Source organism: Nilaparvata lugens, chromosome 1 (assembly GCF_014356525.2).
Source record: "Nilaparvata lugens isolate BPH chromosome 1, ASM1435652v1, whole genome shotgun sequence".
Lineage (NCBI taxonomy): Eukaryota > Metazoa > Arthropoda > Insecta > Hemiptera > Delphacidae > Nilaparvata > Nilaparvata lugens.
The window spans coordinates 35,931,690-36,060,178 of NC_052504.1; the positions used below are offsets into that span (position 1 = coordinate 35,931,690).

The following is a 128,489-nucleotide window of genomic DNA, read 5'->3' on the forward strand; positions in this document are numbered from 1 at the left end:
AGAAATGTTGTGATTTACTTGCATCTTCTTGCATTTTGTTTGTAGATGTTGCTGTAGGCCGTTCGGTTATCTGCTGTCCGGTTGTTATTTATAGATGAGGCTGTCCTAATTGATAATTTATCCATCATAAATTTAAAACCCATGTATCTGGTGTATCTTTTTAAACAATTCCTCGCTTCATTTATGGTAATTCTTTTTAATCCATTCTTTTTCCAATCATCCTGCAGTCTTAACTCAGCCTTCCTTTCATTATTTCCATTTAATATTCTCGATTTCAGTTCATTATAAATCATTATGCCCACAACAATAAACATTCTTATAATATTAAATTTCCAATCATCAATAGTAGATTCATTTAACAACAACAATACAATATTTTTCATCCTATCCACAACACAGTCTTTTATCCATATCACAGCCATAGGAAATAGTACACAATACATCAGAACATTTATCATCTCTTTAATAGTATAATCTCTCATCATATAATATCTAGGTATTTTCACTTTATTTATATTATTTTTTAATTCTTCCAATCTTATTAGCCACCATTTATCCTTTATCAAACTCAATACATAGTCCACTTTATTATTATCATCCACACATGAATCAATCATAGTTTTCCTATCAGTTCCGTTTTTATCCCTGCATGAATCCATATTAGTCCTTCCAGTAGCTCCAGTTTCATTCTATTTATTAGGTCCATTTTGCCGGTCACATCGCTGATCTTCTTCCTTAAAGCGTATGTGCCGCGGATGCATGCTGTCGATCCTCTGTCCTCCATCCTGGTGTCGGTCGGTTGTCCTCCTCGGGCGTTTGAAACGTGCATGCGGCCTCCATCGGCGCGCGCGGTTCCTCCTTCGTCGCTTCTGCCTGACTTTCTGCCTCCGGGCCTTGCGGTGCATGCTTCTTGTGTCCCGAATGCTGTCCTCTCGTTCTTCCATCTTGGGGTCCTGTAGTCCGTCCTCCTCGTCCTGATGCCGGTCGGGTGTCCTCCTCGGGCGTTTGCGTCTCCGGGCCTTGCGGTGGTCGCTCCTCTTGTCCTGGATGCCGTCCTCCTTGGTGTCGTCCTCTTGGTCCTCCATCCTGGGTTCCTTTGTCTGCTTCGGTGGTGTCCATTGGTGCGGGTGCATGGATTCTGTGCGCGGATGCTTGGTGGTGTTCAAAACAGGTAGTATGGTGGCGGTCCCCTCCTGGCGTCTGTTTGTGTTCTCCGGCGGTGATGGGTCTTCGGCGGGGAACAGGATGTTTAATATGGGTTGATGTTTGAGGCTGGTTTTTGGTGGTGGTTTATCTGGTGTTGGTTTCTGTGTTCTTTGTTGGTTTAATCCTGTTGCATGCGCTAATGTATAATTTGTACTTATTTGTTGAGGTGGCGGTTTGTAATTTCTGTTGTAATTATTCTGAGTGTAACCATTATTTGTGTTTAATCGATCAAGGCCATAATAATAATTTATTTGATAGGTTTGCTGTGGATAATGGTTTGTTTGATGATTTTGAAAACTTCTATTATTCCAGCTGTTATTTTGATTATGATTATAGCGGCGTTCAAATTGAGGAGTAGATCGTGAGCAATCATATGGTATTGATTCATAGGCTTGGCTGGTGTACTGATTGATCTTTGAATTAGGTTGATTCTGTGTGTACCTTTGGTCTGATCGGTGATTTGATATTGCCATCATAGATTGTATATTGTATAAATAATCTATCAGCTGTTTGCAACTAGTTATTGGCTGTGTAGTTAATGCTGTTCTGACTTGGAAAGGTAGCTTTTTTACGATTATATTTGCTAAAACAGAATCAATTATTGGCTCATCTAATTGAGCATTTTTCAGTTTAATTGTATTAACAAAATTGATGTATGTGTCGTCTGTCCTAGAATTATATTCGCTAGCAATGATATTGGCTAGTGTATCCATTTGTCTATTTTTACTCCAATATTGTTCCAGGAAAGCTGCACTGAACTCGTCCAACGTCCTGAATTTGTGATTATGGATCTGGAAGAACATCAGAGGTTCACCACTTAACAAACTTGATAATCGAAGATGCCATAAATTCCAAGAGGTGGGTGTTAAGGATTTAACTAGTTTTATCTGGTCTATAAATTCTTTAGGTTGAAGATAGCGGTCTGTATTATCAAAACGTCCTAATTCATTGAAACTGTGTAGTAAATCAAACATTGCTACGGGGATAGGCTCTACATTCTCGTGCGGAAATTGATGTATTTGACTTTCAAGTTGTACTAACTGCTCTTGGGCCTGTTTCCAGTGACTAGTAGCTTCTGTTTCATTTTCTACTACTTCAGCATTTAATTCAGATAAAAATAATTGCTGTTCTCCAACGGCTGTCTCTAATGAATTAAGTGGTACTTGGTTTTGATTGGTATCAGAATTTATGTGAGCTATTTGTGTAGATTTACTATTCTGTTGTTTATTTATGGAAATAAGTTGACTATTGTTCCTGTTTGTAGCTATTTCATGAATTTGCGAAGTGTTTTGTGCTGGTAGGTTATCTATTCTTTCGTTTAACTCACAAGTAACAGTATCTATTTTTGCTGCTAAGTCGGTTGTGATTATTTCCTGATTTTCAGCGGTAGAAGCTAGTATTGTGTCCACAGTTTCTTTACCCATTCTTACCAATGTATCCTTCAATGATTCCCGCATTTCCTTCATTCCCGCCTTTAAGTCCTTCATTACTGTGGTCATTGTTTTTTCTAAACTATTAGAAAATGATTTGATCATCCCCTCTATTATAACCCTCCTTATTGTTTCTTGGCAAGCATTTAATGATTTGTTACTGTTCCCAGGATTCTTGGCGGTGATTGGAGATATCTGGGCATCTGGGCATTGGACTCCATCGCGCCCCCCTCAGCGTCGATCACCGCTACTACCGCCGTCTGCAGTGTGTCTGCTACCTTACTTTGCATGGACGAAAAGAGACTCATATTTTAAAAATGGATAAAGTGTCAAGTGTTTGTAAAAAAGTGAAAGTTTTGGTTAACAAAATATTTAGTAAGGACACAAATGAGGATAGGCTTATGGACATTACAAGCCAGGTAACCTATATATTACTTAAGCTCTTATAATATAATAATACTATTCATTGATTCCTGACTAGCTTACAGACTGTAGTTTATTATTCACCAACCGGCTTATATACAAAATAATTATGACTAAATTTCGGCAGTTTAGGCCCATAAAATATAATAGCTCTCTCTATGAAATATATTTTCTACAACAATAATAATATAAAAATTTCTTTAAAACATGTGATTTCTCCTTATTTAAAGCTATTGAGTCCCCAAAAAGTAATATTCTATTGCCTGCTTCCCTCAATACAGTTATTGTTTTATTATCTATCCATGACAGATTTCAATATGCCTAGACTTGTCTTAAGTTATTATCATCAATATAGGTCTTGACTTAATTTCAATAATTATTTAATGAGTTCAGCTCTCATCATCAGCCCCACGTTGGGCGCCATGTTCTTATGTCACATTATTTTTTATAATTAAATAACGATTAGCCTCCTGCTTGGCATCAATCGGTAGAGCATGAAATATTTTAATAATTATAAGAATAAGGTCGTGGTTTGCATAGATGGGGCCAAGCTCCTGAAATTTTTACAGATATGAGACTTGTGGCAGTTGATAGAGCTTATCAATGACTATTTCAGGTATAAATTTGATCAAAATTGTTGGAGCCGTTATTAGAAAATACACACGCACACACACACACACACACACACACACACACACACACAACACACACACACACACACACACACACACACCAACACACACACACACACACACACACACAACACACACACACACACACACACACACACACACACACACCACACACACACACAACACACACACACACACACACACACACCACACACACACACACACACACACACACACACACATATATATATATATATATATATATATATATATATTATATATATATATATATACAGACCAATACCCAAAGACCACTTTTTTGCACTCAGGGGACCTTAAAACGTATAGAAATTTACAAATTGGGGTACCTTAATTTTTTTTGGAAAGCAATACTTTCCTTACCTATGGTAATAGGGCAAGGAAAGTAAAAAGTTAAATTTCAGCATTCTGCGTAACTACCAAAACAGGAGATCACATTTTTCTAATTGCAATTGATATTAAGTACGATATGAATACAAATTAAAAGGTGTGTACATTGCTAGATAGATACATAGAATAAAAAATTGCGCTTTTGAATCAAAAAGGTAGAATTTTATTCAGTACCAGAAGACAGAGTCCTCCTCATTCGTGTTTAACCCCAAAATGTCCTCATTTCCGATCCATGATGTTTGTGTGCTAGGAACGATTTCCTGTTTTCCAACACCTTCATTTCCATTCACAGACCACAATCTACCGTGATTTGCTATGGTTTCTTTGAATTGCATGAGAGATGGGATTTTGCTGATGATTGGAGAGATGAGCGAATTGATTGGGAGATAGGTGAGCAGCGAGCGAGCTGGCCTGCCTGCCTGCCTGAAAAGAAGCGTCAACTTTTGAAGAGGAACGAACACAGGTGGAAAATAAACACGCGGTGGAAAAGGGGCAGATATGGCAATTTATATGAATCTATTCGAAGGGAAATATGATGGTGGAGGGGTGAAGGAGACCGAGGCCCTAATTTGACGGTACAAATGTTTGTTCGGCGTGACAGAGGTGTGGTGGGCGGCAGTGGCAGGGGGGGCGCTAGGAAGTCGTTCGCTCTTCCTTAAGTACATTTAAATGTATAGAAATTCGGTTTGAAGGTGAGAGGGTGTGAGATGAGGGCGGGGGAGGTGGATATCGAGACGCGAGGGTGCAGTGTAAATCCTGCGAATGAAATCACAGGCTGACATGCGATGAAAGCATTGCACACGCAAGCTAACCGTCTTGGCGTCGTCGTTCCGGGGAGAAAAATTGAGTTTGCCGCTGATCCAATTTGACGGCGAGGTCGGGAAGGTCGACCCATTCATCCTGAGTACTGCTCCTCTGCTTTGCTCGGCTCCTCTTCAGGCTCACTCCTCAAAACTAAACATTTATTTCAACAGCAGCAGCAGCGACGAATGTCCGCATGACGCGCCAGCATCGACACGCACAACACACTCACACACATACCTAGACGTCGCGCGCGAGAAAAACATTTGCAGCCCGCGTGTCTCCCTTCCTGGAAAGCAAAGCGACGAAAAGAGAGAGAACTACATCTTTAAAGTACGGCCGTTGATAGCAACCAACTTCAGAGCCTCTTATATAACAGCGTTCTAATCCGTTCAGCTTGCTCGTTCAACGTTCAATTCCCGATACTTTCGGCACACAAATGTCTCTCACTTCAATTTGCTGATCACATCAACACATCGATTCGTGGCGGCTGATTCCACAGGAATACTCACTCCTCACTCTGCTCCTCCTCTCATCATCATCATAAAACTCAATTTGAGGGTTGAGGCTCTCATCCATTTTTTCATTCATCCAGTAATGAATATGATAAGATTGCATCAATTCTCGAGGCAGAAATTTGCAGCATTTCTACAGTTTTCCTTCGCTATCAAGTAACGTGCATGACTGGTGGAATAATTCTAATCTTGATACATTATTGGAACTGCTTCATGAGAAGTCACATGAATGAATGAATGATTTATTTACCAAAAAAAATACAGAAAAACTTTTAAAAAATAATATATGCTACTGCACTTGACTAAAATACATACATGAAAATTAGGGCACTATTAATCATAAAATTTTGGCTCAACTGGCAAAAGTAACACTTGAGAGCCAGTAGTGAGTTCAATTGAAAAGTAATTACATAATATTATGTACATGTACAAGAAAAAAGAGTACAAGTTGAAAAAGTTAAGTTGCTATTATACAAAATTAACTGAAATCGAATAAAAACAATATAAGAATGGAAAGAACATTGAGAACAAAAAAGTAATCAAGTAATATTGAAATAGATGTTTGCTCTCACCCATTTATCAATTTCATTTTTCAGTTTCTTTGAGAAAGGACTGGTAATAGAATGAATTGGGATTTTATTTGCAAAGAATTCAATGAAATACTGAATCTGATGTTTATTGACTGTGTGATGTATTGCTCCGTGGAGGGGCATAAACATGAACTAAATAAATATAAATTTTGAACAATTAAACAAAAAATCTGGTGTGGCGCACTCTCACAACTTTCCTTGCCGTTATGAAAATCGATCACCTGACGCTAGTGTTCTTGCGCATCCCAAGTCTACTATTCAAATATATGAGACAGCTGGTGATAAGACAATAACGTAGTGAATGATTCAATAGAACCAACAGTTGCCAACAGTTTGCAATAATTTAATGATCACATTTTCTCGAATTTCAAGCTTATTTTCAATTTTAGGTGAAAATGTTACTGAACATTAACTGCAGAGATTTTCATGCTCAATCTTTACCACTTGAATTTTTTTGTTCAAATTGTATATGAAGGCTGATAATTGAGAATCTAAAATCAAACTTAGCATAGATGGGGCGAGCTCCTGAAATTTTTACAGATATAGAACTTGTTGCAGTTGATAGAGCTTATCAATGACTATTCCAGGTATGAATTTGATCAAAATCGTTGGAGCCGTTATTAGAAAATCGCAAAAATCCCTGTTTTTGACAACATTTTCGCCATTTTAGCCGCCATCTTGGATTGCATTTGATCGAAATTGTTCGTGTCGGATCCTTATAGTGTAAGGACCTTACGTTCCAAATTTCAAGTCATTCCGTTAACTGGGAGATGAGATATCGTGTACACAGACGCACATACACTCATACACACACACACACATATAGACCAATACCCAAAAATCACTTTTTCGGACTCAGGGGACCTTAAAACGTATAGAAATTTACAAATTGGGGAACCTTAATTTTTTTTGGATAGCAATACTTTCCTTACCTATGGTAATAGTGCAAGGAAAGTAAAAATCAAATAAACAGTTGGAAGCTTTGGGGTTAGGAAACTTTAACTCGTAATTATAGGTTATATTGATCTTCGCCCGACTTGCAAAGGCATAGATGGCAACAAATTTATATAATCTAAGCAGAATGAACGATGTATAGAAGAGTTTGATTTGAAAAGTGGTTTGAATCTGCCTATTATAATCAATGCTGTCGCTATGACCAAGCAGAGATTTAAACTTCTGAGTGAATTCACTCTCCAAACAATAAACAGAATACTTAGATTCTAATAGGTACCTGTTTTACAGTTGGGAGAGATGTTAGACCGCACAAGACAACAAACAAAATGGCAAATCCATGCGAACCGGGTCTCTGACAAATACTATAGGTTATAATATTGCAAAGTGCTAAACCAATATAATAGATGCTTCAAGTACCGAGTTTAATTTTGATGCTGTCTATGCGATCATTTACCCCTCGTGGCATTAACTGGTTGTTAATGCTAGATCCAATACACCTCGATGTGGTAGGTTGACAGCAGTCGATCTTACTTGATTCGGGAGGATAACTCCAATAAAACATTTTATTAGATATATCCTCCTGAATCAAGTAAGATCGACTGCCGTCAACCTACCGCATCGAGGTGTATTGGATCTAGCATTAACAACCAGTTAATGCCACAAGGGGCATTTTTGGTTTAATTGTTCAAAGTTTCTATTTATTTAGTGCATATTCATGCCCCTCCACGGAGCAGAACGTCACACATGCCGACACCAACATGTGGCATTAAATGTTGAGAAGCATTACACATGTTTTATGATTATAATTTCGGTTTTCAGTTTTATTATTCCAAGTTTATAATTATTTATTTAGTGTATGTTCATGCCCCTCCACGGAGCAGTACTCATCACAACTGTCAATCTGAAAAATGATCTATTATATAAGTTGTTCACTGTTGGGCGTAAATTGTGTGGGTTCGCATTAAACGTGAGGCTTTCTCTATTTTTATTGATATGAAAAGTTATGCTCTTGACAAACACTTGCCGTATTGTTGGTACCCCAAACTCAATAAAAAAATTCTTGCTGGGATACAATCTAGGTCTCCCAAGGGTTGCCCTGATTATATGCTTTTGCAAAACAAATATTCTATTGAAGTGCCTCCCCAAATTTCTATACCATACTGGGATAGAGAATGTGCATAAGCATGATAGATTGTTCTTATGATATTTATGTCATTTATTGAATTTATCTTATAAAATACAAATGACAGGTTTTTCAATTTTGTAATCTAGGTAGTTTACATGAAAATTCCATTTCAAGTTGCTATCAACTGATATCCCCAAGTATTTTATAGATTCTAATTTCTCTATTGCTTGGCATATATCAGTGCATGTAATGGAGTCTACTGTATGGATATGCATCTTTATGTACAGATCAGATGGTGGCTCACCCGTCCTTGTTAGAGAAAAAGCAATGTTTTTTGTTTTATTCAGATTTAAAGTGAGCGTATGCTCAGCAAGCCATTCCTTAGCTAATGCCAATCCTCTATTTGCATTATTATAAACTTCCCTCCATGACAAACCTGTGAAAATCAATCTCTAGGATATTAGTGTAAAGAAGCTATGTGGTCGAGCTGATAAGCTATTGCTCAGATAAGTTGAGTTGTATGCGAATATTTCGCAAGTTGAATAAGTTCTTTGAACTTCATGAAGTGTGGATGGCGAATAATATTATATTGTTCAATTACAAGTTGCCAAAGACTCCACTCACAGTGGGGTTTCTATTTTAATGAGGCAAGATAAATAATTTATTTCCATCAATACAGCAATACATTTACGTATTTAAAAGCAATTGTCCCAATTACCGGAAATCAATAATTTCTAAATTTGACTGATTTCTGAATGAATATCGTAAAGACTGGAATTTCAGTTCATCTACTAAACCGTTTTCTGAAATTAACGTGACTGATAATATTGGTATTTCTCAATACTCAGTAACATAATGGGTTAATGGGTAATGTTTGTGTGATTCTGAACGATTCGAAAAGCTCATATCCACAGCTTTTACTATTCACCTTCCTTGGAGAATCCACTTCACTCACACCTCACTCCACGTGTCATACTCACACCATGAATTCGAGTAAACTTTAAAAGGTTCTTATCAGTAAGATGAAAATTATGCACTTTAAAAGTTATCAAAATAAGTGCAGGTACTCTATATAAATGAGTATTGAACTATGCTTTTCGAAATCAATTACTGAATACTTTGATTGGATGATAAATAAAAAGTCATATTATTAAACTGGCACTTCAAATAAAATTGAGATTACGCATTTCATTCATAACAATTGCCCAATGTACCGTTTCCATTTTGATTAATACACCTAGAGTAATATTATTTTACATGGAGATATTGAATCAAATTGATATCACTATGTATAGTGAGTTGCGTCATTGAAGGTGCTCAACTGGAGAGCTCAGACTTGGAGAATATGAGCTGCTTCAGACCTTATGTTACCAAGTAAGAACTCTACTAAGCAGCTTGCAAGCTATGATGACAAAACGTTAGGCAAGAAAATCCACTTATAATGCACACAATTTTAGCTTGAATAGAGGTCAGCAAAGCTGCTGGATGTTGGTAGCTGCTGCTCCAGGATTTTCGTAGCACTAAGCCTTCGGCTTTCCCACCGTCCACTGAATAAACTACCTCCTCATTTAAATTCTATCTACTCTATAAAGGATTAAGATGCGCTTCCTCATCCTCTCAACATGCTCCTCTCGTTTAGTCCGAAAGAGCCATTTGTTTATCACCTTTATCTATTACTTCCACTTTCCCTAAATTTTGATCTCAACTAGTAATTTAACAGAAAAACTTGGAAAAAAGTACTGAGTAGGTAACATACAATATTTGTATTCATATCTGTAAAGAATAGTTAGAATAAAACAATATGATATCTGTATATAATAGGACAATATATAATTATTGTCCTATAAAATGTTAGAGCCAGACCATATTAAGCGGTTTTTCAAATTCAAAATCAAATTATTCATTTGCAATATATAATAGGACAATATATAATTATTATCCTATAAAATGCTAGAGCCAGACCATATTAAGCGGTTTTTCAAATTCAAAATCAAATTATTTATTTGCAATTTCATTCGTTTACAATATTATCACAACATGTAAAGAATGTCTGCGTTGTCAGCATTCACAATTCAACATATTATATTCAATTATATAAATCACAAATACATAATAAGACACTGATGCCCGGTTTCACCAACCTTGGTCAAGTCTATCCGATGGTCAAATCAGCAATAATTCGTTCCACCAGCACCAGTTACGTTCAACCACAGTAAAAAAAATGGTTAAGTTTGACTGCCGCCGAATGGGCGATCAAATTATTTGAACACGGTTAAAAGACTGGTTCAATCAATTTCCTTGCTTGTTTGTAGATTACCGCAAGGTACCTAGAATACAATGTATATGTTTTTGACGCAATGAAATTTTTTCCAGTAAGTTACCGTAAGTTGTTGTAATTTATTTATCAGATTCGTTCTCGGACTCTTGTAATTAGTAAATTATTATAGTATAGAAAAGAAAGGAAGATTTTGAATTAAAGATTTGCTTTACTCTTTTATTACACAGTAGGCCTATGTTACGTATTCAATCCTTCGATCAACCTTGCTGCTTCAATTTATCTCATTAGAATTGGAATGTTCTTTTGTTCAGTACAGTAATTACAGAAAAAAAGAACAGTAATCTGAATTTTTGACGTCCTGACGGTAAAGTTAAAAAGGATATTCAGCGAAAATCACCCTCTGAATATGAGCAGCAGAACTGATAGGCTATTAAGTATCATGGGGTTTATCATATTTACTATATTACAGCATTTAATTTGGATTCTCGTTTAATAATAATTATCAATTCATTAGCATTTGAATAATTGCAATATCTCAGTGATTTCAATACTTTCATCTTGTTTAACTTACTATCTTATTTTTATTTTATATTTTATTTTTATTTTGTTTTTATTTTAACTGTAAATCGAATATCTGAGATGTGTAACTAGTGTTAAGGAGGCAATATTTAGGTTCTACCTGTTTGCCTCCACAATTGTTTTGTATTGTAAATAAATAAATATTTCCATCTATAAAATCGAATGTAGCCAATAGCAAGCCAGCTAACATGTTAGCGAACTTCAGAAAAGTACAGCTACGAGAATTGACCATATATGTTCAGATTTGACCGACGGAGTTTTGGACCGACGGTTGGTGGAACAGTTGTATGTCTGAACGAACAGTCAAATTTTGACTATGGTCTAACTGATCATGGCTAGGCTATATTTGATCAAGGTTGGTGAAACCGGGCTTAAGAAAGTTGAGTAACTATTATAAGGCTACACGTTTTTGAATCCAATCAATTTGGTTCTAACTTAGTACTGTACCTTGTGTCTAGATAGGTTGGATCCGAGATAGGAAAAGCGGTAAAAAATCATCAAAAGTCTTTCATCTGAAAACTCGTGAACTGAATAATATGCTTTATTTGTCAAATGCTTAAATACAAAGATATTCTTCTTGAATTGAATTTTAGCCAATGCATAGAGCAAACAAATTTGAAAAAGGAACATTTTCTTTTAACTTTTTCAAATTTTTTTGCTCTATACATTGGCTAATATAATAAGTTATGTGCTCTTGTTTCTCTTGCTGTTTCATTCCTTTTGTTCAGTTTATTGAGGTTTGTGAAATGCTAACATGAGTATTGAGTAAATGTAAATTGAGGGAACAATGAGAATTTTGTTTCAAGCGTTTTTTTCAGGCGAGAACCCAATCAGCCAATCGGAGAGTTTCCTGCCCTTGCGTCTCTTAAAACGCCGTCTGAATACGCCTGAAAAAAACGCTCAATGTGGTCGGGCCCTTAGTAATATACTTAGTGATATCACTATTACTGATTTGTTTCATGATTTAATCTACTTAGATTACTCCTGTAATTATTAGTCGAAAATAGATTTTCCTATCAAGTTCGATAATAAATTTGATCAGCTTAATATCGGAATTGGTACAGATATTTATCTCCCATACTACCACACCACACTATCCAGCAATAATGTTTCTGGAATCTAGATCGAAATTGATGTGATGGATAGGTACTTAACTGCTAGTACTTAGCTGCTAACTAATAAAGCCATTACATCTCTAGGATGTCTCACGCAGGATTAATACTAACCTGCTAGCAGAACAGTGAAAACTATTGAAAAATATTACCACACCGTTTGTCACATGGCTATCATTTCACTATAAACAAAACCTATGTCAACTCTGTATTTTGAGGAAGAGTAACTTCAGTTTCCGCCACATCGCTATCACCCGGTTGCTCTCTTTATGTGAACAATTCAAGTGTCAAACATATCTAGTGTTTGAGTTTATCTGTGGAGGCTTCCAGTAAACTGCAATGAAATCCCAGCCAAATTATTCTGCATAAAGTGATTAGCTGGTGTGTGAGTGGGGATCACTCAACTATCCCACAGTAGACTAGAGATGAAGTCAGGCTTGGAAAAATTAAGTTATATGAAAGTCACTTAACATTCAGCGCGGATAGCATTGGCACTTGAAATTTAAGTGATGACTACTGGCTAACGAGCTCCCTTGCAGTAATGAAGATGTTTACATGCGGCCTGCGTCACGCTATCACAGTGCCAGTGCCGGTGCCAGCGCCTCAGATAATACTGCAACGAATTCTTGGCAGGCGAAAGTCGAAAGAAAGAGTGCGCCGCTTTCAAGACCTACTTAACTGCACGGAACGTTAACGGCATTTAATTATCCAGAAATGGGAGCTCGAATATATGTTTCATAATATTATCTTCCACTGGGGCGCAGCACCTTGCCGTAGACCAATTTTTACTAACCCCTAATTTCTCATAGTTACTGGTGAAGGTGAATCCGGTACCTTCAACCTCTATGTGTCTGCCACTAGGTAACATTATTCAAAAATTATCATTTATGGGAAGGTGGTAGATCTTATACGATAAAGTGGGAAGAATCTTTCAATACTCCTATATAGGAGAATGTTCGTGCCATTGAATGTTCCTGAAGCGATATTGTTGAGAATCAACAAATTTTCTTGAAGCTCGTGGAAGTGATGCTGTTTTGTCGTACTTGCTTTGTTGTAGAGCCTGACGACTTGAGACGAATGATATTGTCATTATAGTGAATTTTGAAATAGTTGAACACAAAAAGCTTCCTACTTCAGTCAAAAACTGGCTAATAAACGCATTAACGAGCCATCATTGGCAATCATAATAAGGAGATGTAACATCATCATTATATTAATATAAGATTATGAAGAACATTCAAAAGGATAATGAGATGTTGAATTATGAGAACAAATGACGACGTTGATTACGACATTCTCTTATATCTATATCTTTTGATATGATAGGTTATATCATTCTCTTCGAAGATCAGAGATGTTATTGTTGAGAAGGCAAAAACTTTATAAGAAATATTCATAGCAAATTCTTTGGAGATGCACAAGAGTGCACACCATCTATTGCACGTAGCCTACTACTTCTTAGCTATTCATGATATAGAGTGAAGAATATTTGTGTAAGAACAAATTCATAGCACAAAAATTGAAATGAAGAGAGATATTCCCCATTGAATACAAATTTCTCCCATCATACAGTTTTAAAAGTTTTCCCTCTGCAATTTTCCCAGACAACCTGATTATGTCACAAGTTTTCAACTATTGAACTTGAAGGAAGAGAGACCTCAGTAAATAGGAAAACTTCGATCAACTTCGAATATCTTCATTCAAGGTTCCATTGGAGCAGAAAGAGATTGAAGCATTTCTAGTATTACTTACAAGCTAATTAGAAAATCAAAGTAATTCAATTTTTCTGAAGCTGAAAGAACTAAGTAATTGGTAATAATGCTACTGACAAGCTCAGGAATAATAAGGTAAAATCATCAGATCAGATCGGATTTAATTCAACATCATATTGAAGTATGCGTCTATCTATCGAGATTCGTTGAATAACTTGATTAATTATTTGTTAAAACTTTATCATTTATATAATTCCAGTTGATGTTGTAAAAGTAGTAGAACACAGGATATTCAATTTATTTCGAGTGGCTTTTGTAGATTCAATTGGGAACTTTTTGTAGTTTCTGGCCACAGTGATAATTATATTTTTATGGATTCAATAAGCTAGTATTCTCTAGCAGTTTTGAACACGACATGTTCCGGATTGTGCAATTAGGCCTATGCCATTTTCCATATAATTTGGAAATGCCATTATTTCCGGAACATTCTGTGTCTTTGAATAACAGAAGGTTACTAGCTCAATGAATGTGAATGTATATTTATATTAGCTCTACATAGAAAGTAAGCAAATAAAATTGGAGTGATAGTTTTACCGAATTGGAACTCGTTTCCATCAGCTCGATAAATGTATGAAATAAGTTTGATTTTCAAACTCAAAGTGGCCATGTTAATGATAAAATTCAAACTGACAACAATCAAATAGATTGTTTTTATGCTTCAAGCTTGAAACTCATTTTGTGGAATTGTCACATCTCTTTGGACAATGAGAAAATTCAATTTGTTTGAACTGAATTCGCTCACTTACTGGCTCTAATTAAGAGTGCGGCCTGTTGTCAGAGGCGTTTGAATTATGGAATTTAATTAAGAATAAACAACATTTACAACGTGAAACCTTTTTGTTCAAGTACCGGCCATCGACATTAATTATAAATAAATGATTCTCATCATTGTTCAGCTCAATCGATTCACTTCCAGATGCGTTGTCTCCTCCAAACAATAACTTGTTGAATTAAAACTGCACCACACGGATGGCAATGTCCAGAAACCTAAAAGGGCTCTTTATGCTTGTAAATTGATTAAAATTGGGATGGAGATGAGCAGTTTATAATACGATTCTATAGAATTTAATTCAAGTAAATCGTTCATTATTATAGTCCTTTACATTATGCTCACATTGTAACTCGTTCAGTATTCCTTGGAGTACTGTATTTGAAATAAGTATGAATTACACTTTCCTACAAGGAAACGTTTTCAATTTGGATTCTAAAATATTATATATTACTATAATCTCGAGCAAATACTGATTCATACTGATTTTCATATGCGAATCGCGGAGGTATCTCATATAGATTTCCAGGTACACCTGACAACAATGCTCCTTGTATTTTGATAAACACCTAATTTCTAGCTTCAATCATCATTACCAACTCCATTTGATAGGAGTATGAGATAACTGCCACTATCTCAATTTCTGTCAAATTAAAAAAATTAAATTTAATAAATTATTGACCATAACACTCTCAATTCAAACTTCGTTTGACAGAAGTTTGTCTATCAATTAATTTATTCAGATTGATAAAGTTCACTGAAAAAATAAATGGAGCTAGGATGACTGTAACATTATTGATGTTTATGATCAATGTAAGAATTTCAGGTCACTTGAATCATAAAGTATCTTCACGTATATATCCGAACAAAACCACAGCAAAATAGCCAAAGGGGAGCGGTTTTTTTGTTTTCTGCTGCTCCAAAAGTTCATAGACGGTTTGCAGTTTCTCCTGAGCTCGTCAATGCGGCAAAGATGTTATCAACATAATTGAGCAGCGCCCTGAATGCGACAGCGTTTGTGTAGGTTCGGACCTAAATTTGAAGACAGAAAAATGCGAAGGGATAATGGAAAAGGCTCGGTCAAGAGAGTGCTTTCACGCTGCAGAATTGAACGCTTTTTGCGATCGCTGTGAATCGAGAGATTGCACGGTGAGATGTTCAAGTGGACGACGGCGGCGTGAGAAGGAGCTGATAAGGAACGGCTGCTGCTTTCTCAGCGTGGGCCAGAGAGCACACAACTCTTCTTCTAATCCCCGCACTCTCAGGCAGACAGATTGACTTTTTCAAACTGAATAGACCATGAAAAATTAACCGATCTTCCTTTACGACTGTGCATTTGGTGGAGTTGTAAAAAACAGTTTAAAACCGACTGTGCTCGTGGCTGTAAGAAATGCGCACCGGTTTGGTTTACTGCAGATGCGGAGTAATGCGAGCCTTATGCAAAGTGTTGATAGCCCTTCGCCCTTCCTCCACTTGCGCTCTATTCTCCTCACCCACTTTACGATCCCTTCTGATGTCGTATCTATCATTCATTCATTCAGTTCGCGCTGAAAGAAGCCACGATTTAATGCCGTAATGTAAGAGTGGGTTGCAGTAACACCGTGCTCAAGTTTCCAGAGGTGAGCTGATTTTCATTGTCCATAATTAGAAAACGTTCAGAAGCTTCAGAGACCAACATTAGAGACAATCATTCAAGGAAAGTATGATAATCATCTTCCTTTGAATTTTAATAGACGAAGGCGTCGTATGCATCTTATCACTTCAATCTGATTTAGAGGAATATAAATTTAAAAATGAATATAGTTTTATACGTTTGGAATAAATCTGAGAGATTTTATCGGTTGTACAATTGATAGCAATTCATCAGGGATTCAATAAAAACTTTGGTCGGAAAAGCATCAAAGCAGTCGAATCTGTCGAACTACAACTCTTTCAGCACCTGTCTGATAATTCAATGTGAAATATTATTTCACCAAAAAGTCTTCTTGTTGAATAGAAATTCCACTCTACCTCTCTACCATTCATATCCATAAAGATGAATATTTTGGATCAATTTTGTGGTGAGTTCACTGCTCACTGAGAAATCACTGACATTTTTCTTTTCAGATATCCTCCAGTCTGGAACTAGCAGAGCTTCAATAAGAAATCATTTACAACACCATTTTGGTTATTTCTTGAAGAAAAGATTTTTAACACAAAGCTAAAGTTTCTATGGAAATCATCGGAAATTGCATAAAAATTTGAAGCTCAGCAAATTTCAAATTAAATCGCTGTGTTGGATCAAAAATCGATACATTACAATACCGTAATTGTCTTTCAGCTATTGATTTCATGCCTATAAAAATAGTTAGACAGACTGTCTACCAACTTTGGGTGCGATGCAGCTAGAATACAGGTACATTGTATTCTAGGTACATTGGTTTGGGGTACCTATATGATAATTATGTATGTTAAAAAGTGGACTTTTCTGACTACCTGTAACAACTATCAACTTTCTCACACTCGGTTATTCTTTTATGATGCATATTATGGTGAAAATAATCATCAGAAATAGCTTGAAGAAGCTTATAACAGATTATGGTGAAATAATAAATAGTATTACAATATTGTCAACCACAAGAAAATAGTCCGATGGAAATTAGAACAGATGAGTGCCATGTTGTCAAATAAGAGTTGATCAAGTTGTCCACAGCTGATTTATAAATGAGAATCAATTAATATTTTTACAATAAACCTGACGAATTAACAACGTCTATTGCGGGGGGTGTGGAGGTACTCAGCCGTTCCAATTTCCACCGGACTATTTTCGTGCGGTTGACTATAGTCGCTATATAGTTCCAATTACTAAACTTTTACTCACTGAGAGAACATTCACTCTTGTCATCTCATCCTACAAAGGAAACTTAATTCACTTGACAAGAATTTGAGTCAATTTGTTAAAAAATGTGTAACAAAATTATTAAGGTATCGCGTTAAAGTATTATTACTCGTCTGTAAATGTTAAGGTGCGTACAGATATACGCGCCGCGAACATGAGCAATTCACTTTTAATCAGCTGACTATATCTGAATTTTTACAGAAACGGTTAAAGAAAACTGGTGTGGCGCACTCACAAAACTTTCCTTGCCGTTATGAAAATTGATCACCTGACGCTAGTGTTCCCGCGCATCTCAAGCAAAGACCTCAAAGAGATGCATCTTCAAGGTCTTTGATCTCAAGTGTACTTATAAACAAAGATCTGAGCCAGCTGGTGACAGGACAATAACGCTGGAGACATACGAGGTATGCTATCTCTTCATAGTGAATCATTTAATAGAATCAACAGTTGCCAACAGTTTTCATTTGGATAATCACATTTTCTCGAATTTCAAACTTATTTTCAATTTTAGGTGAAAATGTTATTGAACATTAATTGTAGAGATTTTCATGCTCAATCTTCTCTACTCGAATTTTGTTGTTTAAATTGTATCTGAAGCCTGATAATTGGAATTCTAAAATAAAACTTTGCATAGATGGGGCACAGCTCCTGAAATTTTTACAGATATAGGACTTGCGGCAGTTGATGGAGCTTATCAATGTCTATTTCAGGTATGAATTTAATCAAAATCGTTGGAGCCGTTTTCCAGAAAATCGCGAAAAGCCCTGTTTTTGACAACATTTTCACCTGAAATGATGGCTAAAATCCGCCATCTTGAATTGCATTTGGTCGAAATTGTTCGTGTCGGATCCATATAGTGTAAGGACCTCTAGTTCCAAATTTCAAGTCATTTCGTTAATTGGGAGATGAGATATCGTGTACACACACACACACCACACACACACACCACACACACACACACCACACACACCACACACACACACACCACACACACACACAACACACACACACACACACACACCACACACACACACACACACCACACACACACAACACACACACACACACACCACACACACACACCACACACACACACACACACACACCACACACACACACACATACAGACCAATACCCAAAAACCACTTTTTTGCACTTAGGGGACCTTGAAACGTATAGAAATGTAGAAATTGAGGTACCTTAATTTTTCGGAAAGCAATACTTTCCTTACCTATGGTAATAGGGCAAGGAAAGTAAAAAGCTTGGCATCATCTGGTTAAAAGTGAATTGCTCATGTTCGCGGCGCGTAAATCTGTACGCACTTTTATAATTAATTCATGAACGTCGAAAGAAAGAGTGCTATATTTTTAAAAATATTGACATTGTTCATGACTTCTATTAGATTGAAAATGTTTATTAATTTCAGAATTACTTTCCACAAGGAAAAAATAACATAAAATAGAATGTGGCTTAGTTGATAATCAATTCTATCTTGAATATAAATTGAATAAGAAAGTAAAAGTATAAGAAATAATAATGGTAATGCATCTGGGAGAATTAATTAATCATGCAAATAGATACTCATTTTTGTCATTTTGTCATCAATATTATACAATTGATCGAATACGAAAGGAAGTACGGTGGGTATACTTGTATACGTATACGGTAGGTAGAAATAATTATATTGTACCAGTGATGTAGGGTGAGATTATATTATATTGAAGAATAAAGAAAAGTTATTCACAAACATATTGTGTTCTTAGTTGTGAGTACCTTATCTTTTCTATGAGCCAAAGGATTCTCTGAAGCCATTTCTTTTTCTGCAATGGATATTTCATTTTCAGATGCATCTTTCAACGATTTTCCAAAGCCTTTGAAGATGTTCTCATTGTAAATTCTATCAGATCTGCGAGAAGTGCCATGCAGCTGAAAGGAAACAATATACCATATTACTCTGATGTATACTTCATATTCATTTTCCTGATGTTTCCCATTTATAAAACCAACTTCGTATGATAAATTCCTCTAATTTCAAAATTCTCAATGATTCTTGTAAGGGAAAAACATTCACCGATAATTGTGAAGGTAGCCCTACTACTTACAAAAGTTATGATTAGAAATATAATTTGTGATAATTTTAAAGGGAGATAGCCATTATAAAGAGCATCATAGGCATATTCAATACAACTCTCTCCAACCTATGAGGATTCAAATTCACAGGGTTTGATTAAATATCAAGTACCCTATAGGTAATATCGTTATAGTAAGAGTATAACGCAATATGTATTGAAAAATGTTAGATATTAAAATTCCCCAGTATAAATTTTAATTATAAATAATAGTGAATGCTTTCATCGTAGCCTAGTCTCTGAAAATGTACGGTATCGTCAACCATTAATTTTGGATGTGAGTTTCGTTGACTAAGTTCTGTGGAAGGATAAATGAAGTTTTCCTGCCAAACAACGAGAAGGCTTAACAAGGATTGATGGATCAATAACGTGTTTTTAATAGCCTACTAATATTAAATTCATACTCTACTATCAAATCAATGTAAACTAATTCAGTAGTTTAGTAGTTTTGTGACTTTCATCTCCATGTGAATTTGATGAGATACATCATAGAGTGTATTTATTTATTTTACTTTCAAGAAGTTAGAACTAAGTCTTCTAAATATAATTCTGTTCTAGTATTGGCATGTCACCAGTCAAATGAGTGTTACTCAAAAATTGATGTAATGTGACGATAAATAAATGAAATGAAATGAAGTAGCTAAGGAAAAATGTATAATCAAAAATGAATTCTTCTATAGAAAATATCTTCTTCTATAAATGTGACTCACCATATCCCAGTAATAGCAGTTGAAGCCGAAATTGACATGGAAGTATTGGTGGTGGTTGTCATGGTGGATGGTGTCCGCTCTCCAAGGCTGCCACCAGGGCGCCTTCATGTCAACTCCCGAATGATCCACAATCGAACAGTAATATGCGTACAGCACAATCGACAAATAAGTAACTGCAAATTAATCAATAATCATTTGTAGCATTTTAAAAAATACACAATTCCGTATTTATAGTATTTTTTTGAATTGCTCCAATTGGGAAGGAGGTTTTTTATAGTGTAATGGTGCGGAGAGAAAACCCTTTCACCAAATAAATATGTGACGATGGGAAAGAAAACTTTATGTAATGGTTTTGTTGGTTGTAATGGAAAAATCAAAAGAAAGCAATTTACTATATAATTTATGAAACTTTATCATATATTTACATTTAAAACAATCAAGAGTACTGGATTAAAGGAAATACATTTTTGAAATTATATGAATTTTATTATATAACAAACAAGATTTCTGATTAGAATAAACAATAATAAGGGCTACTTGCTTGCTGATCAGTGTTCGTTCAGGTTTTTGAATAAGAACGAATTATTATTTAAAATTATGGTTCTGAAAAATGTACAATAAAACTAATATCTAAACTTTACCTTTGATTGTCCCTTGGCCTGTTCCTCAAAGGTCTGGATAAAACCACTCCCGACGTTAAATAAAAAATTTATAAAAAACTTCTACAAGCTGGTTGAATCAAAGCACTACCTTTCCCCTACAAAATCCAAATCTTGAAAATGCAATCATGCAGGTTTAAACTGCCCGAACTGAGGCAGTCTATAATTGAATTCTCAAGACAGAATCCTTCAGGTAAGCAATGCCTTAACTAAACAACTATAGCTCACAAAAACGGTTTAAAGCATGTGGGAATGAAACAAGATAAAATTCTATGTATCTGGAATGGATTAAGAAATAATACAGAAAAATATGTATAGGTAGAAAGTAGCGAACAGTGAAGTTGAAATAGGGTGAATGAAGCAGTAACTGACGATTTCGAAAATAAACTGTAATCTTCAAAGATTTGAATATGAATGTGTATTTTTAGATTTTTCCCATGGATTACTTTGAAGCTTTCAAGACAATTTGAGCTCACCCACGAAAGTCTTCTGCAAGTTTTGTGGACACATGTTTTGTGATTTAAGATTTGCTCTTCTGGAATAATGGCAACTGAGAAGTCGTTGTCACTATGAAAAAGTAAATTCGTATGGCTTTTGTTGGTGGGGAGTCCCTTGCGGGAAGGTCCCATCGCCTGAATATATAATTTGAGCCGTCAATGGGCCTTACGACTGTCATACTTCAGCCGGGACCGACAGTTTAACGTGCCCATCCGATAACACGGATGTCACTATGAGTGTGGGAGGTACGCAGCTCATACATTTTACTAGCAAATTATAAAATTGTAAGGGGCATTCATACTTCTTAGATTTGACAATAAGATTGATTTGAAGTTTGAAGCACACCTGGTATGCTATGTTTGTAGGATGTGCAAGGAAAAACTGTAGTGAAGAGAATAATGGGATTACTTTGAATTGAAGAGCTCATAAACAGTAGGTACGATTTAAGAATTATTGATGGAATTAATAATTCATTCAAGTTGAGAAATGTCACTTTAAATACACCGTATATTACCTTAAACTGTTGTTATTTGTTGACGAAAAATTGTTATTGATGAATTTTACATTGTCTATAGTATTGTAGCCTGTTATACTTTCAGTAACGTCTCACCCCAGTACTCTCGGTCTCAGTAATGTTTCAGTACTCACCCCAATGAATAGGAAACATGAATATGGGCAGAATCATGACAATTTGGAAAAGCAATACTTCAACAGGGTGCAGAGCAGTGACCGTCCACGGGCAAGGTGCCTTATATCTGTGATGCAGTTTGTGGTATCTCTTGTACATGTAAGGTGTGTGGAGCAATCTATGCGAAAGATATACCATATAATCCTGCAAAAGGTTGGAACACACCGTAAGTACTAAGGTTGAGCCAAATCCATAGCCAATCCATATTGATAGTAAATTAAACACTATAGCCATACACAAACTATAATTCAAAAAAAAATTCAAACATTTTTCTCAAAAATAAGTGTGATGCGAGTTCAATCGTTCTATTTATTATAAAATACAAAATTATTAAGCTCCTACCTGAGTCATCTATGATGAATGGATAATAAGGTATTTTTAATGATTTGTTCTTTGTATATCAATGAATGGATAAATTTTTCAAACTTTATTTCAACTTTTTCCGTTTACTAAGATAAGTCTATTTATTGGTTCAAATTATTCTTGACAAGGATTCATTAAAATACAAATTGAAACTGGAGTTTCAGAGAAATGCTCTATTTGAGTTTGTATAGAAGATAATATAATCAACCATTCAGTCAATTTTAATTTTCAACTAATCATATTATTCTATAAATGATATCCTGAAACTTTATCCAAAAGTAGTCTCTCCATGATTTTTCAAGTTTTTTTTTCTATAAGTTCTAGTTTAATGCAACCAAGAACATAAAATTCAAAATTCATTTAAAAATAAATAAATAAATTGATTTAATGTATTCATTTAAATGAATAAATTCATCTATTGAAGTATGGGGGCGAATTGTCTGAGAGATATGAACATAACTGAATTTTCGTTTGAGAGTGAACTGCTCACCTGGACGAAGAATGTGACTGGCCACTGCATGAACCACCACATAACTGGGTAGTCGTTGAAATTGAAGTACATCAGACTCCAGCCGTCATTCAACAAGTAGAAAACTAATATTGCTGAAAATGTGTTTCCAATGAACAGACCAATGAGTCCATTGTAGAGAGCATCCATTACAAGATCGGAGGTTAGCCACCGATTTGGTTGACATTTCCAGTTATTCGATTGTTCCTTTCTATTGATATAGTAGTAGTACTTGGAAGAAAAAACAGAAATACATTTTTTCAATCAATAAATCGTCTAATGTTTAAGCAGTAACAGAGACGCACTTCCGAGATGGCCTAAAAAAAAAAAATAACTAGACCAATGTAACTTGGACTGATTGTGTCTGTTATTGATAGAGTATTAATGGATTTTTATACAGATTTTTTCTAGGTCCATTAATAAAAGTATATATTCTATTGTGCATGTACATTATATTTTATTAATCTTATCTTGCAATCTATTTCAGTGTGTAGATTCATAATCATCTTTAATCGCTTTAGCGTCACCTTTAATAATGGTTATATCAATTGTCATGCAATATTTTTAGTTATAGAAACTAAAAGTACCCTTTGATTTTTTAAGACTATCTTATTTATAAACGATTTACCATATCATACCAAAAACTATCCTTGATAACAAACAAAACTTCAGTTACTAGTATATGGTGCTGAACGTAAACCCCTCCTTTGGAAAATTCATTAGATTACAATATTTGAAATAGCAGAGGAAGTTTTGGGCTAGTGCCTGTCGTTTTATATTCCACTATTCTAATAGTTAAAATTCAATGAAAAAAAATAAAATCTATTATAAAATTATAATGTTTTCATCTCTTTGTAGAATTTTCCTTTCTTCGTATGACTAAAAGTAGCATGTAAGAATAATTGAAATAGTTTTAAATTTGTTTATTGCAAATAGTTTTCCAGTTGAGATAATTTTTTATTCTAGAAATCATAACTCAAGTTCAAGATTTCAAGTTTAATAATCAGTGGATCCTACTTCAAAAAATTATTGATCAAGTGGCTTTCAACACTTCTGTACCTTATCTCACGTTTGTTCTATTAAAAGGTTCACCCATTAAACTAAATTTTAAACTTAGACCTGGTATTCGAAATCTAACTACTCAATAACTGTAAATTATTAAAAGAGGGAGAGAGAATTAATTGTCGATAAATGCTATTAGCAAGAAGAGACGTGACTTTAAAAGTATTCAGTTGATCCTTACGACCATTTATAGATTCATTACATTAAACTGTAACACAGAATTGATAACTATCCCACTACTGAGCTTGATCAGAATACGTAGGCTACATATTACTGAGCATAATCATACAATAAGAATAGGAATAGATAAATCATTTCTCTATGGTACAGCAAAGCTTCAATCAAATATTTGTACTTTTTTATTTTGAATTGATTCGAATTACAAATTGAATGAAAGATTTGGAATAAGTACGCAATTTATTTTGGAATAATAATCAATGAATTTTTCTTAAAATTATTTTTTAAACAGACTACAAAAATAATGTTTTGGTTCAATTTTTCTGAGGAATAAATTTTCAAGTAATCTATAGCAATCTGAATTGAATGAAATATAATAAACTCACATGCAAAAATCCTCCAAAGAAAAAATAAATAGTACAGCCAACGCTAGTACAAATTAACCACAGCCAGAAGAGTTCCGCAAGTGCATCAGCAACATGCAATGATTCTGAATCAATCATCAATTTTCTGTTGAGGAGTAGGCCTACACCCAGAACATGTCTCGCTGCCAAAAGCCATTCGCCTGAATTCAATGGATAAGGAATCTATAAAATTTACAATTTTTTAATGGAAACTATAAGAGTTTATATTAGAACTACTCTATTCACAGCAATCGCTTCCAGAGATCAGTTCACCAATCACTGGTAGAAGTATCAAATAATGGTGAATACCAGTAGAAATAAAATAATATTGAAATTCATTACTCAATCATGTTGAAGCATGTATAGAATAGTCATGTCCCAGCATTGACAGTGATTTGTGACAGTGGAACATTTCTGAAATATCTTAGAATGTTTTACTTTTCAAATTTTTTGATAAAAATTTGAATATTGTAAGAGATTAATGAAAGGATTTCACTCAATAATTACATTCAACAATTATAGTATTTTCATTTTTCAATAGAGAAAAGCAAATTGCAAACTCGAAACGTTTATCATAACTTGTGCGTGGCAAATGAGGTACCGTTAAGGAATGTGAAACAATTAATGCCAAACTGAATGGAATGAAAATAATTTAAAACTGACATAGCATTTCTAAGACATAAAACTAAGAATAACATGAAACTAAGATAAAATAGCTAAACAATGATTTATTCTTATTTGAATTGAAAATAATTATAAATAATATATAATATAAATAAATATAAATTATAAAAAATAATTATAGGCCTACTTTGTATAATATAATAATGCTACTAGAATAAATTAATATAATAATGAGTTGAGTAATGAAAATCCATTCATACCTCTCAATGAAGCTCCAAGAACAAACACAGCCAAAGAAATAAGAAACTGTTCCAGTGATTTGAATATTTTCTTACGTATTTTATTCCATGAAACCAAACATTTTTCATTATTCGACATTTCAGAAATAAAACTTTGTAATATTAGCTACAAGTTTAGTATAGTACCTTTGAATCAATTGTAGAGCATATCTTTTATTAATACGATAGCGTATATTTTGACCAATTTCATACTTGAATCGTTTTAGGGAAGAATTTCAAATTACAGATAGATAGAAAAAAGAAATAAAAAATATATATTCTAAATTACAATTATAAGATGAATCGAAGGCCATTCACTGTTAACAAAATTAATTGGTTAATTCAAAATGGTTTAAATAAAGCTGAGATTTTCAACTGTAGAAGAGTTTCAACAATGTAACGTTAGAAGAGTGAATCATAAACTGACTGAATTTCTTATCCACTTTTCTCAAGTCAAGTGCCTTCAGTTCTTCAAGTGTCATGGGAAAAATTATTCAAAACAATTTAGAGAAAGGTATGAAGACACAGATCTGACGTTTTTATTGTTAACAGGCTGCCATTCTAATCATTCAAACAAATTTTGATCTAAACATTGTATAAATAGCCTACTTTTATATTATTGAGGAACACTCCATATAAAAACCAAAGTACAGTATCAAAAGCAATTGTTGTACAAAGAATGATACAATAATAATGGTCAATATTAATGCACCACCTCTCATAAAGCTTAGGTTACCGGTACATGAAACCTCATGGGTAGTGACTTTTGGGGCGCTCTGTATATAAGAAAAACCCCGTGAAATGTCCAATTATTTATAAATCATTATTGCTAAAAAGAGAAGGTGTTCTACTTCAGAAATGAATAGATAAATTATAATCTATGACAATTTTTATTCAATCAAGAAATATGCTACAATTATTGATCTTTACAGAACATTTTATGAAAAAGACAATTTTCAAACAACCATATCAAAATATAAATAACAAGAAAAATACTGATACCAAAAGGAAAGTGTTTTGACAATAATTAGAGCATACTGGATCTGTAAAATTATTACTGACTTGACAAAAAATGTAATAATAGGTAGGCTAGTATTGCTGAATCAAATGATAAATTATAGGAAATCTCAGACATGAAGACACTAACAATGTTACAAAAATAATACAAGTTTCATTATTGTATATTTATAATGTATGTACAATTATTTTAGTAAAAATACATGGTGTTTTCTTAGGAATATTTCAAAGGCTATAATAATTCGAAGATCTTAAGTTGTCTCTAATATGATTGGTATTATTTATGAATTACGCTATATATTTAAAAATGAATTCAAAATTACCTCAAGTTGGAAAGTCAAGTAATTATTAATTTGAAAAAAGGAAGTTTACTGTCCTTCTAATTCGGTGAGCGTTTGCAATGAAGATAATTTCAATAAGAACCATAAATATTCATGGTGAATGTTTTCAACCAATTACATTATTATGATTCAGATAAGATATGAAAATACAGGAAAACTACAAAAGATGTATCAGATTTTAAAAACTCATAATTACTAAAGTACTCATTCGAAATGTATAATATTTATTTATAACAATGAAAAGAGAAACTTTCAAAGTTGGTTTTAGAATAAATACGTTGGGCCCCGTTTAGACTAGGCAGCCAAGACGCACAGCCAGCCAGGCAACCAGGTCACAGTCATTCGGTCTCGGCATCCAAACAGCAGCCAAAATGTGCCTGGATGGCTGTCCAAGTTTAAAACCACTGATCGGTGATGGAGTGAGCGACTGCCTGCCCTGCCCGGCTGACTATGTAGCCTGGTTGCCTGCCTGGCTGTACGTCTTGGCTGCCTAGTCTAAACGGGGCCCAAGGTATTTATTCTAAAAGCAACTTTGAAAGTTTCTCTTTTCATTGTTATAGATGAATATTATACATTTCTAATAATTACTTTGGTAATTATGAATTTTTATTACCCGATGAATCTTTTTGTAGTATCCCAATTGAAACCTTTTAGAAGGAAAATTTCAAAATTCCTGGATTAAAATGTAATCTTAATAATCAAATAGAAATCAATGCCTAGCACTATATTCTTCTCAGAGTAAAGCTAATATATATTTCCAGAAGAATGTGAGTTTTTCAATTGAAATTTATACATGTAAAAGTCCGATATATTTTAAGAAACTCAAGCTCAAGTAAACCAAGAAACATGAGTTGAAGTTTTTATTAAAAAACTGAGTTTTCACTAATGAGTAAAAAGTAATTTAACAAGGGATAAAAATTTTTTCAACACCGCAGGTAAATTGTAAAAGGAGAATAATAATTCCCAGGGAACAGTGATAAAAGCAGCATTCCAAATATCACGATAGTTCTATTGCTAATCATGGAAGAGTTTAACTAAGAGATATTGTGTTCAAGAAAATAACGTCTTAATGATTATAGAATTCTTCATAAGGAAGGATAATGTATAAAATTGTGCTGGAATTGTAAATTGTATAAAATTAGCATACAATGAACCAAAGTGCGAGTCAACTATTATTACTGTATATAACTCAGTGACCGCAGCCTACCTCATCTCATGTCTGACTTTGATTAGTCTTCTTTGACACAAATCTGACATAAATTTGTTCCAAAGTTGGAATCGACTTTATCAACTCAACAAATATGATACTCATATGGCTATTACAGTTACAATTTTATTAGTAATTGAAATTTGTGTTTTTTACATTCAATAAATTGTTCTCAATGTTTTATATGTTCTATAACAGAAAGAATATTCCTATTTCAATAGCACATTTCGGAATTTTCTTTGCATGAACGCTATTTGAACTACTGCTATTTTGAATGTGTGATGTAAATTTTATTCATAAAAATAACACACTATTCAGTTGGACAAAGATAATACACAAGAAACACATAAAACGTATCTATCCTTAGCACAATAAGTAAAATAAAAACACCTGAGAACAGTCTCTTAAAGCATGAGTTCACACACGAAATGATGTGGTTGGAAACAGTAATACAAATAATATCATCAAAATTATTATTTACAATGATTCAAAAAAGCTACTTCTCACAAAGTTTCAATAAATTTAGACGAATATAATAGGAAAGAACTTGATAAAAATATAGACAAAAACAAAACAATGTTAAAACAAATTACACAAACCACATCATTGATACTATTACAATAAATTGAAAGAAAAAACACTATTCAGTCAATGAAAGTAAAGCATATAGTATAATTTACTTTCAACTATCCTTTCAATAAGAAAAGTTTACTAGTTACAACAGAATTCAAGACAATTCGTAATGAAAAAAACAAATAAATGATTGTCAAACATTGAAAATGAGAAAAAAAATTGTCGATATGGAAAAGACTTGATGAAGATATGCCTTTATGAGCCGTTTTCTGATCAATTATTAATAAACTGAATGATTGATCCATATAGAATCATAGTCATGAAGTCGGTAAAACACCATTTTATAAAATATAAGTATTGAAATATCTACAGTTGTTTCAAGATGCATTCAATGCATCTAAGTTACAGATCTATTATAATGATATACAGTAATTTATTACAATATGTTCAATGGATAGCATACATCATTCAAATCAAATATTAAACTGCATTTACAATATATTTACATGGTCTCATAAAATTTATATCAAAAAATCTTGAGATATATTGCAGTTTCAAATAGTATGGTACAGAAGAAATGGCATATTATAGCTGTGCAGTGACCTGAAAAAAAATTTTAGAGTTAAAAAACAATTACTCCACACAAATAAAATCACATCAAACAAGCGATTTGCAATTGCAAATTCTCAATACATTTTATTTTGAATTATATTCCAAACTATTAGGCATATAAAATATAGTGGTTTAGATAGATGGTGATTTTTATTTTGGTTATTGCTTGACAGCAACGTCTTTCTAACAGCGGCGAGTTTCTGTAGTTAATTTATTCAGTCTGTGAATTACTTCTCAGCCTATCCTTGTACAAAACTGCATATTAATGGTATATCAGTACATAAATGCATAGTAGGTTATTGTACCTCAATCTATACTGAATTCAATGTTTTAGTTTTTTTATGAAATGACAAAATTTCTGCATGACATAAATTGCATCATGAAAATTATCTGAACAGCAGCATTTTTAATCATTTATATCTCATTAAGGACGGACTTCCTATGTGTGTGCTCAGCTATGGTCTGTGTAAAATGATGATCAGTTTAGAGGTTATTACTATCAAAACAGTGCTTTAAACTCATAACGCTTCAGGCACAGAGAAACGACTATAACTATCAGTCCTTTTACTCTTTTCTTTGTGCTTTGATAAGAAAGATCTTCTATATATTATATATAAAAAACAAAAAATGGTTGTTTGTCTGCTTGTGACTACAAGCAAAAAAAGTTTGGTTGGAGTTAACGAGTTTTGAAACTGAATAACTTATAATATATAGAAGATTTTTTATTGAAGCACAGAGAAAAGAGTAAAAGTACTGATAGTGATAGTCCTATCTCTGTGCTTGAAGCGTTATGAATTTAAACCACTGTTTTGATAGTAATAACCTCTAAACTGATCATCATTCCTGAATCTGAACTTTTTAGATGTAAATGTACATTCTTAAATGTACAATACCTCAAATAAATTATTATAAACAATAAAACATGTATGATACGAACGATAACTCATTCTCAATTGATGATTCTAGCGTAGAAAATAATTAAAGTAGAAAAGATGGAACAAAAAAAAAGTTTATCGGAACGGGATTTGAACCTGCTACCAGGCCTTAGCACCAGGAGCAGAAGGCCTATGAACTCGGCTACTCAGGCTTGGATTAAGGGGGCTAATTTTTGTGATCTTGAATCATGATCATCTTTCCGTACTTCGGTAGCCGCTCGACCGGCAATTCAAAAACATAGGTCTGTGAAATGAATTGATAAATAATAATTATTAGCCCCTCTATTAAAATAATATCTGGTCAGAAACCATCCCCAATATTCACACAACATATTCGCAAAGTTTCATGCTATTCTGTCGAGTAGTTTTCAAGTCTATAGGGAACAAACAAACACACATAGATACATTCATTTTTATATATATAGAAGATGGAAATATTGAATTCAGATAATCATGATATTGATTAGGAGGACTTACGTTGATTGATGATTCAGCAGCTTGCAGGATTGATAGAATGATAAGAGTTTGTAGTCAATGTGGTTTCTGAACATAAATTTCAGCGTTTGTCAATTTGAGTCAGTTGCTTTATGACCATTTCTGCTGCCTTGATGCCTCTGTTGATTCCAGAACCAGCCTGTGACAACGAAAAAACATAGTAAGAGAAATTTAAAATATACAGTGTATATGTAGGCATTTGAGACTCATTATCATTATAATATTGTGTTGTGTATAATTATGCCATACGCTAAATAATAAATAACATAATATTAGTAAGATGGTATAATTAATGTTTATACTATTCTGATGGTAATTCAACCTTATTTGGAAATGATTTCAACTAGTTTGATAATATGAATTTTATTTAAATCTAATGTGTGTAAAAAGTGATATCTACAAACATTGGATATGACTTTAATGTCACATCTAATGTGTGACCACTATTCATATCTAGCGGTACCCAACAATACATAGAAAAAATGTAACTAACTATGCAATTTGCAGTAATAGCATAGAATATCAATTACAAATATAAATATTGAGTTTACATTGTGTGATTGGAATGAATTTTACAAATTGAATGAAAAAGACTAAGAAATTGTCAAAACACCACTGATTTATTGATAATTAGAAAGACCGGTTTCGGTTATTACACCATTGTCAATCTCTGATAAACTCTGATCAGTTTATCAGAGATTGACAATGGTTTAATAACCGAAACCGGTCTTTCGAATTATCAATAAATCAGTGGTTTTTTGACAATTTCTTAGTCTTTTTCATTCAATATGGATAATTACCACAATATCAACTTCTCAACTACACAACAAATTTTACAAATATTGAATAATTTTTAGCACCAATTGAATGCTATGCAATTAATTCAATTGAATTTTTTTATCAATACAGTGACATGGTGCATTTGATTAAAAGAAGAGAATTTTGAAATATTACCTATCGAGAAAATATCCCAAATTTTATGAGATTACAGTAAGTTACTTCCTTCAATAAATTGAATGAATATTGATTGATCATTTGAATACAGCGATTTTCACAATAAGTAAATCAACATCATCAAAATATGGAAGCGTCATTATGTAATTTATGAAGTAGTTTTAAGTTAACTTACAGCAGCAGTTAGTGTCATGAACTTGAAGAATTTCTCAAGTATGCTAAGCATTGTTTCAAAATTGCCATTTGGTAAATGAGACCTGATTACGGTTTCATGGTCCTGCAACAGAAACAGATAATTCATTCAATTAATGATAATAGTATTGCTTGTACTCAATAGAGCGAAAGTTATTACTATAATATAATAGATTTTCAAAACAAAATCACTAGAGTATACACATTTTCACAAATAAATATTATAGGCCCACGTTACTTGTTCATGTTTTCATTGAACGGCTGAAATTCTACTGGTAATATTTTTGTAAGTTGCTCTATTTGGATACAATCAAGTTATAAAAAATCAGAAAACATTTTTTTCATCAGATTACTACTTTTTGAGATATATGAGCGCATAAAGTTCAATTTTCTAAACAGATCATTTCAAATGCGGTCGAATAAATGGATGAAATTTTGAGGAGACATGGATGAAATGAAAAAAATTCTTCTTAACAATAAAAAAATATTAAAAAAAAACTTATTTCATTTTCAAAAAATGACAACATTATTGTCAAAAAACTCTCACAAATTGATATTTTGAGGTAATTTTTTTAATTCAATCAATAATATCATGAAGAATCTATCCTCAATATAATTATCATGAATTTATCTCTGATCGAATTCAAAATTATGTTTGAAAAACAATTTAAACTTCATGCGCTCATATCTCAAAAAGTAATAATGAGTAAAAAATCATTTTGATAAAACTTGATAGTTTACAAATAGAAAAACTTTGAAAAAAATCACCAGTAAAAACTTTTTTAACCGCTTGCATGGCCTTAATATCAGCATAGAGAAAAGATAGCTTAAGAAGATATCCATCCCATGGAATAGGTCGTTTATGTTCCAAATGTCAATCCGATTTGTGTTTACTCAATCTGATTACGCGACTACTGTCTATTATTACTGCTTTGGCCAGGCGAGAGTGTATAAACGACAAAGTATCATAGCATTGAGTTGACACAGTGACATTTGGAACATTAACGTCCTATACTATGGCATATCTTCCTTATGTTCTCTTTTCTCAATGATACTAGTAAGTCCAAAGTATCTCTGAAAGAATATTGCTATGTGAATTCAAGTGAATTCAAACTTCAAATATTCAAAAGGCATTTAAAATATTCAAAGCTTCCAGTACTTATAGTCACGCCACAAACTAATTCTGTCGTGATTGTCAAATTGGCAAGCACATCTATATTGAATAAATGTGATTGTAAATATAATAAATAGATTATTCAAGGAATGAGCAGAACAGGTTCGATCGATTCAATCACCACAGACAAGTGAGTTTGTTAATTCAAGATACATTTTTGAGTTCAATTACTGACTGAGAGGCACTTACAAAAAATGTTGCTATGAAAGATTGATAATTGTTCATAGTTACGAAATAGAAGTATTTTAAACACTAATGATGCAGGCTCACCTTGTTTTCAATGGTCAAATATCCCAGAAGAAGTACGACATATGCAGCTATGAATGTATGCTCCATATTCTTTCCAGCTTTTTGTAATACTGAAAAACAAAAGATCAAATTTAATAAATAGGAAATGTTAATTGACTACGGTGAAAATTGGATAAGAGAACTCTACCGGACAGGAGTTCTTTGAGCGGAAAAACATTGCTTCTATCAAGCAGTTACCGTTCAATTTATATACAAATTATATACGAAAATGTATAACTTTCAAAAACTAAAGAGTATTTAAGAGCGCTCAACAATATAAGATCGATAATGAATTATAAAATAAGGAAACAGAAAAGCGAAGCTACAATAATTATTTGTAGTATTCATAAAATGAAAGTATTGAGAATTCGTTACCCGATTGAGAATATCTGAATTCATTGTCGTTCAGTTCAACAAGTCATCTTTTCAAAATGCTCTAGTCTTGGGTCTTGAGATTGCACTAAATAATTTAGCTGCTTACAGAAGTGCATGAGGAGAAGAAAAAGAGTTTAATACAGCAAACTCATTTCTGACTTCACTGAAAAAACAGATCTTGCATTCAACAACCAGAATAAAAAAATGTTAAATAATATTGTGTAACTATTTTCTAATTCGAAGAAAACTGCACAACCAAAAATATCATTTTTAACTTATTATTATCATGACTACTATTCATCATGAATTTCCATCGTGAATAATATTGTACTTTGTTTGAAAAGATGTATATTTCAATTATCATTCAACAATATCCGCATGATAATTACACTTTTCCAAATGCAAGAGATCAAAAGAAACAAACTTCAAATTTCGTTTAAACTTTAACTTTTGTTACTTATCTATTGTGTGTGATAAATTAAGAAGATTAAAAACCAAAATCCTATCTAATTTGAAGCTTTCCAAAAAAAATGAATTGAATTTCAAGTGCGTAAGATATATTCTAGAGATATAAAATTTTAAAACTAAAAAACGAAAACCAACATAAATTAAACTATTCAAATACACGGATGAAAGTTGGAGCGATATATAAATTCTAATAATTGAAATAATCAAATTATTGAAAATAAAAAAGCAATCTATTAAAACCTTCAATAAATACGTATTTAATGGATTTGAAGTAGGATATTGTACATTATTTATTTATTAATAGACAATAGATACAACCCAGTTATAAAATGATGAGTATAAGAGTTGGAAGATTGGAGCACTCACGCATTTCGACAGTCTCCTCGATGTGCTCTTCATGCGACTTGGGTGGTGCAGCTGACTTCGACTCTGGCTTCTCACCATCCAAAATGGCGTCAGTCTTTCGTTCTTCTGTTCTAGCTAGTTCTTCGTGTTTGTAAAAAAGTGCAACCAGCGTTTCAATGGCTGATGTTTTACCTGAAACCGATATAATGTAGGTACAATATAAATCAGTATTGAAAACTGGCGGACAAAATCCATACATCAATTCACTTATTAGTGAGAGTAAGGCTACTGTGAGCTGTGAGTCAACAATATAAAACATCTAGATTTTTATTCAGGAGCCTTTGTTCACAACAATCCTTTATTCATCAAAATATCACAATAAATTGAGTGGTCGCGCGCACCATCCATGGATTCGGAGCTCCTTTTCAAAAAGGGTATTCCAAGTGTTTTTTTCAAAATTATGCAAACCTACCACTTCTACCCTATACAACTTGGATCTTTTTCTAGTAATGATAAAAAACCACACATCACGTGGAAAAACAATTAATTCTTAACATGATTCTTAAGAATTTTCGAACTTAGTATTGAGGGAAGAGGAATACACCCAAAAATAGAAAATCATTTACCTCACATGAAAGAAAAGATTCTGTTCTTCAAATCATAATACCATGACTGCAAAACAAAATATTGAAACCATAGACCTTCTAGAAATAGACACGGCTTCTTCAGACGCCTGTGTAATGCATGCAATGAATAATCCACGTGACATCTGGATGATTATGAATATTCTATAGTTTGATTAATTCTATCTTCAGAGTAGACGATTCATATATACAGGGTATTTACGAACTCGCTACCAATACTCTAGGCCTAGGGCATTGTTCCTGGGTGAGAAACATATCTAAATATCATATTTAAACTATCCGGAAATCTTCAGTTACTCACACAGCGGCCATTTTGCTTTTTTCACTCATTATTTTGTTTCTAAATAATGGTTTAACATACAAAATTCAAACTTTGCACAATCATTTATAACAAAACAATTATGAAATTATTTTAATAAAATTGAATGGCGGCTATTTAAAATGTTGTTTCTTAAATAACTCAAAAACCGATGGTTTAACAAAAACTTTACAATAATAACGTTTTTTAGTAAATTTAATTGCCTATCGATTAGTACAAATTTTTTTAAGATTGGGCTGAGATATGGCAGCTTTAGTGGTTGGTGAACTACCTTTAGAGGGTTATGTAACGTTATTTTATTATTTGAAATGATCCAAAATCGCTTACTATTAACATACAATGCAAATTGAGATTGTTGCATCATTGAGGCGACTCTATTAGCTTGCCTTGGTTTGCACTGCAACAAACTTTCAGAGGTCACCTATCACTAAGGCTGCCATATCTCAGTTAATATTGGTCCGATCTTAAAAAATCAGGTACCAATCAGGTAAATAAATTTACTAAAAAAAGTAATTCTTGTAATTTTTTAAAACCAACGGTTTTGTGAGTTATCAAAGAAACAAAATTTCTAATGCCGCCATTTTGTTTTAGGAATTTGAAAAATTATAATTTTTTGTAGCTTTGAACAATGCCCTAGAGTAGAGTAATGGTAGGGAGTTCATACCCCTACAACCTGTATAGTGATATCGGAGTATGGAGGAAATTCCTTTTCCTTTCATTATCCTTAAAATGCAAAATTTCATCGACGTGCAGTTAAAAAAGGAATATTCCTGCCAAATCTCATAGATTTCTATCAACGCCTTTGGCCGTAAATGCGTTACATAGATAAATTCATACAGACAAAAGAAAATCCGAGTTAAAACATAGACCTCATTGCGTTCGGTCTATTAAATAATAATTGGATCTTGAAAAAAACATAAATTTTAATGCATTTCTCTAAACTTACCCTTTAATTTGATGTATTAAACTTAAAGATTGGTTCAGTGGTTACTGAGATCTTAGGGTTGAACTGTGAATGAAATATTATAGGTATCCAAGAAAGATAGAACTGTGTTTACTATTGTTACAAAGAGAAGCGACTCTCATTTTTTATTAGAATAGCTTGTAAATACAAAATCACGCAGTAACAAACACTGGCTTTAGTTGAATAGTAAAAATGGTTACCTCAACTAGAACCGAGAGTGCTACAACAACCAATCTTTATCCAAGATGAAATAACACAAGGATAGTTTACCTGGATTAATTGCAACAGTTTTTGATAACAAATATAGATAATGACTAAATTCTCACACACTGCAAGATGTTACACACTATCTAGCTGACATCCACGCATGCTTGTATCCAGTGGAGAAAGCCATTTTCAATTGAAACACTTGTTATGATGCCATGTCGCACTATCAAACTATTCTAATAACTGGTTGTTTTCCTTTAAACAAAAACAAACAGCTTTGTACCTTGAGTCTTAAGCTTTGTACCACACCCTATATTGAGTCCAGGACATTATTTATTCCATGAATGAATCTCATATTTCAATAATCTTAGGTATTCTGATTAGAAAGCTAGCTTATATCGACGAAAGTTTGAGCATTTGTATAGTTTTGAAAACTCACAGTCGAAGACAGCAGTAGACTCACTGGGTCCTAATGCCTCCACCATTAGCTTTCTGTTTGATTCGCTATGCTCAACCAAATTGATCAATAATGTGAGAGCCTGAAATTGTGAAAAAGCAAAATTAACTATAATTAACAGACTTGATTAATAATAATTATACAATTTCAACTGGTGAATACAACGGTCACCAATATTTAATCTTTCTTCTATATTATATTCTTACAAGCTCCATAATAGAAATTGGAACTATGATTTAGATATTTAGATGGACCGTACGGAAGAAATTTATTCTAGCCTTCTAATTAACTTCTATGACAGTTTGTCTCTCACGTTACAATTCATCACAATGTTGAAAGTTCGAACATGAAAAGTTTTTTTTTATTTTCGTATTCTTTCTACACTATTAAAGTTAAAACAATTTATTTATATTTAAAATGCTGAATTTGTAAAATATTCAAAATGCATAAGAAGTTCAAAATTGTTGTTATAACAATTTAAATCATCCAAATTGATTAAATTTACTCCGATTATAGAATTAGGCCTAGTATTAATAGAATACTTGACACTAATTACCTCCAATATTAACAAAATATAACATTGTCAATTTAATACCGAAAAACAAGAATTTCAAGATATATATAAACAATGAGAAGTAGATATTTACCAATACAGTGAGATCAAATTTTTGTTCTTCAGGAACATATTCCGGGCCATAAATGAGCACGTGGAGGTTTGCATTTAGAAGACCTTCTTGTCCACCAGTGAGAGTTGAGCCAACAGCTGAAACAAGCCATAAATCACTCGAAAAGAGACAACAAATTGCATCATTCTTAGTATTCATTGTAATGTCAAATCTTTATTGGATTACATAATTATGTTAAATAATACTCTATCAATGTAAATTACGAATGTGGAAGATTCAAGGTCAATAAATTATCAATCATCACAAATTATAAGTCTATTAGTCGAGTTGATCCTTCTCTACTGTATGTGGTATTGAAAAAAAACATTAGTGGGCTTGACAAATAAAATAGTATTAGCTCTTCTGAATTAATATGACGTAGCCTACCTAATGAAACTGGATTTATTTTATTCTTAAAAAATACTTATAGTCTATTGATATAAAAATACTTAGTTGTATACGTATTATGCTCTATAATATCAAATCTTCATTGGATCACTTACTAATGTCAGAGGTCATCAATGTAAAATGATGAATGTGGAAGATACAAGCTCAATCAATTATCAATCATCACTAATTATAAGCCCATTAGACGTAGACCTATTATAAAAATACGTTATATAATATAAATAAATAGAATGTTTACCGGGTAATTGAAAAAGGACTTTACAACTTTGGAAATTCATATAAATCTTATTAAACAAGGTACACAGCTGGTTGCGGTGTTGCTTTAATTAAAGGAAAACACTCCAAGTTTTGACTCCCGTAGTCCGCTAGTGTCTGGTCGCGCCGCACAAGCACTGGCGGCAGTTACCTCAAAAATGGCTGCCTTCACTGGACCCGAGCGTGCTAGCTGAGTGTTTTAGTTTGAAAAACGGCATAGTGCACCTTGATTTGTTGCAAAAATGTTTGATGCCACAGTTCGATGAGGATGACCGAGAACGAAATGTTTTCTTTATGCAAGATGGCGCACCACCATACTATCTGACTGACGTCCGGGATTTTCTTAATGACCGCCAAATCAGTGGATTGGACTTAATGCGCCAATTGCACGGCCCCCTCGTTCCCCAGACTAACCCTGCTAGATTTTTTTTGTGGGGTTTCATAAAAGATATGTACCTTCTTTGCCAGCTACTCTACCTGAACATAGAGCAAGGATTTGCGCTGCTGTTGAGCAAGTTACACCTGAAATGCTAGTGCGAGTCTGGGAAGAAAACGACTGTCGATGGGATGTCTGCAAGATAACCAACGGAAGTAACATAGAAAATCTTTAGTTTAAGGTAAAAAAAACTTGAAGTGTTTTCCTTTAAAACAACACCAAATCTAGCTGTGTACCTTGTTTAATAAGATTTATATGAATTTTCAAAGTTATAAAGTCCTTTTTCAATCACCCGGTATAATATAAATAAAAATATATTTTACAACTTTTTACAACTATTTTATAATAACAACTTTGAAAATTCATATAAATCTTATTAAACAAGGTACAGAGCTAGATTTGGTGTTGTTTATGCAGATTTGGTATATAATGTATCATAAAAATGAAACACATGCAAGAGCAAAGCTAAGCTTCTGCGCTGATACATTCAATCCCTAATTTGGAATATTATTATAGTCTGTGTGAAATAAGTTGAGACTTGGCCCTCCATCCGAAGAAATTACAAGGTTGCCAAATCGTGTAAAATTACAACTATCTCAAATTTCCAATTCAATGTCAGAATTGGATGTAGAATATCATCCTTGATATCCTAGTAGTGCTAAATAACTTTTATGATAAAATCGGAAACATCGCTAAGATTTGTTTTTCTTTTGAATATCACTTCTCTCAGAATCATGTGGCGTCGTAATGCGTAATAATTTTATATCAAATTACCGGGGAGAATGTCTCCTTTCTATTGGTGTCTGGATCATTTTTATCCGACCAATAATCATTTTTTGATTAATGATTATGTTCGTCAATGTCGAGACATTTTGAGCAGAAAACATGAAATTTTCGACATGCTGGAAACTTTTTTTGTTTTGAAAGGTGGGTGGTGAAAGCGAGAAAGTTTTTCAGAAATAATTGAAATTATTTTTTCAATTGTCAAAAGTAGTTGGAAGATCGTATTTTAGTCTCCAAGGAATTTTAAAGTTAGAAGAGCGGCTGCATGGCATGCATTATTGTGTACCAAATTGTATGCTAAAGGCTGGTAATTTACATGATAATATCGGGGCACCGACCTTCGCTCGTTATTTATTTATTGATAAACACAGCACAATTCTTCAAAATGATTGGGGAAGGACAAACAGGCACAGCCCCAAAACTGTTTCTTCCCCGAATTTTGATTTATACACTATAAATCGTCCAAAAAGTAGGTTATGTTTCATACACTTAAATACAGGTCCAATTTTCAGTCAAAATATTTAAAAACAGAAGTTTAAATTTAGATTGTTCACAAACTAAATTGAATAACAAAATAACACTCACTAATCACTTAAAACTGTAAAATAATGATTAACTTTGAATATTATGATATAGGCCTACTCTAATCTAGAGTGATAAACCATGTCATGTCTACAAATCAGATTATTTTGATAGTCTATTAAAATTTCTCGCAAGATACGGTAAGCTGATTGAATGATTACACAGCTGATCTCCCACACAGGCACACGCATCTTCTGTTATCGACAGACGACGAAATTATCATCTGTTCTTCCAAAGATGAATTATCCTTTTAATGTCCTTCAGCGGGTTTTCACAGGGATGAGACCTAGTGCAATCGAATTTTTATATCATAAACCTACTATGTTCCAAATTTCGTGAAAATCGTTAGAGACGTTTTCGAGATCCGTTGAACATAAATAACCAGATATAAAAATAACCAGAAATTATAAAAATACAGAAATATTGCTCGCTTAATATAACAGGAATTGACTGAATTATTTCAAACGAAAGCAGCTGATTGCCTCTAGAAAGGCTGTAATGAAACACTGCTTGGATTATTCGAGGCGATGTTGTCATTTTCACTATTTTATAATCATGTGGCTAGCAGTTGCTGAATTTTTCAATCGTTCCGTTTGTCTTTTTGTTGATCCCAGCTATTGATAGCATAATGGTGGTACACCATTCAGCCGCTGTCCTTGACTTTGAAACTCCGAAGAGGCCAAAATACGTTCTTCCAAGTATGTTTGTCAATTGGAAAATTAATTTCAATTATTTATAAAAAACTTTCTTGCTTTCACCAGCTATTTATCTTTTGAAACAAAAAGTTGTTTCTAGCATGTCGAAAATTCTATATTTTCTGCTCGAAATGTCTCGACCTTGACGAACATAATCATTAATTAAAATATAACTATAGGTCGGATAAAAATTATCCAGAAACCAATAGAAAGGAGACATTCTCCCCGTTTATTTGATATAAAATTATCACGCATTACGACGTCCCATGATTCTGAGAGAAGTGATATTCGAAAGAAAAACAAATCTTCGTGATGTTTTAATTCTATCAGTTTTCCTTTTAATCGTTCAACCCTGAAACCTTTTTTAGCACTACTAAGATATCGGGGTCTACATCCAATTGAATAGGAAATTTGAGAAAATTGTAATTTTACACGATTTGGCAACCCTGTAATTTCTTCGGATGGAGGGCCAAGTCTCAACTTATTTTACATAGACTATAGTACCATTTGGAGACAACAGTGAATGATCTTAATGCAGTAGATTTGCAATGTTTCTCATTTTAGAAAATCTTGAAGCTATTTAAATCAATACTTTCATTTTATTTTAGACTCTTTACTTAAAATTTATTTTTACTTATATACGGTAATTTAGGTTCTAGGATGATGTTTTAACACAATGGTTATTAAGTTTTTTTTTTGTATTACAATGAATGAGCACAGCATGTTTTATTTTGTTGAATGAATTTTTTGAAATAAAGAAACTTTTGTCTGTCTGTCAAATGACGTAATCTATTTTTATCTTCGAGTGTCAATTCAAAAACAACTGACAATTAACTTTTCTACTTTAAATTCTGCCTTTGCAGAATAACTGCACGAATCTCCATTGTTGCTTCAATGTTCCTCCGCGATTTTAGAAAGTAGAGACGAGCATAATTATATTAGTAATTAATGATTCTATTCATTGAATAGCTTTCTAATCTTCTCAGTAAAATTAGAATGAATTTACTCACATCTTTGATGGAAGTCGTGTGTGAGATTGATTAGTACTTTGAGGTTGGCGAAGAGACATTCTCGTATCACAAAACCCGTAGATTCTTTGTCGGCTACATTATACGATGGAAATCTACATACTTCGGTAACACAGACTCTAAATACTCGAACTAGAGTGTTGACCAAAACTCCATCGCCATATGTCAACAGGTAAGATGTATTTTCCTCATTTTCAACTGTAACCTGTAAACAAGAGATAGTATTAAATGGGTTTCAACTATTTCTGTTCATTTAATTGTAGAACGAATAAATTTTCAACGAAAAGTGTGCCTTAAGCCGGCTCTAGACATGCGTGATTCGGCAAACACCGACCAGGATTATATTATGTTTGTCTATTCGGCAGCAGTGAACATTCGTGCTCGTCTTTTCCCGTTCAGTGTCGGTCTTTTGCACACATGTTTTGCACGAATGTTTGGAAAAAGGCGAACTTTGTCACATCCACATACATTCGGCTTTGTGCTTGGATCATTTAGTAGTTTGTTTTTGGATTTGGATCTACATTTAGGTTAAATGAGGTAATTAGTTCATATATGTTAATTTTATACATTAATTTTGTAGATGAGAGTTATATTTTATTAAAGTCTGTACATGATCGTTAAGTAATTAATATCAATCACTTTTAAAATAATGAAGAAGCTGTGAATATTAAAAATTAAGATATCAGGAAAAAATGTATCAATTATTTAAATTGTGAATTAAGATTCGATACTGTTCGGTTGACGATTATTTGCTGTTCCCAGAACGAATACGTGCTCGGAAAACCGCGCAAATAGCAAGACAAATAGTTCGCCGAACGCCGAATAATCGGAGCTTGCCGAATGACGCATGTCTGGAGCTGGCTTTATATCATTGGCAGAATGAAAATGCTGAGAATAATAATCTATTGAATTTGATACAGTTTGACAAGAGCAGTAAACACAATTATTTGGTAGATGTTTTACCGAACTTAATATGTCCAATATTTCAAGTTGCTAGTATAAAAAATTAATAATGATTGAGCCGTTAGGAGGATAACTAGCAAGATTTCTTGCATGCTAAACTTATCCTAAGCTACACACATGAAATGTCTGGCATTCTTGGCAGTACTAAGTTCGGTCTATTCGTATAAAAGAAACACCAAATTTATGGATTGTCGACTGTGATAAAAGTAACATAAGAAAAAAACAAAAAAATGATAGAGATAGTATTATCAGTTATATGACATAATATTTTTACAGTGCCTTAAAGAATATAAATTAATTTATCCATTTTTAAAGAGACACAATTCGTATACAATTATCGGGTTCAAATCCCGGCCCGCGTCCAGATATTTATCTCGGGCAACTCCCGTGTTTCGGATGGACACGTTATCCGTCGTTCCCGGCTGCCTAAAAAGCAGTCGTTAAGTCATGTAAGAGGCCCTGTAATGGATCACTTGCGACCTGAAAACTCTGACACCAGACCTGAGCCAGCCAGGTCACTTGATATTATTATTATTATCGGGGAAAAACAACAGATTAAGCCCAAAAAGTATCTGTTAAATGTTAAATAACATTTTCCATAGGAATAAAGCAATTAATTTGTACTTTACATAGTATAAAAATTGATAATTACGTTTTCAAGAACCCTGAGACAACGGTCGACCTTTCGCAGACGATCTAGTATCGGAGGAGTCCAGACAAGAATGTCGAAGTCAATGAGCTTGCTGCATTCTACCACAGTTTTGACAATGTGCTCCAGACCGCCAAGCTCCCTCAGCTCCTCTTTGAACCACTCGCCTGCTCTCTTCGATGTCAGACTCAGCAATGTTTCCATGGCTAGGTGACCAACCTGCAAAATATCACGTCAACAAAAATAGTAAAGAGCGACTAACTTTAGAAACCAATAATTTGTGGACAAACATCTTCAATCAAACTATGTTTATATTTATTAAAACAAATGTTAAAATTGTACGTAATTTTCTACGAGACTATTTCATTTTACTCTATAATAATGTTGATCAAAGGTCAAACAAAGAAAATATTCCAGTTTTTGAAAAAAAAAATTGTATTCACTTCACATGAAAAGGTACTTGGGATGTTATAATCGTATTTTATAAAGCATTACAAAGGGATCAATGACCTAGAAGTCTAGAATTGGAATATAAAATCAATATTATAGGTCAAATAACGCAACCAAACCCATCTTGAAGCATAGAAACATCAGGGCCCAATCCTAATGACACAAACATATTATATTATCAAATATATCGTCAATTATATTTGATCATCAAAGATCTTTTATTGCACATATTGTAATAACAATTATTTTTATCTAGTATTTGATAGTCTAAAATACAGGTTTAATACAGAATAAAATCTTTGATAAATTTGGTCTTTAATGGAAGATCTTGATGAAATGTTAATAATCGTGTAATGGGGTCCTTAGAAAAATGATCACGACTTTTCGAATAGTTAATAAATGATTTAATTAATTTGAATGTTCTTAGTAAGTATTCGTAAATTTAAAACATGTGTATTTTGACTCAAAGTGTAAAATTGATCGATTAGATTTAGTGTGACAAATAACCTAGCTACATTAGGTCTTCTGTATAGATTAGAATGGGTGGCTGACCGTGATGTTGTCGAGGTTGAGATGCTTGGCGTGGCCTTTCTCCTGGATCTCAGCGCAGAGCTGGCGCACCCTGGAGCGAGTCTTGTGCAGCTGGGCGTCGGAAAGGCCACAGTCGCCCAGCGCCGACGTGTGGCTGGTGTCGCTCTCCAACAGGTTCAACATCAACTCCAAACAATGTCTGTCAAGATCCATATTCAGCCTATCTTGACTCAGAACAAACATCACTGTTGCCGTGCACATGCCAAGACTCTGCAAATAAAACTTACCAATTACTTAAAATTATCTCAACCGTAATTATTCATTTTATATAAACTGAGAAATCATTTTTAGAATGTACAAAATATTCAGATAAAGATTAATTAAAAACACTTTTTGAAGTGAATACATTTACTTTTTAGCAGTGACTACGTTTCGACCTGTTGTTGGTCATCTCCAGACTGAAGAAACTGACTCTTGTTTCAAGAGGCGGCCGAAGTGAGCTCTGGTTAGCCAGGCAAGCCATTAGCCAGGCAAGGGCTAAAAACCAGTGAGGATAGAATGTAACATTCTATACTCTCGGCTAAAAACAGTATAGTGTGAGAGGCGAGAGCGCTAGGAGAGTGAGTGAGTGAATAGAAGTGCAAATACAAAACATCAACCATTCCAGTTTTATTGTAAGATAGCATTAATATTTTCATTCAATATCGATAGTATTGTAGGTTGTAGCACACATATAAGAAAAAGAAACTGCCCCTATAATTTTGGTGCTAAAAAACCCAAAACTGAAAATAACATCAAAATGATCAAAAACATCGATTGCAGGAAAGTATCGGTGGTCAAAAAACATCGATATTTGCAAAAGATCGATGTTCGATACCAAACACTACTGTCTAGTCTAGTCTAGAACTAGCAACAAGCATAGATAACATAATACTTCTTCTATTCTTTTCAATATTCGTTTGTCTCTGCAAAAAGCAACCAACAAGTCTAGAACTCAAGTCGAAATCACAGGCAAATACCTTGAAAACAAGATGATAACCAAAAGTTTCATGGTCATTTTATATCGCTTGTATTTTGATAATCATTCAAGATATATTACCGTTTTTTGCTTAAACATTTTTGGAAAACCTCTCTTTATAATTTGCGATGTGTGCAGTTTACCCCTATAACACAAATTTTATTCAGTTACTAGCCGTCAGGCTCGATTTGCTCGCCATATCCGTCTAGCTCTGCCCCTGGACCCCCGACTGGATCGTCCAAAAATGAGATCAGCGGGCTCGCTTCGCTCGCCTGCATTTTTCATTTGAGCATGCTTCATTCCATCAGAAAGTCAAAGTACTTCCTCGCTCGATTCAATCAACCAAACGAAAAAAAACCGCTAATTTGGGCGTATCTTTGGCGTTATTTCAAATTCCTTCCAACACAACATTATTACACCCAGCTGAGCTTCTGTAGTAAATTTGAGCATTTTCTGTTGATTTGTTCTCGATAAAGCTGAGAAAGCGCAAAAAAAAAACGCTGGAAAAACGCAGATTTTGGGCGTATCTGTGGGTTGCACATATATTTCTGACGAGATATTTACAATGTCTTTAAAGACTATAGATCGGTGAACTTTCCAATCGAAAAATAATAGTTTAAAACTTTCAACTAAAGGGAGTTTGGCAAACACTCTTCCAAACGTAGGTTATGGTGTACGATTTAACATTAACGAAAAAATAATAATTTGAAGAACGATTTTCTTCTGGGAATGATCGACGAAAATACCAATTCCCGACTCGAGGCAAGCTATTTCAAAGCGAGACTGAACTGAAAGAAAAAATCTACCGGCTAGTGAGCGCGACGCACTCAAGTGAAAGAAATACGAACTGAACGAGGAGCGCGCGTCCAATTCAAAAACGAAAAATGAAAACTAGAGCTGGCTCCAACATCCCCCCCGGCTGAAAAGCTATTTTCAGACAAGGCTAGAGAACAAAGAAACGAAAAAACAATGAATAAACGACGAAAGAAATAAAAATAAAACAAAACGAGAATAAAACAAAAAATGCAAAAGGAAAATTATTGAGTAGGCAACGGATACAACTTTGTAGCCGGCCTTTTGAAGCGACCATTGGCGCACCGCACCATAGCCACTCGAACGACACCGTCAGCACCGGGAAATACTTCCTCAATCACCCCCAGAGGCCATTTCAACGGTGCGACATTTGGTTGATCCACTAGGACGATTGTACCAACCGTGAGAGGGGTGGAATCCTTACACCATTTCACACGGGTTTGTAATTCATGTAAGTATTCTTTGCGCCAACGACTCCAGAAAGACTGAACCATTTGATTGACTAATTCAAACCGATCCAAGCGATTCATTGGACGATCTTCCACATTTAACATAGGAAGGTACTTAAGAGGTGTCAAAGTGAGAAAATGAGCCGGTGTGAGGGCGAGGGGTTCACTCGGATCCGCGCTCATTTGACATAACGGGCGTGAGTTAAGTACAGCCTCAATTTGAACTAAGACAGTGTTCAATTCTTCGTAAGTCAACAACTGGTTACCAATAACTCGAAACAGGTGTGACTTTACTGATTTTATATTCGCCTCCCAAAGACCGCCGAAGTGAGGTGAACCTGGCGGGATGAAATTCCACTCAATGCTATGATCAGCAAGTTCATTCTGGAGCAGGTTTTGATATTCCTTGGAGTTCAGCATCCGTGACAATTTTATTAGCTCATCATAGGCGCCGACGAAGTTGGTACCATTATCGGAATACATGACCTTACAAGGACCTCGTCGAGCAAGGAAACGGCGAAAAGCTGATAAGAACATTTGGGTCGATAAGTCCGAAACTAATTCAATGTGAACGGCTTTAGTTGCCATACAGACAAAAAGACAAATGTACGATTTAAATATGAAAGGATTCCGACGCCTGGCCATGGTGATTCGAATGGGTCCACCATAATCAACTCCACATTGGACGAATGGTTTAGACGACAGAGTTCTACAGGCTGGCAGATTGCCCATTTTCGGCGGTGTAAGAGTGGGACGATAGTGAAAACACTTGTTACATTTTCGTACATGACTCCTTATAAGGACACGGGCTGATAAAATCCAATATTTTTGTCTCAAAATAGACGCCAATAAATGAGGTCCAGCGTGACAGTGCTTTTCATGAAAATAATCAATCAAAAGCGTGACCAATGGATCATTTTTCGGTAATATAATCGGATGACAGCTGTCATAATTCAACTCAGAATTTTGTAAACGTCCACCCACACGAATAATATCATGATCAAGAAAGGGTGACAGTTGTTGAAGATGAGAAGTACATTCTTTCCCAGCTTTCAATTCCAGTAATTCTTTCGAAAAATGAATTTTTTGTACGACTTTACACAAATGTTTTTCTGCCAAATCGAAATCTAATTCATGAGGTTTAGGCAATAGACGAAGTACTTTCAATATTAACACCATGATACGCAATAGACGTTGGTAGTTGGAACAACGAGCAATTAAAAGATGAATCGAATTAATAGATGAATTTTCCGACTGTACTACAGTGACAATTGAGTGAACCTTGACCTCAGGTAGACACTCTATAGGTTCCAGATCGACCTTGACGGGCCAATCACTCTCTTCTAACATTAGCCAAGAGGGGCCAGACCACCACAAATCATGATTAATTATTTCAGAAGGGGATAAACCTCTCGAAATGGGATCAGCTGGGTTTGAATTTCCTGCCACGTGTAACCAGTCGTTGATAGGACAGTCTTGAATTTTCGTAACTCGATTAGCGACGAAAGATTGCCATCTAGATGGACAGCCCCTGATCCAATGTAAGACAACAGTTGAATCCGATAATGCAACAACGCGAGTCACGTGACAACGAAGGCTCAAAACAGAGACAACAACCTGTATTAATTCAGCGAGCAAGAGCGCCGCGCATAATTCAAGCCTAGGTATGGATAAAGTCTTAGATGGCGCGACCTTTGATTTAGCGCACAACAATGTGATAGTTGCAGGTTGCATATCCATTTGAGATTTTATGTAGATCACACCACCATAACCTAAAGTCGATGCATCACAGAAACCAATGACAGTAATTTTCGAATCATTCATCACTCCTAAATGACGTGGTATGAAGAGATTGGACAATAAAGGGAACTCCTTCTGACATGTCTCCCATTGAAGCGCAATAGAGGGAGGTACTGAATCGTCCCAATCAAGACCAGCATTCCATAATTGTTTAATTAAACATTTAAGAAACAAAGTTAGGGGTGACAAGAGTCCCAAAGGATCGAAAATGCGTGCTACTACCGATAAAATGTGACGTTTGGTAGGAACAGACTGATTAGGATTCACTGAAAAACAAAACGAATCACTACCAGGTTGCCATTTCAAACCTAGGACAGCCAACAAATTTCCCATCTCGAAATCTTTAGACAAGGCCGATTTTTCATCTTCCGAGAAATCATTCATCAATTCAGGTGAATTGGAACTCCATTTAGTAAGTTCGAATCCGCCTCTCTCGAACAATTCTTTAGCCTGACTACAAAGACGATTTGCTTCACCTAAAGAAGACACACTTGTCACCAAATCATCCATAAACATGTCACTCGGAATACGAGCTTTAGCATCAGGGAAATTTTCACCTTCTTCTTGAACAAGTTGATGGACAGTTCTGAGAGCTAGAAACGGTGACTCACTCAGACCAAATACGACAGTTTTTAATTCAAAAATTTGTATGGGATCATTGGACGAAAATCTCCATAACAAACGCTGAAATTTGCGACACGATTCATCGACAAGAATCTGTCTATACATCTGCTTTATATCAGCAGTTACAGCGATAGAAAATAACCGAAAATTGACTAACAGAACGAAAATATCCGTTTGCAACTTGGGGCCGATATGAAGTATATCATTCAATGATACTCCAGTAGTAGTTTTCGCGCCTGCGTCAAAGACAATACGCAAAGGCGTTGATTGACTCTGAGTTTTGATTACAGCATGATGAGGTATAAAATAACCACTTTTATCACTCTGATTTTTTATCAATTCCATGTGTCCTTGTTTGAGATAATCCAAGAGGACATCGTGATACACTAAACGCATGTTTGGATCACGTGCCAGTCGTTTCTCCAAACTGATGAGTCGACGTTCTGACATAGCATAAGAATCACCAAGACAATCAGGGGATTTTGAAAACGATAATGAGACAACGAATCTACCCGAATTTTCACGACGAACGGACGATGCAAAATCTTCTCGCATTCCAACTCATCAGCAGTGAGTTGTTTTCCTACATCTGGAACGCTTTCCACTTCCCAAAATTTTCGAACTAACTTATCCAACGGTGATGTTAGACAAGTCATCAAACACGTTGAATTTTCTGAAGATTGAGTTAAAATAGGGGCTCTACCCATCAAAATATAACCGAAAACACTTTCCAAGGCCATCAAATAATTCGAATCAATTTCCACACGACCATTTCGGAAAATATGGGGCACTAATTCAGCTCCTATAATAGCGTCAATTTCGCTGGGAATGTGATAACTTTCATCAGCAAGTCGAAGACCAAACAAATTTGATAATTTAGAATTATCAATTTTACTAGTGGGAAGCTGTTCCATGATTTTTTCGACAACTAATGGTTCAATGGAAAATTTAACACTAGAATCGAGTCGAGATTGAAGCGTGACAAAAGTACGACCAAAAACTGATTGCGAATTTCCGCCAAAACCATTCACAATTAATTGGAAAGGAGAAATCGATAGTTGCAATTTACGACAAAGTTTACGAGTAATGAAATGACTTTGACTAGCTGAATCAACTAAAACTCTTATTTTGTGCAATCTACCTCTCTTATCAGGTACCTCGACTTGAGCAGTTGATAGTAGAACACTATACGGTGCCGACTTCGAATCGATAGAACAACAGGTAATAGTATTATTTTCTACCTTTTTCGCATCCGAATTTGATGACGAATTTGAAGCATTTCCGAAATGTAAAAGCGAATTATGCTTCTGACTACATTCCTCGCAGTTGGAAGAAGTACAATCTTTACTACGATGGGCTGGCGAGAAACATTTCAAACAGCAACCCTTCTCCTTAACAAAACGAAAACGGTCCCAAGGTGATAACTGACGAAAAAGACGACAATTGATCAATTTATGATTTGTCATCGAACATTTCAGACATTCTGATATTTTTACCGGTGATTTGGTCACTTGCGAATTCGATTGAACAACCAACACTTTGGATTTTGGTATTGGTTTCACTACTGGCTTGCATTGTTTAGACGATTCGTCATGCGGTAACGATTTAATCTGCCTTTCGATGAATGAAACAAAATCAGTATATGTGGGATCATCCTTAGTATGAACTGAAGCTTCAAATGCCTTTCGAGAAACAGGATCTAAAATTTTCAACGCTTGGAACAGAAATATTGCATCAGATACATCTTCACCTCGTAGGCGTTTTAAAGCAGTAATTGAACCACAGAACTGATCGACTATAGAAACTAAACCTGCACGAGACTCAGATTTTAGACAATTGAATTCGAAAATTTGTTTCAAGTACACATTTGAGAGTGAGCGGGGGTCATTGAACCGCTTAATTAATGCATCCCAAATAATTTCATAATTATTAGCAATAGGTGGTAGATGACGTGAAATATTAGCCGCTTCTCCAGATAGTTTGGACACCAGATATTGGACCTTTTGTTGATTTGGAATCGATTTGTTGTCATGAATCATGCATTTAAACATTTCGTAGAATACCGCCCATTTTGATTGATCTCCGTCGAACACAGGAATTTCAATTTTCGGTAAAATATTAGACGAATCCTTATTGGAAGATACAGGTTGAGCCGGGGTAGAAACACTAGGTACAACCTGACTGCGTTTTTTCAATTCACTAGCAATTGCTTCCATATGTTCGAACATTTCCATATGTGAACTACTAAATTTGGGTACAAATTCCGGGTCTTTTTCCATTTCAAGCTCCTGTATTTCCATTTCAACAGCTTCATAATCCTGAACAGTTTTAAGAGTGGAACTATAGAGAATTAGAAATTGTTTAGCACTAGCTTCTTCTTTTAAAGCCTTTTTCGACAAATCGAAAGTACGTTGAATACGATAGAAATATTGCTCAAGTTTAGCTCGTTTGAGCTTTAACTTCTTTTCACTCATGATTGGATATTGGAAAGGTCTTAATGATTTTCATTTACTAATTTTCGAATAAAATTACGAATGCAACAATGAACGATTTTCATTGATGATTCAAGCAAGCAAAATGATAATGCTAGTACAAATTGAACAAAGAAAGCTCAATAGACGAAGCAAGCTAAGCGATAACGTTATCAGCATTGCAAAGTAACGGTTCCGATCGGACAATAGAGATAAGAGTGAACCAACTTGATCGGCTCAATTCATAATGTACAAACAGGTTTGAACCCTAGCATGCACAAACGATTTACAATAAAATTGGATAAGTGCCTGCAAAATATCACGTCAACAAAAATAGTAAAGAGCGACTAACTTTAGAAACCAATAATTTGTGGACAAACATCTTCAATCAAACTATGTTTATATTTATTAAAACAAATGTTAAAATTGTACGTAATTTTCTACGAGACTATTTCATTTTACTCTATAATAATGTTGATCAAAGGTCAAACAAAGAAAATATTCCAGTTTTTGAAAAAAAAAATTGTATTCACTTCACATGAAAAGGTACTTGGGATGTTATAATCGTATTTTATAAAGCATTACAAAGGGATCAATGACCTAGAAGTCTAGAATTGGAATATAAAATCAATATTATAGGTCAAATAACGCAACCAAACCCATCTTGAAGCATAGAAACATCAGGGCCCAATCCTAATGACACAAACATATTATATTATCAAATATATCGTCAATTATATTTGATCATCAAAGATCTTTTATTGCACATATTGTAATAACAATTATTTTTATCTAGTATTTGATAGTCTAAAATACAGGTTTAATACAGAATAAAATCTTTGATAAATTTGGTCTTTAATGGAAGATCTTGATGAAATGTTAATAATCGTGTAATGGGGTCCTTAGAAAAATGATCACGACTTTTCGAATAGTTAATAAATGATTTAATTAATTTGAATGTTCTTAGTAAGTATTCGTAAATTTAAAACATGTGTATTTTGACTCAAAGTGTAAAATTGATCGATTAGATTTAGTGTGACAAATAACCTAGCTACATTAGGTCTTCTGTATAGATTAGAATGGGTGGCTGACCGTGATGTTGTCGAGGTTGAGATGCTTGGCGTGGCCTTTCTCCTGGATCTCAGCGCAGAGCTGGCGCACCCTGGAGCGAGTCTTGTGCAGCTGGGCGTCGGAAAGGCCACAGTCGCCCAGCGCCGACGTGTGGCTGGTGTCGCTCTCCAACAGGTTCAACATCAACTCCAAACAATGTCTGTCAAGATCCATATTCAGCCTATCTTGACTCAGAACAAACATCACTGTTGCCGTGCACATGCCAAGACTCTGCAAATAAAACTTACCAATTACTTAAAATTATCTCAACCGTAATTATTCATTTTATATAAACTGAGAAATCATTTTTAGAATGTACAAAATATTCAGATAAAGATTAATTAAAAACACTTTTTGAAGTGAATACATTACTTTTTAGCAGTGACTACGTTTCGACCTGTTGTTGGTCATCTCCAGACTGAAGAAACTGACTCTTGTTTCAAGAGGCGGCCGAAGTGAGCTCTGGTTAGCCAGGCAAGCCATTAGCCAGGCAAGGGCTAAAAACCAGTGAGGATAGAATGTAACATTCTATACTCTCGGCTAAAAACAGTATAGTGTGAGAGGCGAGAGCGCTAGGAGAGTGAGTGAGTGAATAGAAGTGCAAATACAAAAACATCAACCATTCCAGTTTTATTTGTAAGATAGCATTAATATTTTCATTCAATATCGATAGTATTGTAGGTTGTAGCACACATATAAGAAAAAGAAACTGCCCCTATAATTTTGGTGCTAAAAAACCCAAAACTGAAAATAACATCAAAATGATCAAAAACATCGATTGCAGGAAAGTATCGGTGGTCAAAAAACATCGATATTTGCAAAAGATCGATGTTCGATACCAAACACTACTGTCTAGTCTAGTCTAGAACTAGCAACAAGCATAGATAACATAATACTTCTTCTATTCTTTTCAATATTCGTTTGTCTCTGCAAAAAGCAACCAACAAGTCTAGAACTCAAGTCGAAATCACAGGCAAATACCTTGAAAACAAGATGATAACCAAAAGTTTCATGGTCATTTTATATCGCTTGTATTTTGATAATCATTCAAGATATATTACCGTTTTTTGCTTAAACATTTTTGGAAAACCTCTCTTTATAATTTGCGATGTGTGCAGTTTACCCCTATAACACAAATTTTATTCAGTTACTAGCCGTCAGGCTCGATTTGCTCGCCATATCCGTCTAGCTCTGCCCCCTGGACCCCCGACTGGATCGTCCAAAAATGAGATCAGCGGGCTCGCTTCGCTCGCCTGCATTTTTCATTTGAGCATGCTTCATTCCATCAGAAAGTCAAAGTACTTCCTCGCTCGATTCAATCAACCAAACGAAAAAAAACCGCTAATTTTGGGCGTATCTTTGGCGTTATTTCAAATTCCTTCCAACACAACATTATTACACCCCAGCTGAGCTTCTGTAGTAAATTTGAGCATTTTCTGTTGATTTGTTCTCGATAAAGCTGAGAAAGCGCAAAAAAAAAACGCTGGAAAAACGCAGATTTTGGGCGTATCTGTGGGTTCCGGGCATGGAAGAAATTGGGATTTCAGTAATTATATAAGAATAACTTTTTAATTGAGTGTTATGTGAGCCTACGTTCCAAATTTATTCGAAAGAAATACGTTAAATTGGAGGATAGTATTTGTTTCTTCGGGTATTGTAAGACGTATTTCTACTTCATAAAGAAACTCACTTTTATCACTCTGATGAATGACCTAACATAATAAATTACGCTAATTGAACGAGCGTAGGGAAAAGAAATGAAAAAATTAGTGCCGATTTTGTAGAACCTTCGTCACTCACGTTTCTGGCAATATTGTGAAACCAAAACTTAGGACTGTCCATCTCGCATAGAGGTTTGCTCCCAATAATAGACAATAGTGCAGGAATGTTGTCTTTTCTACGGATATTATATCTTCCAGGAAGTATAGCGGTATACACCTGTCATTCCGCTATTTTCATTGAGGTGTGTTTCACCCTCTCCCACTATGGTATAGAGCTGATGAATAACTAGTTTCTGGTTTCTTTCTCATGACCAGACTTGGAAAAACCTGACTAATGAAATAAGAAGACAGTTATTACAAGTTTGATTTGGTAATGTTATTGGTTAGTGGTTTGAAGAAAAGCTAAAAAGAGTAGAAAAAAGTTATTGTAAATCTGAATTTGACTACCAAAATATTGAAAGTTGATACTGCAACCGAACAATTTCTTGAATATTCATTCTTTAATACTAAACTAGAATTTATTCTAAATACTCATAATTATTATCAATCAGAGTATAAGTATAACATCCAATTGCATTGCTACCACAAAATGTTAAATAAACCTAAAAGCGAGTCAGAGATAAATGCAATGACCTCATTATACAATTACGATTGCTAAGTTCAATTGGATTTTGAAAAATATAAATAGGTGCCGTGAATGATTTTTAATTGTTATTGTTCGAGAATGGATCAAGAAACCGACAAAACTATAAAAATTATCCTACATATAATTATAAGACTTTTCTTTTACTTCTACAGAATTACTTGAAAGCTTTATAATTATTACATTGAATCACTAGTACACTTTTATTTTTTGCCGTTTTCGGCTAATCAAGTGTCAAAATGAATTATTAGTATTAGAAGGTAAACCTTGATTACCCTAGTAAACCTACATCACCTTAGTAAACCTTAGTTTATTTCCTTATAGCTCATATTCACACTTTATAATGGCATGATTAGCCAAAAGCGGTCGTAGCATCAAAGGAAGTAGAAGGGTTCCTACTGGTGATTTTTTTTTGTGGGAACAGTAGGATACTTTATTACTGGGTTTCTCCATGTTAGGCGATCATCTCACTTTATAAGACTTATATACACAATACTTGGGAGACAAATATAAATAACTTAGCCAACGAGAGTAAGTAATACCTCTCTCTCGTAGAAAAAAGTATGAAGACTAATTTTGTCTTGACTGTAAAACTTGAAAAACTCTTGACTGTTCTTTTTCGTAGAAGAATGCTACTAATAATAGAAAATAGTGGAAGAATTTCTTTTCTGTCTCCCTAGCTCTGACATCCCGCTATTCAATGGTTGATTAGGCTATATATATATATATATATATATATATAATATATATATATATATATATATATATATATATATATATATATATAGGGAGTGCAATCTCAATATACCTGTATCGGACTATCCTTCAGTGGGGCGATCTCTCGCACAAGTGGTGAACTTCGAGCAAAGAACTTCGGAAAGGAAGTACATTGTATTTTGTTAAAACTTTGAATACTTCATTTCACTGTTATTTCCAATTAAGATATCAATTAATTCTCTATCACATTATTGACTGTCAAAGAATTGATCTCTAATTCCTTTTTTGTTTGAAGGAGATCGTATGACCCAGCAACTCACAGTTTATAAAATAAAATGAGTCAATTTGGCTCTTTTTCTTATGGGAAACTGAAATTTTATTTCATAAATCTAGGAATAATCCATTGGTTGAAAGATTTGAATGTCTTATATACATCTATGTTTTATCCATTTATTCATTATAACTGTTAAATTTTTTTTATACAAGCCTTCTTTAAGCAGATGGAAACATTTCTATAAATCCCCATGTATAAGCGCCACGCGGTTTCTTCTTCACCAAAGCCAAGTCCGGCGCTCTCTTAAGGTTATTAGTGGTAAGGAGGGTAGGTGGAGGAATTTATATATACCTTTTAAATTTAATACCTCAGGATATTGAAAATATTTCTTTTCAATATTCTCAATGAGTAATGAGTAATGACTTGAACAATAATAATTTAGACTTATCAATAGAGTATCTCAAACTACCTATATGTTTTTCATTTTCCTCCACAAATTACATAAGGGATGGGATTTGTCTATTGAGAAAAGATTTCGCCAAATTTCAGGAGAGTGATAGTTTTAAATTTAGCCTCTCATCATTTTCATGGTTTGTGAATATTCGATAAATAAATTAATGAATGCCAAATGAAAACTGGAGCAACCTTTATCTGACATAATTTTTGATAGATCAAACGAAATGCGAACCTCTTACGAACTTTCTTCAACAAACAAATTATTCCCTTTTGAATCAATAGTATGGAGGAAAGTCAAGAGCCATCACTTCAGTGAATTACCAAAATAAAAAGTAAAGCTATTTGAATTTTAATTGCTTGACGTTTTTAATGGTTTGCAAGCAAGGGACATCATTTTACTGCTTTTGATTTGAAGGAGATGAGAAGAGCTTTAATACGGTATATTTTTTCTACAACTGCGCGTAAAAAATAATTTACATACTCAATTCTCCTCGTAAAACAGCTTATTTCTGAGGAGAATCTACTTTTTCGCTCGCCAACCATCCGCGCATGCACAGTAGATTTTCTTTACGCTCGCTTATCATTCGCGCATGCGCAGAAGAGTTTCTTTACGCTCGCTAATCAGCTGATGGTAAGCAGCTCGCCAAAAGGTCAGATCTTAACCTAAGAAGTCGGTAATTGTAACTCCGCCGATACAAGTAATTCAACAGGTTTGGGCAGTTGTAGAAAAAAATTTGTATGTAATTCGCGTGTAATGCTTCTTTATCGCTCTTGCAAAATTATCACACTCCGCTTCGCGTCGCGTGATAACTGTTTTGCGCGAGCGATAAAGTCGCGCATTACGCTGTTAATACATAAATAGCTATTTTCGGTATCATTACCAAATCTACATTGGTAAGGCCAAGAGAGAGTTCACTGAACGATTTCACTGAGAGTTCGAGAGAGAGTTTAAGAGATTTCACAAGAGAGAGTTCACTGAACGATTTCACTGACCGATACTCGTAGATTTGGTCACTGGTTGTCTGTCATTGATAATTTACATAGTTCAATTTAAAACTACAAATGTATTGCTATCATGATTCAATTGAAAAAGTCGAGGATATGATATCAATATTTGAATGAATAAATAACGTGATCTAATCCGTGATCCTTAGATAAGTGAGTGTTTCGGATTGATTGGATTGCAAACCTGATCTTTGACAGCGTCATGCAGTGCCCGAAAGAACCTTGCCACAGTGCCATGTGCTCGCACGTGCATCCGGAAAGCTGGAGCCATACACTTTGACGCCAACGTTATAGCCGATAGACACCTGCAAAATATCATAAGATTCATGAACAAGTGTTTGATTGATAACCCCTTAATTTTTCTAGTACATAAGATTTTAAGTACGGTAATTTAGGCAATAATTCCTTATACTCTTTCCTGGAGTTTACAGACAATCTTGAATTTAAAAATAGATAACATAATTCAAAATAAGAATTTTTCTATAGTCTGTGAAAACCTTTGTTCGCAGCACGTGGCTTTATGACCAATGTATCTATCAAAAAGGTCTAGGCTCTATTTTTTCGCTCTTTCTTTCACATAATTATTTCATGGGCTCTCTAGATTCTGAGTGAAATCTAGCAGCGCTGTACTCCATAAGAGCAATGCTGCAAACTAAGGTTTGCACAGACTATAGAAAAGCACCGTTCAATAGAGAAACAGCAAACCGGTAAATTCATGTTTTGTTCAGAAAGCTGAATACTCAACGTAAGGATCGAAGAACAATATAATAAGGTAGGTAATTGAAAATCGATTAGTATCCCACGAGGAACGTGAATAACAAAGAAGTTGAATAACAAAATTTATTGCATTAGTTAACATATGTAGGGAAACATGGAATTTTTATGATAGTAATAGTTGATGACACCTAAGCTGGTGATGATAACCTTCCAAGCTAGAAGGTTTCGGTGACTGTAACAAACTATTGTTCGTAACTTCCGCTGTTAACTTTTTGGCAGGCAAGTAAAGCGTATTGTTATCATACGTATTGTTATCACATGCACACTACCAATTGTAAGAAATATATTGATCGGCCGAATTATTATCGACTTATCGCGAACTGCAGTATTAGGAAACTATTAACCCAACTTTGTTAGATTAAAAAAAAATGAACACGCGTTTATCCTTGAAAAAATCTGATACAAGGTAACAAAACAACAGCTAAACAACACTAATGAATGACTCTCTTCAAGTAAAACTTTCATTTTTGGCCTTTAATACACTTTTGCTAACATAATAGTTTGGAAACTTAAAGTGTAGCTACATATGTATTACTATTATCTTATATATTGTATGCATCGTATGAGAATACTTATATCGGTATGAAGTCTTATAGCATTCAACTAATAGTTACCCTTTAGTTTAGATAGAACGCATGGAGCTGTACATAAGATCAAAGGATCGATTAGTTCGAGTGATTATAAAAGAACTTTACAACTTCGAAATCACATAAATATTTATTAAAATTACTTACAGAATTGAGGAAGCTGTCATTTTTTACAAAACACTCAATGTTTAAGGTGCGGGTGTTATTTTGGTTCGATGTGACAGCCGTTGGTAATGCAACATACACCCCACCAATAAATTGCTTTCTTGCTTTCTTGCCACATTCGTACCAGCATGTCAGGCGTAACTTGTGACACCGTAGCGATCTGATTGTGATCCGATTTCGGGGGTCATTAATGCAGTGCAGTAATTAAGATTGGCTGGTAGAGGCGGAACATAAACCTTATCCTTAATGGAAGCCCACAGGAAGAAATCCAACAGTGTTGAATCCAGTGAGCGAGGTGCCCATGCAATTGGCCCTGCACAGCCAATCCAGCGAAGTTGAAAGCAATTGTCTAGGAAATCCCGAACTTCTCCGTGGAAATGAGCTGGTGCACCGTCATGCTAATAGTAAAAGGGCACTTGTTCAGTCTTAATGACCTCCGAAATTGGATCACAATCAGATCGCTGCGGTTGCACAAGTTACGCCTGATATGTTGATACGAGTGTGGCAAGAAATCAATTAATCGGTGGGATGTATGTTGCATTACCAACGGCCTTAAACTTGAAGTATTTGTAACAAAATGACATTTTTCTCAATTCTGTAAGTAATTTCAATAAATATTTATGTGCTTTCAACATTGTAAAGTCCTTTTATAATCACCCTATTCCTTGTAGTCTATTCGAGGCCCTCTTAAGACTGTAAATTTGCTTCAACAATCACTGGATTGCCAAGCTGGACACTCTCACGTCGAGTTTAAACTAATTTAGATTCAGTTATTCGTTAATTTAATCTAAATTTGTTTTGAAAGTTGAGAAAAATAGGATTATGTGAAAACTATTACCTTGTTCCAATTGGATTGTTGTCTTGTAACGCATCAAGAATGTACTCAACATCATCATTGAACTCTTGAAATTCACCGGATTCTTGGATTTGATGAGCTTTTTTCACGTTTCTCACTACAGTGTAAAACTGAAAATGAAACAAATAAAATTCAGGAAATAGCAGAGGAAAGATAATAATAAGCATCTAAGTGCTCAACGGCATGAATACACATTCCAAGTTATTCATACTCTGAAAAATTCTATTAGGATTTACAAGAGTTGTTCCAATCAGCAGGCCTGAGCATACAATAATTTCAAAAAATAATTCACAAGGAACCATCGCAGAACTTGAATTTTATAATGTCAATGTCATAGGAAACTTCCTATGAATGAAATTATTATTTAATAAATTGAGATGAAAAAATAATACAGTCTAAAACACTAATAATACTATGACCTGATATAGACATTAGTTTATCTGTCATTTTTTATAAATAAAAAAATAAACTAATAACAGTGACTGGAAACATTGCAAAAATACACTGGAACAAATTGCATGAACTTTATTATTATTATTATTTATTATTTTTATTGCATCCCAAACATCCGAATAATCAGACTGGGGATAAGTCAAAGAGAGCAACCTAAAGGAGGTCCTCAACACATATCGTAATACATTTATAAATTACTGTAATTATACAATAGTCACATGAAATATTAATATATATAGTATATATAAAAACGCAGTTAGTCAAGATTACCTATGTACAAGGACCTGGGAAGAATCAAAGACAAGGAACAATAATATATCACTCCTGCAGAAACTCATCCACAGAATAGTATGGCCTTTCAAGTAACAGCCTCTTTAACATTCCTCTGAATCTTCGTAAGTCCGCCATGTCTCTAATATCCTGAGGTAATCTATTATATATTTTTGGGCCCATATATTGCGGAGATTTTTCAAACATGGCGGTTCTATGAGCAGCCACTGATAGGGAGGCTGAGTGCCTTGTATTGTAACTGTGGATTTCATTATTGCGGGTTAAGTTTGGTAGGTTTTTGTGAACGTATGAACAGATCTCCAAGATATACAGTGACGGCAGTGTAAGTATCCTGCTACTCAGGAATAGTTCTCGACAGGGATATCGGGGGGGCTTACCAAAAATAACTCTTAATGCTTTTTTCTGAGATCTAAATACTTGGATGAAGAATTTTGATCTTCCCCAAAGGGTTATGCCATACTTGAGGAAAGGAAAAAGATAACCGTAATATACCACCATTAGGGCCATTTTTGAGCACTCGCAGAGAGAAAATAGCCGAGTTAACCATGGAGCATATTTTTTGAATGTGTACTGACCAGTCCAATCTACTATCTAGTGTTACTCCTAGAAGATCAACAGCAACGCTCTGCTGGGGTACACTCAAATCGGCCAACTCATTAAAGTTTCTGGCTGCAAAATGGGGGGGTTGGAAGGTAATGAACTTTGTCTTACTTGAGTTCATAGACAGACCATTTGCAGCAAACCATTTCTTGATATTCAGTAGCTCTTCCTGTGTTTGGGTGACTACAGCTCTCAAACTTGAATTAGTAATAATAGAAGATGTGTCATCGGCATACTGAATAAGTGGCTTAGTAGAGCAAGATGACAGATCATTTACGTATATAATAAATAATGTGGGACCAAGAATGGAGCCCTGTGGTACACCAGCATTGATTACAGCCCATTTTGATTGATAATTTTTATTGTCATGGTTTATTAGGGTGGCCTGCATCCTCTCTTTCAAAAACGAATTGAACCACCACAGCTCCCTTCCCCGAATGCCATATTTTCTCAACTTTTCAACAAGAATATCATGATTTACGCAATCGAATGCTTTTGACAGATCGCATAGCACTCCACATACCTGCTGGGAGGCGTCTAAACTTGCCGACACAGTATTGAAAAATTTTATTAGAGCTGCTTCTGTATCAAGTCCCCTTAAGAAGCCAAATTGTGTTTTTGAGACTATAAGACTATATTATTCACTCTCATAAAATGAAGAATTTGTTCATTAGCTGCCTTCTCAAAAAGTTTGGAAAAGGCTGTGAGGATGGCAATGGGTCTGTAATTGTTCAAGTCCTCTTTGTCATCTTTCTTGAAAATAGGTCTTACCAGTGCATACTTCATTTTATGAGGGAACTCGCCAACAGTAAAAGACTGGTTGAGGATCCTGGACAAGGGTTCAGACAATATATCAGCAACCATCCTGAAAACTTTCACTGGAAAATTCCCATCCAGCTGAATTTTTATTTTTAAGCGATTTAATGAGCACCTCCACTTGCTTGGGACTAAGAAGTTTAAATCTCATCCTAGAGCTGCAGTTATCTACCACGTTTCTTGTTGAAGCAAGCAGATTGTGAGTACTTCCAACACGGTTTGGAACATCGATGAAAAAACTGTTAAAATCCTCTGCTACTGAACTAGGATTGATTCTTGCTCTAGATGGGATTGTACTTGCTTCATCCTTGTGCTTACCTAGCTCAAATTTCACTATGTCCCATGCGGCCTTTACTTTGTTGTTGGCTATCTCTAAGTACTTTTCATGATATTTCCTTTTGGCAAGTTTAATGACACTTTTGAATATTCTATTATACGATCTGTAATAATTTTTAAAGTTTTGATCCTGTGTTTCCATGTACAGTTTATGTAATTCTCTTTTCTTCCTACTTGACGTTACAATTCCAGCAGTAATCCAACCCTTTCTATTAGCTTGTTTTATAGAAATGGCACAGAATGTTTCATTGAATATAGGCAGGAATTTTCCTAGAAAGCAATCAAAGTTCTCATTGACTGTGAGAGACTCATTGAAGTCCCAATTTACAACAGAGAGCTTGTCTCTGAATACCTTGAAGTTGTTAATAGAGAAGTTTCTCATTTTCACACTTTTTTGAACTTTTGACTCAGGTGTGACTCTCTCTGACATGGGTAAAAACAACCCCTCATGGTCAGAGAACCCCATGCTGAGGACAATTCCGTTGCTGACTTCCACATCATTTTTAGAAAAGATATTGTCGATGCAGGTAGCAGAAATTGGGGGATAAGGCATATGATGCAAAAATGTCAACCAAAGTTTTAGCATCATCGCTGTCACCAAGCAAGTCCACATTGAAATCCGCTGCAAAAAAGACGTTTTCATACCTGACTCCAACACCAATGTGATGGAGGAAAGAGCCAAGTATTTCAAAAAATTCTCCTACATGCTCTTGTCTGGGGATCCTATAGAGGGATATTATTAGTACCTTAGGTCTGGTAAGCTCAATGCACGATGCCTCAAATACCTTTTCTTTATTAAATACATGTAAATCACCTCTAACTTTATATTTAACATCATTTCTCACGAGGATTGCTGAGCCGCCATGATTATCTACTGCCCTAGAGAAACTATCAGCACAAGAGAAACCAGGAATCGAGTTAAGTAGGCTGACATTTGAAGTGTTCAACCAGTGTTCATTAAGACATATTATGGGAATGAGTGTGTGGAATTCAGAAAGGAAGACTTGCAGATCATTTCTATTGCTTCTCATCCCACGGATATTGATATGTAGCAGATAAGGAATATCCTTCTTCAAGCTACTTGATATGTCCCTGGGTTGCGTACCAAAACAAAGATGTGCTGATTTTATTTATATATGCTCTAGAATAATTGAGTCAAATTGGGTCAATGATCCAAAATAATGTCACCATCTCGTTTTTGACATAACTGCTAAGGTGTAAATGCATGCTGTAGAGTAATGGGAACCGGCAGAATTGACCATAGCAAACGGTGCTTTACGACATGAGTTCAACTACAGTCAACCGCACGAAAATAGTCCGATGGAATTAGGATGACTGAGTACCTCCCCCCCCCCCAACAATTCGCCAGGTGTTTTAAAATAATATTTAATATAAATAATTCATAATCAATCAGCACCGGACAAAGTTGATAAAGTCTTATTTGGCAACGTTGCACTCATCTGTTCTAATTTCCATCGGACTATTTTTGTGCGATTGACTATAGTTGCACTCATGTGGTAGAGCTCCTGCTATGTGGTAAAGTTTGCTATGTCAATTATACCGGTGCCCACTACTCTACATAGCATGCATTTGCATATATGCATTAGCAGTTATGTCGAAAGTAGTCCAAGCAGTTATTCATTCATCTCTCTTTGTTATGGACTTGAGTTCTATGAATATAATAATCTTTAGCATAAATACTGAATTAGTAGCAGTTATTAGTAACAATAATAGCAACTTTCTTTTTGTATAGTATATGGCGGTTACTTACTATCAATATTGAATAAGAGGACTATAAGTTATTAGAGCCACTAAGCAATAGAAAAATTGATATGAAGGTTGCGGTTGTTATACCAATGTTATTATCAACCTCTGGTAAACTAGTAGTGCTTGTTTAGTAAACGGACATTCATGAATTTGCAACATCTAGAATCAGTTCGTCGATATATTGATAAATTAATAGTTGTTCTAGTCCTTTTATTCAAGTAAATCAATCTATCATGAGTTCATAGTCCATTTCTTACCTTGACCACATAATAAATTACTGTTATAGGGGAAGAATAGATAGGTGTGTTACCTTCTTAGTGTTCTTGCTGCACTTGACACTGGTGACGGCCTCGACGTTGTCGAGGAGATCAGGGTCGTCATCGGGGTACATGGTGACGCGCGTCAGCACATCCTCGCTAGAACCACTGTTGGCGCCACCCTGCACCATCAGCTGGTCGTCGGCCTTGTCTGGCGTCTGCCCACCCTGACCGCTTCCCGGTTCCTTGTCGTCGCACCACTTGTGCTTGTACAGCGCCAGTCGCTTCTTGTTGCCGCCCATCACACCTCTCGACTTGAATATGCTGCCCTTCTTCGGCGCAACTTTGACTGGCGACTTGGCTACAGCCTGCTGTAGTTGCTCCTCCTCTTCGGCCTTCACACTACTGACGCCGGTGCCTTCGGAAAGCGTGGTTATCTGATCGGCTATACTATCACTATCCTCCTCCTCACTCAAACACTCGGCCGGCTTGCTCTCCACCGCCGGCGGCGGCGGCTCCTCCTTCACTTTCACTTCCCCCTCCCCCTCCCCCTCTTCATCGTCATCCCCATCCTCCCCACTCAACACCCTAAGCAGCTTTTCTCTATCTTCTTCTATTGAGCTGGTTTTCTTGCTACCAGTGTCTAAAATCTTACTGGTTACATCGTTAAAATCTACCTTTGTACTATTCAAAAATGCCTCTGCCTCTTCTAAATGCTTAGCATTTTCTTCCTCCTTCTCTTTGGCAATATCAACAATCTCCTCACTTTTCACTTGTTCCAGCTTGATCTCTGCCATCTCTACGTCAGCTGCTTCTGGCACAGTTTCATCAACAGTCGCTGCACTTTCTTCTTGTCCTTCTTCTACTTCTTTCTCAACTGGTACCAAAACCTCGTCGTCAATTTTGTTTGGCAAATCATCCGGCTTCAATTCTTCAGTAGGAGATTCAGTTACAAGTTCTGATTTCAACTCGGACTTAAATTCTACTTGGTAATGTACAGTTTTATTATTGTCATGCGTGGAGTCGCGGTTTCTCTCGCGCAGACGTTTCGGTGAGATGTGGCCGGCTGCTGAGTTGTCCGAGTTGTTGTTCTGCCTGCGACGCGAGCTCCTCGTCACGGGCGCCGTTGAAACCGGTGATGTTGCGTTCTGCGCCGGTGCACTCTCATTCGAGATAATCTGCGAAGTTCCCTTGAATATTCGCAGAACGATCGGAGGATGATGCGGCGTCGAAGAGGGAGAAGACCCGGTTTCGATGGTGGGCGAAGTGGACAGATTCATTGCCTCTGTTTGCTCCTCATCCGTGTCATCTTTCATCACTGGGAACGCCTTCTTCGAGGCAGCAGTAACTGGGGTTCTACAAAAACAATAAGTTCCATTAACATCAACTGTATAATGAAGAATTTTTACAACAGTTGAATCTGCACTAGTATCAACTTGCTTCCAAGAAATTTGCAACTTTCTAACTTGCTTTTTGGAGGATTGTTGTGACTAAACCGAAGCTGATGAAAAAATTTGTCATTGAGCATTTTCCAACTTGTTTTTGATAAATGTTTGAGACTAAACAGAAGCTGATGAAAAAAGGTGTTGTTGAACATTTCAAATTGATTGATTGATTATATGCATTTATTACGGACGGAGTTAGGACTCTAAGACCTCTCTGCCGCACAACCCTTTACATAAAAAATACATCAGCTTACGAATTAATGAATAGCAAAATAGAATCCTTACTGGAAAATGCTATTACAATGAAAAGATAATCTGAATCCAAAATAACTAATACAGGAACAAAAGACTTTCTAAATATCTCGATTAATTCATAATTTAAATGAAATTAGAATTTCAATTTATAAGACAAAAATTAATAAAGTCTTTACCTACTGAAAAATATAAAATTACAATGAAAAGAAAATCAGAATCTAGAATAACCAATACAATGAAAAGAAAAATCTTCTAGAAATCTCACTTTATAAAATGAAATAAAAAAGTTAAAAACTAGTTGAAATTAAATAAAACAAAATAATGAAAATTTAATGGTATATTTAATAAAATGGAATTCCGTCAACTTACAAAGTTACCCTTCACTCACCCACGCACACAGATTAACCACTTTTAAACCATAGATTTTACAAAATATAATAATATTATCATGTGATTTTAAAAAGTATAATACATGATACAAAGTATCATGTGGAAATATGAAATTAATATCGGTATGAATATTGTGCTAAAAATATTGCAAAGGAAAAAATATGGGAACTGGTTGAGAAAACTGATTCAATGTACATAGAATGATAAAAATAATGCTTGATCCGCCCCAAGCCTAATCAGTGCCAACAGCTACCAGCCAATACAATACCGCCACGCCAAACAGAGCTCGACTGCCAATACTCTTCATCGTTGGAGGCAACAGATTCCAGATACATCAAGCTAATACATGAACTGCTTTGTTATATGGGTTGGAATAACCAATAGTTGAGGGCCCTGCATAGTACCTCTCACACTACGATCTCCAATGAGAACAAATTCATCAACTAAATATTCTAGAGTTTTTAAATGTATTAGGTGACGAAGCAGCATCAGAATGTGATACTAACTCATATGTTTGAGCGTTAGCACACGGAGTTGCTGAAAAGAGGGGGTAATAATTATCATCTTTCCTGAGATTCGAACACAATAATTCTGAGCCCTTTGCAATCGCCCAGCTAAGGCCACAGTCATGACATTGACCACAATATCAGATAAATTAGTGACTTAGCCGGTATCTCTTTTGCATAAAAATCTGGTGTGGTACACTCACACAACTTTCCTTGCTCATTGGACTGCAAGCCTCTTTCTTAAACGAAAATAATCTAGGGGAATAACATAATGACAATTGTCGGCTACATATTAGTTAAACCCAAAATCATACTGGATAATACTATTGTATATTATATTATTTTCAGAGTACAGTTTTCTCTGTATAAATACTGTGAAATTTGATGTTTTTCAAAGATCGTTAAAACAGCTGTTCTACAGATAAAATATCTCGACTATGTGTTCTGAATAAACTGCTCTACCTACCACACGCACGAGGAGGTAACAAAGTCCATTTCTCAAGGATGGGGTAGACCCCCTGTTAGTTTTCCAGGAAGGAGACTCATGCCAGTTAATAGAGCTGATAAATAACCATACAGAGTATGAATTTGAAAAAATCGGTCAAGTCATTTTTGAGAAAATCGTGATAGAAATTTAACAAAATCCAATTTTCTCAATATTAAGAAGCTCCTGCAATTTTTCCAGAAATGAGACTCATTTCAGTTGATAGAGCTTATAAATAGCTATCCAAAGTAAAAATTTTCGAGAAAACCGTGAAAACATGAGTTTTTAGTCATTATCCGCCTTTTTTCCGCCATTTTGAATTAAATTATTGAATTTCTTACTGTCGGATCCTCATGGGCTAAAAATAAACCTTCTACTCGTGATATTTTTCCAAGTTTTTCGATTTGTATATCATCAAGCTATCAAAATGAAAAAGTTTTCTCAGGAAAACCTTTGTTTTTCCGATCGTTACTTTTTGGGATATGAGCGACGGAAGTTTAAATTTTTGTGACAGAACATTTTAAATTCGGTACGATATAAAACCATGAGATTTAGAGGATGGATTCTTCATGGTATTGTTGATCGAGTAAAACAAAAATTTTCTGAAAATATCAATTTTCAATATAGTTATTCGATTTACTAAAAATAACAAAAAATAACTTTTAGTTGAGTTGGTTTGGGTTATTTCTGGTAAATTGAATAACTTTTCCAAAAATTGATATTTTTAGAAAAATTTTGTTTTACTAGATCAACAATACCATGAAGAATCTATCCTCTAAATCTCATGGATTTATATCGTACCGAATTTGAAATGTTCTGTCACAAAAATTTAAACTTCAGTCGCTCATATTTCAAAAAGTAATGATCAGAAAAAAAATGTTTTCCTGGGAAAACTTTTTCATTTTCATAGCTTGATGATATACAAATCGAAAAATATCTCGGGTAAAAAGTTTATTTTTAGCCTTTGCACAGCCTCAAGTTTGAAATATCAAGTCAATCGGTTAATTGGGAATGGAGTTATCGTGTTCACAGACATACACACACAGACCAACACCCACAAATCATGTTTTTGGACTCAGGGGACCTTGAAACGAACAGAAAACTTGAAATTAGGGTACCTTAATTTTTTGAAAAGCAATACTTTCCTTAACTATGGTCATAGGGCAAGGAAAGTAAAAAGGAATGAAGTCACTAACCTTCTTAAGCGAGTGAATACCTGCTAATACATTATTACAAGAGTGGTGTTGATTTTTTTCTTCCAGTCAAGTGTTTGTCTACTGTCAGTTATAGATAACAGATAACAGTCACTATAATTCGAATTTTAGTCATTAATTTATAATTAAGTGCAGTCCATTACAAAGTTGAAACCTCGGATAGCCATGAGTCTAGTGTAGCCATAATTAATTATTGCCTTGGATTTCGTTTCGTTAACTCTAAGTCTATGTTTCACAGTTCAGTCCGTAGACGTTTCCAGTTTATTATTCATACTGTCAACTGTAGCAGTAAAGTCAAAGTAGATGTATAATTGCAGGTCATTTCCATATAAGTGATATTTGGAGAATCTGAAAATATTGGCGACATCATCAACATGAATGCTAAATAAAAAAGACCCTTTCCTACAATATGATAGCCAGAAAAACCATTGAATTTCACAGACCGGCATTGGTTGGTCAGGTAGGAACTGAGCCAATAAATGAACTTGAGTGTAGAACCAAAATTCCTCAGTTTCATAAAAAGGAGAGGGTGGTAGACGCAATCGAAGGCCTTTAGTCCAGGCGCAAGTCAAATAAAAAGGCACTCTGTGTTCAGTTTCGGATAACAACCGTGGAAATATCTCAATATTTTCATTACAATAATATGATTTCTCTCTGTGTGAGCTGTTCTTCAAACAATGTAACTTCTTTTCGGGGATCTACTATTTGATTTCAGTGAGTATTCAATCGCAATGACCAGGGAGGACAAACCGGTTACGAAATATTAAACCAATCTGTCATAAACAATACCTGAGATAAAGCGTCAGCTCAGTCAGAGCATAGCTTTGTAGCAGGAGCAGTCTGCTACGGCACTTTATATTTAGTAAATACGGCCACCCAGCAGTGCAAAAAAAATTGTGAAAGAAGCAGAGCCCATGCGCAGTACTTTACTGACCTAGGCTGTGCGGCACTGGCACTCTTGGATGCTTTGCCCGTGTACTTGCGGGCAGTTTCGGTGGGCTGCGCGGGGTAGGGCGGGGGCGGCTCGAGGGCATTTCGACTCTTGAAGAACTTCTTGGGGCGGGGGGGCGGAGCAGCCGCAGCTGGCGGTGACGGGCTCGATGGCTCCAACTTGAACAGGTCTTTGTTCGACCTCGAAATCTTCACGTCATTCAGCTTCCTTTTGTTCGACGATAGAACGGAATCTTCTCTTCTGCCTAAAAACATCGATAATACAATTCATTATTAGCAGTCGACTATTAGCATACTTTAGTAACATGAAACTTTTGAAGAACAGGCTCATATGTAGAAACACAAAACTTAAAATATATTAATCTTGGACGTAAACAAAAGAAGACAAAAACCATCTGGGCGTTTTTGAAAGGAGAATTCTAAGAAAAATGTATGGTCTAATTAAAGGACCAACGTTATCTGTTTTATATGCTGATGACACGACATTGATATCCTCTGACCAAAATTATGAAAAAGTTAAATCTAAGATGTTGGGAGCCCTTAACTCTGCCAAATTATGGTTTGAATCAAATCATCTAGTCATTAATGAGAGTAAGACTGAATATATATGCTTCTCCCTTAGGGCTCCGCCTGAGGATACTAATGTCAAGAATAATGTCAAACTGTTGGGTTTTACATCGGAGAGAAGATTGGGTTGGGAGCTCAGCCTCATATCTTGAGTTTGTGCAGGAGACTCTCCAGAGTTGTTTTTCTTCTTAGGAGACCTAAGTTATCTTTGAATGCTGAATCTTTGTTACTCGTGTATTAAGGACTTTTCCAATCCCTCATCTCCTATGGAATTCGTCTCTGGGGCAACTCTTGTCATGCAACAAAGGTTTTTATTTGGCAAAAAAAGGCAGTGAGAGTATTGAATAACTTGAAGAACAGAGAGTCTTGCAAGGAAAGTTTCCGAAGTCTGAAAGTTCTAACGTTTCCTTCTCTCTTTATTCTTCATACCTTACTGTATGTTAAAATGAATATAGAATCTTTTCCGCGTCTGGGAGCCAATCATTCCTCCACCCGACGTGGCAATGATCTATCACTGCCTCAAATAAGACTCTCCAAGACAAGAGATAGCCATATTTTTCAAAAAGCCAAAATCTATAACAATCTTTCTTTAGAAATTAGAGAGCTGCCAATCTATGAATTCAAACAGATTTTAAAAAATAAATTGACACAGAGTGCCTACTATTCGGTGGATGAGTATCTTCAGTGTTCAATATAATCAATGCTCATTATGCAACATGTACCTTTTAATTTTTGGTAAAACTGAATAACTTATTAATTATTATTAATATGAATTGTAGTTTGTTTCTAAGACAAATTGTTATTGTAATATTTTCATTTATATATTTTGTAATATTTTATTATACGATTTCTATTATCTTAATGCTTAATTTTATATCATAATTTCTCTTTTATTTCACAAGTGTTATATTATTATTTTTTGACGTGCTCATACAATGTAAAGTTGTTCTGGCAATAAAGAATCTTGAATCTTGAAAGAAGGATAGGAATCGAGGAGAATAACTAATTCAGAGCTCGAGGCATTGATAAAAGGCCGAAATATTGTAAAAATTTCAAAGGCCCAGCGGCTTAGGTGGTTTGGACATATCTGTAGAATTAATGAGAACAGAATGCTTAGAATAATATTCAAGGAGAGGCTACATTGAGGAAAAAAGAGAGGAAGGCCGAGAATAAGATGAGAAGATGAAGTGAGAGACGATCTCCAAAAAATGGGATATAGAGGATGGAGACAATTAATAGAGGACCGAGAAGCATGGAGAGCTGTAGTGGAGGCGGCCAAAGCTCATATTGAGCTGTAGTGCTAAAAAAATAGCAGTCTATATTTAATTTCTTAAAAACATGATAATTTTTTTCAGTTGTAGAATTAGCTAGCTAAAGTTGTTTTTTCAAATGTTGTGTATTTTTTGGCAAAAATTGTGAGGGGTTAACAGGCTCATCTAAAAATTGTCCATTCATAAAAAAAACAGTTATGAATAAGGTGCATATACATGGGGGGTGAAAAGTCTGAGAACGGCTTAATATCTCATACACAAAGGTTATTTGACGATGGGTGTGATTGGGGATCCTACTCAAATTGAAAATACTACTTTACTATGACTTCAAAAAATCTGGTCCGCCATATTGAATGCGATATGATTTCGATACGAAATTTCATGAAAAAAAGAATGGCGAAAACCGCATATCGATATCTCAAACCGTTCAGAAGATATTCACATTATTAATCAATACTATTCAAAACAGAAAGGAGAGAAAAAAGTCCGAGAACACAAATATCTCATACACAATAGTATATTTGGCACCTAGAGCAGAAAATGAGATTTTTCCGGCTCGAAATCGGTTTTCAAGTCCGAGGCCGTAGGCCGAGTTTTTGCCCGTGGTGCGAACGCTATTTTTCGCCACACACAAAAATAAACAATATATATATATATATATATAATATATATATATATATATATATATATATAATATATATATATATAATATATATATATATATATATATAGGCCGAGTTTTTGCCCGTGGTGCGAACGCTATTTTTCGCCACACACAAAAATAAACAATATATATATATATATTGTTTATTTTTGTGTGTGGCGAAAAATAGCGTTCGCACCACGGGCAAAAACTCGGCCTACGGCCTCGGACTTGAAAATATATATATATATGAGAATAGTTGTTTACTAAGCACTTCCGAAAGCAGAAGTGGAAGGTGATAGCTCTAGCAAATCTGAGGTAATCTGAATATCAGGAAATTGTCCTAGTATTTTTATTTTTTATTCTGATTTGTCTAAATAACCTAAAATATGATGTTCAATTATGTGGGAGGTTGAGTTTATACTTCTTTATTCTTTCAAATGACAATAAGATGATATTATTAGTCTATAAATGATTTAATTATTGAATAATGAACACAAATAATGAAAAGTTTTTCGATCAGCTGTTTTTTTATCACCTTTCTTAGTTCCATGTTAGCGGCTGGAAAGGGTACTCTTTCCGGCCTAGGCCGGAAAGAAACCTGTTCTGACGTCAGACGAGAGTCGTCTGCAAACAATGTCTTTCAGATCTACGTAGGGACTGGAAAACAGCTGCTTTCTGTGCAGTGTGGCGAAAAGGTAATTTGATGGTGGGTGTGATCAGGGATCCTACTCAAATTGAAAATACTACTTTACTATGACTTCAAAAATCTGGTTCGCCATCTTGGATCCGCCATATTGAATGTAACATTATTTTTTAAATAGGAAGGTGGTCATGCGATACATGATTTCGATAATGAAGAAAAAATGAATGGCGAAAACCGCATATCGATATCTCAAACCGTTCAGAAGATATTCACATTATTAATCAATATCATGCATTTCAGAAATGAGATACATAAGTGGTATTGATTAATAATGTGAATATCTTCTAAACGGTTTGAGATATCGATGTGCGGTTTCCACCATTCATTTTTTTGAAATTTCGTATCGAAATCATGCATCGCATGCCAACCTTCTCATTTAAAAAAATAAAGTTGCATTCAATATGGCGGACCAGATTTTTGAAGTCATAGTAAAGTGGTATTTTCAATATGACAGGGATCCCCAATCATACCCACCTTGGAATCACAATCTTTGATGAGATACTAAGCCGTTCTCATACTTTTTCTCTCCTTTCTGCTTTGAATAGTATTGATTAATAATGTGAATATCTTCTGAACAGGTTGAGATATCGATGTGCGGTTTTCACCATTCATTTTTTCTTGAAATTTCGTATCGAAATCATTTATCGCATGACCACCTTCCTACTTAAAAAATAAAGTTGCATTCAATATGGCGGACCAGATTTTTGAAGATATAGGCTAGTAAAGTAGTATTTCCAATTTGAGTAGGATTCCCAATCACACCCACCGTCAAATAACCTTTGTGTATGAGATATTGAGCCGTTCTCGGACTTTTCACCCACCCTGTACTTTATAATAAATATGGAGTCCAATTCGCACTAAAAATTATATGAGCTGAGAATTAGAGTTTGTGAATATTCACTATTTTATACTCTACTGAATAATAATAAAAAAAATATTTGTTTCAAGCACATACAAATGAGTTGAGTTGAATACAGTCATTAGATTCCATAATATTAATGTCTATTGGTCATTATTATTCAAGGAATCTAAGAAAAAATTTCTCTCTGAAATACTACTCTTTTACCCTTTATGTAAATAGTAATAGACATGCTTGGCAAAACTGTCCTTGTAAGAGGCCTTTTGACCACTTTATAGGCTGTGAAATTCCATCCTTATCTACTATGAGTGTGGCAAAGCCATACAGCGCTCTCACTCTGCTGCTCACTGGATTATATGCCAGAAATTGTCATAAGAATTAAAACAACAGAAGCCCGTGAATATTAAATTGTTTGGAATTTAACGACTATTTAGAAGCTTTATTCAATTTACAAAGCATAGCACCGAACATTAAAATCCGCACAATAGGCTATCAATGATTATTGCCGAGATATAATAAGAAAGCTACCAAAAATGTTCAACGTCTTAAACTCAACTCATTCTTTACTATCAACTATTCACTTTCATCCCATTCTCTACAAAACGTTCAACTTGTTAATTAAATTGTTCATCATGATAATTTTATAGGCATAGGTCCGATTGAAGTTTTGTTCCACATCTTGATCATTACATTGTCAATCATGCTGATTTGGATAAATTCAAGTTTCTTGTGGTGCAACTTTGTAACATAAAGCGTGAAATAAAAACTGATTATTGATATTTAAAATAATTAAGAGACCAAGATTAGAATAGCATTATTTGATGATTTATTATTCATTATTATATATAATATTATAAATAACTATTATTCATGTTCAATTCAATATTTTTCATCAAATTGTTGTTGACATTAGAGTTTGATTTTCTCTACTCCAGAGAATTCTTATCACTGGTTTCCGTGGTAATTGGGTCAATTGTTATTTAGGAACAAAAATTGCAAACAAACGTAAATTTCCTCAACATTGAGGAAATGAGTGATTTTGTAATTGAGTGTAATAGCAATTTCATTTACAGAAGTTTAAATTTGTTTTTAAAAAATCCAAAACAGAAAGAAAATGGACAGAAAATGAACAGAAAATGAAAGAAAATGATGTGGTGTCCCACAGGGTTCTGTGTTTGGTCCAGTTTTATTTTTAATTTATATTAATGATCTTTTCTCTCATAAATTTCACAGCTCTATCACTTCATTCGCTGACGATACAGCATTGGCGTATGTTGCTAAGGACGCTGAACAGTTACATTCTATGATGCAGAGCGATTTGAATGACTTAAACTTGTGGTTTGGAGTAAATAGGCTGGCATTGAACTCTGACAAAACCTGACAAGTTTATCTGTTTCTCACTGTCTTTTTCATTTGATCTTCCTGACCTTCTTAGGTATCATAGTTGTTTATTCCAAGAGAGTGAGGAATGTAACTGTAGTATAGTGTCCAAAACCATATCTATAAAGTATTTGGGCTTGACTGTAGATGAGCTTCTAACTTGGAATTTGCATATCAGGAAACTGAAAAGATCTTGCTTCCTTCTCCTAAGAAAGTTTTATTACATCAGAAATGTTTTCCCAAATAAAATTATTTGGAACATGTATTTTGCATTTGTACAGTCCAGGTTGAGTTATGGTATTTCTTGTTGGGCCTCGACATATTTATCTCATTTTATGCCAATTATTATATTGCAGAAGGCTTTTATTCGAGTTATCTGTGGTGAAAGTAGACATGCTCACTCTTACCCCCTTTTTCAGAGAATCATCTATATTGCCTCTGCGTCATTTATATGTATTCAAAGTTCTTTCTATGTTATTTAGGCTAAGTGGCAATCGAGGTGCGGATGTTGCTTATAATACAAGAGGTAATACTAGAGGGTAAATAATTCCACCCAGATCATATTGCACTCTCAAAAGAGCTTCATTTTCTTGGGTCCTAAATTTTTCAATAGTCTGCCCGTCGAGATTAAAAATTCAAATAATCTTAAATATTTCAAATCTAAATTACACCTATGGTTGATGGATCATTCTCCGGTTGAGATTAATGAGCTTTTTGTCATTCTTAGATGAATACCCTTGACAGTCACTTGTTTCAATTCTTTCAAATTTTTAAAAAATCAATTATGATTTCTCCATGGTGTGTGTGTGTGTGTGTGTGTGTGTGTGTGTGTGTGGGATAAATATTAAGATAATAAAATTTAATTAAGATAAGTATTTTCATTTGAGTTTATAGATAAGCATTTTTAGTTGAGTTCTGAATGTATTTCACTCCTGTTTGCAGACAAGATTTTTCTTAAGCGAACAGTATTGTAGATCTGTAATATCATTTGTATAATGGAATTTGTCACGTAAGTGATATCATTGGATAAAACTTGATTTGATTTTGATTTGAAAATGTCTATTTTGAATAGTGACAGTGCAGAATTATTCTTTGAGTATAAAAAAAAGCAAAAGTACTTTAATGAACTGACCTGGGATACAAAAGTTTGTACTTCGTATGGATGTGAATGACGTGATGCCCCATTTTCCAACAGTTCCTGTGGATTTCGCTGCTGAAGGTCGGTTACTATTTTCACAGAATAATTTATCGAACTGGATACTTGCTGCCTGTGGAACATTGGCATTCACTTTGCGACCATAACTTTTCGAATAACTACGCGACATCTGTTGCAAAAAAGAAAATTATTCGCTTTCAACTTGGCTTTATAATACAGTCACTCAAGTTTAATACGCTTTTCCTTCGTTGTTATACTAGAGACATGTTGTTAAAACATATACTGTTAAAACTGGCAAAAAACCTTACAACAGAATGATGAATTCAACATACTTGGAATGAAAATTACAAGTAAGAATTAAAGTAAAAAAATTAAAACTGGGACCTCCACACGTCGAAATATCAACGTTGCCAGAATTATTTTCATTTTCTACAAGTTGTTCCTGTAGTTCTAAAAAAATATTCCACTACTTAAATATTGGATGTGATGTGATATTATTTTATGTACAATATTATTCTTATGGTTTAATTAGAAATTCGAGAAAGTTGCAATTTACATCATTTAGCAACGTTGATATTTAATCAAGTGGAGGGCCAAGTCTCAACTTATGTTATTCAGCCTATAGGCTTCATTACAATTTAAGCCACCAGTCTCGGCAACCAGTGGTTCTTCAAGTGTCCGAGTGAGTCGGGGTCGGGGACATTTAGTCCAGTCACTATATACATTGGTGCATACAAACTATATTATGGTTCTGATTTTTCAATATATTATTTGGGTTCATAAGAGAAATCCAGAACCAATTTCTTCATGCAAAATTTCCTTGTGCTAAATACAAGGTAGCCCAAAAACCTTGTATTTTCGGCTCATTTTCCAGTTTTCAGCCATTTCTGCCGAATCTCGTAATCGGACAGAAAAATTTGCTCTCGCCTTTTTTCTAGATCCAAAAATTCTGAATAAAATTAGATCATTCGGAAGTCTCTATCTCCAATGAGTTCTGAGTAATGATTTTTCAAAAATGAGTGAAGTTTGAAGAAAAAAATCAATTTTGTTGAATTTTAGTTTCTGATCAATAATATCTTCCGATTGTTAACATTTAGATGTATAATTCAAAATCCCTCTGGGCGTATTTTTGTGCTCTACAATATGAGATCAGGTAGAGCGCTCTATCTCATATACATTACCAGGTACACCTGACAACAATGCTCCTTGTATTGTGAAAAACACCTAATTTTCAGCTTCAACCATCATCACCAACTATATTGTCCTCACATTGATATTTCGCTCAATGACATAAGTTCATGAGATTATGTTCTATGAGAATCACCCGTTAGATGCACTTCATTTCAGTATTTCCTAGTGGAGAGGCGCGCTTAAGAGCACCTCAAGGATAAAAATTTCAAACACTTATAACTTTTGACACAATGCTCAGATTTCATCGTACTACACTTCATTCTTCTCGGCTCGTCAAGGCGGTCCAAAATCATGCATCGTGAGTCAAATTCAGTCGATAAATGGAAAATTTATTGTTGAGTGTACTTAAGCCCAAATTCCAATACACAAAAAATGGCCAATTTCTATATTCAAAGCTATGTATCTCGGTAACCTCTTATTATAAAAATAATTACGTGATCTTGAAAAGTACAATAGAATTTTTTTTTATCTGCTGTGAATGATTCATAGAAAAAAAAAATTGTAAAGTGAGATTTGATTGTTGAAAAAATCTGGAAATTGTAGATATTTTTCTCATATTAACGGTTTTGGGAGTTCTATGATAGGGAAAAGTTGAAGCTGAAAATTAGGTGTTTTTCACAATACAAGGAGCATTGTTGTCAGGTGTACGTGGAAATGTATATGAGATAGAGCGCTCTACCTGATCTCATATTGTAGAGCATAAAAATACGCCCAGAGGAATTTCGAATTATACATCTAAATGGTAACAAACGGAAAATATTGTTGATCAAAAACTAAAATTCATCAGAATTGATTTTTTCTTCAAGTTTCACTCATTTTTGAAAAATCATAACTCAGTACTCATTAGAGATAGAGAGTTCCGAATGATCTCATTTTATTCAGAATTTTATAATCCAGAAAAAAGACTAGAGCAAATTTTTCCGATTACGAGATTTGGCAGAAATAGCTGAAAACTGGAAAATGAGCCGAAAATACGAGGTTTTTGGACTATCCTGTAGGCTATTCAGTACAAGGAAATTGGTTCTGGACTTCTCCTATGTACCTAGATAATATATTAAAAAATCAGAACTACAACATTAATTGCAAGCACACCCCCTTTTTTATGTCTATATTGACTGGACTAATTGGTTTCACTCGGGTCGCCAGCGCGGCAACCAATTCTGGTCTTTTACTGTTGCCCCAGTTTGCTTTACTGTAGGCCGCCAATGGTTGGTTTCTAGAAACTCACTGGTGGCCGCAAAATTTTACTAAGTACCTTTCCATTAACTTCAAGAGCTTTCTTCTTCAAAAATTATAAAAATTCAAACAGAACATAATTCAACTGAAATCAATTAATATGTCAAGAGGTGACTATGGTTTCTCAACAAGATTCAGTCAAAAATATTTTGTAATATGAAGAGCTTATGAGTTAGAACTGTAAACAATTCCCAAAAATAAAACTCAATACTCGTCAACAAAATATTTGGAGTTTTAATTTCAATAAAGATTTGAAAGGTATCACATTCCATGTATAATAATTATCATGCAGAGGTACCCTACTGCATTTCAAGGTAACTTATACTTCTAACTATATTTTCAAAGGTATAACTGTTATTCCAAATTTTGCTATCAGATTAGATTTTTTCTACACAATACATTTTTTCAAATCATCGAACATACTAATTCAAGAATATTTTCAACTGTCTCGAACACTGAAATCTCACTGGGCTCAAATGTAATAGGCTGAATTTTACCACTGGTTTGCCAGCAGCAAACCCCACTTTTCTATAAAAAAGGATCTATCTCAAATTAGGATGAGAAAATAAAGCTGAATGTTTTTAGATTGATTTACTTACCTTGAAATTATCCTTAGCTATCAAGTATAATAAGGTTTCATTTGATGAGATGTATTTAAACACAGTACGGTTCTAAAAAAATGTGATTCATCAGAAATGTTTTACATTTGCGTTTTCTCGTTGATATACACTGTTGACAAAAAATAAAATATTATAACTCAGCAGCTTTAGTCAAACAAATGTATAAGTTTATATGGGCCTATATATAACTTATATATTTATAATTAGCTATATTATTATTTTTATAATTTCAATGGATATTGACGTGTGATGTTGATTATGTTTGTGACCTTATGACAAAGTCTATAACAATTTGTTTGTTTAATGGCAGATAAACTATTCTTATTCTTCAAGTAGGACGGAACCTATATGGTTGAAAATTGACTAAAAGTTATTAATGGAATATGAACAATGTAAAAAGCGGAGTTTAAATTCTAAATGTTGAGAAATATTATCTCACATGCTATATGTAACTTATAATTGCCTATATATTTTTTTAGTTTAGTAATAGGATGGACAAAAAGCAGAATTAGCCAAGGTTAAAAACTTTGTTTTATATATTACAAGACAGGAGACCCTTTTATTATCAAACACTAAATATATTTATGTGCATTAACCTGACATTGTATTTAAAAAACATAGGCTATTTACTAATTTATTTTTTTCTCATTCTAAGATTGTAGCATTCTTATTTTGTAAGCGCACCCATAAGTGTGAGTGATGGATGAAGAAGAAGGTTTAAGGTAGTGTTGCCAAAAGTAAGATTTTCTTTGGCTACACTACTTTCAGTGCACCAGTCATAACTTAATATTAAAACATCTTGATCCATTACTAGTTGTAGCCAATACATATTTTATCAGTTTTAGTCATAAGTTTGTTTTGTTAGCCTATTAGACTAGTTAGTTATTACTTGGGCTATTCCATTCCAGTAGGTTTAAGTTATTAGTTCCAGTTTTATTTTTGATAGTATCAATACGAAAAAAACCAACTGGTGTTGTCAGTAGGGCCTACCTATCAGTAATTTACTTTTTACTACTGGTGCACTTAATGTGAAATGTCCCCCTTTTATAACAATAATTATTGACTCATAGGTTTGTGAGTTTAATAATGAAATCAACATACCATGGTAACTTGTCTTTCAACCATAAGATGTTGTGCATACGAGAATAATGTTATTTTATTAATGTAAACTAGCCTAGTCAAATTGATGACTTGTGAACCAAGCAAATCGAAATATGTAATTAAACTTGGCGATTTATTCAGAAATCATAACAGATCAACTTAGGAAGGTTAATTGAGTAGGCTATAAGCAAATACAATAGTCAAAAAAAGTAAAGGATTATAGTCTTTAAAATTAAATTAAGATTAAATATGATATAATATTAGCAAAATAAATTATAAAACGCTCTAAAATGCATTTTCTTTGAAAATATTTAAACAGTATTGAATTTCGGCTGGCACGATTTGCATTGCCAACTATTCGGTAACTTACACAATTCAATCTTGAGCACTTTTGCAAGTTACAACGTGATTGTAATACATTTTTGATACGCCTCTGAAAACGCTTTTTTGACTAATCAACATAAAACATCAAAACTCAAACTTCAAACATAACATACATAAACGTTCTCCTCCATTACGAAAACTTTAAACAGACACAGGCACAGTCCGCACACGACACAGGCATCTGTGGATAATAATATTATTTATATTGGTAAAATCAGTACAAATAATAAAATTTATACAAAACAGGCAAAATCTTATTATATCTTGAAACAAGATGAATAAGAATTGGGTTTATTATCGAATCCTTAAAAAGAATTAGTATTTTATCTCATGAAACTTGATTTAATATAAAGTATCATGTTATCATATCAATAACAATGAGTGAGGAATTGTTATGATTATTTTACATCATATTATCTGAATTACAAAAAACCTATACAGAAGTAAGTCAATATAAATATTATAATCCTATATACACATATATTTTTGTTTTCGGCTGTTTGCAGCACTGCAAAAATCACTGAAAATGTACGGTGACGTATGGCCAAACATATTTTCTTCTCTGTGTGCTGTGTCTACAGTTACGGTAACCGTAGATCCAGATCGCGTTCCGGTGAACATTTGCGCATGCGCGGCTACCGCTATTTACATGTGCATTGTGGTGTTGGTGGTTTTTGGTCACATCTTTATGATATAGAAGTAAATTGGGCCTATTCTGAAATAGAAATAATATCAGAGCTCAAAAGCTCAGGATCACTACTTTGCAAAAAATCTTGTATACATCTGTCTTTAAGTATACATCACTTGTGTATACTTGACAATTCTTTACTACTAGGAATCAAATCATTGCCTCTTGCATTCTTCAGAAGAAAATTGAAAACTACTGAAAGCCTAAATTTTATATAGCATACAAGAATTTTATGTGATTGACTAGACCAAATATTTGCAGGCTAGTACTATTATGTATTATCTAGTACCTATTATTGACGTTTGTAAATGCATTGTTAACAATGTCTTTAATAATGAAGATTCTTATTCGTATCATGTTAGAACAACAAACTACGAGCGCACAACGAAGTTTTTAGGTTATAAAAATGACGTCAAGCGGGTTCACTGCCTTCACGATACCCCAAAACGACGGTTTCGGAATCTTTGGTCAGTTTGTGCTGGTGAAATCCGTCAGCATTCAAAACTTCTGTTCAGCCAGGAACCACAGTTTCGAAACCGGCGGTTTCAGAAACTTTGGTGAAATTGGGCCTAGAAGTAAAGACCGAAGAGGGAAAAGCAAACAGCAAGCGAGCGAACACTTTCTCTTTGAACTTATATAGATCAAAATGGCCATGGCGCAGAACCAGTGCTACCTACATACATTCTGCGCGCGCTATTTAGCTCTAATTTAAAATATCACAAGATCAATATTTTATAGCTATTCTCCATTTTTTCAAATAAAACATAAGAAAACTGGAAATATATATAGCCTACCAAGATTCTCACTATTATATAATGATGAGTTAATTAGCTATTTCATACAAAATATGGAAAAGTTGAAATTTTTTCGTTAAATCTCACAAAAATCCTGTTGCTTTCCACAGCATCACCAGGATTTTCTCTGATTAGAGTTGAATGAACAAAAAACAAGTAAAAATGCTTTTTACTCAAGAACTATTGCTCTAATTGAAAAAATATATGAAATAAAAAGTATTTGTAATGCAATTTTACATCTAGAAAACTTACTCTTGTCATGAGTAAGTAATTTTTTGTTATATGATGCATAAAATTTTCAAAGTCGTTTAGTGATAAGAGTTTTGAAAATTCATTGCTCCTAAACTATTCTGAATCTAGCTTCCCCTCGTCCTAGAATTGAAATTAAACTCAAACCCTATTTGTCAATTTCAGCCCTAATCCACGCTTGGAATTCGAGTTTAAAGATCATTTTCGCTAAATTTTGGAGGGTTGTTGTGAGTGCCAGGGGTGAAACATAAGGGTGTGCTTCACAGACCTATTGGGGGTCATTTATAGGTCTGCATGTGTGCCAAGTTTCATCCCGATCATATAAGGGGTTGGAGAGTGACAAGCGCCCGATGAAATTTATTGAAGAATATCATTCAGTTGATACTAACATATTATATACTCAAATATAATGTAGTATATTTGATTGAAATAAATAATCGAAAAATAAAAATAAAGAATGAAAATGAGAAGTCAACTATTTTATACAAATAAATTAAAAAAACCATGGTCATCCTTTGTATGATGTCCTATGGACAACTATCTGGGATTTGTTTTTGACCATCCAGATTGGATATGTGATGGACGTCCAGTGGTAGTCCACAATAGCCGCAGATCAACATATGATATATCGGAAGTGGATCGGACATCCAGTGGATATCATGTGTTGTCTGGTTGTTGCCGTTCAGAGATTGTTGGAGTCTGAGCTCTGTGAGGAGCTCACAATAAGCGACATTAATAATAATTATGATTCCATTGGAATAAAAATAAGATCCAATTCCACTCACTTCTTCATTAATGCTGTTTATTCATCGCCAACAATTTCAACAAATGTCTTTCTCAATTATTGTGACCACCTTGAATCACTCAATGGCCTAATAAACGGTAATTTCTTGGTTATCGGAGACTTTAATCTGCCTGAAATCTGCTCAAATGATTATGATATTTTTGTGGGGACAATTAAGGCAGGAATGCTTCACAATTTTATGTCATTCTATGATCTTATTTCTCTAAATCCGGTAAGAAACGAACTGGGTAGGACTTTGTACCTGGTCCTTTGTAACTTTCCTGCCAAAGTCTCCCAAAGCGATGATCCCTTGCTTCTGGAAGACAGCCATCACCCGGCATTGTGTGTTGATGCTTCGTAATCTGTTCCAGAGGCAAATGAATCTCCGGGTGATCCAGTTGAATCCCGGTATAATCATTCTAAAGGGGACTACTTTCAACTTTATTGTAAGCTGCGAGACTGTTGTTGGGGCTCTGTGTTTGGCTGTACTGATGTTGACTCTGCAGTGGACGAGTTCTATAGTCTACTCTACAAATATTTGGATGAGTGTATTCCAAGAATCGTATTGAAGAAAAAAAATTAATACCCTCCTTGGTTTACTCCTGATATAATTTCTGATTTGAAGATTAAGAATAGATGTGCACGGAAAAGAAGAGTGTCTCCTTATCATGATAGCCTTTTTAATAGTTTACGAACATCCTTGAAGGCTAGAATATCTGAGTCTCATGAAAACTATTTGACATCGATTCAGTCAGGCTTAGATGGAAGTATGAAAAACTTTTGGAATTATGTAAATTACAAAAAAAAAACGTCATTTGTGGAGTCGACAATGTCACTGAATGGGGAGTCCTACTGAGGTTCTGCGGTTGTAGATGGGTTCGTGAAATATTTTGAGTCAGTTTATGAGTATGAAACACACGCCACCCCTGATATGCATGAGAATGAGCTGGAGATGTCTGGGAGCTTGGGATTAGGTGTTGGTATTGATTCTGTCTCCTCTGATGAGATCCTGTCTGCTATTAACAGCCTTAGATCTAGCTGTTCCTAGGGCCCTGACTTGATACCTACTTTTATTGTGAAGGGTTGTGCAGAGGTACTCCTTAGTCCATTGCAATTCATTTTCAATTTATCGATTGAGACTGACCAATTTCCTTCTAAATGGAAGGTCGCTATAATTACTCCTATCTTCAAGTCAGGTAAGAGAACTGATATAAGTAATTATAGGCCCATATCAATTTTAAATTGCTTTTCCAAAGTTTTTGAAAGAATTTTGCATGCAGTTATATACAGGCAGGTGAAGGGAGTAATTGCGGATGAGCAACATGGATTTCTGTCAGGCCGTTCTATGGTGACTAATCTAATGGAGTTCAACAATGAGGTATCCAGAATTCTTGACGGTGGGGGGCGGGTTGATGTTGTTTATACAGATCTCTCAAAGGCATTCTATTCAATCAATCACAGAGTATTAGTTAAAAAACTAAAGTCGATTGGTTTCTGTACAAGCCTGGCAAATCTTGTTGAGAGCTATTTGCATTCAAGAGTGCAGTATGTTGGAGTACATAATTTCAAGTCTAGAACTTCCAACTGTACATCTGGAGTGCCTCAGGGTTCTAACCTTAGACCACTTCTCTTCCTCCTATTCATTAACGATCTCCCTGCTGTCTTTGATGGTTCATCCTGTCTTATGTATGCAGATGATGTGAAGTTGTACAAAGCGATTTCGAGCCCTGATGACTGCCTTAGCCTTCAAATGGATGTTGATAAACTAAGTGTATGGTGTATGAATAATGGCCCTAGAATAAATATAGCTAAATGCAAAACTTTATCATTCTCCCGGCAGGTAGCTTCACACAGATGCATCTATAGTATTGATGGTATACTGTTGGAGGAGGTAGAGTCTTTTAAGGACCTGGGTGTGATTTACAGCTCTGATTTTACATTCAATAAACATATAGACCTTTTGTGTAGCAGGGCCAATCAGCAGATGGGGTTTATCCTGAGTAGGCCTACATGTTCACCTTTCAATGATGTCTCACCCATAATATTCCTGTATAAATCTCTTGTCCAAAGTATTCTTGAGTACCTATGCGTCTGAAATTTGGAACCCTTATTGTAATGATCAAGTACTACTTTTGGAGCATTTACAAAATAAATTTTTAAGGTCCATGTACTTCAGGAAATTCAATTTCAATTGTCCGTTTGACTTTCCCTCTGACACTCTGAGAAATATGTTTCAATTGAAATCATTAAAAACAAGACGAGATGTAAAGTCTTTAATTTTCCTTCATAGCTTATTAAATAATAGAATAGATTCCCCATATTTGCTTTCATATGTCAATATTTATATATCTATCATATCACGTCGCTCCACTTTCTCTTTTCTTGTGCCCTGTTCCAGAACTGTGAGTCACTATAATTCTCCGGTTAACAGAAATCAAAGACTTTTCAACTGTTTCTCTGGGCAACTGGACATCTTCTGGTTCTCTCGTGGAAAATTTTATAGAATATTAAACAGTCTATTGTGAGATATCCCTGCTCAGTTGTGTTGTCGATTATTTGTTGCTGTATATAGGTGTGTATCTATTGCACTATGTACTTGTACTTCTTACTCATTCTGTTGCTTCATTAGCAGGTATCAGTCCTCTGACATTCATTTGTTAGTTTTATCCATTCTTTGTAACATTTTTATTTCAATTTTAGAATATTTTCATTTCTATATTCCGTTTTATAATTATTTTATTATATACATCTATTTTTTCCTTCTCTTGTATTTCTATAGTTTTTTTCTCTTTTAACAATATTTCAATTGTAAGTTACTTTGTTCATTGTATTTTCATTGTATAATAATCTTGTATCGTTGTATTTGAAGGAGACACATTAGGGGTAGCCTGTTGTCTCCATGAATAAATAAATAAATAAATGAATAAATAAATAAATAAATATATAGACTATATATAAATAAATAAATAAATAAATAAATAAACATCGCAATGCGTGAAAGAGATAGCGCCATCTGCTTTGTTGAACGATAGACAAAGATAGCAACACCATTGAAAATCACACACTACCATTATAACGTGGACCTCACTATATATATAATAATGTGGCGCTTCCTAACAAGATGGCGGGTTTTTGCGTCAGGGTACTAGCTAAGTTTCCATACTGTATGTATACTGTGCCTAACTGCCTATTAACGAACTATTATAGGGATTCAAGTTTGGGAAAGTAGGTTAGGTTATATTTTTTATTGTGTAAAGTGTAAATTAATTGGAAAAATATATACAATTTACCATTTTTACACTTATACAATATTCCTTTGTACTATATGTGTTTTAAATAAATTCAATTCTATTGAGTTTGTCGTTCCAGAGATTCAAAAATGTATAGGCCTGCTTATAACTCATAAAATACACATTCGTACGTAGGCTACATCAATCTTCAAGTATCAAGGTAGGCCTACCTATCAATAAACATTTTATTAGTAAAAAGTTAGAGTACTAAAGAATAACTATTCAAACAAACATTCTTTTGTGTAGCCTACCCGTAGAAGCATAATTATATTAATCTGTTTTTAACATTAGAATTTAGTCATATAATACGAATATGGTTCTTGACTTGGTACAGTAAAATATTGTTAAATGGAGGCTCTACATGACGTGAACTTGGAAGATCCGAAAATTGCAGTTTTAAATTTTTTGATGAAGGTCAGAATAAATCTAATTATAACATTGTTCTACGTTCGTAGATTTTGGTAAGTAGAAATAATTGCATGAATTTGCCATTTTGTGCTCAATGTTCTACTGCTGGTTAGTGTTTTGTAGTCCACCCACGGTTTCTAGAATAGAATTGACTTCCTTGGAGAGTCCGTTCCCATAAGTAATCAAAATATCAATAAGATAAGTAGAAAAAATTCAAATAAGTAGGCCTAAAGTGAAATAAGTGACAATATTTATATTGGTCGTTTTTGTGTGGAGCTTGAACATTTGAGGTGACTTTCTCAAGTCTGGTACAGAATGATTTGATTGTACTTGTGTACCGCTCACCAATTGTAAGTTTTGAAGCTTGTACTGGGTTTTTTCTTAGGCGAGGTGGAGGTAACAAAATCTTAATAGGTGGAGATTTCAATATGCATTTCAATTTGACTACCTAGTGATCGAAAGGCTAATACTGTGATACACTTGCTGATATCTTTTTGTCTCTGACCCCAAGCCCACAAAACTGTCTGGATATTATTGCTACAAATTGATCGATCTGATTATCTTGTGAATATAATAAACCCACTGCTTACTGATCATGATGCACTTATAGGCTAGTGGATGCTGAAATTAGTAAGACTAATGGTGATCCTAAAATTGCATGGAATTCTTAATGTTTTTAAATATCGTCCAATAAAAGGTCATGCTCTGAAGTATTATGAGTTTCTACTGGCTACTGTTTGCTGACATCATCTGTTGACAATGATGGAGATTGTTTCAAGTTTCTCCTCTGTGCTTTTCTGTAAATTTTCAACTCTGTGTTTCCTGCTCTGCAAAAAAGGTTTCCTAAAGTCAGTTCAAAACACAAGTTTGTGTTTTATTTCTGGTTCAAAATTTTCCTTATAACTCAATATTTTTAAGTAGTGAGAGTTTATTGAATGTAATCATTCTATTATATTCGGTTTTTAATCAAATCAAATTGAAAATTTATAGTTTATTTCTGGACTACAAAGTGAGCTCAAATCAATTCAAGTGGATAGCATAACCTATAATTTTTATTTATTCATAACCCTCATTGTATTATCATTCATCCCATCATCATCACCTAGGCTTAAAATACTTCTAGAAAGTCGCCTTTGTAAAATAATAAATAAAAAAAACCAGATGTAGCTCTGTTCGCAGATCTGGATTGTGGTACACTCAAGAATTGAGAGAGTGTAGGGACATGACACTTTTGTACAATGTGATGATAAAGGATCCACATGACTCTCATCTGCGTGACTTTTATTATCAGTGATATCTCAGATATCAGAGGGAAATACCTGAATAGCATCAGGCCTGTTACTAGACTTGCAGAAGGCATTCGACAACTTAGACCAAGAAATCCTAATCAAAAAATTGAAACATTCAGGGCCAAGTCATAGAATGGATCCAAAACTATTTCACTGAAAGGTATCAGTATGTTGAAATCAGTTATCAGCAGCACACAGCCTTGACTAGAGCCAAATCATCTCTTTGCAAAATATCCAAATGTGTTCCTCAAGGTTCACCTAGGTTTCCTAGGATCCTTGTTCTTTCTCATTTACATAAATGACTTCCCAAATAATCTCAAGAAGGACCAAAAATGTGTACTATTTGTAGACGATACCACCATAATAATCCCATCAGACAGAGAATCCGAAAGCAACGATATAAGCTCGACACTTGAAATGGCCACAAATATATGTAGGAAACTGAAACTATCAATCAATAAAGACAAGACAGTAAATATAAACTTCACTCCAAAGGGACAGATATTCAATATAGACAACAATGTAACCAATGAACCAACAAATACAAAGGATTGTACAAGATTTCTTAGTATCATGATGGACAAGAACCTGAACTGGAGTGAACATATTGATCTTTTGTCTAAGAAATTAGCTTCAGCCACATATGTACTTCGTAGAATAAGATGTACCACTGTTGTCAGTACCACATTTATCGCGTATCATGCCCTATATCCCTCACAGCTGCGATATGGCATTGTTGCCTGGGGAGCATCAGCGCAGGTGCACATGGACAGAGTTCTACGAAGTCAGAAAAAAGCCTTACGAACCATCCTAAGAAGAGATGCACTGAAGCAATGTAGACCATTATCTGTCGAAAACAAACTGCTTACAGTGGTCTCAATCTACATTTTTGAAACCATAACCCTTGCCATAGACTTAAGCCCGAATCTCAGAAATAGCCAACACACGCATAACACAAGAAGCAAGCTGAACATTGACCTTCCGCAACACAGGCTCGGCAAATTCAAGAACATACCTTCCTAGGCAGGCTCACATTGCTTCAACTATTTACCGGACAGCCTAAAGACTTTGAGGGATTTACGGACAACATTCCACAGAAAGCTGAAAAAATACCTCATTGCAAGACCGTACTATGCAGTGACCGAATTTATTGAGTAGCATACGTACCACCACCTTAGAGTATAGTGCAAGATACTCTGTACACCTTCTTGACGACTCTGATAGCGGAGACCATCCATTGACCATCCCCGATCCCAGGACCGTGAGGAAGACATCAGAAGTAAGAAGTAAGACCGATTCCTCTACTAATAGTTTTCTCTAAACTTCTAGCAAAAATGGCCAAGGAGCAACTTGATGCTTACTTAACATTGAATAATTGTAATAACATTATTACAGACCGGCAATATGACTTTAGGAGTGACAGATGTGTTTGTGATGTGATGTTCGATGTGAGCAAAGCTTTGCATAGTGCCCTGTCAGGTAATTTGAAGTCTTTGATGATATTTCTTGGAAAAAAAGTGGGACGCCCTCAACTCAAATGGCTGGATGAGCTGGAAAAGGACTTCAGAGAGCTGGGAATACGACGATGGAAGACGACTACACTGGATTAGATTAGATTTAGAGTTCTTTATTTATGTATGTTAAAATACTGGTTAGAGAGAGGATGAGAAGTCCTGATTGTGGAGCAGGCCAAAACTCGACTATCGGGTTGTAGAGCAACATAAGTAAGTAAGTTACCAACCTGCTAGATCAACCCTGCTGGCTGAAGGATTGTATTCACATTACTAAAGCTTTGGTTCTCAAAAACCGATCTTTTTTGCTTACACCCCAAAACACCTCCAAAAATCCAGTGAACAGTCCTATAGGATCCTTATTAAGTTATTTACCTACTATAAAATAAAGGAACGACTGTAAATTTCTCGTATCGTCTAATAGAATCTCTGAACGCGATATTCATAAATATTTGTTTGGTAAGCCTATATAAATACAAATTACCTTAAAGTATAACCATAGAGAAAAGGTATTAGTTCGCCTATGATTTTTCTATGGTATCTTCAACTTTTCAAAACAGAATCACTCTCAGTCACCACTAGCAAATCCAATTATGATTCCTTAAAGACAGAATTCATTATTTACCATACAATGTTTCTGATGGAGTAATGATCATACATTCATGTGCTTCCAATGTCAGGTAATAGCCTGCACAAAATGATACTTCTCGCTGTTTAATATACTGGTCTAGTAAATCGCCTGGCCGGCAGATCTCTTGCTGCTATTGGAAGCTTTTTGATAGGTGGGCAAGGCCAGTTCGTGTCCTGCTTAGCCTCTTGATAAGGTACATCTAGTGATGTAAAATACTCGGATATTTAAAACTCGGGGTAAATACTCTGGGTATTTCCCCAGATAAATTCCGGAAATTCATAGATACCCCCGGGTAAATTGTGTATTTATGGAATCATGGATGTTTATACCCATGAATACATTATTATTGTCATTGTATGATATTGTGATTGAATGTATTGCATTCTCTTGGTTATAATGAATTTTTTTTCAATGACTTGATTATTATTTTTCAAATAATACTCAAAATTTTAAAATTAACAGGATTTTTATTTTAAGAAACTGGTTAAATAAGAGTAAGCTAATTCTACTTGAAACTATACTCAATAATAATATCATAACAGAATAGAAAATCATATTCCCAAATATTTGGGAACAGAATAGCTTTGGGCTATGCCTGTTGTTCTATCCCGATCATGTACTGTTATTTTAAATTCCTGTTATTTTAAAATAAAATAAGTTCAATTATCTGTTACATTCTATTCATATTAATTATTTATATTTTATAGTAAATTTATATTTCAAGAATATAAGCAATTTTATATTTTAAATCAAATTCTTCACTATAATAAAAAAAAACATTAACATGCTTCCACAGTTATGAAATTATGTTATGATTTTCCTTTAGAAAATGGACTGCATGTGAGAAGTGATACTGGTAAAAATTTCCCTCTCCCTGAACCCTGAATAATAGTTCAAATTTTTGTCATTTTCAATAAGATAAAAAGATTAATAAGAAAAATACCCAGTACTTGGGTATTCCCAATGAATCATGCTCAGGAGTAAAATGCTATTTGGGACTGAATGAAAGACTGTTGAATACATTTTATCATCATTTCACTATCCTTGGAGGATAGTTACGGCAAAAGACAATTTAATTTTCTCCAAATTCATTAAAAATTATTATAAATACCCAGTTTTTGGGTATTTACCAGGCCTTGGGTAAATTCCTTATTTATATTTACCTACCCGCTGGGTATTTACCCGGCCCACATCACTAGCTACATCCAACCTATGGCTCCCTCTTGTATCATACGCATGAAAACTCTGCCTGTTGGAATGCTCATCTACATTCGCATGGGTCCTGCAAAGGGCATAAGAAATATAAAGAGCATATACTCTAACAAAGAGAGGACGACAATTCGCCAGCCTATCAGCCCCACAGATCATCCGCAAGGTCGACCCCAGAGAACCAGGCCGTACAACAGGATGCTCTGAAAGAAAGCGAAGACGCAAACCTTAAGGTAGTGCATGGGAGCACTACGCCACTACCTCTCAGCCCTCAGTAGGTAGACTTCTCCGCTCATGTGTCGAATCATCTGATGATTCGGCAGTCGCCGCCGTTACTAACTGTCAATTCATTCATAAATTTGATTTCATTTAATTGATTTTTTTCGTGGTCTACAGACTCTGTGAAAAACGTCCCAAGTGTATTATGGCTTATTGTTAGATTTTCATAGAGCAAATATTTCTCTTGATCCACACCAGAGATTTGTTTTGGGTTGTTCTGTATGCTAGTATGAAGTGTAATAGTTCTGTTTGTATCATACAAATTTACCTGTATTTGCATTAAAATGAATTGTCTATCAATATTTTCTCAATTCTTAATCGAATATTATTTTTTGTTGCAGCAATTTTGACAGTTGCAGCTGCTGTCATCATCAGGGCAAGACAAATCACAATGTCAAGTGAGTAATGATTCCTGATTATTATACCGTAACCCAGGGGTTCTCAACCTTTTTGGATCAGCGACGCACTTTTCAGGTCAAATATTTTGGCGATCTCCATGAATAGCAAACTTGAATTACCATGCTGATACTATAGTCCGGGAGCATTTAAACTTATGTAGACCTACTTAAACAGGCGCTTTGTGATAATTTTTTATATACAACCGTGAAAGATGTATTAATTTATTTGTTAGAAATAGTATAATAAGAAACGGCAATGATTATGAGTGACCAGTAATAATAATAATAATAATAATAACGCCTTCATTGATTGCAATAGAAATACAGGAAATGCATGAAAAATAGATAACAATAAATGAATAAATAACTTTTCATAGTCCTTCATTTTTCACTCTTTAATTTTTCGCTGGCTTATATCCCAGGTCAATTGTTGACATTTGGGTAGGTTGGCAATTTTCAATAGTTGAACTCCCTGACCAGTGCGTATCTGTAGCTCCACGCCTGCCTGCAATAGGCTCCCACAGCTCTCCAATTCTCGCCGTTCAGGAAGGGCTGCAGTTCGTCCGCTGACAACTCTCTCCTCCGAAAGTACCTCCATCTGAACTCCTTCAAGACAGGGCACTTCCCCAAGAAGTGGATGACATCTTCTTCTTTTCTCAAAATGCATAGCGAGCAATGTCCACTGCTAGCAACGAATGAGTAGCCGTTGAGGCGAATCAGCTCAGTTCTCGCCTTAAAAATCCACTCCACCAATGGGAAGTCTAATATCACCTCCAGATATTCGCTGAATTTTTGCAGTCTTGGAAACAACACCAGCCTCCGCGAATTCAGCACCCGCTCTCGACATCGGTCCCCCAACTGCTGCTCCACTGTGGTGACGATGCCATCAACATTGACGCTTCCAATTGTCTCCGGTTCCAAGGATATATCTGTAGCTTATCACTGATGTCTCTCCACTCCCTGAGCAGAAAAAGCTGTCTAGCCATGACCTCCAACAGCAAAATTCGAGGGTATCTGTTCTCGGGCATGGCCGATATTCGCTGTATAAACTTAACATGTAATTTGAGGGTGTATGCGAACAAACTTGGCAGTCCAGCTTCCAGAGACAGGATGTAATTTGGGGCATTCATTGGTAAACTGAACACCTTTTTGATGAAAGTACTTTGTACTTTTTCCACCACATCATAGATCCTTGTTCCCCAAATCTGTGCTCCATAGCAAAGTATAGCTCGCGCGAAACAGAATGGAAAATTCTTTTTTTTGCAGCAAAGCCAATTTTGTCACTGAGAACAATTATGGCACACGAATTTAGAGCTGTCAGTGCCATGTCAGCCTTCTCCTTTAGATGTCTAGTCCACGAGAGTTTTGGAGTGAACACCATTCCCAAGTACTTGTAGTGATCCACTACCTCAATCTCTTCACCATTGAAATTCCAATTCTCAGACTGTCTCAATCTTCCACCATTCCTAAAAAATCATGATCTTCGACTTGCTTAGGTTCACCTGTAGACCCCACAGTTCGCAATACCTCTCTAAGCCTTCTATCATTTTTTTCAGTGTCCATTCATGAGATGCTACCAGCACAATATCTTTGCATATGCGAGTAACTTAATACGTGTCCCTCTGATGTTTATACCTCCCTCTAGGTAGTCTTCTATATCATTGATAAAGAGGGAAAAGAGAAGAGGACTCAACAAACAGCATTGTTTGACCCCAGTACACGTTTCAAATGCTTCTGACAGCCCCTCTTGTCCCCACACCCTTGAACTTGTACCTTCATACATGCTTCTCAGGACATCAATGATTTTCGTTGATATCCCCATTGCAGCCAATTTATAGAAAAGAGAGTATCTATCAACTCGATCGAAGGCAGCAGATAGGTCTACGAAGAAGGCATAAAGAACTGCACTTTGAACTGCACTTTACTCTAACAATGCTGACAAGGTTGAATATATTACCACATGTGGAGTATGTCCTTCGAAACCCCGCCTGAAACTCGCCGAGTACATTGTTCTGAATATTCTATGCCTCAACTCGTTGCAATTGTACACCAGCAAACAACTTTCCAACAGTATTTCCAAATGATATGCCTCTGTAGTTTGAAGGTTCATTTCTGTCACCCTTCTTGAAAATCGGGAACACTATTGCACTCCTGAACGATTCTGGAACGACTCCTGTATCCAATATCCTATTAAAGACACTGACCAGTCTCTCTTTGAAGCTCGTGGGGGCATTTTTGTAGAATTTGTAGGAAATCCTATCATCTCCTGGTGCCTTGTTATCCTTTGCTTTTAGTAGAACTCTGTTCAGTTCGTGCAGTGTAACTGGATAATCTAATACATCAACCAAAGTTTTGGGCTCTACATAACAGATTTTTCCACAGGAAACGGTTGGGTTCAAGAGATTTCTGAAGTGCTGCATCCAGTCATCAATAGAAATTCCTGCGCCTGAGAGAAACTGTGACTTCTTTAGCTTTCTAACCACACTCCAGAACTCCTTGGCATCTGAGACAGTATTGAAACTCTCCACACAACTGGTCCAGTACTTCTTCTTCTCGGCGCACAACTGTCTATAATGATGCCTCGTTTGCACATACTGCTCTCTTATAGCTTCAGAGTTTGTTCTGAAGACCTTCAATAAATCAGAAACCTTTTTTCTCGCAGCTCTACAATCGTCGTCAAACCAGCTTTGCTTTTTAAAAGAGGAGATCTGCCTATCTGGTCTTATACTTTTGAGTGGGGAGCACTCATATATTAGACTGGTGAGGCACGTAAGTTCAATATTGATATCCCCATCCGGCTCGCTGTCTGCATCCAAACTCTCCACCAACGCATTGATTTCTTGCCGATAGATGTCCTTCCTTTGTGGGTTCCATTTTAACTTCGGCAGCAGTGGCATAATTCTTGTACTCTCGTGAAGACTATCAAGTTGGTCCCCTCTCAATTCAAGTACGATTGGCAGATGGTCTGAAAAGGTTGCAGGACAAACCTCAAATGATATCACGTGTGGAATTATATCAGCTGAAACTGCTCAAAAATCTATTACTGAAGACCCTTGACCACCAATATATGTGAATTCTCCACTCAAGTCACCCTATTTATTTATTTATTTATTTATTCCATAAAAACATAGAAAGGCTCACAGACAAACTCCAGTACGAGCCTTAATGACACATTTGATAGTGTAACGTTACAATTAAAAAAGAAAACAAGAGAAAAGAAAATAATATCGCAATTCATTAAATATTCACAATTCAGTAGGCTATAACTAATAAGATTAGAAGAGAACGATATATTGGTCAGATTCAGAAAGTTAGTAAAAGGGTATAGGATGAAAAATATTTAAATAAAAAGAAAGAAGAAACAGTTGAAAAAAAGAGAGTTAGTAGAGCTCAAAAATAATAATTTATTCATCAATTGAGCAGCATAATTTTTCACAAGATTTTTTGAATGTATTGTAGCGGTCATAGAAGGGGTCAAGGAATGGGTTTAGTCTATTGTACAATCTCATTGTTCTATTCAGGTAGGAATTGAAATGGTGAACGGTTCTGACAAACGGTATCTGAAATAGCATATTAAGTCTTGGTCTATTGCATGGAACATTGAAATTTAACAAATTGATGAAATCTGGCATGAATATATTATTATTTAGAATGTCATATAATAACATTAATGCTCTAATGGATCTTCTGGTTTTTAATTTCTGGACTTTAAATGTTGACCTTAAGGTTTCGGTGGAAAAAGCTATTGGACAAAATGTATTATACGTTTTAAAATAAAGATACCTCAATAACTTATTTTGAATAATCTCTAAATCATTTACGGCAGTGCTCTGTGATGGCTCCCAAACAAGTGCAGCATACTCTAGCTTGCTCCGCACTGTTGCATTATAAATATTCAATATGACCTCACATCTAGTGAAGGGCTTACAATTACGAAAGAGAAACCCTAGTGATCTATTGGCCGAATTCATGACATGAGCCAAATGATCCCTGTATTCAAGTGCTGGGTCCATCAGGACTCCCAGGTCTCTCATACTCGTTACCCTGTCCAGAAAAGTATCATTTATTTTATAACTATATTGTCTGGGATTCTTTTGGCGGGTAAAGATCATGAACTTGGTTTTTGAAATATTGATTTCTAATTTATTCAATTCACACCACCTCTGAACACCGTCCAAATCCCGCTGCAAGGAGGCACAATCACGAATACCAGCTATAGGCCTGAAGAGCTTAACATCATCAGCAAACAGCAGAATACCGGACTTTTCAATGTAATCAGGAAGATCATTTATTAACAATAAAAACAATAATGGGCCGAGATTTGATCCCTGAGGGACACCTGATGTGTTGGTGAAATCAAGAGACCTCTGATTATTGAATAATACATAAGATTTCCTATCAACGAGATAACTTTTAAAAAATGTAATCAGACTCTCAGACAGTCCGAAACCTTTCATCTTATTTAAAAGTACTGTGAAATTTACTGTATCAAATGCTTTTTTATAATCTAAGTAAATTACATCGACGCGACCTTGTACATCTAGCTCAGAGGAAACAGATTGGGAAAACTGCAGCAAATTAGTAACCGTTGATCGCGAAGGCATGAACCCATGTTGAAAAGGGGAGATTACAGGCTTTACGTGATTAAATACTTTACTGTAAAGTATATACTCAAATACCTTGCTTGTTGAATTCAAAATAGCAATCGGTCGAAAGTTTCCGATTATATTTTTAGCACCAGATTTGTGGATGGGTGTTATCCTAGCAACTTTCCATTTTGCAGGATATTTATTTGATTTGAGAGCCAAATTGAAGATGAATTTCAAGGGCTTAGTGAGTATATCCTTACATCCTTTTATTATATATCCTGGCACTCCATCAGGTCCACAAGAGCGTGTGGCTTTCAGGTCATCTATGGCTGAGCTGACTTCTTCCTCAGAGATAAATTTTATTTGAAGTTTATCAAGAGGTGGCAAAATATGATTAATATTATTAGCTTCATTGTCGTTTTCGGGAGGCGTAGTATTATTATTGTTATTGCAATTAATATAGGTTGAATGAAAATAATCAGCAAATGCCTGAGGCACCTCCTGACTGGTATATTTACATCCATTCCATTCAAAACAATCTGCCACTGACCTTGATTCCTTTTTACTCCCTACGTAATTCCAGAATTGTTTCATATTGGATTTAATGTCGCATTGTAATGAGTCTATGTACCTCTGATAAGCTATATTTATTTCTGATTTTATTGACGCTCTTAAATCTATGAATTTGTTCAAGTAGTATCTGGAGAACGATTTTTTACGCGCACACTTATTTTTAGATTTAATCATTTGAATTATATTCCTTGTATACCAAACTGGATACCTAGATTTAATTATTTTTTTATTCTTTGGTATATGCAAAGTGAAGGCATTATTCATCAATTCATAGAAATAATCAAGAGCCAGATCTACATCATGAAATTCATATAAACTATTCCAATCAGAATCTCTGAGTGTTAAATAAAATTCAACGAAATATTGTTTTTATGTCTAAAAATTTTCATTTACTCCCATAAGTAGACAGTTGATCTTGGGTTTATCTTAGTGGTCATGACCTTTTTCTTTATGTGAGAATAATGTATACAACTACACTCATTGTTAATGAATTATATAGACAATTTAATTATAAAGAATCAATTACATTTATCACATCAAGTCTCAAAGTGAATATAAGAAGAATCCTAGTAGACTGAGTAATTATTTGTAATTGAACAATCAAGTAGACCTATCAAATTCAACTATAAATATGTAGGTATTATATCTTGATATGTTTAAATTGTATCTCATAATAGTTTGTAATTTTAATTTTCAGAAATTCCTCAAACTCATTTGCAGCAGTTAAGTGCTTATAGGAGAACAGATGGAGATGGAATGGAAACCACCGATGATAAAACGTCTGAAGCCAATCAGATCAAACAGAAGGAAAATCTTATGGACAGATTCATTTACAGACCTCCAGATCTCAAAGAAATGTCATTTTCACCTCCTCCCATTAAAGGTCAAATTGTTCATTTATTCCCAAAAAATGTCACACCTCAGAGGAAAGAAGGCATGTTTCCAAATGTTTTTGGTGGCCGAGAACCGAAATTCGTTCCTTATGAGCCGTATAAGGCTGCAGTCAAGCCAATCATACCTTACAAGCATAAGAAGAGAAGGGATATAAAGCCTTCTCAAGCTAAAGCAGTGGTGGATGAAAGCAATGATACAAATAAATCCAATTCACTTAATCCTTCCACTGAACAGGAACCTATTGTGCAGGAAAATGAAACTGATTTTAAGCAGGTGAACGAAGAACTGACACGTTTGAAAGAAGAAAACGAACAGCTTGAGAGTCAGCTGAAATTTCAGGCTCAGGTGAATGCTGAATTGAAGAATCTTCTGGTAGCAGCCATGGGTGAAGATTTAGAAACAAGAGTACACTTGCTAACTGAAGATAAACTGCATTTAGCTAGGGCATTACTGAATTCGGCACAGAAGCTGAGCACCCACCAAGAGCAGACTGAATATCTGGCCAATCAGTGCGAAGTTTGGCAGAGTAAATTCCTCGCGAGCAGGTGAGTAGCTATTCAATTTTAAATTATGCTCTGCATTTTTTACAAAGTTCGGCACCATTTCTCAAAACTGTTTGAATATTCTACGATGTTTACCATACCATACCAGACCAACATGTGGATATTTTTGGGATTGAATTCCAATATTATCACTCTTGAATAGTTATTTGTGCAACTAGTGCGCAAAGTAACAGTTTGCTGCACCGAAAGAAACGTTTACGCACGAGCCTTAGCCGAGTGCGGAATAATGGTTTCTTAAGTGCAGCAAACTAACTTTGCGCACGTATTTCACAATAATTTTTTCCTACAGTTACCATTGAATATGAAAAGTGATTAAATATGGGTAAAATTCCCTGAAATCCATCAAATGTTTTTCTGTGTAATTTTATTGTTAATAAAAACCTTAATTTATTTAAAATTGCATAATAATAATTAAACTAATCAAAGCACATAATAAATAGGCAATGCCGTTCTCCACTGCCATATTATAACGTGGACCTCACTATACCACAGTCAGTGTTATCAACTTAATTTTGATTTTCCTGCACTGGTGCTCCATATAACCTACTAACTATTTTGCGTTGGCATGCTGCAAATCTGGAGTACGCAAAGTAATACTTTGCGCACTAGAGCGGAAAAGTTATTCTTTGCGGCCTGCAATCAGTGCAGAAATGCTCTCTTTTCAAGGTATCTGTAGGAAAAAAATATTCCAATCTTCGAAATTGTCAAATCATGTTGGTTGTGGTCTAACAAGATGGATGAATGGTTTATAAATTTGTATAGTGCACATATACGAGATTTCCCTATGAGTGAGAAGTATTATAAGTGCTATTCATATATTACCATGTTATAATGTAACCATTAAATCACAATCAATCTCACATAGAAGCTGCCTTTTCATAATGGATTTTTGGAACTATACTTGAAAGTTCACTTTATGCAATGGTTTCTCAACCAATCACAATACATGATTACCCACGAACAGTGTCAGAAATGACATTGCTGAACTGAAATCAGATGTTTCTTAACATTATCTGCTCTAACCATGAATCAAAATAATACCAGCATCTAATTCAGATCTATTCTTATCCATTAGTCCAGGCAATGAATGCTCAAGAAAGGGTATAGAGGGAAGTTTGGAAGACAATTTTTACCCTGCAGTTCTGCTTAGGGTAGTAAGGAGGTAAACTAAAAGTCCCCACCCCTCCCCCCTGTGATAAGGGTGGGGGTGGTTCAAAGGTACCATTTTTGGTTTTTCTCATAACTCGAAAACTATTTATTTTACAAACATGGCTGTTCCATAAAAAATTACAGCTTACATAATTTCATAAAATATTCATCTCTCAACTTTTTCTACATCTACTATAGTTTTCGAGGTATCCGCTCTTGAAGGTGCGACATTTTTGAAAAAAGACGTTTTCCTCAATTTTTTGATATTTTTGCTCTTATAACTATTTGAAAATCGATGGGAAATCCTTGCTGATTATGAGCTTATAGAGCACCAACTTCTGTTCAATTTGATGCATAATTGCACACTTATGCTTTTCTCTACGACTGTTGCAGCAGCTTTAGTGTTGAGTGTGAAATCTTCAGTCTTGCAACAATAGACCAATTGACAAAGGCATTTGGAGGGAATGTTTTAAACAAAATTTTTGACTTTGTAGCTTTGTTTGGACTAGTTAGGAGGATAACATATCAAAAGTCCCATCCCTACTCCATGTCCTGAAGGGATGAGGGTGGTTTGAAAGTTGCATTTTTTAGCTTTCTCCTTCCATGCTAATATCTTGGGATCAATGCGTTGGGACATGACTAACTATTCAAAAATGAAGCTTGAAGAATTTTCTACAATTTTTGTTCAGTGGAGTTTTGTGATATCACAACCATAGGAACAGTACTGTACAGTACTTTGCCTGAGTGGTCGCAGATAAAATAGTGTTCATAATTTCTGTCTCAAAACGTACAAAAGGAACCAGCTTCTGGCAAAGAGGGGTAGAGGTAGAAACAATGATGGTTAAAAGTCTAACGGTGAAATAACCGACGCTGACCAGTGACAAAAGGGTGGCAGCCAGACGTCAGGCGTGAGTGGAGTGCCATCAGATAGGGGGCAGCACCAACTGGGGCAGTGATCCAAGGAGGAACAATGGTTCGAGGGTGGGCGAGCACGTGGAGTTGGGAACACGAGGACACTTTTCGGTGAACCACGGTCTGAGGAGTGAGCAGCGTGCAGCCCGCAGCCCTAGGGGCTGAAATGGAGTCCTGTTTCCGGAAAACCACAACCACATCAACATCACCACATTAAAACCACCATTAAAGAAAAATAATTGAAATTCATAATTTGTGAAGTAAAGTTAGCAGTTTGAAAGTGCGCGAAAAGGCCATGGTCCGCGGGGTACTCATAAAACATAAGGTTAGTGTAATTTTAAGTTGTTGTTTGTTTGCCACACTGGTTATTTTCTTGTATTATTGTTGTTTAAATAGGGTTTAGGTTTTGTGATTCGTAGTATTATTGTGCATTATTCTATTTAAATATTGAGACTCTCAATAAACATTATTATTATATTTCATAAACGGTAAAATCATATTTCATATTTCGGTGTTCTGCTTAACAGACTCATTACTAAAATTTCAAAGGACATTTGATACATTCAGTCAACATTGAAAATCTCATTTGTTTCTTTGTAAAGTGTCAATTTCAATTTGCCTTTTGCTTATTTTCATTTTAATTATCTAATGATTCAAAATTGTCTTGTGTTGTTATTTCACAAGTATCATTAGACCCCCTCCCTTCTTTATTGTTTTAATCATGGAGTGAAGCAATATAGTTGAGAAAGATGTGTAGTTCTACATTCATTGATTGCTGGGCTGCATCTTTATTAAAGTAATGTACATTGTTTTTTTTATATAGTTCAAATAAATTCATGTCTCTGCAGAAGAGTTATGCTGTGGTAGTTGCTTATTCAAATTTCGAGGGTCGTTCCCTAATAATTAACGTGGCGCCTGGGTTATAAATTTCAAATTTTATATCAAATTTTCATGTTACTATTCAAATTTCAAATTCACCATATATTAAGCAATCAGTAAGTGTAGATCTAGACAAAGTTGGCTCATCAACGTGAGGCGAATACTGTCAAGAGTAACCTGGGATTATACCATAATAAGGCACGAATTACTATTAAGATTTATCATTGTTTATTATTATTTTATTCTAATTCTTGAAAGAATTATGAAAAGCAGGGGTATATAAGCTAAAATGGGAAAGTAGATGTGAGATTTTTAATGCTTATAATTGGAAATTTTTGAAGTTGAAAGTAGATTGTTATTCATTTAAACTGGAAGTTCATTAAGAAATCAAAAAATGAATTAGTAAGTAGGTTATCAAGTTATCATAATATAGTTGCAATAATTACGAGATATAGGGATAATCACATGAAGTAGGTTGGATATAAAAAGTTGATGTGGCGATTAGAATTGATTAGTCATTTTAGAGAAATGTGTATTTTCTATTCTTTGCAAATTAGTAAGTAATTTTAATGTTGATAATTAGGAATTATGTTTATTAGTATTCATTATTTAAATAATGGGGTGAAAGATACAGTGTAGCCTATTATTGATTTGAAGTATGAACGGAATATTAGAATTATTAGGTACTGTTGGTAATTTATGTAGCATATTAGTGGCTACAACAACATAGTTATAAGTTTGTTTTATAGACTCCTGCAGATCTGGATACCTGTCTCAAGTAATAGTGATAGTGTGTTTAGTTTAGTAGTAATTGCTTTTGAATTGACCGCATGTTAAGAGTGTGCTAATTTTAGAAATACGTAGGTTCAGAATAGGAGACAGCTGTCAAGAGTTAGCGAAAGTGACTGACTAGTCAATTGTTGTGATAGAGAAGAAGGGGTGCGAAAGTGAAAGGGAGGATTGTCCGGCCGATGGGGGAGTGTTGAGCTAGCAGGTAGTAAACAAACAATGACTGCTTGCTTATAGTAGTACCAAACAATAAACAGATGTTCTGGGAGTTAGAAAACGTGTGGGAATTTCTTGGGTGATGTAATGTTATTTATATCATATAATAAAAATATAATATGGTTTAGGAGTAGATTATTTTTCATTCAGTGGGAATATAGGTTGTTAGTTAAGCATTAGTGAAATAAGGTGAGAGAGGTAGGAGTATTGTAGATGTAGGGTTCATGTTAGTTCGTATATATAAGAGTAAGCATTTCATAATTCATAGAAACAAAAACAATGAGTTTGGTGGTTAAAATGGTGTTGATGAAAATTCAGGTCGTTACGAAGGATAGCCGGATAAGGGAACTGCATTTCAAGCTTAGAGGTTGTAGGGCTGTAGTAATCAGAAAAAATAAAAAATAAATAATTGAAGATTAAACAGTTAGAAAAGCGTATTAAAATGGATGGTAGTATGCTAGGTAAAACACGTAGTCAAACAAAATGTAAAACTGCAGAAATAGAGAATGGATAAAGGCGGGAAAGAGGAGAAGAAGAAGAAGATAGTGATAGTGAGCCATTATCTGGTTTCACTATGACTACTGAGGCGAGTGAGGGTAATGCTAATGACAGTAATATAGAGGGAACCGAATAGAATGAGGATCCCACAAGAAATATTCATCAAGGAAAGGAAAAAGGAACAGTAATTAAGGGGGACACAGACCTTGCAGTAGTATTAGCCGAACTGCGGAAAATGCAAGAGAAAATGGAAGAGAAAATAGGGGATGTGAAAGAGGAAATAGGGGATATGAAAAAGGAAATAGGTGGTATAAAAAAGCAAATGGACAAGAGATTTGAGGATATGGAGGAGAAAATAGGCAACATTGATTTGAGAATAGCGAGTCAATTGGATAAGAGGTTGACACGCCTGGAAAATAGAGTAGGCGAGAGAGTGGACAAGAAAATAACTGAAGTAGATGAGAGAATAAGTATGCAAGTGAGAGAGTTAGGGAAGAAATCAAAAGAGGGTGAGAATAGAATGGGTCTACGGTTAGACAAGGCAGTAGGAGAATTGCGAGATTCTAATAAGAAGATGAATGAACAAATGGAAGAGTTAATAGAAGAGAGAGTCAGTCAACGTGATACGGAGATAACAAATGAAATGAAATCAGATACAAATAGAATAGAGGGCGAAGTGTCAGTAGTAAGAAATATGATGGAAGAATTCGAGGGAGAGTGTACAAAGAAATTTGAAAGTGCAGAAAGAAAAAAGGGAACTGATCAGATATTGGTGATCAATAACGGCCAAATAAATAGACCGAAAATCAGTGGTTGTGAGAAAAATCCATTAGAATCACTAAAGAAGTTGCGAAAATTTATCAAGGACCAAAGATTAGATGTAGATGATTGGGATAATGTAAAAGAGGAGTTGTCAGGCTGTTTTACCGGTCAGGCAGAAAATTGGTGGAGTGGCTATGCAGAAGGCATTGGCAGTTTGGATGAACTGGAAGCCAGTTTCAAAGCCATATTTTGGAATGCCAGTGTGAGAAACTCAATTAAAAAGAAATTATTTGATGGCAAGTATACTGGAGTCGGAGGTGAAAGTAGAGTCCAGTACTTGTTGAAAATGCAGGCAATGGCTCAGAGTCTTGGGGATAACATTTCAGAAGAAGAGTTTATAGCGATGCTATCCAAACATTATCCGGAAATGATTATTAGAGTCACAACAATAAGAGAGCTATCAGCATTTGTTGAGCTCTTAGTTAGTTTTGATGCAGAAGAGATGCCAACAAAAAAAGAAAGGTGGAAGAGTTGAAATAGAGAGAGCAGAGAGACAAGATGAGTGTAGATGGAGTAAAGTAGATGAGGAGACGAAAGAGAAATACAGAAGAGAAGACAACAATCATAGAGATGGTCATAATCATGATGGGAGAAATGATTTCAGAAATGGTCGTGGACGTAATTTTCAATATAATGGAAGAGGAAGAGGTCAATGGAACAATGGATATCAACAACGAAATGACAGAGAGAAAAACGGAAATGAAGCAGGAGGTAAGAATGAGATACAGGGAAACGCCAATGGCGGGGTCAAAAAATGAGTTACCCAAAGCCCTCGCCTTTTAATAATGGGCATAAACACAAAAAGCCATACTGGAATAGGCCATCGAATGAATGGGTCAGTAAAAATCAAGATAATCACTCAACAAATAAAGTGAATAAATGTAGGCTAAAATACATAACAAAGGACTTATTAGAGGAAGAACCCAGTGATGAGAAGAAGGGGTCATGGCAAGTGAAAACAAAAAATTGTCAAATGGCTGAAATCAGTGTTAGGATTGGAGGTGAAAGAGTTAACATGGTTATTGATACAGGTAGTGAAGTGAGTGTTATAAATAAGGAAGTTTTGAATAAATTGAAAGAGAGTAGCAATCAAGGAATTGAATTACTACCTGGTCCGCTGTGCCCTGGGGAAATGGGAGGACAGGGACGGCAGACAACGGTCCGCTGTGCCCTAGGGAGATGGGAGGACAGGGACGGCAGACAACGGTCCGCTGTGCCCTGGGGGAATGGAAGGTCAGGGACGGCAGACAAGGGTCCGCTGTGCCCTGGGGAAATGGGAGGACAGGGACGGCAGACAACGGTCCGCTGTGCCCTAGGGAGATGGACGGACAGGGACGGCAGACAACGGTCCGCTGTGCCCTAGGGAGATGGGAGGACAGGGACGGCAGACAACGGTCCGCTGTGCCCTGGGGGAATGGAAGGTCAGGGACGGCAGACAACGGTCCGCTGTGCCCTGGGGGAATGGAAGGTCAGGGACGGCAGACAACGGTCCGCTGTGCCCTGGGGAAATGGGAGGACAGGGACGGCAGACAACGGTCCGCTGTGCCCTAGGGAGATGGACGGACAGGGACGGCAGACAACGGTCCGCTGTGCCCTAGGGAGATGGAAGGACAGGGACGGCAGACAACGGTCCGCTGTGCCCTAGGGAGATGGAAGGTTAGGGACGTACGGCAGCCAACGGGCCGCTGTACCAGGACAGGAGGTCGGGGACGTACGGCAGCCAACGGGCCGCTGTACAAGGAGCAGGAAGGTTGTGAGCGGAATGCTGTGGTCTGGGGCTTGTCCGGCGTTTAAATACCCCGCAAAGTGGAGGGGATGGAGTTGTGCCGCCGCCAGAGGCGGTGTAAATCGTCTCGATGCGCGGAAGATGGTGCGCCATCGGTACCTTCCTTATCTCCGCAGCCAGCTAGCTTTGCTGATAGCCGAGCGTCTTACAATAATATTATTAACTATTTTCTCGTCACAATTTTACTTTGTGACAAGAGATAACAGCATCATTAGTGACCAGTCCATCAAGTAATACTCTGGGGTTATTTCTATATACTGAGGAGAAAGTCGAGTTATGGAATAAGCAGATAAGAAGCGTTCGGGAGTTAGGAGGTGGTGAAGCAGAAGAGTACATAAGGGTATTAGAGGGAAACAAAGAGATAATTTATGTAGGACCTTATAAGGTTAGTAGAATAAAAGGGGGAAATGCATATGAGGTTATAAATGAGGATGGTATGTTAATAGGTACTTTTAATGCAGTAGAGTTAAAGCCATTTGAAGAATAAGGAGTAGGAGAATTTTTGAGTTGTTGAAACAAGTAAAGGTATCCAGGCTGTAGGTAGTCATGAGAATTGTCATTAGTTAGTAGAGTAGTATGTAAGGGTATGGCAAACAAGCATCAACCAGTCTCAAAAGTGTGAGTGAAACCTGTCGAAATATCAATAGTAGTGGTAAAGAATTCTAGGCACATTTTGTTCAAGTACAACATCAACTCAACCACAGGAACGACACGGAATCACATCACCAGTCTACTACACCACCCCACCAGTAACGATGCCACATCAACCGTCCACACCCCACACCACCACTCCATGGTAATGTCAGTCTGAGGCAAAGCTACACAGCAGTCCCAGAAGCTACGATTATCCATCACAACGCCGCAGATAAATTAATCCAGCAAATCGTCACAATTCTTTAGCCATGTCGTCCTCATCAACATCTCGGCGACATGTGATGGGGGATTTTGTAACAATCATCTCAGGCCTTGGTTTTCTACAGCTACAAGCCAGGCCAAGATAGTTTTCGACTTGCAACTTTCTGCCTCAAAACGTACAAAAGGAACAAGCTTCTGGCAAAGGGGGGTAGAGGTAGAAACAATGATGGTCAAAAGTCTAACGGTGAAATAACCGACGCTGACCAGTAACAAAAGGGTGGCAGCCAGACGCCAGGCGTGAGTGGAGTGCCATCAGATAGGGGGCAGCACCAACTGGGGCAGTGATCCAAGGAGGAACAATGGTTCGAGGGTGGGCGAGCACGTGGAGTTGGGAACACGAGGACACTTTTCGGTGAACCACGGCCAGAATAAGATGTCTGAGCAGTGAGCAGCGTGCAGCCCGCAGCCCTAGGGGCTGAAATGGAGTCCTGTTTCCGGAAAACCACAACCACATCAACATCACCACATTAAAACTACCATTAAAGAAAAATAATTGAAATTCATAATTTGTGATGTAAAGTGAGCAGTTTGAAAGTGCGCGAAAAGGCCATGGTCCGCGGGGTACTCATAAAACATAAGGTTAGTGTAATTTTAAGTTGTTGTTTGTTTGCCACACTGGTTATTTTCTTGTATTATTGTTGTTTAAATAGGGTTTAGGTTTTGTGATTCATAGTATTATTGTGCATTATTCTATTTAAATATTGAGACTCTCAATAAACATTATTATTATATTTCATAAACGGTAAAATCATATTTCATAATATTTCGGTGTTCTGCTTAACAGACATTACTAAAATTTCAAAGGACATTTGACATATTTAATCAACATTGAAAATCTCATTTGTTTCTTTGTAAGGTGTCAATTTCAATTTGCCTTTTGATTATTTTCATTATAATTATCTAATGATTCAAAATTGTCTTGTGTTGTTATTTCACAAGTATCATTAGATCCCCTCCCTTCTTTATTGTTTTAATCATGGAGTGAAACAATATAGTTCGGAAAGATGTGTAGTTCTACATTCATTGATTGTTGGGCTGCATCTTTATTAAAGTAATGTACATTGTTTTTTTTTTATATAGTTCAAATAAATTCATGTCTCTGCTGAAGAGTTATGCTGTGGTAGTTGCTTATTCAAATTTCGAGGGTCGTTCCCTAATAATTAACGTGGCGCCTGGGTTATAAATTTCAAATTTTATAATATCAAATTTTCATGTTACTATTCAAATTTCAAATTCACCATATATTAAGCAATCAGTAAGTGTAGATCTAGACAATAGGCTACTACTATTATGCTTTAATTTCATTCCATTATTATTACTTGAATCACTCACCACATTTCAATAATTCATCTAGTTGAGTCCATGCTTTTATATCTTCATCAAACATTCTTGCTTGGTTCTATTAGTGATATTCTATGTAAAATAATAAATTCATTGGATTTCAGTTTGATGGTTGAAGAACTAGCCAAATGGAAAGCAGCTCTGTGCCAAAAAGCTTCAGAACTACAGGAAACTATGAGAAGACTAATTGAGGAGAGGAAAAAAGTTCGTGAATCACTTATTAGTTCACACAGGTAAGAAATGATACTGGAAATGTTCTGTATGATTGAGTTGTTCATTGATTGATTCATTCGGGTCGCCGTCAACCTGTCTCCCCGACAACTAGTCTCCTCGATTTTGATCACAGGCGTCAGTAAATCCTCTGGCAAAATATACAATTGCCGTCAACTAGTCTCCCCGACAGTAAATCCCCTACTAGAACGTAGGAGCCTAGTTGTCGGCTACAACTAAGCTCCTCACACGCTCACGACAACTAGTGTCCCCGACAGTAGATCCCCTGCTGGATAGGCCTATGAGGGGTCTGGTTGTCGTGATCGTCACGCCGACAGAACTAGTCTCCCCGACAGGTAATACCCTATAGAACATTGGAACCAGCTTGAAGCGGGCGGGGAAGTAGTACAATCACAGATACTGTTGTACACATTCTATGAATTCGAATATTAGAAGAAAAGCTTGTTGAAGTTGTCATTTCTATCACTGCAAACATAAAATTAAAAAATAAACTATTTCTCTTTCCGAATTCAACAGACTTGGAAATGTTCCTCATTGAATTGGCAAGCAGTTTCAGAATGAGTTTATACATCTCGCAAGTGATTCCTGCATGTATGCAAGTTAGGATTGTGATTAATCAAATAGTCTTTTTAAAAAATGAATTTATTTGTTAACCACATATACAATAATTGTATATCTCGCGATAGAGCTCCGTCCGCTATGTCCGCTAGCTTGGAACTGACAACTAAATACAATGTTACCTTCCACTACAACTATGCTACATCAACAATAATGGAATGAGGAGTGCTGACTATATAAGTAATTAGCTATATAACTCCTCCATCCCTAAAAAGAACTTCGGGGGTAGGGTTGTTAACAATGTTTACATTGGGTGAATCTTTTCTACTTAGATAACGATACAATAGAACAATTGACATTAGAATAAAAATTGCATACAAAATAATTGTCCAAAAACTTATGTTCGTAGTGAAAATACTTTCTTCCCTTATGGGGGGTGTACTTGTTAACAGCGATCGGATTAAAATTAAGATGTTCTAAATTTTTCAAATGAATTTGGAAATCTGGAATTTGATGATCTTGAAGTTCTAATTGGATGTTTTCTAGAAATTTTGGATGTCCTCTCGTTTGGGAAGAGTGGAACAGAGGTTTTCCTCGATAGTAAATTTTTCCTTCAGCTGTATTGATGAAATAAATTCCTTGAAGTGTTGTCACAGTAGTTTCGGTTTTCGATTCGATGTGGAAGGTCTCCAATTTTGATAAGACTGCCAAATATTATTGTATTTCGGGAATCCATTTGATGAGGTTCTCTTCAATTTGGACGGCGGTGAATTTACATTTGTCAGTGGAACCAGTAGATATGATAGTCGCTTCACATTGCAGTTGTTGATGGGAGATGGCTTCGGATGAGCACAGATAGCATTCGTTATCTCCTATCAATCTACATTCTTTATACAATCCTTCAATTTTTAAAGTATTAGAACTATCAGAAGATTTTAATAGGCATTTGTTTTGTGGAAGTATTGTTACAAAATTTGATTCTCCTTTACTTGGAATTGGTAATAATTCAAAAAGATGAAAAATTACTTCAACCACAATCGGAAATTCGAGAAAATAAATTATTTCGTTCTTAATTAGCTTACAATCTACATTAATCAATTTTTCCATTTATAACATCTTATTATAATTGATTTCCAATGGGAATTTCTTATCATAGAATTTTGAAATTTTTAAAGGTTCATTTAGTTCACCAAGTATAGTAGACATTATACTATGGTGCAGAACGCCTACTTTACAAAATGCAATAGAATTTTCAATGTCATGAACTACGTCTAATAAAATATTATAAGCTATGAGTAATTGATTCAAAATATCTTTAATTTTTTCTAATTCTACGAAATCGTTTAAATCATTATTAATTATCAAAAATTTCTCTTTCAATTCATTGAAGTTTTGGTTTACAAGTTTAATTGTTTCATTGAATTCTACAATAATGTTTTAACTGATTGAATAATGGTTTGAAATTTGATTGGCTAAATTATCTTGATTATTATATAGTTCGAGAATCGACTTATCGTATTTTTGTTCGTCATATGAGTCCAAATTACCAGTGATAAATTTTAAAACAGATCCAAGACTAAATATAAAGAAAATATATACAGAATAGAGAAAAAGATCCAAGACTATTTATTAAACCTCTTTTATTGCGTTTGACGTTTTCATTGTAAAACAAAATTATTTCCAATTTTTCTTCAATAACAGATTTTGTATGGTTGATAAATTTCAAATAGTTAATTGCATCTCTTAATTTACTACTGTTTTCTGTAACGAAATCGGATTTTCAACTTATTCTAATATTTTTCCAAAAATAGTGAGAGACCTTATCATAGTAATTATTTAAATTCTCAATTTCTGAATACATTGATTTCAAATCATAATTATGTTCAAAAACGTGCGAGTTATATACAAGTTTGGCTTTGCCAAGGTTAATTGGTACAATTCCAGAATTGATAGTAACATTCTTAGGGTCGTTTGCACAGTATAGATTGCTAAACTCGATTAAGTTAATCGAGTTTAAGTTAATCTGAAAGTTTAAACTTGCATCGGTTTTCTCAGTGCATTTACTAATCCAGTTTAAGTTAAACTAGTTTAGCGTTAGGTTGGTAATAGAATGTCACCGTTTATAATATCAGGAAGGCTGATTTTTACAGGAAATTTGTTATTTGTTTATAAACCATCAGTAAATTGAGGTTATGTAGCTACTATTTCCTTGTTCAAAATCCACAAAGCTGCAAGCTGTACGGTAATAAAAGTGAAAAGCGATAAAAAATGACGAAATGCTATATTTTATTATTGGATACAAACTTATATTTAGTAGGCACCAAAAAATATATCTTAAAATATTTAAAAAAAAGCGATTTTGTTACGCTTAAATCTACTACAGTCTTCCTCGTTTATTAGAAATCTCTCGAAAGCAAAATATCTCAGATAAGTGTTATTAAAAATATGTTTCCTAATCAAAGACCACTGTCAAAAATTGTCTTATTTTCTTTCTATCAAGTGGTTTATTCAATCAAATACTGGATTGGCAGTTGCTTTACTCAAGAACGCCGTTAAGAAAATTCTTTATCATCCCATAAATTTAAATCATTCGTTTTTGCCCAATTTTTCTCAGTTTTAAAATTTCTTCACAGTCATCTTTATCAATCGCATTAAAAACTTCTATCAATTCCTCCATTATAATTATTTTTCATTTAAATAATGATTCACTATAACCTAAGTTAATAATAAATTATCGTCTACAGAAGCATTAAAAACAACTGTCGAAATAGTATATTTCGCACCTAGGGCCGAAAATGAGACTTTTCCGGCTTGAAATCGGTTTTTAATAAATCGGTTCGAGGCCGTAGGCCGAGGACTAGAAAAGATTGAGAGCCGGAAAAACATTTTTGCCCATGGCGAGAACGTTATTTTTCGCCATACAGAAAAATAAACAATATATATATATATATATATATATATATATATATATATATATATTTGAGAATAATAAACAATAATAACAAGTTGTAACAGTGTTGAGGTAGGAGACAAACTGCTTAGTTTCTTTTCCCACCATGGTATCCCTCAAACTATAGTTGCCGACAATGGATGTGACTTCAATAATGGCTTGGTAAAGGAATTGACAGAATTGCACAAAATCAAAATGCACTGTATAAGTACTCAACATCCGCCTTCAAATGGCTTAGCTGAACGTTTTCATTCTACGATAATTGAGCACATCAGAATATTTAATAATCGCGACGAGTTCAAAACAGAAACAATTAAAAGTAAAGTACGCCGTAATTGCTTATAACAATAGCATTCTCTCGGTAACAAAACTGACACTTTTGGAAGTTTTATACGGACACATAGAATCTAATCCCATTCTCGAAATTGACATTCAGAACAGATTTATTAACGAATATGTTAATAATCACAAAGAAAAACTAAACGACTATTTGACCATATACAGGAAATAAACCGAAGTAGAAAAGAACATGTCATCAACGAAAGGAACAAAGATCGAGAAGAACTACCAGAAATTCCAAAAGAAGTTTATGTGAGGAATGTGCAAAAACAAAGTAAAACTAAAAATAAATTTAACAAAGAAACTCTCCTATCAGTGAATCGAGAGCTTAAAACTGCCAAAATAAATCCCCGACATCATAACACTAGAGAGAAAATTCATTTATCCAAAATTAAAAGACCTAGAAAAATTATCAAAACTAATGACATTGAAAAACCTAAGACAGTGACTCAACTGACTATTGACAATGACAATCCTTTTCCAGGTCCATCTTCATCCTGTACGCAGCAAGATCAGGAAAAGCAATAGACATTAAGGGCCGTTTGCACAGTGTAAGTTTAAGCTAAAGCTTAAACCAAATCTGATTTTTTTTTGTTTAAACTAAAATTCCGTTTGCACAGTATCAGTTTAAACTCTGGAAGGAGGTTTAAACCAAATATTTGGATTAACTTGACATCTGTAAAGATTTGATGGGGAAACAGCTGATAGTAATAGTATATTTCGCACCTAGGGCCGAAAATGAGACTTTTCTGGCTCGAAATCGGTTTTCAAGTCCGAGGCCTTAGGCCGAGGACCAGAAAAGATTGAGAGCTGGAAAAACATTTTTGCCTATGGTGCGAACGCTATTTTTCGCCACAAAGAAAAATAAACAATATAATATATAGGCTATGAGAATAATTGTTTATTAGGCACTTCCGAAAGCAAAACAGGAAGGTCATAGCTCTAGCAAATCTGAGGTAATATATCAGGAAATTGTCCAAGTATTTTTATTTTTTATTCTGATTTGTCTAAATAACCTCAAAGATTATGTTCAATTTTGTAAGAGGTTGAGTTTATACATTTTATTCTTCCAAATGACAATAAGATGATATTATTATAAATGTTTTGATTCTTGAATAATAAACACAAATAATGAAAAGTTTTTTGATCAGCTGTGTCTTGAAATTTTGCCAATCTGAATGTCAACGTCAACAATGCTTGTTGTCGTTGACTTCGGAAGTTTAGGTTAGAAGTTCTATCCTACTCTGAAAATCGAATTTGAATAGTTTATAATATATATCTTATCTGTATTTTATTCATCCAAATAAAATGATAGTATCTTATTGCAGAATACTTATTCAATTCTAGAAGCATAAACTGATTCCGTTTCATAAACCATTTTGTAAACACGTTCACATCAAATCAGAATCAGCTGACTTCAAGGTTATTTTACAGCCCTAGGGCCGGGAAAAATTCACCGGCCTGGTTAGAAAACAATCACTTTCGGCCTGCATATGACGCACGAAAACCAGCTCATTACAACCATTTTTGCAATACATCAATAAATTTTAGTTCGATTAGGATCCTCCTAAATTTGAATCAGGCAGCCTTTTGTTTTCCCAATTCCAAACAAAATACCTAAAATACTCGTTTCACTGGGAATTCGTGTCTGATAGTACATTATAACTGAAGATTATATATTATTAATTATTTTATTGTGATCTATTCATGTTTTTCTTATGAAATTCAATGATAGGCCTACAGCATGAAGACTATGTCCAATTCATTTGTACTGGTGGCAAAATTTTACATTAAAAATAATTATTTGATAAAATCCGAGTTGAATATTGTAATAAAAACAAATTCCTTCAAAAAATAATTGATAATATAGTTATACGTTTTGAGGGAAAAAATAAGAACAAAAAAATTGGGAAGCATCATCGGGATTCGAACCGAGGAACTATCGCTTCTTAAGCTAGCGTTTCACCGTTGCGCTACATGCCCGTTCGAAAATGATAGTCTTGTAACAGCATTATAACCTCCTCATAAAAAACACACTTTTGGCTGCATCAATGTAGCTGCATCTACGGTAGCATAGATGAATTTGAACATTAATTCTGAAAAATGTATAGGCCTAAGGAAAATTGATATTTGGGCTTCCAGGTGCACGAGATTGATATTTTTAGAATCTATGTTCAAAATTTGGAGATCTAAATCATTCCCGTTTTTCCGGTATGCAATCCACAAGTTGACATGTTTTGATGCAAACAAACACATCCCTACTCTCTCTTATTATATAGATGTCATAATCAAATTCTTCTAATTTCAGTTTCCATCTTAATAATTTTGAATTCGGTTCTTTCATAGAAAATAACCATTGTAGGGGTTTGTGGCCAGTGAATATTTTGATTGTTCTAGCATAGAGATAGGGGCGGAAGTACTTAGTAGCCCAAACTATCGCTAAAAGTTCTTTTTCAATAGTTGAATAGTTCATTTCAGTTTTGTTGTGGGTTCTACTTGCATATCCACAAGGAAAATCGGCACCGTCTTTGTTCTCACTAAGAACTGCCCCAATAGCTAAATTGCTAGCATCTGTTGTAAGGTTCAATTGTTTTTCAAAATCAGGATACTGAAGGATTGGTTCGTTAGTAAGGATATTCTTACAAGTTTCAAAACATTTAATGTACTCTGGGTCTTGTATATCTATTTTAGCATTTCTTTTCAAACATTTAGTTAAAGGTTTTGTTAAATGAGCAAAGTTGTTGATGAATTTTCGAAATTATCCTAATAGTCCAAGAAATCCTTTTATCTCTTTCGTTGTTTTAGGGATAGGATATCTTTTTATCGCTTCGACTTTGTCAGGATTTGGTTAAACTCCGTTTGGTGTCACTAAGTGTCCGAGAAAACTAACTTCTTTACGCAAAAATTCTGTTTTATCAAGTTGTACTTTGAAGTTGGATTGTCTAAACCTTTCAAATACTTGTCTTAGTCGATCAATGTGTTCTTCTAAACTAGTTGAATAAATAATAATGTCATCTAAATATACTAAACAATTAATTTTGGAGTCCTTTTAGTATGCTATTCATAGCTTTTTGGAAAGTGGATGGACCGTTTTTGAGACCGAAGGGCATTCGTAAAAATTCTTAATAACCCGTGTCTGTAGAGAATGCAGTTTTTTCAATACTGCTAGGATCCATTTCTATCTGATGGAAGCCAGAGAATAAGTCTAGGGTAGTGAAGTACTGTGCTCTTCCTAATTTGTCTAGAATATCCGTAATATTAGGAAGTGGGAATTTATCGTCTACAGTCTTAGAATTCAAACCTCGATAGTCAATTACAACTCGAAATTTCTTTTTACCAGAAGCATCTTGTTTCTTTGGAATGACCCATATTGGTGAATTCCAAGGTGAATTGGAGGGTTGAATTATTTTTTGTTCCAACATTTCATCAATCTGTCGATTTACTTCAGTTCTATAGATTTCAGGGTAGCGATAACTTCTTGTATAGACTGGGATTTCGTCGGTGGTTCTTACGATATACTTTATTTCATTTGTGAAAGTCAAAGGATTTTCATATTGTCAATTCCGAGAAGAAGGTCAATGTTTATATGAAAATCAAAAAGATAGAACGTGTGTTTCGATTTTCCTAATAAAGAAATCTTTGTACTGTTTTCTCTTGTGAAATACCATGCGCTGTTGCTACTTCAAAAGGGTCTTCTATCAAGTTTTCTTTGTAACATTCCATACCTATGAAGTTCTTCACGAATGACCTAGTGCTTCCTGTGTCGATTAGAACTCTAAATCTTGTTTTAGGGTCAATGAAGTAGGGATGTTCATTTTTGTCATCTTGTAAGTTCATAATTGAAAATTTCTTTCGAGGCACGTATCCTCTAAAAAACAGTCTGATTCGGTTTGTTCGGCTGGCTGGAAATATGTTTCATTTTCGTTTTCAACTGAGAGCTGTTTGAATTCGTCTGATAATTCTTTCTGAGCGTTTTCACTGAAATTATTATCAAACTCATCATTTTGCATTTCGTCAATTGGTCGACCTGTCATTTGAAACAGTCTTGGTCTTTTTTGGGGACGATTGTTGATTGAGGAAATGCTTATTGGCGTTGGTTGATACGAATTTTGGGGTCTCGGTTGGTTGTAGTTTGGATTTTGAGCTCTTGTTTTGAAAGAACTGACTTTTCTGATTATGAGTGTGATAGAACTGTTGTCTCTGAGGATAGCTTTGCATTTGATAGCTGGGATTACTTTTTTTTTTTTACTAGTATTGATGATTTATTTATTTTATTTATTTATTTATTTACAACAATATGGGAGCACACGGGAAAACCCAAAAATTGCTCCCCAATCAAAAAAATTACAATAAGCACTTTACAAAAAAACTTAAAAATAGAGAGAAAGACATAAGGAAAAAACTATTTCATATTTGTGAAGAGAAAAAAAATGTGATGAGAATCTAAATATACTGAAAACTTAATATACTAAATACTAGATACTATACTATTATTATACTGTACTAGAAACCATTTACAATATGAGAAAATAATGAGAGGAGAATCAAGAAAATACAAATAACATTCCAATAATGAGATAAATGATAACAGAGCTAAGAATGAAAGGAAGTCATCTACTAAATATGGTACTCTATGTAAGTTGATGAGGTCTAGCGTGGGAAAAATAGGTGTCACATTGGGTGGAGCCGCTAACATGCCTTCTTGAACTGACTGGGATTCATATGAAAAAGGTCTATGTGAAAACTATGGTAATTATAAAGATTCATCATGCGGTTGATTGGAGAATTGAAGTGACTATTGGAGTTGCATTGGGGAGGAAGAAATCTGAAGCCGGAACGCCGTGAAATTGAAGACACATATATATTCAGCAATGAAAGGAGGTAGGTTGATTGGACACGGTTGTTCAATATATTATATAGGAACAAAAGCAATTTACAGATCCTAGATGCTTCCAGGGATTGAATATCGAATATGGCTCTTAGGTTAGCTGTGGGAAAATTGAAAGGACAGAACATTTTAAAACGCTTGAAATATACAAACCTTAGAAATTTACTTTGAATTCTTTCTAATTCCAGCTCATGAGAGGCGAGATATGGATGCCATACTTCAGAGCAGTAGTTTAATAAACTTCTGATAAGTGTCTTATATAATAGAATAAGAATATTGTGATTATCAAATTGAGAACAGGTTCTCCGAATGAATCCAATCTGTTGACATGCTCTGGAACATAAACTTCTCACATGATGATTGAAATTGAGCTCAGGATCAAAAATTACACCAAGGTCTTTAAAATGGTCCACTCTCTTAATTATTTGGTTATTGATCCTATAGATGGGAATTTGCGGATCTCTTTGTCTTGTGAAAGACAGCGTAGCACATTTACCAATATTAACTCTGAGCTGATTTCTCAAGCACCAATCAAAAAAACTATCCACATCACTTTGAAGCAGCTGACAATCAGTTTCAGACCTAATCACCCTGAAGATCTTCACATCATCTGCATACAGCAGACAAGACGAATGCTTTATGACAGCCGGCAAATCGTTTATGAAAATTATGAAGAGCAAAGGCCCCAAATTTGAACCCTGTGGAACGCCTGATGGGCTACTGAAAGATCTGGAATGAAGACCACCAACAGAAACAAATTGATTCCGATCAGACAGATAGGAAAGAATAAATCTAGCACTTGACAGTGAAAACCCAAAGGATGACAATTTCCGGACCAAAATTGTATGGTTTAAAGTATCAAAAGCTTTTGATAAATCTGTATACACAGTGTCAACACGAGTACCTGCATCAAGACAAACTGATACCTCACTCCGGAAATGCAATAAATTAGTCACTGTAGACCTGCCTGGCAAAAATCCATGCTGGCAATCAGCAATCCACGGTTCTATATGATTGAATATTTTTTTATAAATACATTTTTCGAAAATCTTTGCAAAACAATTAATAATGGATATTGGACGGTAGTTTTCAACAGATTGTCTGCTCCCAGCTTTAAAAATGGGAATTACTTTGGCTTGCTTCCACATATCAGGAAACGTGGATGTTTTCAGTGCTAGATTGAAAATGAACTCAAGCGGTTCAATAAACAAATCGGAGCAGCCCCTGATGACATACGGTGGAACCAAGTCTGGACCAACAGATCCATTACCTTTCAAGCTCCGTATAGAATTAACTATATCAGCCCTTGAGACAGAATTCAAGTGGAGAGGGGAGTGACCAATTGTGTCATCAAAAACTCCAGCATGATTGTCGCTTCTGTTGAAAACAGATGAGAAATAATCTGCAAACGCCTCTGGAATCTCAGTACCTGCGACAAAAGTATTATTCCATCTCATAAAATTCTCTGACCGCTTACCCTTTCGATTATTATTTATATAAGACCAGAAATTCCTCATGTCACCACCAATACTTGTCTGAACTGAATTTATATAAGCCTGATAAGCTTGAGAAATTTTAAGTTTCAAAGCAGATCTCAATCTTCTAAATTCCTCGTCGTGATAAGCAGAGACTCTCCTCTTTCGGGCACATTTCTCCTTCCGTTTGATGTCTTGAATTATATCCCTAGTATACCACCGAGGGTACCTGCCAATCCGATCACCAGCGGCTCTTCCAGGAACACACAGGTCAAAACATGAGTAAACTATGTTATAGAAAACTTCAGTTGCCTCATTGACTTCTGAACATGAATAGACAGCGGTCCAATCAGCGTCTCTCAGAGATTCATACAAGCGAAGAAAATCAGCTCTCTTGAAAACATATTGAAATTTGTCATTTGATTCATCTCCGTGATCTGCCCTCATGTGAAGCAATGGAAAAGAAATGGAAAGCGTAGGATGATGGTTATCCTCGGGAACCAAACAGTCATCGCATCTTGAAACATTAACATGGAACGAGCTAAGAACCAAATCCAAAGTCCGATTATTACAATTGACAATTCCATTATAAGACTCTAAGCCCATCACCCCCATGAAAAGTCCCAATGAAGCTGCCAGACGAGACCCTCTACTGAAGTCAAAGTTAGAGCCACCTATTTCGGGAATATTCCAGTCACCAATGACTATTACATTGCTATTTGAAATTTCATTGAATGATTCGATCGATTCAAAATATCTAAGATAAGTCTCATAGGAAGTCGATGGTTTAAAATAAACAGCGTTGATGTAGTACGGATCTTTATTGTGTTAGGCTTTTTCAAATTAGAGTGGTCTTGAAAGAAACCGAATTTGAACTGGAAGTCGTTAGATAGCATGTTAAGAGCACTGTCCAACGAACTGGGATTTTTAGTTCTCATAAGAGACCCGAGAGGCTCTCTTAATCCTCTTAGCAATACTCTCTAAGTGCTAATCCATTTACATACTGACACATGACTTCTGATATCGTAGGTTGCTTGTTTCGGAAATATTAAATCTGTAAATTCAGAAGTTTTTGGTTTCGTTCATAGAATGAAAAGGGTGATTCTCCTGATTCTTGTTGTAGTTCAGCCATTTCAAGATTGAGAGTAAAGCAATCTCTCTTGCCCATGTAACTATTGATCAAAATTTCTTACGTCAGGCCATGCATAAGTGAACTAGTAACAATGTCAAGAGCTGGGCTTTTGATACGGGCAAGGATAGTAGAATACAAGTATTCGTTTTGGAAATCATCTGGGTTGGCAGTTACATAAAATTTTGCCACAAGTTTGTCACAAATTGAAATGAGTAGGTTTGAAATGAAATGAAACGATTTAGCATAGTAGGCTCTCCTGAATAATCAGGGATCATGTCCAAGAATTCTTTCTTAAGGGTAGGTACAGTTTGGGGATTGGTTGCTTTATCATTGTTGAGATTCATGGCTCTTAGTTATAGATAAAATTACAAGAAAAAGAAATACGAAAATAATAAGTGAAATTAATATTGTCCAAGTTTATAATAAAGTGATAAAACAAAAATGTTTTGTTACTCACAATACTATAATCAAGTTCATCTTGTGACAGTCCAGGGTTCTGTCGCACGTGTAGGATATTCTCCAGAGGTGGAAGTCCTTAGAAGTTGAAGTCCGTGGTAGTCCTTAGATGATGAAGGTCCTTGGTTGTGCTGATATTGAAAGTCTGTCACTTTTTCTTGATTCACTTTGTAGATGAAATACGGTATTGTTAACACTTTACTGTTCACTAATTTTATTATTTTTCACACTTGTCCCGATATTAGGTGACTGAGTAAAAATATAATTTTGCAAATAAAACTCAAATAAAATAATATAATAGTTCACCAACTTATTCAATTTGATACGAAGTTATTTTGATAATTGTTCACTTATTTAAGTCCCGATGTTAGGTGACTGATACAACTTTTTTTGTAAGTTCATGAACACTTCATTAACGGTTAAAACCGAAAAACCAAATTCTCGTTTCTGAAGTGTCCTACCAAATGCGCCAGTTAGGATTGTAATTAATCAAATAGTCTTTTTTAAAAATGAATTTATTTGTTAACCACATATTACAATAATTTTATATCTCGCGATAGAGCTCCGTCCGCTATGTCCGCTAGCTTGGAACTGACTACTAAATACAATGTTACCTTCCACTACAACTATGCTACATCAACAATAATGGAATGAGGAGGGCTGACTATATAAGTAATTAGCTATATAACTTGCATAGAATATAACATATATCATCGCTTACCTCACCTAATTTTTATTACCTTTTTATATAACATATTTTCAACTCATGAGTTTTAATTTCATATATATTCTCAACATTTATTTCACGCAATTTCCATTCTTTATGATTTGATACAAGCCATATCAAAATAAATTGCACCTTTTTCATATATGAAGTTTGAATCTTGAAAAATATGATATAACTCTTAAAAAGCTATGAATGACTGAGAAAACCAGGCGTGATTTGAGGAAATCCATAGAGTAAGTGCATGAAATATATTATATATGTCAGTTTACTCGCGAAAACTCCGGCGCTCAGAGCGAGCGAGGAGCTTGGTTGTCGGGTTCGGTGACAACAACCAAGCTCCTTGCACGCTGGCGTCAACTAGTCTCTCCGACAGTAAATACCCTACTGGTTCAGAGGGGACTAGTTGTCGGCGACAAATAAGCTCCTCACACGCTCACGACAACTAGTCTCCCCGACAGTAAAGCTCCTCTCTCAAGAGCTCAGTTGACGCCGTCAGTAAATCCCCTCGAATGTGGTTTCAAAAGGAGCTTTACTGTCGGGGAGACTAGTTGGCGCGTTCCCATTCATTCCTATCATCATGCGAGGTCCTGATAAAACTTTCCAATTCCACAGTATAATAAAAATAAATTTCATATATATAAAATGTAGAAAATATAAATAAATATATTGATCGCCCAAAAACAAGTACGAAAACAATAATGAAATGACTCTTTTTTCCTATTGGCTTATTCTACACTAACAATCAACAACCATTATGAGTTAAGCATTCAAATCTATTCAGAATGGTTCATTCTAATTCTTGAGACTTTGAGTTTGAAATAGTGCTTTATCGAATTTTATATCATAGTCCAAATGAGTGGGATTGATTAGCACATAGCCCTTAACTATAGTGAGGTCCACGTTATAATGGCAGTGTGTGATTTGCAATGGTGTTGCTATCCTTGTCTATCATTCAACAAAGCAGATGGCGCTATCTCTTTCACGCTTTACGATGTTGCCACATCGTTTATCAACACTGTAGAAATTCAACTAATTGACAAAATATTTAATCTCAATCATACAAATTTATTATTACATCTTTGAAAAATATATTTTCTTGACAAATAAAATATGATTAACTATTTTCAACAATAATGAACCGTTAAAATTCACCAGATGTACCAGTATTAGCTGTTTGGGTGGCAAGGCTGAGATCTGGCAAACCTTTTCTCCTATCTTCCTACACTGCCATTATAACGTGGACCTTACTATACTAGTGCGGGTAGTAGACCCCCACATCGGTAAATTAACTGTTGGTGACTTGCAAGAATTTTTCATCATCACTACCTTCATTGTCCTCATATTAAGATTTTGCACGCTAATACTGTATAAGGGCATACGATCATGTTCTGTCAGAATCACCTGTTTGATGCACTTTTACTAGTGAAGAGGCGCCCTCACCTCTCACCTCAAGGATCAAAATCTCAAACCATCATAACTTTTAACAAAATGATCGAATCTCCTCGTACTACACCTCATTTATTCAGCTAGTCAGGGCGGTTCAAACTCATATAAGTCAAATTTGTTGAAGAAATGGGAAATTTATTGTTGAGTATACTTACACAAAAAATGACAGATTTTCATATTCAAAGTTTTCTTGTGAATTAATTTAGACTAAAATTCAAAATCTAGTTAGGGTTGTGCAGAATTTTCTCTCCCTTGACTCCAATAAACAATTCTCACTATTTCAATACCATCAAATAGTTACAGCCGATCAAAATAATAGCGTATCTGAAAGTGTATCTGGATCATCACCAGAAATTAGTATAGCAGTAATTAGTCAAAATTCTAGTAAATCTAGGTGAACAAAATAAGCAGATATCATTAAAATAAAATAGATTTATTTGTTAGTAAGGATTTAGATTTATAAAACTTCTATTTTATCATTTTTCATTTTTTATACAAACTGTCAAAACCCCTACATTTTCATCCAAAATTTTTCAGTTTCAAGAATAATCAATAAATTTAATATTGATAATTCTTGTATATTTACTTATAAAAAAAACAATCCGGAAAAGTACAAACTTTAAGATAACCTCGTTTGAGGAAAATGTGTTTAGAGAAAAAAAATGGGGATGTACAAGGGGTTAGAAGTGTCACAAAAACCGCTTCAGTACCTGAAGGTTAACGTATTACTTCAAAGGATCTACTCAGGAATCATAGGTTTCAACAATTATCATACCCTTAGACAATACATACAATCCAGGTGATAACAACAGGCATTCGCTCAAAACTGCTTGAACCTTTCTTTGAAATAGTCCATAGGTTATGTATTTCCAGAGTTAATGATATCATTTTCACACAATTTCAAGTAATTTAATTTCAATTATTAATTAGAATTTTGAATTTATGTGATTAATTTACTTCGAAACACGATCATAGGTTCATATAGTAGTAAGACTTTTACTAGACCCAATGGATTGATTACCGGTAATTAATTTTTTTCTACTTTTCTACTTGAATTTTTTCTACTTTTCAATTGTTCAAATCGATATAAATTGAGCTATAAAGTATTCCGTCATTAATACCGGATATTATTGATTGTTGTATTAGAGTAATTGCCAATAGATTTGGTTTTACATTTTCAGTGACTTGACTATTCTGAGCAATAAGTTCGACTTGACAGCTTTACGAGGTGGACGTAAAATATCTGATTTGAAGAGCAGTAACATTTTGGATCTATCCTCAATGAATCAGGTATTGAGCTCAAATCTGCGAATCCAGTTGCTGGGTGATGAAACTAGTGAGGAACAACTCAGTCAAAGCACGCCATCGACTATCAATCGACTTGAAGAGACCACTCCAGCAGAAAGACTAGCTGAGCAGGTAATATCCTCCTCACCTTAACAAATTTACGCATATTGTTGAAATTCATCATATTTAGATTTACCTCATCGAATGCTCTCTGGAACAATCAGAATTTATCTCACAAACTCGTATTGTATTTTATTATCTCTGCTTTATTGAATAATTTTGCATGAACGTGTATGTATGTTGTTTAGGTCTTGCTGTTTTGGCTTGAAACTAGTCATTTTGGTGGGTAATCAGAATTTTTACATTCTTCTCACTAATGGTTTCAACTGGCTTAAGATTTTAAGATAGTCTATTATTTCTTACACTGATCAGTAAGTCTATTATTTCTTACACTGATCAGTAAAAGAGTGAAGATTTTTTTTACTGATGATTGCATTAGAATTTCAACTACATGTGTCCCAGACATATTATCGACATTATTCCAATACCGGTATATACATCTGATGAACTTTCCTGGTTAATCAGGGCTAGGGCCAGCAGTGTTCGACTCTTTCCATAAAAAAATCTAAAACAAATTTCTATTTATTTTGTATATTCTCTTGGTGAGAATACTTGATTGTTTAAAAAGGTTAGCTTACATTGAAAACTTGAAAAAATAGTTTCATCGAGTAGGCTAATTAATAAAAACTATTGATTGGTGATCGATTAAAATTTGTATTTTTTCATGTAACTTTTAACACAATCATCATTTTTATTGTTCTCAGTAGTTCTTGGAGTTATTGTAGATATTCATATCATACCTATGAATTTGAATGGAATCATTTACGATTTGAATAGACTTTTTCCACAACCACTTATTAATTGAAAATTTGAGAAACTAGTTTTGGCTCTTACACTATTTCGATGCCTAGTAAACTGAAAGCTCTTGAACATTGAAAAGTAAAGTATTTATATGCACTATGCTCGATTTTAAAGTTTCCATTCGCTAAAAATTCATAAAGTAGCAGCAAACGAAACTATATCCTCAATGGGCCATATGAATAAAGTTGAGCATTTGCTTATACTTCTAAAATATTGAGCATATGCTTCATTTTCTAAGAATAAACGTGAGCAAAACCTTCTGCTCATGCTCATAAAAAATAGTTTGAGCATTTGCTCAAAATTGTATGAATAAACTAGAGCATTTGCACAACTTTTGAAGCAAATGCTTCAAAAAAGGTGAGTTTAGTCCGGGGTAGCTTTTCACCTTTTGCTCATAGTAAAATGGCTCAACTAATTCGTGTGAGTAAGAGGAAACTATACCAGATATGATCACAACCAATAGTTGAGAATTATAAAACTCTTTTTAGATTGAACTAAGATATATATCACCATTATTCCCACAAAATAATACATACAAAAGATACCTATCTATATAATAAGAGAGAGTAGGGTTGTGTTTGTTCGCATCAAAACATGTCAACTTGTGGAGTGCATACTGAAAAAACGGGAATGATTTAGATCTCCAAATTTTGCACTTAGATTCTAAATATATCAATTTTGTGCACCTTGAAGCCCAAATTTTTATTCTAGATTTTTCAAAATTGATGTTCAAATTTCATTCATGCTACCTACCATACATGAAGTTCCATACGGCATAGGCTACATTTCGTAGGCCTAAAGTGTGTTTTTCATGAGCAGTTTATAATGCTGTTTATTGTTTTTGAAGGGACGGATTCAAGGATCCAAAGGTTCAAAGAACCCCACACGTCAACCGAAGCTTATTGTGTTCCCAGTAGTATGTTAGTTAGGCAAACCAATACCTGTGTTCTTTACAAGAACCAGGAGTTTTCCCTGTACTAACCCATTCATCACCTGGTTGCTTGTTACAATCCAGTGTGATAAGCTTGGCAGTCTCTTCAGACTGATTAGTCCTCGTGACCTACGTGAGTTCCACTCCTGGCCTATTTTGAAGGTCCTACCGCTGAGGAAGGGGTGGTCAAGTTGCCTCTAGGGCACCCGGCCACCCTTGACTCAGCCTCTTGACCCACATTTGTGCCTGGAGTTTCACCCATCTCTGTTCTCTTGGGTTTTCTCTTTTTGCCCCTCTGAAACTTTGCAGGGTCAGAAGCCTCACCTCTCCCAAGAAGTTTTGCCTAAATGACCGTCCTTCTTTGAGCAGTGGTGAGGTTTGGTCACTCCACCCAAAACTCGTGACCTACGTGAGTTCCACTCCTAGTCTTTTTGTAGGTCCTTCCGCTGAGAGAGGGGACGCCAAACTGTCTCTAGGGTGCCCGGCGCCCGGCCACCCTCGACTCAGCCTCTTGACCCACATTTGTGCCTGGAGTTTCACCCATCTCTGGTCTCTTGGGTTTTTGTTTTTGCTTCTCCAAAACTCTGCAGCGTCAGAAACCTCACCTCTTCCAAGAAGTTTTGCCTAAATGGCCGTTCTTCTTTGAGCAGTGGTGAGGTTTGGTCACTCCACCCAAAACTTGTGACCTACGTGAGTTCCACTCCTGGTGTTTATGTAGGTCCTTCCGCTTAGAGAGGAGACGCCAAACTGCCGAACGCTGGACCCGCCATTTTGAATCGGCCATTACGCGGGCCAGTCGCGACTCCCAAATGCGCATCAAGTGGTTCGGATATCCTCAGGCCTAGAATCAGAATATTTGGGTATGTTTCCATCTTAACGAACTGCCCACGAAACCCTGTTTTTGCGCCTTAAGGAGCCCTACTGACAGTTTTATAAAGTCTTCAAAGCATTCGTGAGATGTCTTATCTCGTGAGCTTTCTTGTGTCTTAACTCTACATCTAACTCGTGCGTTAAAGACCCTATTATAAAACTGTTGTATAAGCTACTATTTTACAAATGTATTGTGATAATTTCAAGTATTTCTATTTTAATAATTTTATTGTATGGGAAGAGATGGTGTTGTATAATAAAAAGAGTAATAGGCCTACGTTGATGTTGTCAATACCACTATACTATTAATGCATCAATGTATTATTCTATTCATTTTCTATATTTTATAATCCATGTAAAATTCTTGTAAAAAAACAGATGAGCTATACTAATAATTTTTTTCTTTAGCCATTGTTTCATTTTTAATTGAGTAGTAATCTCTTATTCATCATCTAGTAGTTTTATGAATATTTCTTACAATAACTTAATGTATGGTGTATTTATAGTTAGTTGGCTCTTGTTGCAGCAACTGCTACATCCTCTGGCGATTGTGGGTCAACCTGACGCGGCTTGCAACGCTGTGGTTGGAGCTGCCATGGCACTAGGCTCTATCAAACTGTCAGCCCCGGCACCAGCCTGCTGTGCCCATTGCAGTGGACAAGTCAAAACCTTATAGTATATTATAATATAATTGGTTCTTGGTTAGCCTTTTTTTTGTAAATACAGTAACAATGTGGACCTTTTTTGTACATATTCCACATTCCTTGACGTTTCATGTAACTACTGAAATAACTTATTTTGTAAAAAATTAAATAATATATTTTGTTAACATTAAATGGTTGAAGATTCTATTATACATTGAAGTCCAAATAATTTTTTTTCACATAAAAGCAGATGATTATACATTAATTGATCACACCTGTCATCTATCTATATCCTATTATATTAAGCGAGCAATTTATTTCTGTATCCTATAGTCATTGTGGATGACAGGTGTGATCCACAATGACTCCCACACACTAATGGAATCATATATGATTGAGCGTACTCAGTATGTCTGTCTATCTTCGCCCTTTGGAGAAGTTTCATCCTCTATTAAATGAGCAATTTCTGTTTATATGCTGTATTTAATCGGATCTCAAAAACGGCTCTAACGATTCTCACGAAATTCAGAACATAGGTTTGTAATATAAAAATTCGATACAGTGATTAGATAGAACATTTTTGTATGAACTATGAATGTTATTATAATTTCTTCTTTCGTAATAAATTGTTTATGCTTTTGTACTCCAGAGCGAAGCTCGGTCCCCGATATTATCTGTTAATATTATTTTTATATCTGGTTATTTATGTTCAACGGATCACGAAAACGGCTCCAACGATTTTCATAAAATTTGGAACATAGTAGGTTTATGATATAAAAATTAGATTGCACTAGGTCTCTTCCTTGGAAAAACTCGCTGAACGACATTAAAAGGATAATTCATCCTTGGGTGAAACAGCTGAGACTTTCGTCGTCTGTGGATGGTAAAAAGTAAGCGAGTGATTCTGTGGAAAATCAAAATATCGCATCCCCGAAATTCATGAGATGACCTATAGCCGCCAGCTGTAAAATATAAACACGATGATTTGAGAGAATTGTGTTCTGTCATGGCTTACTCTATCTATAGTAGGCTATGGTTCTGTTTATCAATAAATAAAAATAACGAACGAAGCTCGGTGCCCCGATATTAATATCCTATATTATTAAACGAGCGATTTCTATTTATATGTTTTCATGTTTATATAATTATATATCTGTATGTGACCGGATCTCGAAAACGACTCTTAACGATTCTAACGAAATTTGGA

The 128,489-nt window shown here is 35.0% G+C and overlaps 3 protein-coding genes across 7 annotated transcripts; 1 reads left to right on the forward strand and 2 right to left on the reverse strand.

Annotated features, from left to right (window-relative positions):
- Positions 1–19,187: 19,187 nt before the first annotated feature.
- LOC111047819 (lathosterol oxidase) lies at positions 19,188–26,443 on the reverse strand. 4 transcript variants are annotated; one of them, XM_039420310.1, is made up of 6 exons: positions 25,742–26,443; positions 24,675–24,853; positions 23,032–23,280; positions 22,139–22,322; positions 20,334–20,506; positions 19,188–19,420 (listed from the first exon to the last, which is right to left on the reverse strand). In XM_039420310.1, the coding sequence occupies exons 2-6, from the start codon at positions 24,789–24,791 to the stop codon at positions 19,235–19,237; spliced, it is 909 nt and encodes a 302-aa protein (XP_039276244.1). In that variant the 5' UTR covers positions 24,792–24,853; positions 25,742–26,443; the 3' UTR covers positions 19,188–19,234. The 4 variants fall into 4 exon arrangements, with proteins under 4 accessions (XP_039276244.1, XP_039276236.1, XP_022189363.1 ...); XM_039420302.1 differs by having other exon boundaries at positions 24,675–24,875; positions 25,742–26,441; XM_022333671.2 differs by having other exon boundaries at positions 24,675–24,875; positions 25,577–26,431.
- An 830-nt stretch (positions 26,444–27,273) lies between these two features.
- Positions 27,274–81,140, reverse strand: LOC111047834 (protein wings apart-like). The gene is made up of 17 exons (XM_039420328.1): positions 80,958–81,140; positions 79,466–79,595; positions 76,416–76,608; positions 69,841–70,102; positions 64,666–65,968; positions 60,075–60,202; positions 57,892–58,012; positions 52,874–53,122; positions 43,629–43,844; positions 41,996–42,218; positions 37,809–37,924; positions 37,144–37,243; positions 34,592–34,762; positions 33,365–33,453; positions 31,904–32,005; positions 30,757–30,913; positions 27,274–29,335 (listed from the first exon to the last, which is right to left on the reverse strand). Exons 3-16 carry the CDS (start codon positions 76,606–76,608, stop codon positions 30,836–30,838), a joined length of 3,351 nt encoding a protein of 1,116 aa, XP_039276262.1. The 5' UTR covers positions 79,466–79,595; positions 80,958–81,140; the 3' UTR covers positions 27,274–29,335; positions 30,757–30,835.
- Positions 81,141–86,516: 5,376 nt separating this feature from the next.
- On the forward strand, positions 86,517–127,528 carry LOC111047827 (golgin-45). 2 transcript variants are annotated; one of them, XM_039420339.1, is made up of 6 exons: positions 86,517–86,936; positions 92,445–92,501; positions 98,361–99,102; positions 108,532–108,660; positions 123,811–124,048; positions 127,165–127,528. In XM_039420339.1, exons 2-6 carry the CDS (start codon positions 92,495–92,497, stop codon positions 127,312–127,314), a joined length of 1,266 nt encoding a protein of 421 aa, XP_039276273.1. In that variant the 5' UTR covers positions 86,517–86,936; positions 92,445–92,494; the 3' UTR covers positions 127,315–127,528. The 2 variants fall into 2 exon arrangements, with proteins under 2 accessions (XP_039276273.1, XP_039276283.1); XM_039420349.1 differs by having other exon boundaries at positions 86,691–87,237.
- Positions 127,529–128,489: the final 961 nt, after the last annotated feature.

Coding starts and splice junctions, on each gene's coding strand:
- LOC111047819 (XM_022333670.2), bottom strand. CDS start 25,694: ATGTCGAATAATGAAAAATGTTTGGTTTCATGGAATAAAATACGTAAG. Junction 20,507..22,138: donor CATGTTTCCTATTCATTGGG/GTGAGTACTGAA, acceptor ATTAATTTGCAG/TTACTTATTTGTCGATTGTG. Junction 19,421..20,333: donor ACTGCTATTACTGGGATATG/GTGAGTCACATT, acceptor GTTTCCTTTCAG/CTGCATGGCACTTCTCGCAG.
- LOC111047834 (XM_039420328.1), bottom strand. CDS start 76,608: ATGTCGCGTAGTTATTCGAAAAGTTATGGTCGCAAAGTGAATGCCAAT. Junction 53,123..57,891: donor ATGACGCTGTCAAAGATCAG/GTTTGCAATCCA, acceptor TTTTATTTGCAG/AGTCTTGGCATGTGCACGGC. Junction 42,219..43,628: donor GTCTCAGGGTTCTTGAAAAC/GTAATTATCAAT, acceptor TCTTGTTTACAG/GTTACAGTTGAAAATGAGGA.
- LOC111047827 (XM_039420339.1), top strand. Junction 108,661..123,810: donor TCACTTATTAGTTCACACAG/GTAAGAAATGAT, acceptor TTACATTTTCAG/TGACTTGACTATTCTGAGCA. Junction 124,049..127,164: donor CAGAAAGACTAGCTGAGCAG/GTAATATCCTCC, acceptor CTCTTGTTGCAG/CAACTGCTACATCCTCTGGC.